This window comes from Nicotiana sylvestris, chromosome 2 (assembly GCF_000393655.2).
Source record: "Nicotiana sylvestris chromosome 2, ASM39365v2, whole genome shotgun sequence".
Lineage (NCBI taxonomy): Eukaryota > Viridiplantae > Streptophyta > Magnoliopsida > Solanales > Solanaceae > Nicotiana > Nicotiana sylvestris.
The window spans coordinates 199,086,472-199,230,650 of NC_091058.1; the positions used below are offsets into that span (position 1 = coordinate 199,086,472).

The 144,179-nt window shown below is 37.8% G+C and overlaps 1 pseudogene; it reads left to right on the forward strand.

The window, feature by feature from the left end:
- Positions 1–50,778: 50,778 nt before the first annotated feature.
- LOC104229292 (protein fluG-like) lies at positions 50,779–106,276 on the forward strand (annotated as a pseudogene).
- The last annotated feature ends 37,903 nt before the right edge of the window (positions 106,277–144,179 follow it).

Genomic DNA, 144,179 nt, shown 5'->3' on the forward strand with positions numbered 1-144,179 from the left:
TGAACTTGGACATATAAGGGCTAGCCCTTCCACACTGCACTCATCCCTATTTGGTTATGCAAACCTGGGTGTAAACACTACCCGGGGTCCCTTGAGACCCTTAGGGAACTTTGACACACCCAGGTCGGAGAAAGGTTTTGAAACAAGTGGCTTTTGATGTGGTTTATTCCATAACTCAGAGAGGAAGTCAGAATCAGGCTTCGTATAGTTGTAACTTCTTATTTTGCACTTTTCTGATATAATTCAGTATTTGGTCTGTAATAATTTAACAAATATAGGGGTTGGCTAGTGAAAGGGTGGGGTAACTATGCATGTTTAGCTGTTAAAAGGGTAGACGCCATGCCTATAAGATCTGTTCTGTTCTAATTCAAGTTCTGCATGCTCCAATTTCATGCAGATAGAGAATGCCTATAGGACTTGTTTAATGAACTCTGTTTGTTATATTACCACACTTAGACACCATGCCTATAGGATCTAAATGGCTATAATCATACGTCATGTCTATAAGATTAAAATCAATATTTTTCATAGAAATCATGCTTATAGGAATTTTAAGTAAGCCCTGCTTGCTTCACTTCACGTTCAACTAGATATCATGTCAATAGGAATTAAAAATCAGCAATAATAGAGATCATGCCTATAGGATCTGAAATCAGTCTAGTTTAAAAATCAGTTTGACTCGTACTGTTCTGAATCAGTTTAAACAACCTACTCTTTTATTAATACGGTTTAGATAGCATGCCTATAGGATCCAAAACGCTCATTTAAAACTGTCACTGCTTTGCTCCATTCGGAATCAGTAATAGATATCATGCTTATAGGACATCACCAATATACACTTAGGGCAATCCTTAGGTAATAACAACAAAACTGAATCCACCTTTGTGTAATTTAGCAACTGCTAAAACTAGCAGGCAGGCTTGATTCAGACTTCTTATCTAAGTTATGTAATAAATTGGTCTGCTTCAACAACTAAAACTCCCCTGCCTTAGTACTTTAAATTCTGACGCTAAATGTATTTAAGTCATGCTATTTATATGCTTTACTTGAGGAGGTATATATAATCATCTTAGTTGTTTATATGTTTCCCCTAATGTGCAGTCCTATGTGTTTTGAATGTCGCCTTAGTTTTTTACCTTTAAAAACTCAAGAGTCAGCCTAAAATCCTCCCTCTTATAGGAATAGTAGTCCTAAGTTCCTCCGGGACTGATAGGAATGGAACGGGTAATAGCATGCAATAGAGGTCGAGACCAATCCGTGCTTTAATACCTTAACGGTGTGGGAAGGGTAGATATGGATATGATGACCGGTGCGCTAACACCACGTGTATCCCCTCTTCTGAGGAGTGTCATACCGGGTATCGCATTGATGTGATCCATATTATAAATAAACCTAGGACCCCCCCCCCTCCTTTTATATTCTCAAGTATTTGTAGAACTATAACTCTTTTTTTCAAAATTCACCTTTTAATTGTTTTCAAACTCTTATGTGTTCAAACTCAAATCCCCCACTACCTGAGCCTATATTTGTCTATCTTCTAATTGTACAAATTCACAAAAATCAGTCTAGCCGGTAACCACACTAGTGGATCTTGAGGGGTGCCTAACACCTTCCCCTTGGAATAATTTCAAGCTCTTACCCTATCTGTGGTTATCAAACAAACTTAGAAATGAACCCTATAGGTGTCCTAATGCACCTTAAATCATTTGGTGGTGACTCTTCAAATGCAAAACCCAGTTCCCAAGAGGAATGAGTTATCCTATACCCAAAATGGCATAAACCCGATTTTTCGATGCGAAGAGGAAAAAAGGGGGCGCGACAGCTTGGCGACTCCGCTGGGGATATCAGGCTTTTACCACTTCAGATTGTTCTTGTGAATTTGTACCCTCCCTTATGTGCAATTACTTGTTTAAATTTCTTTAAGCATTTAAAATCTTTTCAGGGTGCAAAACTGACTTATCTTCTTTGTTTCCTTCCTTTATTGTTGCTTTAAATTATGAAACTGTTGTATTTATCGCTTTCTTAACATGCAAATATGTGCCAACATGTTTAATTACTGCATAATCATGCTCAACATCATACTCCACTTGTGCCAAACAAATACCATAGCAGCGCTTATAATGAGTGGTTGTGCTCTTCCTATATCATTACCCCTAAATTCGGAAAGGCATATTTGCGGTAAAACCAGCCGATCAGCGGTGCAGTCGACGTTTCCGTGCCTTCCCCCTTGAGTTGTCCGCTCAAGGGTACCAGTCTAAAACCCCATAGAAACCTGACTTTGTTCAAATTGTCCATGCATCATGGTCAAACCTAGTCGGGTCAGTTATGTTGTCCACATAATGATCCTTTAAGATAGCCTTATCCAAAGTCTACTGGGTTTCCCTAAACCCAAACGGACATCACCACGTTCTCTGCACTTATTTGGAGAACTAAATGCTTCATGCTAATTGTTGGTATTAAACAGTCGAGTCTGGTGGGGGTAAGGGCCTAACCTTATTTATTTTGCAGAAATATAAGGCATGGAGTCCCTAGATTTGGCATGGTCACCAACATCCACCCAAGACTGCTAATCTGGTGGAAGGATCTTCACTCTAGTGATCAAACTCTCGTCAGAAGGTATCTGGGAAATCTACCTTCCCTCCTGGAGTTCCAACCTAACAACAAGATCATAGAAGCTACCACACTATTTTGGGATTGTGAAAGGGTTGTATTCCGCTTTGGGGACATTGAAATGACACACGTGCTAGAGGAGATAGGAGGATTGGCCAGTCTGGTGTAGGAAACTCCGGATATGCTGATGCCTGAGAACCGCAAAGGCAAGGGTTTCCTCAAAATGATGGGTTTGAAGAAGAATCCAGAATTAACATGTCTGAAGGAATCCTACATTCCTTTTCACTATTTGTATGAAAGGTACAATTACAGCAAATCCTATAGTACCTACCCTGACGAGTTCGCCATCACATCTTTGGGTCACATCCATCGAAGGGTCTTCGTCTTCATGTTTTGTTTTCTGGGGCTGATCGTTTTTCTAACGAAGAAAGCAAGAATCCACACCAGGCAATCTATGGTAACTAAGACCCTAATGGAAGGGATTGGTGGACATCCATTCAGCATCGTGCCCATGATCATTGCAGACATATACTGAGCCTTGGAGAAGTGTCAACGAGGAGCAAAGCACTTTGAAGGCTACAATTTATTACTTCAACTCTGGCTCATGGAACACCTCCAAAAGGGCAAATACCGACAAGAGATTCAGCAAAGGAACTGGGATGATCATATCGCTTTCCATCATCCAAAGCGAATGAATTACATCAGTAATATGTTCGCTCAGCCTGAGGATGTCAAAGGATGGTTTGAGCTATTTGATAATCTGACTGAAGAACAGGTTAAATGGATGTTCGAGTGGTTTCCAACCAAGGAGTTCATCGCCCAATCCAGAGATGTACCTTTCCTGATATTGATTGGTCTGAGAGGAACCTATCCTTACATCCCTCTCCGAGTTATGAGACAACCTGGTAGGAAGCAGGTTATACCTAGGGTCGACAAGATGAGTCATTTCCGGACTGACTTCCAGAATGATGATAGTCCTTACAAGTGCCAAGCCCAGCATATGTGGCACTGCAAGATCATAATGGGGAGAGAAACCATTGAGCCAGACAAGTATCATGCTAGTTGCGATCCTTTCTACCCCGGTTGGTTAGAAGACAATCATGATGGTCTGGGCCAGCCAGGGTTTGCTCGAGGTCACAGGATTATAGTTGAAAGGGCCGAGGCACAGGTCAAATACAATCAACTACGCAAAAGGATACGAGAATGCCACCGCGAGATACAAGAGTCCAACCAGAAGCTGATTGAGGAATTGAAGGACATGGCTGTCAGTGTCAACAAGAGACTAGGATACTTGGAGCGAGGTATAGTGGAATTGGAGAGAAAGTTCCTCAAAAGTGTCGAAGATTGTCAAAATGCTGAAGGAAGCAAAGGAGGACATCTAGCCAGAGCCTACCTGTTTCTAGGACTTCGCGAGTTGGAAAAGCTGTTCGATGGAGCCAAGGATGCTGAATCTGGGGAAGGTCCTTCTGGGACCAAATAGATAGGAGTTTATCTTTTGCTTTATAAAATGTAGTAAGGCCAAGGGCCATTAGTGACTTTTTTATTTCCTGTTTATTTTAATGTTAATTTGGGATTCGTCTACTTTTTATCAATAAAATGAGGCATTTAGCATCCTATGTTCTCCAAATCAATTTGTCACTAGGCCCACCTCGGGCATAAAGAGGTCCCCAAATTAGGACACGATCTAAATTCCCGCACTATGTTTTTAAGTACTGCAATACTTTTTACGATCCTCACTAACTCGGTTACCCTTTTGTTTTATTATTTGTTTTGTCTTTATTATTCCCCTCCCCAAAAGTTAGTTCGTGCACTCTGGCAACATCATCCTATTCCACGAGATCCAGGGGCCCTCCACCCACTCCTCCTCTTAGTCCTGTCAAAAACAAGAACAAAGGCAAAATAGAAGATTTGAACAACGTCAGAAAGGAGAATTCAACTGAACGGGTAGAGGCCACCAATGGTCATGGTACTCAGGTTCCTAAAGATAATGTATCCCAACTTGAATAGAAATTACTAAAATTCCAAGAAGAGCTCGATCAGGTCCGGAATCTGGCAAGCCTGTCATTTTCTCTTAGCACCCCAGATATCACCTTTCCCAATACTCAAAACCCTACACCGCCTCTAAACATCCCAAACCAACATAATCATCCCTTTCCTCACCATCACACTATTCCACCAAAGACCCAATGCAACACCTACCATACCCCAAACAATACTCCGCTACTTATTTCGGAACCCCAAACTTCACAAACGACCACTTTCACACCCACCACAACACCCTTATCTACGTGGAGACCATGCCACATTCCACTCAACCTATCTCAAGCACACCTGAGTTTGATGAAAAGGATCTGCTTATCAGAAACCTGGCTGAGGAACTTAAGAAATTAACTAGCCGGATACAGGGAATTGAGGAAAGCAAAGGAATCGAGGGGCTGAACTATGAGGATCTTTGCATGCAGCCCAATGTCGAATTGCTCGAGGGGTACAAACCTAAAAGTTCGAAATGTTTGATGGTACAGGGGATCCAAGGGTCCATTTGAGAATGTACTGTGACAAGCTGGTTGGAGTAGGGAAGGACGAGAAAATCCACATGAAGCTGTTCATGAGAAGTCTGAAATGAGATACGTTGTCCTGGTACATCAGCCAAGATCCAAAGAAGTGGTCAAGCTGGGTAAGCATGGCGTCCGACTTTATGGACAGGTTCAGGTTTAACATAGAGAACGCGCCAGATGTGTTCTATATTCAGAATCTAAAGAAGAAGCCTACAGAAATGTTTCACGAGTATGCTACTCGTTGGAGGTCCAAAGCTGCTAAGGTTAGACCTGCCTTAGAGGAAGAACAGATGAACAAATTCTTTGTCCGAGCTTAGGACTCACAGTATTATGAACGACTAATGATGATCGAGAGCCACAAATTTTCCGACATTATCAAATTGGGTGAAAGGATTGAAGAGGGTATCAAAAGCGGAATGGTTACAAACTTTGAGACCTTACAAGATACAAATAAGGCCTTGCAGTCTGGTGGTGTGTCCGATAAAAGGGATGTAGGGGTCATAATGGTTGCACAGAGGACAAAATCTCCCCTCAAATACCAAACTTACCCAACACCTCCACTCATATATCAGCCAACCCTAAATTACCAAGCATATTTACCCTCATACCAAGCCCCACCACCCACTTATCAATCACTTCCACCTCCCACATATCAACCTACTTCACCTAGATATTACCAACTCGCCCATGTCTACCAAACCTATAATGCTCAACCATCCCATTATCAGTCACCCTCTGCACGCCAAAACTTCCCTAGACCCCGACCTAATTTTGATCGCAGACCTCCAAAGCAATATACAGCCATTGCTAAACCCATTGACCAATTGTACGAGAGACTCAAAGATGTTGGTTATACCACCCCTATCCCTGCTGCAACCTCTGAGAACCTTTCTCAATGGGTTAACCCAAACAAATCCTATGCATACCACTCCGGCATGAAAGGGAACATCATCGACGAATGTCGTTCCATGAAAGACAAGATCCAGACTTTAATTGATAACAAGATTATTGTGGCAAAGGAACCCGCTCCAAATGTCCGCAACAACCCTCTGCCAGACCATAAGGGTGGAGGTATCCACATGATTGAAATAGAGGATGATTGGGATCTAGAGGGATCAATCGGGTTGATCGCAGAAGGTGATGACCCAAATGAGCCAATAGTTACTCTTAATCTAATCATAGTCCAGATTCAACCATTTGAAGGCGCTGAGGTAAATATGTCTGTGCCACTTGAATTTAAAGCGACATCGTTTGCAAAGACACCAGCACCAATTGAGGTCAAATTCGTGTCCCCAACAAATGCACCCACACCGTTTGAAGTTGTAGTTTTACCACCCAAGGCACATGCTCCGTTCGGAGTAAGGATAGCCGCACCGATCCCAGTGGCAATGTCAGCCATGATACCATTCCATACAAAGGTTGTACCCTAGGACTGTACAGTCGAGGCAAGGAGGAAAGGCAAGGCTAGGTTCGAAGAGACTGTTACAGCACATGGTATGACAAGATTGGTAGAGTTTATACCCCGGAACATCTAGCTGAGTCAAGCAAGCAGGCCTCCAATCAGCAACCCATCATTGAGATAGGTCCAAACGATCTTTAGAGAAAGATACAGGCCAAGGAGTACTCGGTCATCGACCAGTTGAATAAAACACCAATGCAAATCTCCATTTTTGCTTCGCTACAAATTTCTGAGGCATACAAGAATGATCTGCTAAAGGTATAAGTGAAGCATACGTGCCAAGTAACATCACTGGCGGGGAAATGGCTAACATGATAGGACAAGTGTTGGAGAGCCATAAGATCACCTTTCATGAGGACGAGCTGCCACCTGAAGGTTTAGGGCACAACAAGGCACTACACATCATCGTGCAATGCGAGGACTATTTTATCACCACGATGCTGATCGATGGAGGTTCCAGTCTCATTATTTGTCCACTGGTAACACTCAAGAAATTGGGTAAAGGATTGCATGAGATAAAAGATGGAGCAATCAATGTGAAAATTTTTTATGGTTCTCAAAGGTCCACAATTGGTGAGATTAGCATGTGCCTGCAGATGGGACCAACATGGTTTGATGTCGATTTCTAGGTGATAGACATGCCAGCATCTTACAACCTGCTATTGGGACGGCCATGATTTATGCTGCTGGGGTCGTAGCATCAACATTGCATCAGGCAGTAAAATTTGAATGGAATCAACAAGAGGTGATCATTCACGGTGATGGTAACAACCTTATATACAGTTGTCAGACCATTTCGGCAATCGAAGGAAGATGGGTGGAGAGACTTACCATCACATTGAATGGGTAAATGTTGTTGACCAGGACAAATGGTGGGATAACAAAATCGAGAGTATACTGAATTGGAGTGGGTACAAACCTGGCAAGGGGCTCGGCAAGAACCTCCAAGGAATCGCTAAGCCCGTAAAACTCAAGAAGCATGGCACTACTTTCGGTCTAGGATATGACTACACCTGGGAAGAATTCAACAACTGGTCGCCAACATGGCATGGTCCTTACTATCAACTGGAGCAACCAATACGGTGTTTGGAGTAGACCTTCTAACAGGCTGACATTGTTTATGGGTCAGATGAAGAAGAAGCACTGGCAACGGTGAAGAACTTGTCCCTAGAAGACAATGACATGGACTGTTGTGTTGTTCTCGAGGAGGAGGGGGAGGAAGGACCTTCCATACAGACTATAAGCAGAGGGGCACGCCTCAATAATGGACCATCAGGACAACCAGAGCCTGACGAGCCTCGGGGTAGCAAGGCTAAAAGAAGTATCATTCATTGTTTTATTTACTAAATGATTTTCTTTCCGTATTTTCAATTTCTGCAATAAGATCTTCGATGTTCAAAACAGTTATGCAATTTATCAAAGCATTTTGACTTTCCTTATGAATCAACACTCATTATTATTTTTTTCTTTTTCTCTCATTACTTTACTTATACAGCATTACTATGACTTATCTTGATGAACCAATGACTGTGACATGCAATGAGACAATGCAACAAAAGGACATTGATTCAGAGGAAGATGACATACCAATTGAGATTGTCAAAGAAGTTGAGAACTTTGATAACAGACCTAAGTCCAACCTGGACGAGACAGAAATTGTTAACTTGGGAGATGCAGAAAATATCAAGGAAACACGAATCAGTGTTCACTTATCACCATCAGAAAAGAAAGAATATACAGAATTTCTGAAGGAATATGAGGACGTATTCGCCTAGTCGTATAATGACATGACTGGTCAGAGTAAGTCTATTGTGGCGCATAAACTGCCAACCAATCCGATATGTCCACCGATAAAGCAAAAGCTCAGAAAATTCAAACCTGATATGAGTTTGAAAATCAAGGAAGAAGTCACTAAGCAAGTCAAAGCTAAGGTTCTCAGGGTAGTAGAATACCCGACATGGTTAGCCAACATCGTGCCAGTACCAAAGAAGGATGGGAAGGTCAGAGTCTGCGTCGACTACCGGGATCTCAATCGGGCCAGTCCAAAAGATGACTTCCCTTTGCCAAACATACACATCCTGATTGACAATTGCGCCAAGCATGAGCTGCAGCCATTTGTAGATTGCTTTGCTGGTTATCATCAGATCTAGCTGGATGAAGAAGATGTTGAGAAAATAGCTTTCATTACGTCATGGGGAATGTACTGTTACAAGATGATATCGTTCGGTCTGAAGAATGTAGGGGCCACCTACATGAGGGCCATGACTACCATTTTCCATGATATGATACACAAAAAGATTGAAGTATATGTGGATGATGTCATCATCAAGTCGGCCACTGATCACATGGAAGATTTGAGGAAGTTCTTTAATAGATTGCGAAGGTACAACCTGAAATTGAATCCTGCGAAGTGCGCATTTGGGGTCCCTGCTGGAAAATTGCTTGGGTTTATTGTGAGTCGCGAGGAATAGAATTGGATCCATCAAAAGTCAAAGCTATTCAAGAATTGCCACCACCAAAGAACAAGAAGGATGTGATGAGTTTCTTGGGAAGACGTAACTACATCAATCAGTTCATAGCACTGTCTACAATTATATGTGAACCAATCTTTAAGATGTTGAAGAAGGACGCCGCTACCAAATGGACTGATGACTGCCAAAGGGCCTTCGACAGAATCAAGGAGTACCTGTCAACACTACCAGTCTTGGTCCTGCCTAAGCCAGGTAGACCCTTATTACTCTACCTTGCAGTACTGGATGGAGCTTTCAGTTGCATTCTGGGGTAGCATGATGAAACGGGGAGGAAGGAGCAGGCCATCTATTATCTTAGAAAGAAGGTCACCCCGTGTGAGGCTCGGTATTCTCTATTAGAGCGCACCTGTTGTGCTTTAACTTGGGTAGCTCAGAAGCTGAGGCATTATTTCTATGCCTATACTAGATATCTCATATGAAGGATGGATCCTTTGAAGTACATCGTTCAGAAGCCCATGCCCATTGGCAAGCTAGCCAAGTGGCAAATCCTGTTGAGTGAGTTCGACTTTGTTTACATAACTTAGAAAGCGGTCAAGGGACAAGCACTGGCAGACAACCTTGCTGAGAATCCCGTGGATGGAGAATACGAACCTCTAAAAACGTATTTTCCTGACGAAGAGGTATCATTCATAGGAGGAGATATTGTAGAATCCTATAACGGTTGGAGAATATTTTTCGATGGAGCAACAAATTTTAAAGGAGTTGGCATTGGAGCAATCCTAGTATCGAAAAGCGGTCAGCATTATCCGGTGTCCGCCAAATTCAGGTTCCCATGCACCAACAATATGGCTGAATACGAAGCCTGCATCTTAGGCCTCAAAATGGCCATTGACATGAACGTTCAGGAGCTGCTAGTAATTGGAAATTCAGACTTGCTTATACATCAGGTACGAGAAGAATGGGCAACCAAGAACTCCAAGATACTCCCGTATCTGCATCATGTATAGGAACTGAGGAAAAGGTTCACGAAGACAGAGTTCCAACATGTTCCCAAAGTCCATAATGAGTTTGCCGACGCATTGGCTACCCTGTCGTCTATGATACAACATCCAGATAAAAATTTCATCGATCCCATTCCAGTAAAGATCCATGATCAGTCAGCTTATTGTGCTCATGTCGAAGAAGAAACAGATGGAAAGCCTTGGTTTCATGATATCAAGGAATATTTGGCAAAAGGAGAATACCCAGAACTTGCAAATCCTACTCAGAAATGCACACTTCGGAGATTGGCCAACAATTTCTTTCACAACAGAGGAATCCTATATAGGAGGACTCCTGATTTGGGACTATTAAGGTGTGTCGACACAAAGGAAGCGTCCAGGCTACTAGAGGAAATTCATGCTGGGACCTGCGGTCCATATATGAATAGTTTTGTCTTAGCAAAGAAAATACTCTGGGCTGGTTATTTTTAGATGACTATAGAAACAGACTGCATCCAGTATGTCTGGAAATGTCATCGTTGTCAGATACATGCGGACATGATAAAGGTACCTTCAAATGAGCTTAATGTAACAAGCTCACCATGGTCGTTCGCCCCATTTGCCGCCTGGGGAATGGACGTTATTGGACCAATCGAGCCTGCCGGTTCCAACGGATGTAGGTTTATCCTAGTAGTAATCGATTATTTCACCAAATGGGTTGAAGCAGCATCTTACAGAGTAGTAACTAAGGAAGTCGTGGTAGACTTTATCCGCTACTGCATTGTTTGTCGATTCGGGATTACAGTGTCAATCATTACTGATAATGGCTCCAACCACAATAGCGCCTTGATGAAAGCTATGTGTGAAACTTTCAAGATCAAACACAAGAATTCCAAGGTCTACAGGCCTCAAATGAATGGAGTTGTAGAAGTCGCCAATAAGAATATCAAGAAGATATTAAGGAAAACGATAGAGAAGCATAAACAGTGGCACGAGAAGTTATCATTTGCTCTATTGGGGTATCACACCACAGTCCGCATATCAACCGGGGCGACCCCCTATATGCTGGTTTATGGTACAGAGACTGTCATTCCCGCTGAGGTAGAAATTCCTTCCCTAAGGATCATACAAGAAGTTAAGCTCGACGACGTAGAATGGGTGAAAAGTCGTTATGAGAAACTAGCCCTTATTAATGGAAAGAGAATGAATGCAGTCTGCCATGGTCAACTCTATCTAAACAGAATGTCCAGAGCCTTCAACAAAAAAGTCAAGCCGAGACGGTTCACACCAGGGCAGCTGGTGTTAAAGAAACTTTTTCCGCATCAAGATGAAGCCAAAGGGAATTTCTCTCCCAACTAGCAGGGTCTATACACGGTTCACCGGGTTCTGACAGGAGGAGCCCTCATACTTGTAGAAATGGACGGAGAAGTCTGGCCAAAGCAGATCAATTCAGATGCAGTCAAGGGCTACTATGTGTAATCTTTATGCTTACGTTATATGATGTAATTGAACTATGCCTGGCCTGATTCCCATTTAAGAGGCGATACTTAGGCAGCCCTATGGGTTCGGTCACAATTCAAGAAAATTTCATTTCCCCCCGCAATTGGAAACCCTCAAAATTCTGAAGTAATTTCAGCCAATCACTGCATGAACAGCAGTCAGAAGCGTCAACCCATCAAACTGGGGCAGAATTTTGAGGGGGACCCAATCACTGAAAGATCGCCACATACTTTATCTTATGGGCTGAAAGATCGCCAAATTGTCCTAAGGCGTCATCGTTCAGAGGTATAATTCTCATAGCCCGAGAACACCATGTCATGGCTTGAGGATCCCTTTTAATCTTGTGTATATCATTATTCAAAGGCATCATGGTTCGGAGGCATCATCCTCATAGACCGAGAGCATCATTTCATGGCCTGCGAATCCTTTACTGTACGCTTCATGGCCTAGGACGTCATGTTCTAAAGGACGTCATCCTAACCGTCCAAAGACAACATTCAAGGTCTGATGGGAATTTGCATCATGTTTGAATTTATGCACAGTATACGCTTGTATTGTTTCTAATTGTAGGTACACCGGCAAGTAATGGCCATCCCGGCAGAAGCAAGCCCACTCCAGTTCCTGCAGCCATATCAAACCTTAATCATTCTCACAAGCCTCCCACTCACCCCGTCCTGGATCCTAAACTACATATGGCCTGATTCCTGTAAAAGCAGGGATATGTAGGCAGCTCAGAAGCCAGGGTGCGGCTTATCTTCTTCGAACCATTTCGTTCTGTCAAAATTGGTCATCATATCTTTACCTGACAACTCTTTCATCCTTCCCGGGTAAAGAGGGGCAGTTGTTGATACCTAATTTTTCCCTATATATTTTTCAATATGAAAAATAACTTGAAAATGGCATATATATACATATGTAAGAATATCCAAGTGTTTTATTATTTTTCCATAATTTTTAAAAGGTTTTTAAACCAATTTATTTCCCTTTTTATCAATAAAAATAATTCATTTGTTGGAATTTTATATTTATTCTAAAATATATCTAAGGAAATTTTTTGCATATTTTTACAAATTTATTTAGTATTTTTAAGATAAATTGCACGTAATTACAATATTAGCCTATTTTAATATTTAATTGTATTTATATTCATAAAATCAAGTCCTATATTTTTAAATTGTTAATTATATGTTATAAATCATTTTAGTGTTTTAAATTTTCTTCCAGAAATTAATTTACTATTTTTTATAAAATAAATAGGAAACAATGGCTATTTAAAATCTAGCCAGATTGGCTTTCAATTTCAGCCTAAAATTGATCCCAAATCAGACCCAATTTCCCAGCCCAATTGCAATTCAAACTCGACCCCTAACCTATTTAAACGACCCAACCCAGATTCCCCACATAACCCTTTAATCCTAGCCGTTGATCATTTAGATCAACGGCCACCATCCTCCCTTTCCTTTTTTAACCCTGAACGACCCTTAAACCTAAATCATTTCTCTATACCTTCCTCCTTTGAATCTCCTTTCTCTCTCAACTCTCTATGAAACCTCTCAATAACCCTAGTCGCCGCCATCTAACCTAACCCTAATCTACCTCAACCCCTGCCTAATCTATGGCCTCTCATTGCCATTTGAGATATGTATCAGTCTCTTACGGCTCCTGGGTGCTTGTTTCTATGATTTCATGGCCAGACCTCGAGGGAATCTGTTCCAGTCCTTGCTCGACTTTTGTTTATGGCTTTTCTCCGGCCAACCATGACCTTTCTCCGGCCATTCATGGCCTTTCAAGGCAGATCCTTGATTTTCCTGGTTATATCGGAAACTTTCAAGGTCTTTCTCACCTTTTTAGGTTTTTTCGAAACCCTAATCTTTAAGATCTTTTGATTTTTCTTTCAGATCTACTTTAGACTTGTACTTTCTATGAATGTTTTTAGTGTTTTCTAGAAAGTTCTTCAACTTTTCTTTCAAAACGACCCTTTATTTTCTCCGATTAGGGTTTCTCTTAACTTCTCTAAAAAAATCTCTTCTATGATTCTTGATGTTGTTTTATGACTTTACTATGTTCAAACTGCTTTTTATGATTTCCTTCTACTTGAGTCAGCATGTTAAAACCCTAGTTCCTTTTTGTCGCATTCGAGTTCTGAAACTGCAAGTTTGAATATGTACTTGCTCGATTAAGTTCTTCATTCTCATTTGACTTATTTGATTCTTAGTTTTACCATCTTTTAAACTCGATTATTGTGGGAAACCATAGGTCTTTTGGTCTGAGACTGCTTGTTTGAAAGTATACTTGACTCGATTAAAGATTCCTTGTTTCAGACTCTCTTTTCTTTTATGTGACCTATCTGATTCTGAGTTTCACTATCTTTTTAACTCGATTATTGTTGAAATCCTAATTTCTTAAAAGGTTTTCCTCACTTGTTACTGTGAGACCTTTACTTGTTTTGGCTCTCTTCTTCACTTTGGCTATACGTGTGAGCCATGGCTATCTAACTTTGTTCACTACTGAATCATATACTTATTTCTGCTACTATTTTATGTGGTTTCTTTTGCCAATGTGCTTGGACTCGCATGTCTGATGCTTCTGTTCACTCTATTTATATACTGAAGTGCAGAATCATGTTTCTTCCTTGATTGATCTTGGTCTTGTGACTGATTGCAAAAGCTTTTCTTTTACAAGCCCTAATTCCTACTCGTCTGTTTAAAGTTAATTGATCCATTTCCTTTATTATGATATTTTACCTTACTGAATCTTTTCCAAAATAAGCATGTCTTTGTACTTAGACTTAATTGTTTACTTCATGCTTTTACGACCCCTTTATGGCAATAATCAGTCTGTTTTCAAGCTGATTTTCCTTCCTTAATTAGACCTGATGCTACCCGTTAAACAAGGATTCCTTAATTAAAGGAAATCACTAGGGTTAATTGATCCTGACTTGTGATTGTTTCCATGTTTGTGTTAAGTTTACTTATTACCTTATTCTTCATCTGTTTTCAAAACTATAAATACCCACCCTCTTCTCTTTCAAAGATGAACCATCTAAGTTTAGAACACAAACTTCACTCAAAACTCTCTCTTTTCTCTACTATTACTTGTGCTACTACTTTGTCTGCTGAAAGCCAAGGCTAGGCTGTGGAAATTTGCTTACTTTTTTCCTTTCTACACTTTGCTTCCTGCTGGTATGTCCTAGTTAATCTTCAAGCATCAACAATAACATGTTTCTTTAGTTGTTTCAGTTTCCTTCACTCTTGCCTGTTTCTACTTATGTTTATGCAATCAAATTACATTACTAAGCATGCTTAATCTGCTCCCTCCCCTTCTAAATTAATGTTTTCCCTTATGTATGTACTCTGTCAATCACTTGTTATGTGATTTGCTGACTCATGAATCCCAAACCCACATATCCCCCTATTTGTTTGAGTTCTCTGGTTGGTTTGTGGGCATGTCAGCATCATCTATTGTTGTGCATGTCCAAACCTGACCCCTCCTGGGGTCATATGCTTCATGCTATGTATTCCTAAAACCCCTGACCCCTTTGTGCAATTACTGATTCTGTATAGTTAAAGTTTTATTACTATAGTTTTCAAATCACCCTTATCCCTTACTATTCTTACCCAGTTTTAAATAAATTTCTTTTTCTGCACTTCCCCTATACTCTTAGAACCAAGGTTCTGCCCCTCTTGTGTGAGCCTTGCCTTGGGACCCTTGAGCTCCCTCTGAACTTGGACACATAAGGGTTGGCCCTTCCGCACTGCACTTATCCCTATTTGGTTATGCAAACCTGGGTGTAAGCAATACCCAGGGTCCCTTGAGACCCTTAGGGAACTTTGACTCACTCAGGTCAGAGAAAGGCTTTGAAACAAGAGGCTTTTGAGGTAGTTTATTCCATAACTCAGAGAGGAAGACAGAATCAGGCTTCCTATGGTTGTAACTTCTTATTTTGCATTTTCTGATGTAATTTAGTATTTGGTCTGTAATAATTTAACAAATATTGGGGTTGGCTAGTGAAAGGGATGGGGTAACTATGCATGTTTAGCTGTTAGAAGGGTAGACACCATGCATATAGGATATGTTCTATTCTAATTCAAGTTCTACATGCTCCACTTTCATGCAGATAGAGAACATGCCTATAGGACTTGTTTAATGAACTCTGCATATTATATTACCACACTTAGACACCATGCCTATAGGATCTAAATGGCTATAATCAGATGCCATGTCTATAAGATTAAAATCAGTATTTTTCATAGAAATCATGCCTATAAGAATTTCAAGTAAGCCCTGCTTGCTTCACTTCACGTTCAACTAGATATCATGTCTATAGGAATTAAAAATCAGCAATAATAGAGATCATGCCTATAGGATCTGAAACTAGTCTAGTTTAAAAATCAGTTTGACTCGTACTGTTCTGAATCAGTTTAAACAACCTACTCTTTTATTAATACGGTTTAGATAGCATGCCTATAGGATCCAAATCACTCGTTTCAAACCGTCACTGTTTTGCTCCATTTGGAATCAGTAATAGATACCATGCTTATAGGACATCACCAATACACACTTAGGCAAGCCTTAGGTAATAACAACAAAACTGAATCCGCCTTTGTGTAATTAGAAAATGCTACAACCAGTAAGCAGGCCTGATTCAGACTTCTTATCTGAGTTATGTAATAAATTGGTCTACTTCAACAATTAGAACTCCCCTGCCTTAGTACTTTAAATTCTGACCTTAAATGTGTTTAAGTCATGCTATTTATATGCTTTACTTGAGGAGGTATATATGATCCTCTTAGTTGTTTATATGTTTCCCCTAATGTGCAGTCCTATCTGTTTTGAATGTCGCCTTAGTTTTTTACCTTTAAAAACATAAGAGTCAGCCTAAAATCCCCCCTCTTATAGGAATAGTAGTCCTAAGTTCCTCCGGAACTGATAGGAATGGGACGGGTAATAGCATGCAATAAAGGTCGATACCAATCCGCGCTTTAATACTTTAACGGGGTGGGAAGGGTAGATATGAATATGATGACCAGTGCGCTAATACCATATGTATCCCCTCTTCTGAGGAGTGTTATACCGGGTATCACATTGATGTGATCTATATTATAAATAAACCTAGGACCCTCCCCCCTCCTTTTAATTGTTTTCAAACTCTTATGTGTTCAAACTCAAATCCCCCACTACCTGAGCCTATATTTGTCTATCTGCTAATTGTACAAATTCACAAAAAACTGTCTAGCCCAGAACCACACTAGTGGATCCTGAGGGGTGACTGTGAGCACATGATTTTTGCCCTATATGAATTATTCCCACAAATTCAAAATAAAATAATTTTTCCATTGTTTGCATTTTTGTGGATTTTTGTGGCATTTTTCGTCAATTGTTCGCATTTGTCTATGCATGTTTATTTTATTTAATTAATCGAAAAATATAAAAATACGTTACATTTGCATTTAGGATTTAATTTTATATTTTTTAATTAAGTAGTAAATTAGTTATTTTATAAGAATTGGAAAAATCACAAAAATAGTTATTTTTGCACTTTTAATTTAAATTTTTGAACTTCGGTAGTTTTTATTTTAATTGGTTTCTTAATTATTTGTGGTTATTATTATTTGGATTTAATTAATTCACTTTGATAGGTCAATTTGATTTTTTTATTTTAATTTAGATTTTTATTTTTAATTGTGAAAAAAAGAAGGATTTAAAAAAGAGAAATGAATTAAAAAAAGAAAATTGAAATAAGAGAAGGAAGTCTGTTGGGCTAAATCCAATAAAGACCCCCAATCCCAATTTCTGAACACCCAAAAACCGTCCAAAGCCAGCCCAAACCCGCCTTCACCCGGTCTGGTTCCCCCATACAAACCAAACGACGTCGTTTTGTTAGCTTTGAATCTGATCCGTCGATCTCCCCTCGATCGAACTGTTCGGAACTGACTCTTCCCCCATATAAATATGTCCGAACTGTTGCCCCCCCCCTCTCACTCGCCTCGTCTCTTCAGAGACTCCTGTCAGAACCCTAACCCGCCGCCCCTTTTCTCCACCACCTTAGACCCGGCGGCACCACCTCCTCTCACCCCCCAAATCAACACCACGCCATCTCCAAGCCCCCCCCCCTTCCGAATCCCCACTTAGTTTCTTTCAAATACCCCCAAAACCTCTCGAATCTTAAATCTAGGGTTCGAGTTCTGTGGGTCAAAGTCAAGTTCATCCATGCAAGGTCATCCCTCTAGTTCCTCCGAGTGTTCAAAGCCTGGTTCATCTCATAATGGTGTTATTCGTGTGTTCTTAACAAAGAACAGGCGATTTACCATTTTGGGATTAAATCAGAATTACCCGGTGATTTCAAGTTTAAATCGGTAAGTTTCTTATCTTTCTTCGCCTTTTTGTTCATCTTTCTGCCCCGCCTCTTCTTCTCCTTTTCTTCTCTGGCATGCCCCGACTAAAATCAGCTTCGAGTTTAGTTCTCCTATTGAGGCAGTTTGCTTTCGTGTGTGGCTGTGTATTTATTTCCGTTTCATTTCCTCAGTTTTTCTTTTAAAAATCTTAACCAATATCCTCTGTTTCTCTTGATTTTATAATAACTATTTCTGGTAAAATAGCTTAGGTTAGATTGTTAATAAACTGAGAATTTAGTGTTAATTTCAATTTAGTATTTTTAGCTTAAGAAAAATCATCACTCGTAGCTTAGGTTCCATGTTCTGAAATCACTCAAATATTTCCTCGTTCTGCTTATCATTAATTTGGTTGGGTTTCTAACTCCTTTAGGTTTGGGCCTAAGGTTCATTTGATTCGTTCATTTGGACCTGAACATATGGGTCATTGACCCATGACCCATACCCATACCCATAGGTTTCAGCAGTAAAAACAGGGTCAGTAAGGGGTAATTTGGGTAGTCCAGTCTAGGGAATCTTTGTATAACTGAAATGGAAGCTTCTTGGAAGCTGACTTTGGGATTGTTTTGAAAATCTGAAAACTAAATAGGGATATCTAGGCAAAAATGAAAACATAAAAAGGGCTTAAAGGGAAATTTGAGTCTCTATTAGCTGCCATATTTCCTTGCCTATAAAGGTACATTGTCTTGCCTTTCAAGGAAGAGATCAAGGAGATAAAAATACCGAAAAGAGAAACGGCTAAAAATTTTTAGTGAAAAAGACTGTTATATTGAACTTCATCAGTGATTTTTTTCAATTTCTGAAAACAATAGTTACAGGTTTTATGATTTGAAATGGATTGACATTGGGTTTTAAGAAGTTGTTGTGGTTCAAGTTTGTTGAGAGTCACTATTCCATTGAGTTTTCGAGTTGATTTTATGGTCCTAATTGTTGAATCTGGGTTTGATTGTGGGCTAGAAATAGTTTGAAAATTATTTTGTTGTTTGGGTCTTGGGTTGAAATCATTGCAGTATAGTTCATTTTCACTGGCTTAGAGTTGTTTTCCTTCCTGGGATTTTCTACTGTTTCATTGGTTCTGTGAGTTGATTTCACTGCTCAACTAGTTCAATCTGGCACTGTCATCTGCTACTGTTTATTTGCTGATTGTTCACCTCTATTCTTCTTTGTGCAAATTCCAGGTACATGCTCTGAAACCTGCATAATGTGATCTTCAAGTTGAACGTGAAATGAAAAATGGAAATTGGAAGTTTGATATTAAGTCGTATGTATTGTTTATCTGTTAAGCTTGATATTCAAATCTTCTTCTCTATGTAAATCTTAGCTTGTCATTCTAAATACTAATGTTGTTTAAGTTCCTATGCATTTAATGTGTACAATGTACGGATACTGTTAGTTAGTTTTAGTAGTAGCCTATTCAGCTTGAATGGATTCTTCGATTACTGAAGTCACACAGATGCTACTACTGTTGTAGATGCAGAATTTGTATTGCCCTTTTAGTAGTTTGTTAGAAATACATTTTGGTTATAATAGTTGAATTCTTATCACTCCTGAAGCATGGGAACTAATAAGGATTAATTGTAGGCTATATGGCAGCATAGTATTGATTTTCAAGTGTTAAAGAGGCTTATTATCATGATCGATCACATAAGGCAAGGCAGGTTTTAGTGATTGTCTCGGCGGAAAATGTTATTTTAAATTTGAGTCTGATGTTAGAAGGTTAATTGGGATCTAAGGTTAGAATTATAACCATGCCAAGCTATTGTCTGATTTCACACTCAGTAAAGAATGAAGTTCGTGCTCTTGAAAATTTGTATAATCACTAATTGATTATTTGATGTATGTATGCAAAATTGATAAAGGTTTAGATAATTCAGTATAATTTCTGTCGGTTGAAGCTATTTGCGGTTGTTTTGAATGACGAATCTCCATGCATAATTAGTGATTTATCCTATGCAGAATATGGCCATTGTCAGCATCTTTTTCTCTTTAAAAAAATCCCTAAATGCCATTTTCGTACTTGTTTGGGTTCGAACTGCCCACCCTTAGTTTCCATTTGGTATGCGTCTCACCAATGCTCGCCTTTTGGGCCTGGGCGGATTTTAACATAAAGCTTTGTGATGCTGTTGTCTTGCAACCATACCGGGCTCATTGGGCCCAGGCTCAAAATAACCGGAACATGGATTTTGGATTAAATGCCTCTTTAGTTCGATGTTTACAAATTAGTTAGTGGGATTGAGATTTTATTTAAATGGGGTAGAAGCTCCACAAATTTTCTTTAGTTGATGTATTGGGTTTGTCAAAAATAAATTGGAGGTGTGCTATATTAGGTGGCATAAATAGTTTATGGCCCTCCGAACTTCAGTTTGAATACCTTTTTAAAACAAAATTGAGGTGCGCCGCGCCAAATAAAATCTCAAATGTGTGGCCCTCATTTAATTATTTCCTTTAAAATTCTTAGAATTCGAGGCGTGCCATTTAGCAAACCTTACATGGCCCTCCTGGTTCGCGGACTGTAATATATAATCAGTCTTTTCCTCGATTCGGGATTTGAAATGGTGACTTGGGACACCATGAATTATCCTAAGTGGCAACTCTGAATTTTTAATAAATAAATAATCCCGTTTCGATTGTCACTTAAATTGGAAAAACTCGCTCACGCCCTTCCGGGGTAGTAAAAAAGGAGGTGTGATAGCTCTGGCGACTCTGCTGGGGATCGAACCCAGAATCCTGGTTCAGGGTTCAAAATTTGAGCTTAGATGAATTGTTATAGTTGGCTTTATTTATTATCTGATTTTGTTACATGTTTGGGCCTAATGTGCTAAGTGTTGCTTTTACCGCTTTGATATCCTGTGGACTGTATATAAATTGCCACGAAACCTTTCTTCTCTCTGAGTCTTCTAAATCATGCAGGACTGTGCACTTCGTATGACTTCTCTTCTGTTAGAGTCATATCCCAAATTTTAGAACGAGGTTCGGACAAGTTGCAAAGCCGGTGAAGCTTCTGCATTCCCAGTACGCTGACCCCCTCGGCTCGAGCTGTCCGCTCGAGGAAGCCAGGTCTAGAACAATAAACCTAGGTTTTAAACCTAGTATAACAAGACCTCATGTCAGATCCCTAGTTGGAACGTTTGCTTGCATCACGTGCATTTGACTTTGGAGACTCAACACAGGGGGTGGGTCTGTCTAGGACAGGTGTACCAAAAATGAAAAGACCATCCTGATGCATCTTGCTTGCTACTTGTGCATTTATTTGATTTGGATTTGCATACCGACCGACTTTTGAGTAATGGGAGAAAGTTGGGAAAAAGAGAATAGCAATGTGAGGGTTAAGTGAGTTAAATCACCTATTTTGGAAAACCGATGTCCAAGTGGTACTGAAACTTTGCCGAATTTTTGAGAAAAATAAAAAAAAAATGGTTTTGTTTTGAAAAATAGTTGGTTTTATTTTATTTGCCCGAACTACGCCAGTTTGATTCTCACCGGATGTGAGATACATAGCCAACCCCCATCGGGTCCAACTTCCTTTTTGCAAAAATAGCCCAAAAGAACAAAAATTTTAATTTTATTGCAAATAAGTAAGGTGATGTCATTCTTGTCTAAAATATCCGAATGTCCCCCAAAAGGGCGCCAGAAGGCCGTTTTTGCAAGAATAGCCACCTTTGATCATTTTTCAAGGTTTTGGCCGGTTAGCGAACATAGCCTTAAAATCTTCGTTTTCGGAGTGCTGAAAGGCCGTATTGGTAAAGCCGGATATTTTTGTGAATTTTGAAAAATGGTCATGTTTCTTGAGTCAAAATGAGTCATAATTTTCTTTTAATGAAAATTACCCTAATAAATGTGCAGGATGAGCACAACTCAAAATGAACCTTTCTCAGTCCGTAAGGAGATCCCTTTGGAGCTACATATGTGGTGGCATGATTTGGGGGAAGACAACAGAAAAATTGTGACAAAAGCATTAGGCGGTCTTGTCGGGCTCTTGAAAGTTAAGCCGAGAAAGGACATAACTGAGGCCTTGATACCATTTTGGGACCCAGCACATAATGTATTCTACTTTGCTGAATTCGAGCTAACTCCTACACTGGAAGAGATAGCAGGCTACGCCGGTTTCGATGGGAATCTTAGAAATCAATACCTAGTGGTACCTAGGGCAGTAACCCCTCACAAATTTTTGGACCTGTTAAGCATCAATCGGGACATCCGAGACGGAAATTTAGCTAAAGGATTCTGTACCTTCTACTTTTTGTACCGACTTTATGGGAATCCCCGTGGCTTCGAGACGCCAGATACTGGTCTTACTCACACGGGAAACCAAGACAAGTGGGAAGCTCGGAGAGGATTAGCTTTTATAATGGCGTTCCTGGGTACTTTGATTTTCCCCAGAAAAGACGGGAACATAGAGTTAGGACTAGTAGGGATAGCCGATTTTATGATGAAAAAGGCAAATGGGACCATAGTGCCGATGATTTTGGCAGAAATTTACCGAGCTCTGACCCTTTGTCGAGAAGGGGGAAAGTTCTTTGAAGGGTGCAATATGTTGTTACAATTATGAATGGAGGAACACCTTTGCCACTTTCCTGCATACTTGAATTGTGGTATGACTAGCCTCGAGTGCATTGAAAAACATGAAAAGCGGGTAGTGGGTTATGAGTTCCCGAATGGTACGGAAGCATGGCATGCTCATTTGAGATATTTGACTGCAAATAAGATTGAATGGACATTTGGGTGGCTCTCAGTCAGTGAGGTAATTTATATGTCGGCTGAGGTATGATTTCTTCTATTAATGGGTCTTCGAAGTATCCAGCCTTATGCCCTGCACCGAGTTCTACGTCAGTTAGGTCGATACCAGACAATCCCATACGATGAGGATTCGAGTCGGCAGGTTATTGAGTTGGAACCAAAAGACGTTTTTCCAGAAGAAAGAGTGCATCGGATTTGTCATCAGTGCAGATTCTTAGAGCCTAGAACTCAAGTACAAGATCTATCCAAAGGCGAGATGGAGCCTAGTTACACTACGTGGTATGGTAAAATATCTTGAGTTCATCATGAACCCGAAAGGCCAACAAAGAAACCCCATGTCCAACAATTTACCGATGGAGCACAGGTGCAATGGGACTAGTTGACCAAAGAAAATGAGTGTCGAGCCACCATAGGCAGGCAGAAAAGCAAGTCATGGACCTTCAGTTTGAGAATGGGTTGCAAGTCGCCGTAGATAAAGACGAGAAGAAGAAGCTAACCTAGGAAAATGAAGCCCTCAAAGCTCAAATCTGAAAGATGAAAATAGCTGCTAGAAACCCGGAAAGAAGACAAGCGGATGAGAGGCTTATAGGCAGTCTGAGAAAGAAAGGACTTGAGTGTCAAGAAGACCTAGAAAAGTCTGAAGCCAGCCTAGCGAAAGTTCGGGCTAAATTGACGGAAAATGTAAAAGGTCAGACACAGTTTGTGCAACAATTGAAGAGAAAGTATGAAGGGACAGTCACCAGCCTGAAAAGAAAGGTAACTACTCTTGAGAATGAGGCAGCCAAGCAGGCTAAAGATTTCAAAGCTGATAGGGAACACTATTATGATTTGATGGCTCAAATGGAGAAAGAAATGCAACAGTTGCAAAATCAACATCTCCATGATACTCAGGTGTTAGAAGCCCGGAATCAACAGGTCAGGCGTCTGCTTCAGGAAAAGGGTAGAATTCGAGAGCGGGTCAGAGCCATTGTCGACTACATTGTTGTGGAATGCCAAGCATGCGAGGATATGACTCGCACCACTTTCTTCGCGGCAGTGATGACGTTTGTCCGACATATAATGAGTGATTTGGAGAGGCTTCAAAGGGATCTTGCACATAGGCCCGTGGCGAGACCGAATGATGTCCCGCAGGCCCCATGAGCATTTAAGGCATTAATTTATTCATGATTTTCATTAGAGTCTGTTAGTCTATTTGCGAGCCTGTATTTTCTTTTAATGGAGTCTGTTAGTTGGTTTTTGAGTCTGTTGTTTTCACCTTCTGTCAGAGTCTGTTAATTTCCCTTTTTGAGTTTGTTAATTTTATAATTTGGTAGAATATGTGGTTGTAATCAAAATTGTTTTATTTTATGGAAAAAATTTGAAAAATCACAAAATGTTTTGTTATTTATTTTATGCACTTATCTCCAAGAACTACGCTCGGTCTGATTCATGCGGGGTCATGATACGTAGGCAATCTCCATAGGATTCGACCATAACCAAAAGAAAGAAAAAAAAGAGTGATAAAAAAGATGAGGAAAATAAAAGGAGAGGAAAAATAAGGGCGAAAAGAAAAGGAAAAGAGAGAAAATAAGAAACCGTGAGAAGGAAACAATGGAAAAACAAGAGAGGGAAATGAGAGAATAAAACAAAGGAAAATCAAGCAAAGGAAGGCAAGAATGAAAAAGAAAAAGAAAAGAAAAAGGAGAGAGAAAAGAGAAGTTGCAAATGGAAATAAGGAAAAGCCGGGATGACGCAAGAAACCGATCAAATGCATAATAGAAACGGTTAACTGCCTAGGTGCATTCATTCCTCAAATGTGTGGTTGCTTATCTGTTAAAGTCCTAATCGCTAACAAGTTTGTTATTGATGAAATTATAGTTCAGGCAGGTGGTTAGTGTGATTGGCATTCTGGCAACTCACTCCTACAACACTCGGTTCCAAAACAAGCTGAATATGGCCAACCAGGAACTTGAGGCAAGTATTGTCGATCCGTCAAAAGAGGTGGAAGAATCATAGGTTAATCTGAAAGATGAGTTGTATAAGCTGAAGCAGCAGATGGCTGAATTGTACCAAGCATGGGCTAAAGGGCACCCACCGCCAGCTTACCCCGCCAACCCTGCTTTTATCCCGCCATTGGCTCAGACCCAGGAACCACCCACTGTGAACTCATCTCCAGCCTTTCCCCTCTACCAACATTGCTACGGCACTACTTCCCATACATCACAAGCTCCACCACCCAAACAAGTCTCGTACCCTCCTCCACCAGCCCCTCTTGTTTTTGTGGCACCCCCACCTACTACATTACACCGATTCTCCAGTGAGCCTCTATTCCAAACTGACGAAAACCAGTGTTACCCCCTGGATCCCACTTTCAAGGTTCCCGAACCCTATTCCTACACTCCTCATTTTGACCTCCCTGCAGAAACTGAAAAACCATCTAAAAATGCCGAATAGGATGAGATGTTCAGGAAAGTTAAAAGCCTGGAACAGTCATTCAGAGACATGCGAGGGTTGGGAGGTCAAGTAGGTGTGGTCTAAAAAGGCCTATGTCTGTTTCCAGATGTGCAATTACCGACAAAGTTTAAGACGCCCAAGTTTGATTTGTATGATGGGAACGGTGATCCAGTGGCACATTTGAGAGGATTTTGTAGCAAAATGAGGGGAGCTGGCGGGAAAGACGAGCTACTAATGGCGTATTTCAGTCAGAGTCTGAGTGGATCAACGCTAGAATGGTATACTCGGCAGGATCACGGAAGATGGTACACATGGGATGATCTAGCCCAGGCATTTGCTTGTCACTTCCAGTACAATCTTGAGATTATTCCGGATCGTCTATCTTTGACGAAACTTGAGAAAAAAGCACAATGAGAATTTCAAGGAGTATGGTTTTAGGTGGAGAGAACAGGCAGCAAGGGTTTTCCAATGAAAGAAAGTGAAATGTTGAATTATTTTCTTCAAGCCTTAGAACCTACGTATTACGGTCATCTGGTATCAGATATAGGTAAGTCCTTCAATGAAGTGGTAAATATGGGTGGTATGGTAGAAGAAGGGCTCAAGACAAACAAAATCATGAGTTATTTGGCTATTAAGGCAACCACCCAGGCTATTCAAAGTGGAACTATAGGAGTAATTGGAAAGAAGAAGAAAGAGGGTGTAGCAGCGATTGATTCAGGAGCTTGGTTCGGACCTAGGGGCCAATCACATTACTATAACCAGCTTTGACCCCACCAGCAAACCTACCCTCATACCCCATATAGCCCACCACAATACTACTACCCATCACTAGACCCCCATTTTTCTGTCCACCATGCCCAAACATATAGCCAACCTCCGACCCACGCACAATGGCATGCACCAATCCCACAAAATACGTACCTAGCTCCACAAAATGCCTATCCACCCCCAAGAGACTACCAAAACCCTCCTGGATCAGGTTTCCGGCCCAACCAAGCATTTAAGAATAAGAGGTTGCAAAAGAAGAAAACCTTCATTCCATTGGGAGAATCCTATACCAGTTTGTTCCACAGGTTGCGACAATTGGGTATGCTAAGTCCGATCGAGCCAAAACTGCCAAATCCTCCCCCAAGGAACCTTGATCACTATTTGAATTGCGAATATTGATCTGGTACTCCGGGGCACGATACAGAGAAGTGCTGGCAATTGAAAACGGCTATTCAAGAGCTCATTGATACTAATCGGATTGAGGTCCAAGCTCCGGAGGCACCCAATATCAACCAGAATCCATTGTCGGCCCATCCTGAGACAAATATGATCGAGATAGGGCATAGGAGAGGGTAGCCCAAAAAGCGTTCACAGACCGTCATGATGATTTGGTCCAGTGAAGTCAGGCCGATTGAAAAGCCAACAAGCGAGAAATCAGTGATTCGATTGAATGGGGCAAATAGTGAACCATTTGTAGTAGCCAAAAAGGGGACCCTAGGTGATGTGGCAATAAAACAAGAAGTAGCTAAAGTGGTTGTGCCAGGAGTGGCGAACAAGCCTGTTGTAATTGTGGAGGGTGCCTGCATAGACCCTAATATTATCAAGTCGGTAACTCAATTATCGATAGTCAACAGCAAGGCGGTCCATTGCAATTATGAACGGGTGACAGTGGCTTACAAGGAGAAAGAGGTCAAAGAAGAAGTTTGTGAGACCTATGGTCTGACTCGATCCGGGAGATGCTTTGCCCCCAAAGATTGAGAAAAGCTAAGAGCTCCAAAAACAACCCAGTGCTAGTGAAGAAAATTGTGACCGAGGAAGAAGTAGAGGAATTCTTGAGAAAGATGAAAGTGCATGACTATTCCATTGTGGAGCAGTTGAGGAAGACACCGACTCAGATTTCACTATTGTCATTATTGATCCATTCAGACAAGCACAGTCAGGCTTTGATGAAGATCTTGAATTAGGGCCACGCCCTTGACAAAATCTCAGTAAACCACTTGGAAAAGATAGCTAACAAGATATTTGAGGTAAATAGAGTCATTTTTTCTGATGAGGAGTTGGCCATGGAGGGTACTGAGCACAATAGAGCCCTCTATCTCACGGTGAAATACGAATATTCCATGGTTACCTGGGTACTGGTCGACAATGGTTCCAGTGCGAACATTTGCCCTCTCTCCACTCTGAACAAATTGAAGGTGAATGATGAAATAATTCACAAGAACAGTATCTCCGTTTGGGGATTCCATGGTGGAGGGAAAGGTTCAGTCGGGGACATAGTGCTTGAGCTTACAATAGGGCCAGTTGAATGTACCATGGAGTTCTAGGTGCTCGATGTGGCTGTTTCTTACAATCTGCTGTTAGGTCGACCCTGGATTCATGCTGCAAAAGCGGTCACGTCTACTCTTCATCAAATGGTCAAGTTTGAATGAGATAGACAGGAAATTGTTGTGCATGGCGAGGATAATTTGTGTGCCCACAGTGATGCCATTGTTCTGTTCATAGAGTTTGAAGACGACAAGGGGCCATGGGTTTATCATGTTTTTGACACGGTATCGATAGAGAAAATTCCAGAAAGGAAGTGTGTTCCAATGCCGAGGGTAGCTGCTGCAGCAGTCATGGTAGTTGTTGAAATGTTAAAAAATGGTTTTGTATCAGGCAAGGGTTTGGGTGCATCTCTGCAAGGTATCATACAACCGGTATCTCTCCCCAAAAACTTGGATACATTTGGTTTGGGGTTCAAGCCCACAGTTGCGGACATAAAAAGAGCCAGAAAGTTGAAACAGAGGGCATGGGTCCTCCCAAAGCCCATCACACGTCTATCCAGATCATTTGTCAGGCCCGGCACCAAGAAACTCCCAGCAACAATAGTTCCCAGTTCTGTGGTTGGTCCTGATAAGGAGTTGCTTGAAAGGTTTGAGAAATTATTCGACGAGGTGAACATGGTGGAAGCTGGAGAGGGTTCTAGCAAGGCGGATGTGCAATTTGTTGGGCCTAGTGCAAAGATTAACAATTGGGAAGCTACTCCTCTCCTCACCAGGAAGGAGTTTTGGTACTTTTCTTTGATTTTCTTTTAGTTTATCTGGATTATTCCAGGGTTGTAATTCAGATTCTATGTTCCGTCCGTTTGGATGTATAAACCTTGTTATCTTTCAATTTCAATGAAATGCAATTTCCCTTTTTCCTCATTCCTGAAAGTTTTATTTTTGTTTTCTTTTCTTCCTTGTACAGCTCTTTTTATGCTGGTTTCAATAACATGACATGCATGAAGAATCTTTGGCCCAGTCTTAAAAGTCAGTCTAATTCTGAAATAGTAATTCAAGAAATAGAGTGTGATGACGAATCGAAATATGATGAGGATGAGGGCTTTGAAGAGATTAGTAAAGAACTAAGTCATTTTGAAGAAAAATCCAAGCCTAACCAGAGTGATACAGAAGCAATCAATTTAGGGAATCCAGATAATATCATAGAAACTAAGATAAGTATCCATCTTGGACCTCAACTCAGAGAGGAGATAATTAAAGCGCTACTTGAGTACAAAGACGTCTTTGCATATTCATATGACGACATGCCGGGTTTAAGCACTGACTTGATGGTTCATAAATTGCCCACTGACTGGACATTCTCTCCCGTCAAGCAGAAGCTAAGGAAATTTAAGACTGATATGAGTGTGAAGATCAAAGAAGAGGTCACCAAGCAGTTTGATGCAAAGGTCATTCGGGTCACTCGATATCCCACTTGGTTAGCCAATGTAGTACCTGTGCCAAAGAAGGATGGCAAGACCAGGGTGTGTGTGGATTACCGTGATCTCAACAAGGCGAGCCCTACGGACAACTTTCCACTGCCAAATATCCACATTCTGATTAACAATTGCGCCAAACATGAAATTGGGTCCTTTATGGATTGTTATGCGGGCTATAATCAGATCCTAATGGATGAGGAAGATGTTGAGAAGACAACATTTATTACACCATGGGGAACATACTGCTACAGGGTCATGGCTTTTGATTTGAAAAATGTTGGGGAACTTACATGAGGGCAATGACAATCATATTCCACTACATGATACACAAGGAGATCGAGGTTTATGTGGATGATGTGATCATAAAGTCTAGAAAGTAGTCTGACCATGTCAAGGATTTAAGAAAGTTCTTCCAAAGGCTTCGCAGGTACAATCTTAAGCTCAATCTTGCAAAATGCGCATTTGGTATGCCATCTGGAAAATTGTTAGGATTCATAGTCAGTCGTCGAGGTATTGAATTGGACCCATCAAAGATCAAAGCTATTCGAAAATTGCCACCCCCAAGGAACAAAACTGAGGTGATGAGTTTGTTAGGGAGGTTGAATTACATCAGCAGGTTTATTGCTCAGCTTACGACAACTTGTGAGCCTATCTTCAAACTGTTGAAGAAAGATGTTGTGGTCAAGTGGACATATGAGTGTCAAGAAGCATTTGATAAGATAAAGGGGTATTTGTCAAACCCACCTATGTTGGTGCCACCAGAACCGGGGAGACCGTTGATTCTGTATTTGACGATTTTGGATAATTGGTTTGGTTGTGTGTTGGGTCAACATAACATCACCGGCAGGAAAGAGTAGACCATCTATTATCTCAGCAAGAAGTTTAGATCTTACGAGGTTAAGTACACTCACCTGGAACGGACATGTTGCGCCCTAACTTGGGTGGCACAGAAGCTGAATCATTATTTGTCATCTTACACTACTTACCTCATCTCTCGTTTGGATCCGTTAAAGTATATATTTCAGAAGCCTATGCCTACAGGGAGGCTCTCAAAGTGGCAGATCTTGCTCACAGAATTTGACATCGTCTATGTGACTAGGACCGCGATAAAAGCCCAGGCATTGGCCAATCATTTGGCTGAGAACACAGTGGGTGAAGAATATGAGCCTTTGAAGACTTACTTCCCTGATGAAGAGGTAATGCATATTGATGAGTTGGAACAAGTTGGAGAGCCAAATTGGAAACTCTTCTTTGATGGAGCTGCTAACATGAAAGGCGTTTGGGATAGGAGCAGTGTTAATTTCTGAAACAGGACATCACTACCCTGTTACGGCTCAGCTTCGCTTCTACTGTACTAACAACATGGCTGAGTACGAGGCATGCATTTTGGGCTTGAGGTTAGCTACAAACGTGGGTGTCTAGGAGGTTTTGGTCTTGGGGGACTCGGACTTTCTGGTACATCAGATTCAAGGGGAATGGTAAACACGAGATTTGAAACTCATACCGTACCGGCAATATTTGCATGATCTTTGTCAACGTTTTCAATCAGTAGAGTTCAGGCATATTCCAAGGATCCATAACGAAATTTTTGTGCTTTGGCTACCTTGGCGTCAATGCTACATCATCCGGATAAGGCTTATGCTGACCCGTTGCATATTCAGGTCCATGATCAGCATGCTTACTGTAATGTGGTAGAAGAAGAACTTGATGGTGAGCCCTGGTTTCATGATATCAAGGAATATATCAGGATGGGGGTGCATCCGATACAAGCCATAGGTGATCAAAAGAGAGCAATTCGGCGGTTAGCGAGCAGATTTTTCTTTAGCAGAGGGGTTTTTTACAAAAGTACTCCGGATCTTAGATTGTTGAGATGCGTAGATGCTAGACAAGCCACAACTATCATGACCGAAGTACATTCTGGAGCCTGTGGACCACACATGAGTGGGTACGTGCTGGAAAAGAAGATTCTACGAGCAGGTTATTATTGGCTCACTATGGAGCGAGATTGTATCAGTTTTGTGCACAAGTGTCATCAATGTCAGGTGCACAGAGATTTGATTCATTCTCCACCATCTAAATTACACACAATGTCTGCACCATGGCCTTTTGTTGCATGGGGCATGGATGTTATTGGACCAATCGAGTCAGCAGCGTCCAATGGGCACAGGTTCATTCTGGTGGCCATTGATTATTTCACCAAGTGGGTCGAACCTAAAACTTTCAAGTTTGTGACCAAGAAAGCGGTGGTCGATTTTGTGCACTCAAATATCATTTGTCGGTTCAGGATCCCGAAGGTAATCATCACATATAATGGTGCTAATCTCAATAGTCATCTGATGAAAGAGGTATGTCAGAAGTTTAAGATTACACATCGCAATTCCACCCCATACCACCCCAAGGCGAATAGAGCAATCGAGGAAGCTAACAAGAACATAAAGAATATACTTTGGAAAATGGTGGAGGGTTCTAGACAGTGGCATGAAAAGCTGACTTTTGCATTGCTGGGTTATCGTGCTACTATTTGTACTTTAGTAGGGGCAACTCCTTATTTGTTGGTATATGGCACTGAGGCGGTGATACCTGCGGAAGTTGAAATCTCATCCCTTCGGATTGTCACTGAGGCCGAAATGGATGACAATGAATGGGTCAAAACTCGCTTGGAACAGTTGAGTTTAATTGATGAGAAGATATTGGCAGCAGTTTTTCATGGTCAGTTGTACCAACAGAGAATGGCAGGAGCATATAACAAGAAGGTGCATCCACGGAAGTTTGAAGTGGGTCAGTTAGTATTGAAGTGTATCCTTCCTAATCAGGCTGAAGCAAAAGGCAAGTTCGCCCCAAATTGGCAGGGGCCGTTCATCGTAACGAGAGTGTTGTCCAATGGTGCTTTGTATTTAACAGACATAGAAGGCAAATGTGTAGAAATGGCCATCAATTTCGATGCAGTCAAGAGATATTATGTATGATTTCTTGATTTAAATTGTATTTGTTTGTACTTGGCATATTTTGAATATTGGAATGACGAAGGCATTTTGTTCTGCTATCTAGACACTTTATCATTTGTTCTCCCTTTGAGCCTTGTTTATTTCCTTTCATACCCCTCTTTTGGAATCAGTAGCAAAGATCAGAAACACAGACGTGAAAGACAAATAAAGGAAAAGAGAGAAAGGAAAAGAATGAAAAGAGAAAGAAAAAGAAGAAACGAAAAAGAGAAAAAAAAAAAAGAGAAAAACAAGAAGAAAAGAAGATAACAAAACAACAAGAAGAGAAAAAGAAAGCAAAAAGAGACAGAAAAGAAAGAGAAAATCACAACAGCAAAGCAGTTTCTGTGATATGAACTACGTTCGACCTGATTCCTTTTAAGGATACGTAGGCAGCCTCACGGTTCGGTCCCATCAAAACAAAAATCCAAAAGTCCCCAAGCAAAGAAACTGGGGCAGAAGTTGTAGTTGTTACAAGAAATTTGATTCTGAAAGTTGTAATTTTGAACCCATTCGAATTGTTTTGAGACTTTTGACACCCTTTCTTTCTAACCCTATCCAAAAGCCCATGTTATGGTCCAAAGAAAGACCTTCTGATCAGTCTTCGAGAGATGCCAAGTCGAGCAAGTAGAGGTGATTCATATCAGGGGCAACACTCTGGTCCAAGCAAGAAAATGAAAAATGAGAGAGTCTTATTGGTGAAAACCATCACGGGCACCGTAAGGCGACGGGAGTTGAGAGAAATAATAATGAGAGAGTCTTATTGGTGAAAACCTTCATGGGAACCTTGAGGCGAAAGTAAGTTGAGAGATGAACAAATGAGAGAGGTCTATCAGTGAAAACCCTTCAGGGCACCGCAGGTCAAACAAGGTCAGGGTTTTGGCAAAGAAATTGGGTTTTAAAGATCTCAGAACAAAGTATGGAAACTGAAAGTTGATTGGTGGGACAGATTGGGCCGATTAATCCGAAATGCATGTCATGATCATTGGTGCCAGCTGCTCCACTCAGATAAGTCTCTTTTCTTTTTCCCCTTCAGATAGTCTTCCAATTTTGGATTTTTCTTATCTTTAACTCCGCGATTCATTGCATTTCATTTCTTTTGGGTTTATTTCTCTAAGATGTTCCCAATGTCAGTTCTGTTTAGCAAATAAGAAGGAATTTCAAAGCTTACTCCCAACTTCCAAAGTTACACAAGGCACAGGGCGGCCAAGGCATTGCTAGAGATAGTATGATGTGAAATAGGGTATAAAGGTCAGAGGAAGTTTCATCGGTGAAATAGTGTGGTAATTTCGTGGGAAATGCAGAGGTTCAAATAGATGGGGCAGAGATGTAACACAACAGTTTAGGTATAGAACACTCGGGTCATCCAATGTCATGGGGTTTGAAAGTCAGTCGGAAAGTCAAGCAGTTCTTGGCTAGTTCAGGAGAAGTCAGTCAAAACAAAGCACGACAACGGGGAGGTCATTTTCAGCAAGAATGGCACAAACTAACCACCATATTTTAAACTAACAAGATTTTTCTTTGATTAAAACAGGGGCGGGAAATTTCTATTATTTCAGAGAAACCTACCGTAAGGAAAGGCAAGCACCAGACAGGTTTGACTGTAAATTTTTAGGACCCTCCTAGAAAATGGGACCTAGTTTAAAATTCAAAACAATCATGAGTAGCAAAATCTAGCATGAATGTACCCCAAGGAATATAAGATGGTTTTAAAGTTCGCATGTTGGAGATAGGATTTAATTAGGAGTTGTCAGGACCCTCCTGAGTAATGGGACCTAGCTTTAAAATTTCTATTGGATAACAAAATTTAGCGTAAGTTCTGGTGTAGGCTAATATAATGTAGCCATAAAATTGTCACTCTTAAGATAAAACTTGACTTTTGATTTTCAGGACCCTCCTGGATAATGGGATGTAATTGTAAGACCTTCTTAGATAACAAGATTTAGCGGAAGTCATACCTTTGGAAAACATAATTTAGCTTTTAAAAACTGTCATTTAACTAGGAGTTTTCAGGACCCTCCTGGATAATGGGATCTAACTTTCAAATTTTTAGTAATATTTGGTAACATGATTCAGTTTAACACTCACAGATATGCCCAGCTACCAAACTAGGGTAGAAAACTTTCTTTGTTTTGTCTATTTTTGTTGAAATCAGGCACCCACTTGGAGAACCGGGAATACATTTCAAGTTCAGCAATCAGGCGCCCACCTGGAGAGCACGGGAATACATTTCAAGTTCAGCAATCCCACCTGGAGAGCACGGGAATACAATTCAAGTTCAACAGTCAGGCACCCACCTGGAGAGCACGGGAATACAATTCAAGTTCAGCAGTCAGGCGCTCACCTGGAGAGCACGGGAATACAGTTCAAGTTCGGCAGTCAGGCGCCCACTTGGATAAAAGGGAAAGCATCTCAGATTACAATTCAAGTCAGCAACAAAGGAATTTCACGCGGAGAGTACGTGTCGACAAAGCGACAGGAACTACAAGATCAAGTTCGAAGATATAGATAGGACTCTTATAATTCATAGATCATAGTTTAGTCCAGCTTGTTTTATTTTGTCATGGTGTAATAAGGGGTTCAGTAAGTAGTAGCAGCAGTAGCAGTAACAGTAAAATCACAGCTTCATGGTAGTCCCAACTACCAAAGCTTCCCGAACTACACTGACCTGATTCCTTTATAGCCAAGGATATGTAGGCAACCTCGGAAGCAGGGTGCGGTCAAAGTTTTCAAAAATGCTTCCCACGGAGTATTCAAACGGGAAAAAATCGCTCGTATCCGCTCACTTTATCTTTGCACGAAAACTCTTCGTGTTTCCGAGCAAAGAGGGGCAACTGTGAGCACGTGATTTTTTCCCTATATGAATTATTCCCACAAATTCAAGATAAAATAATTTTTCCATTGTTTGCATTTTGTGGCATTTTCCATCAATTGTTCGCATTTGTCTGTGCATGTTTATTTTATTTAATTAATGAAAAAATACAAAAATATGTTGTATTTGCATTTAGGATTTAATTTTACATTTCTTAATTAAGTATTAAATCAGTTATTTTATAAGAATTGGAAAAATCACAAAAATAGTTATTTTTGCACTTTTAATTTTAATTTTTGAACTTCGGTAGTTTTTCTTTTAATTAGTTTCTTAATTATTTATGGTAATTATTATTTGGATTTAATTAAAGCACTTTGATAGGTCAATTTGATTTTTTATTTTAATTTAGGTTTTTATTTTTAATTGTGAAAAAAAAAAGAGAAAAGAAGAAGGATTTAAAAAGGAGAAATGAATTAAAAAAAGAAAATTGAAATAAGAGAAGGAAGTCGTTTGGGCTAAATCCAATCAAGACCCCCAAGCCCAATTTCTGAACACCCAAAAACCGTCCAAAGACAGCCCAAACCCGCCTTCACCCGGTCTGGTTCCCCTATACAAACCAAACGACGCTGTTTTGTTAGCTTTGAATCTGAGCCGTCGATCTCCCCTCGATCGAACGGTTCGGAACTGACTCTTCCCCCATATAAATATGTCTGAACTGTTGCCCCCCTCTCACTCACCTCGTCTCTTCAGAGACTCCTGCCAGAACCCTAACCCACCACCCCTTTTCTCTACCACCTTAGACCTAGCGGTGCCACCTCCTCTCACCCTCAAATCAACACCACACCATCTCCAAGCCCCCCCCCCCCCATTCTGAATCCCTGCTTAGTTTCTTTCAAATACCCCCAAAACCTCTCGAATCTTAAATCTAGGGTTCGAGTTCTAGAGGTATAAGTCAAGTTCATCCATGCAAGGTCATCCCTCTAGTTCCTCCGAGTGTTCAAAGCCTGGTTCAACTCAGAATGGTGTTATTCGTGTGTTCTTAACAAAGAACAAGCGATTTATACCATTTTGGGATTAAATCAGAACTACCCGGTGATTTCAAGTTTAAATCGGTAAGTTTCTTGTCTTTCTTCGCCTTTTTGTTCATCTTTCTGCCCCACCTCTTCTTCTCCTTTTCTTCTCTAGCATGCCCCGACTAAAATCAGCTTCGAGTTTAGTTCTCCTGTTGAGGCAGTTTGCTTTCGTGTGTGGCTGTGTATTTATTTCCGTTTCATTTCCTCAGTTTTTCTTTTAAAAATCTTAACCAATATCCTCTGTTTCTCTTGATTTTATGATAACCATTTCTGGTAAAATAGCTTAGGTTAGATTGTTAATAAACTGGGAATTTAGTGTTAATTTCAATCTAGTATTTTTAGCTTAAGAAAAATCATCACTCGTAGCTTAGGTTCCATGTTCTGAAATCACTCAAATATTTCCTCGTTCTACTTATCATTAATTTGGTTGGGTTTCTAACTCCTTTAGGTTTGGGCCTAAGGTTCATTTGATTCGTTCATTTGGACCTGAACATATGGGTCATTGACCCATGACCCATACCCATAGGTTTCAGCAGTAAAAAATTTAGTGAAAAAGACTGTTCTATTAAACTTCATCAGTGATGTTTTTCAATTTCTGAAAACAATAGTTACAGGTTTTATGATTTGAAATGGATTGACATTGGGTTTTGAGAAGTTATTGTGGTTCAAGTTTGTTGAGGGTCACTATTCCATTGGTTTTCGAGTTGATTTTATGGTCCTAATTGCTGAATCTGGGTTTGAATGTGGGCTAGAAATAGTTTGAAAATTGTTTTGCTGTTTGGGTCTTGGGTTGAAATCATTGCAGTATAGTTCATTTTCACTGGCTTAGAGTTGTTTTCCTTCCTGGGATTTTCTACTGTTTCATTGGTTCTATGAGTTGATTTCACTGCTCAACTAGTTGAATCTGGGACTTTCATCTGCTGCTGTTTATTTGTTGATTGTTCACCTCTATTCTTCTTTGTGCAAATTCCAGGTACATGCTCTGAAACCTGCATAATGTGATCTTCAAGTTGAACGTGAAATGAATAATGGAAGTTGGAAGTTTGATATTCAGTCGTGTGTGTTGTTTATGTGTTAAGCTTGATATTCAAATCTTCTTCTCTATGTAAATCTTAGCTTGTCATTCTAAATACTAATGTTGTTTAAGTTCCTATGCATCTAATGTGTACAATATACGGATATTGTTAGTTAGATTTAGTAGTAGCCTATTCAGCTTGAATGGATTCTTCGATTACTGAAGTCACACAGATGCGACTACTACTGTAGATGCAGAATTGGTATTGCCCTTTTAGTAGTTTGTTAGAAATACATTTTGGTTATAATAGTTGAATTCTTAAAACTCCTGAAGCATGGGAACTATTAAGGATTAATTGTAGGCTATATGGTAGCATAATATTGATTTTCAAGTGTTAAAGAGGCTTATTATCATGATCGATCACATAAGGCAAGGCAGGTTCTAGTGATTGTCTCGGCGGAAAATGTTATTTTAAATTTGAGTCTGATGTTAGAAGGTTAATTGGGATCTAAGGTTAGAATTAAGAATAGTAACCATGCCAAGCTATTGTCTGATTTCACATTCAGTAAAGAATGAAGTTCGTGCTCTTGAAAATCTGTATAATCACTAATTGATTATTTGATGTATGTATGCAAAATTGATAAAGGTTTAGATAATTCAGTACAATTCTTGTCGGTTGAAGCTATTTGCGGTTGTTTTAAATGACGAATCTCCATGCATAATTAGTGATTTATCCTATGCAAAATATGGCCATTGTTGGCATATTCTTCTCTTTAAAAAAAACCCCAAATGCCATTTTCGTACTTGTTTGGGTTCGAACTGCCCACCCTTAGCTTCCATTTGGTGCGCGTCTCACCAATGCTCACCTTTTGGGCCTGAGCGGATTTTAATATAAAGCTTTGTAATGTTGTTGTCTTGCAACCATACCGGGCTCATTGGGCCCAGGCTCAAAATAACCGGAACTTGGATTTTGGGTTAAATGCCTCTTTAGTTCGATGTTTACCAATTTGTTAGTAGGATTGATATTTTATTTAATTGGGGTAGAAGCTCGACAAATTTTCTTTAGTTGATGTATTGGGTTTGTCAAAAATAAATTGGAAGTGTGCTATATTAGGTGGCATAAATAGTTTATGGCCCTCCGAACTTCAGTTTGAATACTTTCTTAAAACAGAATTGAGGTATGTCGCGCCAAATAAAATCTCAAATGTGTGGCCCTCATTTAATTATTTCCTTTAAAATTCTTAGAATTCGAGGCATTCCATTTAGCAAACCTTATATGGCCCTCACAAAGTTAAAAATGCGTAGTTGCTTTAGGCGCGTTATTTTAATAATATTACCTTCCTAAACTCGAATGCGCATTTCATGTGACCCAAATCCAAATCTCAATAACGTTGAATAAAATGTGTTTCGGATTGCGGGTGCATTTCATGTTGCGCGGTCCAAAGACATGTTTTAGACGACGTTAAAATCTTCCTTAAAATAAATAAAAATGGTTTTAAAGTTAAAATACGCATAGGTTCAAAATGTTTTAAAATCAGATAATTATGCCAATTATAGCAGTTGAGCGAGCGTGCTAGAACCACGGAACTCGGGAATGCCTAATACCTTCTCCCGGGTTAATAGAATTTCTTACCCAGATTTCTAGTTCGCGGACTGTAATATAGAGTCAATATTTTCCTCGATTCAGGATTTGAACCGGTGACTTGGGACACTATAAATTATCCTAAGTGGCGACTCTGAATTTTTAATAAATAAATAATCTCATTTCGATTGTCACTTAAATTGGAAAAATTCCCTCACTCCCTTCCAGGGTAGTAAAAAAGGAGGTGTGATAGTGTCTAACACCTTCCCCTTGGGATAATTTCAGCCCTTACCCTATCTCTGGTTATCAAACAAACTTAGAAATGAACCCTATAGGTGTCCTAATGCACCTTAAATCATTAGATGGCGACTCTTCAAATGCAAAACCCAATTTCCAAAAGGAATGAGTTGTCATATACCCCAAATGTCATAAGCCTGATTTTCCGATGCGAAGAGGAAAAAAGGGGGCACGACAGGGTGGTATGACGGTGGTAAAAAATGATAACAATGAGCTGATCTCTACGAGAACCGCCACAGGCTGGAGAATTTGTATGGACCATAGGAAATTGAATCTGGACACCCGGAAAGACCACTTCCCACTTCCCTACATTGATCAGATGCTTGACAGACTGGCAGGGAGGTCCCACTTCTGGTTTCTGGATGGGTACTCAGGGTACAACCAAATCTCCATTGCACCAGAAGATAGAGATAAGTCCTCATTCACATGTCCATATGGGATTTATGCCTTCCGGAGGATGCCTTTTGGCCTATGCAATGCACCCACCACATTCCAAAGGTGCATGATGGCCATATTCACCGACATGGTCGAAGACACAATGAAGGTGTTCATGGACGATTTCTCAGTGGTAGGAAACTCATTCGATGAGTGCCTTACAAACCTGACCCGAGTATTGAAAAGATGTATCAAGACTAACCTTGTACTTAACTAGGAAAAGTGTCATTTCATGGTACAACAGGGTATAGTCTTAGGACACTGGGTATCAAGCAAGGGAATTGAGGTGGATCGTGCTAAAGTTGATGTGATAGCAAAGCTGCCACCCCCACACTAGTCAAGGCAATCAGGAGCTTCCTCGGGCATGCCAGTTTTTACCGGAGATTCATCAAGGACTTCTCAAAAATTGTCAACCCTCTCTGTAAGTTGTTAGAAAAAGATCACTCTTTCATATTTTCTGAAGATTGCAGGATAGCATTCGAGGAGTTAAAAAAGAGGCTAGTCACAGCACCCATTATTGCCCCCAACTGGGAGCAACCATTCGAACTCATGTGTGACGCCAGTGACTATGCAGTGGGGGCAGTGCTAGGACAACGAAAGGACAAGATAATGCACCCAATTTACTATGCCATTAGAACGTTGAGTGGAGCCCAGCTGAACTACACTGTGACTGAAAAGGAGATGCTTGTTGTGCTTTTCACATTCGACAAGTTCAAATCATACCTGATTGGCTCTAAGGTAATTGTATATACTGATCATGTTGCTCTCGGGTAATTGATTGAAAAGAAGGAGTCCAAACCGCACCTGATTTGTTGGGTGCTGTTACTGCAAGAGTTCGACCTAGAGATTCATGACCGTAAGGGCACGGAAAACTAGGTCGTTGATCATTTATCGCGACTTAAAGGAGATAAAAATCAGTTGAAGTAAAGGATATTTTGGAACATTTCTAGACGAGCAGCTACTCGCTATAAGCCTTGAGGAAGTGCCATGGTATGCAGACTATGCAAATTACCCGACAAGCGGTATAGTTCCTGTTACGCCCCGCAGTATTACGTTGATGTTATGCCTTGCAGTATTACATTACGGTGATGTCACGCTCCGCAATATTAAGTTACGACAATGTTGCACCCTGTAGTATTGTGCGTTAAAATTTGTTGAAAGGTAATCGACATCAGTCCAAGGAAAAGATTATTTGGAGATTATAAGGATGTAAGTGATGAATAAGTTCATGAAGGTGAGAAGGGAAGCAAGTCGAAGAAAATGACTTTTTGTCCAAGTTTGGCATTTTGGGGTAAAATACGGCCCGAGCTAAAATACGTAGTATTTATGGACTAGTACCATGAAAGGTACCATATGACTACGGTAGTATAACATATGAAGTATTTTAATAATAAATAGAATTTTAAGCAATTTGGGGTAATTTTTAAATTGTGCGGGTAATAGATTAATTATCGGGTAACGAAACATTACCCGATTAACTAATAAGTGGATAAAAATTTATAATTATCTCCAAGCCCCTAACATGGCAACAAGCCACCCCAAGCTTGATGAGTCTTAAAACTTATGAATTATGTGGCAAAGATTTAAGGATTCAAGGCTATAAGTACTTTAGGTCTCATATTTGCTAAGAGGTCTCATATTTTATAAGGGATAAAATACCAACTCAAAGGGGAACCTTTGGAGAAGTTATTAACGACGGAATCATGAAGGGATATTTTGACCCATTACGTTGATTAAGAAGCGATTTGGGGAAGGAGTATATGTCTGCAACTTTAATTCAACATATTTTATATTAGAGATTATAGTGCTTCTTTAAGTTGAGTATAAAGTTTATAAGATTCATCAGTTTCTCAAGCTATTTTAAGTTAAGACCACTGCTATTGATGGAGACAAAATGATATAGGGAGCTGAAATTTTATGCAAATAACGTAAGCTTCAGAGAAGCTTTGAATTGTGGCAATGAATGAGAAAAGGGGGAAAAAGAAAACTTTTACTACGAGTTAGAAGGGATGACTTGGAATATCCATTTTTGGATTGAGATTTCATAAGCAACATAAGATTTTGCAATTGTAAGGGAGTATGGTGCAATCTTTCTCAAGGGAATCGGTTCAGGTATGTTAAGGTTATCCATTCTTTCTTTTGGCATGGTCCATATGATATTGAAGAAACGAGCAAACACATAGTTTCCATAAATTACTCTATTCATAGAAATAGTAGGGGTGTCTATATTCTTGATTCCCCATGAAAAATATTATTATCTTCTGCTCATGGGTCTCAGAATAATACGCAGTTGGAAAAATTTATCTGGAAGGAATATTGAAATTATTCCATATTTTTCATGCATTTCATACATGTGCATTGACCCATGACTAGATGACGTTATATACGCGTATATATGTATGTATATATATGTATATGGGATATGAGAAAGGTTATAGCGTTATATACGCACCACCACCTGATCAGCTGGTATACGATGATGATTTTGCCCACAGTGTCCGATATGATATGATGGGATGCCCTCAAAGGCTGATGATGTTATGAAACATGTACCTATGCACGACATGACATTCATATGCATATGCATGATGCTAAAAGTAATTTATGCTTTACAAAGTTATTCAGACTTACAGGTTGAGTCATGTACTCTATATTTCTTCCATGTCTTTTATGTACTTATTTATGTGCCTTACATACTCGGTACATTATTCATATTGACGTCCCTTTTGCTTGGGGAAGCTGCATTTCATGCCCGCAGGTCCCGATAGACCGGTCGAGAGCCCTCCAAGTAGGCTATCAGCTCAGCGGAAGATGTTGGTGTGCTCCATTTGCTTCGGAGTTGCTTGTTTGGTTAGTATGATTTAGCCGTGTATTGTTTGGTATGGCGGGACTCTATCCCGACCTTTATGGCATTTATGTACTCTTAGAGGCTTGTAGACATATGTCTTATACGTGAAAGATTGTACGGCCTTGCCGGCCTATGTTTCGAGTTTATAAATAACCATGTTGGCCTATTAGGCCCGTATGTCATGTGTATATGATAATATAATAATATAGATACGTTACGTTGGTACTCGGTTGAGTAAGTTACCGGGTGCCCATCGCAGCCCATCGGTTTAGGTCGTGACAAAAGTGGTATCAGAGCAGTTATGTCCTAGGAAGTGTACAAGACGTGTCTAGTAGAGTCTTGTTTATGGGTGTGTCGTGCACCACACTTATAAGCAAGAGGTTACAGGGCATTTAGGATTGTCACTCATTCTTCTTACTCTAGATCGTGTGGTAGAGCTCACTTATAAGAATTCAAATTCCGAAAATCTATCTTATTCATAATAATACGATGCATGCATTTGGAAAGAAGGTTGGAGAGAAAGATAGTTGTGGAAGAGCTGAGTCAGGGAATTGAATTTTTGTATGATGCCTACGATAAGTAAATATGAGGTCTTTAGCAGATCATGGGTGTACTGAAAGGTGTAAGCTTCCTGATAAGAAGCCTTAAGGCAGGAATGCCTATCCATTTTTATGGTAAAGGACAATGAGAGATTAATAATATAAGTACAAGTTTCAGCAAGTAAAAGGAGCAAGGTGAAAAAGGGTACGAGGTACCCAGTTAATGAAGGTTAATGTTTATAATTGAGGTAGAGGAATATAAGCTTTTTGAGTTATATTCAATAGTAACGGAGGTATATACAATTGGTCGCACCCCTTCCAGATATGCCCTATGAGGGTTAACAAAAGTAGTATAAGAAGATATGATGGATGAATTAATTGCGTCAGTTGACATTTCCGAAGGATATTGCAAATGTGCTAATAGATCTCTCTATGAGACACCTAGATGGTGCACTATAAAATAGTGCAACCAGATATGAGTACTACAAAGATATGCACTATAAGCCTTGAAGGGCTAAATATTACCTTAGTGTGGCTAGCGTCCCTAGTAAAGCGAGAATGTTAAGCAACTTGAAGAGCCATTGGATGGAGCAAAGGGAAGCTAAAAGCAAAAAAATGTCGTATTGAAGTTTTCACAAGAAAAAGGATATACAAAAATAATAGCAGAGTAATGAGAAGAGAGATAAGGAAGCATTATGAATAAGGTGTGATACATGGATGATAACGGTAGAGTGTTACAGAACCTATAGTCAAATGAAGAAAGAGATGAAAGGTGATGGGCCTTAAGTCAACAAAAGAATATAGGCCATAAAGTCATATCTTCATTTCGAGAAATAAGTTCGCAACTCTAGTGTGATTACCAAGAGGAAAAGTTAGACCCTCAGAGTAATAGAAATTAATATGGACTGGTGAACAAGATAAGCTAAATATGAATTAGGGACTGAATGATTTGATAATAGTCAGCATCATGAGAATTTCAGATCGTGGTCTGGAAATAATAGGACGGACAACAGAAGAAAATTCATGAGAAATTTAAAGAATGGTCATTCAGAAAGACGCCTCCCTAAATCAAGCAATGTTAGCAAAAGCTTAAGGGATTGTATGTACCAGTTACCTTAGTGTTACCCTCGCGAGTAAGGAAATTTGTCATCCTTGGTACATAAGGATTACCGCAAGGTGAGTAACGGCCATCGATAATGTGAAAGGATGCCAAAGATGAAGAGTTAAAATATTTATAGGTAGGTCATTGTATCTCCACCTCTTAGTACTCCCCTAAAGGGGGGAATATGGAATGATAAAAGGAAGAATGCGATAAAAAATGAGAAAGGGATGAGATTGCACTTATCCAAATTCTACAGATATGCTACGATTCCAGAACGTTATGCAAACGCATGTCAAGGAGAAGAACTAAGGGTTCCCGCCAAGATGTTATTGATAATTGAGGATCCAGTGCGCGACGTAAGTTAAGACCAAGGAAATAACCCAAGAAAGATTACGAGGAATATTGATATAAGAATGGGCCAATGAGTAGTTAGTGGTTAGGAAGATCCCAGTTATGGCTAAATAGGAGGTTATAGACTAGTCATCAGATCATGTAAGATAAACATACTAGAACCCAACATGAAGAATTCAGCCTCAAAGAATATCATTATAATACTTGAGATATATTCAAACAAGAGTCGGGGTAGTTAAAGGTACCGTATGAGTGTTACGGGGATAAAAGAAAGTGTCACTAGGAAGGCAGTCAAAATATCAATTCAGAAGCAACCATACAATCACAAGGACATGGAAGTAAGTAACTACAGATGACTATATTCAAGTAAGGACATCAAAAAGGTCCGTAATAAGCTCATAGCTTTACGAGAGTCAAGGGTTCTCCCTACGTACTATAACAAAAAACTTTCTTAGGAGATAAGAAAGAAGGTTTCAACCTAAGCACAACGACCTAAAGAGGAAATGGTCATGTAACAACTATCTAGCAACAACATTGTAAGCACTCTAAAGGAAAGTGGACCCTACTATGGATAATGAACGGGAAGAAAAATAAAAAGTAATATTCGAATGTCATATGAGTTGCATGAAAACTCTAGCATGCGTGGGAACTAAGATAAGCTAAGTATGCATGCAACAAAGGGGCAAAAAGACCAGGAAAGGTACAAGCTTACTTTGAAGAAAGCTAAGAAGGAACGAAAGAAACTATTCGATCAATGATCCCGAGTTGGTGACATTATGAATGCACTTAAGAGTTTGGAGTTTTATACCTGCATCATATATAGCCGTAGAAGATTCTGGTATACGTTAAAAGAATTGAGCCCATGTCATAGATGAAGGATTGGATTGTTAAAGGATTTTATCATAAATATCCCTCAGTGCCTATGAAAGGCTAAAGTAATAACTAATACTAGGAGCCGCAAGTCGGAAGATATGTTAAGCCTACATAGAGGCCGATCAGAAAGAAGAGGAGACTAAAGAGTTACATCGACTAAGCAAAACAGGAAAGACCAAGAGAATTATAGATCTCAAGATCACTCTTAAGTAGCAGAGGTATAAGAAAGATAGTACAGTAGCCATATTTTATAATAGCTCTATGATGAAGCCAACTGAAGAGTACCAGCCTCATAAGAAGTCAGTACGAAGCTCCCACCGGATTGTGTATGCACCAGAGGTGTAAGAATTATAATAGAGTTTCAAGTTATGGACGTGAATTATACCTATGTGGAAGGGAGGTCAGGAAAGAGATAGAAGATACGATGCGAGATTTTAAGGTAAGTAAGGTAAAGGTGAACAACATACGAGATATTCAAAGGCAGAAGATCGTGAATAGTCCATACTTCAGATAGAAGGCTATAAGCACAGGGATCCAATAACCGGGAATGATAGCGGTATCGTCGGCGGCATGTCTTCCAGCCTATGGTTTCTAAGTACTAAGAGATCTAGTTAAGAGAATAGAGAAAAGTTGGAGACGATGTGATGTTTCGCTTGACATTCCAGAATAACATAAGGAAATCTATGGTGCAAGCAATTTGAAGGAAAGTTTATAAATGGATATGGATAGGTCGCAAGCTAAAGTATGGTAGAGCAGACAGTTTCTCTATGTTATACAAAGCTCACTATAGCCTTAATGAACTCAAAGGAGTCTAAGATTAATAGCACTTAGAAGGAATGAAATGCTGACCTGGTAATAAAATAAGGGTATAATTGTGATAGATAAAGAATGACGTTTGGGCCTTCGTTTGAATAATGATTTGGAAAAAAAAAGAAGGAGAAAAGATTTTGCTGGCGGCACGAAATTAGGATACCCCCATAAGGTGAATCACATTGAGATACTATGAAATACGATTATGGGAATCACTTCGAATATTCCTTGAGGTAACGTAAGTCCTAGGGGAAAAGTATTATGTAAGAAGTTTCAAGTTATCAGTGGTATATTGTAGATCAATATTAAGGTGAATCAACACTGGATGGACAAAGTCACAAAGTATGAGATGAGATTAGGCCGTCATTTTAAAGATGAGAAGTAATGAGGAAGCATTAAAGGACTTAAATTTATACATATGGAATAAGCAACGAGAGTAAGCCGGGATTTAGTAGCAGACCTCAGCAACGATAAATTAAAGTAAGAGTTATGGTAGAAAATTCATATGGATGGCTAAACGGACCTATGCGATGAAACATAGCAATATTCGTAAATTCAACAAATTACCAAGAAAAACTTCAATATACTCATATATGCCCAAAGGGACACCTTATCAAGCTCTACATATGAAGCCTAGAGATTGGGCACACTTACAAGGTCAAAATTATACAGGCTGCATGATGAAAGGTAGCAACAATTACAAGATTGGAAGGATTCCGATTACAAGTTGTGGTGTGAGAAGGAGGCCTAAGAGGGAATGCCCTGAACTTTGGACTCATTCACAGAACAATCGCCTAGATGGCAAGGGAAGTTCTAAAGTATTCAGAAGATATAAGTTATGAAAATGATAAATGCATCAGTTAACATTCGAGGACGAATGTTCCAAAGGGGGGAATAATGTTACGCCTCGCAGTATTACGTCGATGTTAAGCCTTGCAGTATTACATTACGGTGATATCACGCTCCGCAGTATTAAGTTACGATAATATTGCACCCTGAAGTATTGTGCGTTGAAATTTGTTGAAAGGTAATCGACATCAGTCCAAGGAAAAGATTATTTGGAGAATATAAGAATTGTAATTAATGAATAAATTTGTGAAGGTGAGAAGGGAAGCAAGTCGGAGAAAATGAATTTTCGTCCAAGTTTGGTATTTTGGGGTAAAATATGGCCCGAAGCTAAAATATGCAGTATTTATGGACTAGTACCATGCAAGGTACCATATAACCACGGTAGTATAATATATAAAGTATATATGAAGTATTTTTAGTAATAAATAGAATTTTAAGTAATTTGGGATAATTTTTAAATTATGCGGGTAATAGATTAATTACCGGGTAACGAAATATTACCTGGTTAACTAATAAGTGGATAAAAATTTATAATTATCTCCAAGCCCCTAACATGGCAACAAGCCACCCCAAGCTTGATGACTCTTAAAACTTATGAATTATGTGGCAAAGATTTAAGGATTCAAGGCTATAAGTACATTAGGTCTCATATTTGCTAAGAGGTCTCATATTTTATAAGGGATAAAATACCAACTCAAAGGGGAACTTTTGGAGAAGTTATTAACAGCGGAAGCATGAAGGAATATTTGGACCCATTATATTGATTAAGAGGTGATTTGGGGAAGGAGTATATGTCTGCAACTTTAATTCAACATATTTTGTATTAGAGATTATAGTGCTTCTTTAAGTTGAGTATAAAGTTTATAAGATTTATCAGTTTTTCAAGCTATTTTAAGTTAAGACCACTGCTATTGATAGAGACAAAATGATATGGGGAGCTGATATTTTATGCAAATAACGTAAGCTTCAGAGAAGCTTTGAATTGTGGCAATGAATGGGAAAAAAGGGGGGAAAGAGAAAATTTTTACTATGAGTTAGAAGGGATTTGACTTGGAATATCCATTTTTGGATTGAGATTTCATAATCAACATAAGATTTTGCAATTGTAAGAGAGTATGGTGCAATATTTCTAAAGGGAATCGGTTCAGGTATGTTAAGGCTATCCCTTCTTTCTTTTGGCATGGTCCATATGATATTGAAACGAGAAAACACACAGTTTTCATAAATTACCTATTCATAGAAATAGTAGGGATGTCTATATTCTTGATTCCCAGTGAAAAATATTATTATCTTCTGCTCGTGGGTCTCAGAATAATACGTAGTTGGAAAAATTTATCCGAAAGGAATATTGAGATTATTCCATATTTTTCATACATTTCATACATATGCATTGACCCATGACCAGATGGCATTATATACGCGTATATATGTATGTATATATATGTATATGGGATATGGGAAAGGTTATGGCATTATATACGCACCACCACTTGATCAGCTGGTATACAATGATGATTTTGCCCACAGTGGCCGATATGATATGATAAGATGCCCTCAGAGGCTGATGATGTTATGAAACATGTACCTATGCACGACATGACATTCATATGCATGACGCTAAAAGTAATTTATGATTTACAAAGTTATTCAGACTTATAGGTTGAGTCATGTCTCTATATTTCTTCCATGTCTCTTATGTACTTATTTATGTTGCTTACATACTCAGTACATTATTCGTACTGATGTCCCTTTTGCTTGGGGACGCTGTGTTTCATACCTGTAGGTCCCAATAGACAGGTCAAGAGCCCTCCAAGTAGGTTATCATCTTAGTGGAAGATGTTGGTGCGCTCCATTTGCTTCGGAGTTGCTTGTTTGGTTAGTATGATTTAGCCGTGTATTGTTTGGTATGGCGGGACTCTATCCCGACCTTTATGATATTTATGTACTCTTAGAGGCTTGTAGACATATATCGTATACGTGAGAGATTATACAGCCTTGTCAGCCTATGTTTCTAGTTTATAAATAACCATGTTGGCCTATTAGGCCTGTATGTCACGTGTATATGATAATGTAATAAGAAAGATAAGTTATGTTGGTACTCAGTTGAGTAAGGTACCGAGTGCTCATCGTGGCCCGTCGGTTTGGGTTGTGACAGTTCCCAATGACCTTTCCTCTATGCAAAAGAAAAAGTTTTACCGTGATTGCCGCATGTATTACTGGGATGAACCTTATCTGTTTAGAATTTGTCTTGACAATATGATCCGGAAGTGTGTCCCCGAGATAGAACAATCTTCTATTTTACAGGCATGTCACGCATCGGCATATGGCGGACATTTTGGAGGAGTCAAGACGGCAACAAAAGTTCTAGAAGCCGGGTTCTACTGGCCATGTTTAAGGATGCACATTAATGGGTGAAGGGCTGTGATGAATGTCAGCGAACTGAGAACATCTCCCGTCGCCATGAGATGCCCATGAACCCAATGCAAGAGGTTGAAGCGTTCGATATATGGGAGATAGACTTCATGGGCCCCTTTGTCAGCTCTTTTGGCAATAAGTACATACTTGTTGTTGTGGATTACGTGTCCAAATGGGTGGAAGCTGCAGCATTCCCCACCAATGATGCAAGGGTGGTGGTGGGGTTTCTGAAGAAGAATATATTCACCCGTTTTGGGACCCCGAGAGCTATTATTAGTGACAGAGGCACTCACTTCTGCAATCGGGCCTTCGAGAAATTGCTAGCAAGGTACGATGTGTGCCACAAGGTGGCAACCCCATATCACCCTCAACCAGTGGACAAGTCGAGTATGCTGACCAAGACTGTGAACACTACAAGAACTTATTGGGCGAAAAAGCATAGATGATGCACTCTGGCCTAAAAATCGCTTTCAAAACACCAATTGGTATGTCACCATACAAGTTAGTGTTCGGGAAGGCCTGTCACTTGCCAGTGGAACTAGAACATAGAGCTTGGTGGGCAAATGAAATAGCTAAATCTGGACATTGAGGCTGGGGGAACTAATAGAGTCACAGAATTGCATGAGCTAGACAAGTTCCGATTTCTTGCTTTCGAGAGCACGAGGTTATACAAGGAGAGAATGAAGAGGTTGCACACAAGAACATTGTTGAGCGAAATTTCAATCCCGGAGACATGGTGCTACTTTATAACTCAAGATAAGTCACGATGGTCTGGACCATTTTGGGTGGTCGAAGTGCTCCCTTCAGGTGCCATAGAGATTGCCTCAGAAAAATATTCCCACACATTTAGAGTCAATGGGCAAAGATTGAAACCATATGTGGCATGGATGAAACCAAGGAAGTGTCAATGATCCATCTGACTGAACCTCAGAGGTCGAGCGAGCCTTAAATGCGTTCATCTATGTCGTGTCGTGACGTTAAATCAGGCACTGCGTGGGAGGCAACCCATGTTTTCTTTTGTTTCTTTTTCTTTTGTTTGATGTTGTACCAGATGTGTAGGAAGCGAACACTCTTATAAAAAAAAGGATCGTGACCACGACCGCAGTAAATGAAGAGTATTCTACTTGGGATTGCTCGATCCACCGCGAATGCGGTGGGACCGTGGCACGAACGCGGTGGGACCGCGGCACGACCGCGGTGATTTGCGTCAAGTCTGTTTTGCCCCCTTATTCACCGCGGCCACAGTGGGACCGCAGTGATTCGCGACAAGTCTGTCGCCCAGGTAAGTTGTGTTTAAAAAAAAATTATTTTTTTTTTCTTTTTCCTCTTAAACACTAAAAAACATCCACCACCACCACCCCCCCTAATTCCCTCACTTCTCTCTTACTCTTACTCTTCAAACCCTAACCCCCTTTCTTCTTCATCTTCTCTCCATCTATCCTCAACCCACTTCTCGCCCCCCCCCCCCCCCCACACACACACACTTCTACAAGACCCCATCTCCCATCAATCTCAACTTCTACAAGACCCAGGTATGTCAAACCTTCCATCTCCCTTCTTGTAATTCTCTATTTTGCAATTTTCATGTTTGAATTGGTGTAATATTTATAATTAGATTTTTTTGATTTTCTTTTCTTCTTTTTAGTGGGTTATGTGCATAATATTGTAGAGAAGAGCGTGGTATTGTTGTGTAAAGTTAATTGTGGTAGGGTGGAGTGCTGAAGTGAGAATGGTTGATTTGGGAGGAGAGTTTATGCTTCCATAGGGCTAGGTGTGTTAGATTAGAGACCATGCTCACAAGGTGTTTGTGAAATTGCCCCAATGGAGCTGTAATGGCTAATGTGACCATGGTGGTGGTGAAGTCTGAGTAACCACCCAGGGTTCACACAACTCAAACCCTCACTAATAGGAGCCTTTATTTTGTCAGGTACAATGCATCAGTCCAAGAAGATACGTACCACACGGTCCTCCGCTAATGGACTTGGAGGTTCATCTAGAGCTCGGGGTCAGGCTAGTGCGGAACAGTTTGACCGCACTAGGTTTGTTTCGAAAGTAGCTCAGGATAGTTTTAACGCCAAGGCATTCAAGAAGTTGTTACCTAAAGTACACATTGACAGGAATGCCTTGCAAGCGGAATGCCCATGTATCTTTGAAGAGTTGAGGAGGTGTCAGTTGGACATCTTCTTTGATGAACCAGAAGAGGCAAATGTACTGATGGTAAGGGAGTTTTACGCGAACTGCCCGGAGCATGTTGATAGGGTGGTCAAAGTATGAAACACCCAGTGAATGCATTGCTTGAGGCCATCTGCCGAGTGTACAGGCTGTCGGTATTCACTGGAGGGATGGATTATTACCATGCTTATCACCGCTCGACTATCTGGTGGGCACCAATTCTTGAAGCAATTTGTGTGGCTGACCAAGAGCCAATATGGATAAAGCACCGAATTACCCTAAACTCCCAATCTCTCACTTGGGAAGGTAAGTGTTGGCTCACAATCATCAACAGTCGTTTGTTGCCCTCCAGCAACACTACAGATGTAAACGGGCCAAGAGTAGCAATTATTTGCTATTTTATGACCCACCATGATTTTGATGGGGCCAAGCTCCTTCATGATGAAATGTTCATTTGCTCCGCGGAAGTACTCAAAGGGTTTTACTTCCTATCTCTGGTCACCAAGTTGTGTCGTGCTGCACGAATTCCTGAAAATCCCATAGTATATGGGAAGTTGCAATTGAAAGCCCCATTTAGGGCTAGCAAAATCACACTTGGGAGAGAGCCAGTAGTGTGGTTGATGATGATGAGGATGCTGAGGAAGTTGTTGCCCCACCGCAGCCGAGTGCTGAAGAGGCGAGCCCATTATAAGCTTGCTGAAGTACCCGCATGACAGCCCTAGAGCAAGAAATGGCTGGCCTACGCACTTCAACCACTGACCTGGGTACTAGAGTTGACAATTTGACTACTCAACATGATAGGTCGGAGAAAAAGATCATGGGTTGGCTTCGAGCACTAGGACGAGCATGTCACCTCAATCCTAGCACCGTCTCTGATCAGGACTGAGCACCAGGGAAGTCCCCTTACCTTACTCTGCTTTAAATTCTTTGACATGGGGACATGCGAAATCTTTAAGTGTGCGGTGGGGGATGGTTGTTGTTGTATAATTGTATAAATATTTTTGGTGGTGTTGTTGTTGGGTGTTTTTGGTTGATGTTAATTAAATGCAACTTGGCCCGAAGACGGACACCTCTCGATGGGTCTATTGAGGGACTTAAGTCGAACAAAAAAATGATTTTCATTTGTTAGGTAGTGTATCAACTCCCCCTTGGTTTTTCTTTAAACCGCGGTTCTTTTCCAAGGGTTTCCATTTGAACCGGGTGTAGTTAGTTTTTTTTCTTTTAGTTTAGGAAGTCTTGGGCGAGAAACAAAAATGAAATAGGGACCCTTAACTATATAGTACCTTGAATAAAGACTGCTTTAGTGTGACACTTAGACTTTTTAGTTGACTCAAATAAGGCCTTAAATTGTGTGTTCCTGAATGGTTCAAGTACTTAGAGCAGAGTGTCTGATGATCCTAGCTGAATTGAGTCATGTGTCATGTGTGAGTGAGGCTTTGTGTATTCTGTGTTAATATTCAATGCCTAGAACTTGCCCTGTGTGTGTACAAAGCGAAATGGTAGTTTCGTTTGGTCTGGAAAGTGATATAGGCATTTCTTTGCTTAACCTTTCTATGTATGCTTGCTCCCACCTATTTGTATATACCTTAGTCAACCCCGTTGAGACTGTAAGCCTATTTTCCTTGGCGACCACATTACAAGCCTAATCCAAGTTTAAATAGCCTATCTTGTTGATCCCTACCACCTCTTAAAATCACTCTAAGTGTAATGGATATGGAAAAATATAAGTGAGGGGTGGTTGGTTGGGTTGTTAAGTGGAACTAAGAGAACATGAAAAGAAAAAAGTGCATTGGGTGATAAACAATATTAGAGGCCACCAAAAAAAAAGTCTCAAATTGGTGGTAGCTATTAAAAGAAAAAGTGTGCTAAAAAAATAAGGGGGTAACACAATAATGTAATGGTGGAACAAAGGTGTGACAAAGTTAAGAGCTTAAAAGTACACAATGTAGTGGAGTGCTTAGGGACCTGTAGTCACTATACCCATATGTATCCTACCCATCCTGCAGCCAACATTACAACCAAATAAAGTCCTATTTGATTCTAGACCGAATGAGCTCGATTATAGTCGAGTATTACACTACGGGCAAGCCCATGTTGCGTTGTTTGTGGCATAAGAATTTGTTTCTGAGGGTGAGTGAAATGTTGTATTCGAGTTCCTTAGTATGTGGTTTGTAAATGATATAAGCCTCTTTTGTAGTGAGTAGGCACATGATTCATGAAGGGAATGTAAGCCTGGACCTCTAACTGAGAATAGGAGAGTTGTTTAGGGGTATTGCGTGGCTAGAAAGGAGTCCACTCTTGAGGCGAGGAGGTTGCACTGAAGTAGTCTACTCGTGTGAAGTATTCTTGGTGTAAAGAGTAGGGGAGGTATCCTGTGATGATTAGGCCTATAGAGTGTGGCTTGTTGCTCGAGGACTAGCAACGGTTTAAGTGTGGGATGTTGATAGTAGGCTATATAGACTCTATTTACACTCTAAATGAACCATACTTTATTGTTATTTTAAATGCAAAATGATAACAAAATACTCTAATTAGTGTTCTTTTGCTTTGCAGGAACTAATCCATGTTAGGAAGAGACTATGGTGTGTTTTGGAATCAATAATATGGATATAAGGCCAATCAAGAAGAACCCAAATGAAAATAAGCAAGAAAAATGCAAAGGATGACTGGACAAGAGGCTACCGTGACCGCAGCTGGAAAGCGGTAAGCCAAACGAGTGAGGCAGAACTGATGCATTTCACCGTGGTCGCGTCGCGTTCTGCCGTGGCTGCGATCGACTTTGTAATTGCCTAGAAATTTAGGGACTTAAATGTAAATCGTGGGAAACTTATCCTTGGAGTCAAGAATAAGTGTGAGAAGATCAAGACACCATTAGAGTTTTTCAATCTTCTTCTTGTTATCATTATTTGAAAATTATGAATAATTTTAGGATTTTATCTTGCTTTACTATGAGTAGCTAATTATTTAGTCTAGGGTTTTGATGGAACCTGTTGAGGGATAAACTTCTTGTTGTGTTAATATAGTTTGCCCAGTTTAATCTCTATTTGTTCAACTATGTTCTTGTTGTAGTTAATTGATAGGATTCGCAATTAGCTGTGCCTATTTAATATGTATTACTTGGGAGAGACTGCATATCTAGGTAGTTGTTGAACAACACCACTCCCAAAGTATATAAGGAATCAATAACCGAGGGTTTAAACGTGGGATTAAGGATAACAAAATCTTGGTGTGATCTAAGTGAGTTGTACGAAAAGCCAGCCAGCGTAACTCGGGAGAGTGCATCTAGTAAATTGTCATAATTACTCGGGAAAAATTTACGGTAGTAAGAGTGCTCATGGTTGATAGAGACGATTAGGAAAATCTATGAGAAACATAACAGGAAGGGATTCCATCAATAGGGGAAATCACAACCTTAGATCCTTCTCTTATTTGTTTACAACTCAGTCATAGTTAGCTTTTAGTTTACTTAACTTTATTTAGTTATAGTTAGTAAAAACATCATCAATTGTTATTCAAATATCTGGGAGTTGATTACGAAGAATTCAGTGAGTCTGACAAAAGTAATTGGTCGGTCAATTCCCTGTGGGATTCGACTCTGGGCTAAATACTCGGATTATATTTGCAACGACCGCTTGTCCTTTTTATAAGGCATAGTTGGGCATGATCAAAAAGCACCTAAAATCAGGCAGTCGAGTTGTACGCGCATGTATTCACATGTATTCGCGCCATGTATTCATGAATACAACAGCAAAAAGCACCTAAAATCAGGGCAGTCCAGTTGTACATGCATGTATTCACATGTATTCGTGTTGTTGTATTCATGAATACAGCAGTAAAAAGAGCCTAAAATCAGGGCAATCCAGGTGTATGCGCATGTATTCATGAATACAGTAACAACAATCACCTTAAAAATAGGTATGTCCAGCTATCTAAGAGAGAGGGAAAACATAAATGGCATATTTCATGCCTCAATGGTAGTATATACCATAAATACTTATTTTGCTATAAAATATAAAAGGTAGCTATAGAAAATAATATTTTAAAATGATTTTGGTTTATAATAAATAGGGTGTATACCTTTACTACAGGAGGTAAAATTTCCTAATTTATTTATACCGTCCAGAACTGTAAATAGTAAATCCAATGATTATCCATTTAATTTTTAGTATTAGGCTTGGGCCCGATCTCAGCATTGGCTTAACAATACATATATAAATATATTTTATATTTTATATAGACACACACTAATCCACCAAGATAGAAATAAAAGCTTGGGATTTACTATAAAATCCTAAGATCTGCCTCTACTAACTTGACACCTCGTCTAGCTAACTTTGCGCAATGTAAGGCAGAGCTCCCTAAGTTGAAGTAGTCATCACCACAAAAACTTTTAAGGATATATTGAGAAAATTTGACCTAACAACCATTTTATTTCCATATACACTCATATGTAATAATAATAGTACGATTTTTAAGCCTATCCAAACAAACAGAAACAATGTAATCAATTGCAGGCACGCGGAGAATCAGTCAAACAGTGGTGAATATAAGTGAAAATCCATAAAAATTTATCTGCATTTGTTTTAGTAGAGAACTAACTGATAGTGTGAATTGACAGTTTGAACATGAAGATGATAAAAATAAGCTTATAGAGCTGAAAAGAGCAGTGGATAGTGTGGAAATAGTTGATGCCCATTCACATAATATTGTAGCCCTCGATTCCAATTACCCTTTTCTTAAATGCTTCTCTGATGCTACTGGGGATGCTCTATATACTTATCCTAATTCTCAAGGTCTATTTCTTATCCTAATTTTCAATACATAACAATTTTGAACTTGTTCGAAAGTAGGGCCTATTTAGTATGTGTTATGTTGGTTTAATTGAATCAATTATTTTCAGCTCCAAATATGGGTACACATGCAAATATACTGCCCGGCCAAAATTTTCATTCTTCACATTTCCAGGCATCATCACGGAATATCTAAGTAGGCGTTTGGACATAAAAATTGTAATTTTGGAAAAAAGTAGTATTTGAAGTTAAGTTGAAAATGGTATTTGGAATTTAAAATTATGTTTGGACATGTATTTCACTTGAAAAAATGTTACAGTTTTGTGAGTGGGGAAAAAAAAATTTCTAAAATAAACCAGAGCAGTTTTAAGGGTCATAGCAGCAGAAGGGGCAAAATTATTATTAGGATAAAAGGGTAGAAAAAGTATTAGGATAAAGGGGGGGGGGGGGGTTATGGTTTATCCTAATTATTTAATTAGACGTGAGTAAGCTCTGATACCAATTGATGGAATATATACCACAGCGGAAGCAATAACAGAATCTTATTCACGTGTAATCTAAACAACTAACATGTATGGAGATTTTAGGATTACCTCTTGAAGCGTAAACACAACAAATCTAGGTCGTTCTCCAGTTCCTCAGTTGAAAACACACTAGCAGATTTCTACAGTCTTCTACTGTGTTACCCAAACAATAACCAAAAAAAAAAATTTTGGGTGGGCAAAATTCTAGTAGAAACCGCAGTCAGAATCATGTCAAAAACGTCCAGCCCTTATATCCATATATATAGCTGCGTTTTTTAGGTCAAAACCGTTTTCAAAACCTGTTAGGTTTCCTTCTCCCACTAAGGGACGGTTTCCACGTTTTCTTTCCCACTAAGTAACAGTTTCCACTATTTTCTATTATTTAGGCACAGTAGGGACCACAGAATTTAATTAACAAGGCTTCCTATTATGATATTAATTTCGAAATTCTGAAACTAATTTCCATCATAATAAATTACGAATTATTCCACTAAAAATTCGTAATTGCACTCCTTAGTTCAATTTCGAAATTCTTCCATAAAACCTTATTTAACTCCCCATGTTAAGATTCAGATACTAATCAATCAAATTAAATTACTGACTATTTAATTTATTGATTACTTCCTTTAGACTTACACTTAACTTATTTCATGTGTCGGATACAAAATCCACCGGCCGGGTTTACACATGAAAACTTATAAGCTTTCATAAAGGAGTATCATCAATCTCAAAATTGAGACATGGATTCCATCAACTAATTATTACTTCGCCAATGTATATCATTGTCATCCAATTTACCAGGCTTATTGACTCGCGAAAGAATCTCGCCTTTTAATAAATCAAAACAACAAGTGACATACACAGCTAATAATAATTATATCAGGATTAAGAGTATAAGTACATTAAATGGACTAGAGAAATTATTTTATAAAGTCAGTATAAAATACTCATCTCTACTTGATCCGTTCAATACATACAAAATGTACTAGCACAAGAAGTTGGAATTAAACCATTCCCATAATCAAGATAAATTATACTTAATCTTGTGCTACAATCATTCCGATGATTTGTCCAATTCCATCATTAGATTGTGAACATTAACTTTTATGTCTTACAAGAACCGATGATTTAATCTTCCGTGTATAAGCTAAACTCTATACACTAAATCATCTACTATGTAAGCAATGGACGCACAAACCAACACATGATCTATTTAAAATGAAACTTTATTGAATTTAAACAAGTAAATAAATAATTGTTCATAAAGAATACTATAACAATACGCATGGCTTATAGTATATTCTAACAATCTCCCACTTAGACTAATAACCATGCGTCTACAATTTTGACACCCATTCCTTCTACATGCTTATCAAAAGTCTTCTGTGGTAAGCTCTTAGTAAACGGATCTGCCAAGTTGTTCTCTGACGCAATCTTGGTGACCACTACATCCCCTCTCTGCACTATATCACGAATTAAATGATATTTACGCTCAATGTGCTTTGCCCTCTTATGGCTTCGTGGCTCCTTTGAATTTGCAACCGCACCACTATTATCACAGTAAAGCGTAATTGGTGCTTGAATCGAAGGAACCACACCCAACTCTCTCAGGAAGTTACCGAGCCAAACTGCCTCTTTGGCTGCCTCAGAGGCTGCCACATATTCGGCTTCCATGGTGGAATCAGCAACACAAGTTTGCTTGATACTCCTCCAACTTATGGCTCCACCTCCAAGAGTAAACACATTACCTGAGGTAGACTTTCTAGAATCTCTGTCTGATTGGAAATCCGAATCAGTATACCCAATAGGTACCAGGTCATCCGATTGGTAGATCAACATGTAATCCCTAGTCCTTTTCAGGTACTTGATTATATGTTTAACCGCCGTCCAATGCTCTTTCCCAGGATTAGACTGAAATCTGCTAACAACGCCAACGGCAAAGCAGATATCAGGCCTAGTGCATAACATAGCATACATGAGGCTCCCCACAGCTGATGCATAAGGGACCGCCTTCATCTTTTCTATCTCTTCATCAGTCTTAGGAGACTGATCTTTAGATAGAGAAATTCCATGTCTGAAAGGAAGGAATCCTTTCTTGGAATCATGCATGCTAAACCTGGAGAGTATTGTATCAATATAAAGACCTTGGGACAAGCCTAATATCCTTTTCTTGCGATCTCGCAAGAGTTTGATCCCAAGGATATGAGCCGCTTCTCCCAAATCTTTCATATCAAAATGTGTGGACAACCACTGCTTAACTGAATTCAACATGCCCACATTATTTCCTATGAGCAGTATGTCATCTACATATAAGATCAAAAATGCCACTTTGTCCCCATCCCACTTTTTGTATACACAAGATTCGTTAAGACACTGATCAAAACCAAAAGTTTTAATCGCCTTATCAAAACAAGTGTTCCATGCCCTAGATGCCTGTTTTAGTCCATAAATGGACCTTTTAAGCTTACACAACATGTGCTCTTTGCCACTTTCCATAAAACCGTCTGGTTGCATCATATAGATGCACTCATCAAGACTTCCATTAAGGAAAGCTGTCTTGACATCCATTTGCCAAATCTCATAATCATAATGAGCAGCAATGGATAAGAGAATCCTTATAGACTTAAGCATGGCTACCGGCGAGAAGGTTTCCTCATAGTCAATCCCTTCTTTCTGAGTAAACCCTTTCGCTACAAGCCTTGCTTTAAAAGTTTGTACTTTTCCGTCTACACCTCTCTTTTTCTTATAGATCCATTTGCATCCAATGGGTTTAACCCCATCAGTTGGTTCTACAAGATCCCAAACCTGATTAGAGTACATAGACTCCATCTCTGATTTCATAGCAGCAACCCACTTATCGGCATCCTTATCATGTAGTGTTTGGTCGTAATTGACAGGTTCGGAGGTAGGCTCCTCAGGGATCCTATCATATGATTCTCCCAAGAGCGTGTAACGAACTGGCTGTCTTATTTCTCTCCCACTACGACTACGCACTACATCAGTTGCAACTACATCACGTTGATTTTGTGGTTGAACCACAACATCATCAGGAACCTGAGTCTCCATGCTATCCACAGGGATATCAACGACTTCTTCCTGTTGTGCAGTCTGCTCAACATGACTCCCACTACTTTGTGGTAGTATGACTGCGGGCACTTGTTCTTGTGGTACATTAAGTCTATTGACATTTCTCCCACTACTAAAGTGCAATGGTATGTCAAAATCGACTTCCGGGGTTTGGATATGGTCGTTTTGATTTTCAGATGACTGAGTTTCCATTCCTTTGTTGAGTTCCTGTAAAACGAGTTTACTTCTAGGAACATGGTTCATCAAATAGTCCTCTTCTAGAAACTTGGCATTTGTGCTAACAATTACCTTTTTCTCTTTAGGACAATAGAATAAACCACCTTTCGTCCCTTTTGGATAACCTATAAACACGCATACATCCGTTCTTGCCTCCAATTTATCCGTTTTCCCCTTTAGCACATGTGCCGGACAACCCCAAACTCGAATATGCCGCAGACTAGGCTTGCGCCCAGTCCACAATTCTGTAGGGGTCAAGGGTACTGACTTTGAAGGAACTAAGTTCAGAACATAATTCGCCGTTTCTAAGGCATGTCCCCAAAAAGACGAAGGCAAATCGGAATAACTCATCATTGATCTAACCATTTCCATAAGAGTCCTATTTCTTCTTTCAGCTACACCATTTTGTTGTGGAGTTCCAGGTGCAGATAATTGAGATGTAATTCCACATTCTGATAAATAACCAATAAAGTCTGTAGAGAGGTACTCCCCACCACGATCAGATCGTAGTGTCTTGATATGTTTATTATGTCGCTTTTCAGTCTCAGTCTTGAATTCTTTGAACTTTTCAAAACATTCAGACTTTCGACGCAACAAATAAATATATCCATATTTTGAGTAATCATCTGTGAAAGTCACAAAATACTCAAAACCACCTCTTGCTTGGACATTCATTGGACCACACAAATCAGAATGAATTAATTCTAATTTATCACTTGCCCGATTTCCTTTTGAGGGGAAATTTCGTTTTGTCATTTTCCCTTCTAAACAAGATTCACAAGTTGGTAGTGCCTCCACTTTCAATGAACTTAAAGGTCCATCCTTGACCAACCTGGAAATTCTGTTCAGATTTATATGACCCAAACGCAAGTGCCATAAATATGTTTCACTCAATTCAGAAGAACGTTTTCTCTTGCTTGGTAAATCAACATTATTCAGTTCTTTAGGTGGTAACGGTTTAGGAATAGAGTCAACAACAAAAAGACCATTAATCAATGTAGCCGAAGAGAGATAACGCTTATTATGAGTAATAACACATTTATCAACGTCATGACAATTAAAATCATAACCATCTCTCATAGCGCTAGAAACCGAAATTAAATTCCTTCTAACGGAAGGTACATATAATGTGTCTTTTAAAGCTAAAACTCTACCACTACCAAACGAAATACTAATATTTCCTAATGCTAAAGCTGGGGCTGCTGAACCGTCTGCTTGATAAACATTGATTTCTCCTTTACTTAGCCGCCGCGTTACCTGAAACCCCTGCAAATAAGTGCAGATATGATTAGTGGCTCCCGAATCTACACACCATGACATGGTAGAAACAGCCGCTAAAAATGTTTCAACGACAAGTAGATGTAAATCACCTGGTTTATTTTTCAGCTTGGCCAGATAAGTTGGACACTGCTTCTTATGATGCCCGGGCTGCTTGCAGTGATAACACTTGCCCTTAGCCTTTTTCACACCAGCAGTCGCGCCACCAACAGAGGGTTTTTGAGCCTTTTTCTTTTTCTGCCCGCCTCTCGGCTTAGAAGAAGAACCTGCCTCAAAATTCAATGCCACGGGAGGAGCTTGGGACTTGATAATAGTCTCTGCCGACTGCAGCTCATTCAACAATTTCGCAAGGGACAAATCCATTTTGTTCATGTTATAATTCAGGCGAAATTGCTGAAAACTGTCAGGCAAAGTCTGCAGGATCATTTCAACCTGCGTGTCCTTATCAATGTTAGCTCCAAGGACCTCCAGTTCATTCAGAAGACTCATCATCTTCAGAACATGGTCCCTGACCGATGAACCTTCAACCATTTTGGTATTCAGAAGGGCTTTCATGGCAGTCTGCTTAGCCGCACGATTCTGATCTCCGAACATTTCTTTGAGATTTTCCAGAATGTCATAAGCAGACTCCATCGACTGATGCTGATGTTGCAGAACATTCGACATGGATGCCAAAATGTAACACCGCGCCATCTCATCAGCCTTAATCCATTTCTGGTAAGCCTTTTGTTCATCATCTGTGGCATCATCTCCAGGTTTTTCTGGACACACCTCATCGAGCACAAATTTGTACTCTTCAGCAATTAGAACAATATCCAAATTTCGTTTCCAATCAACATAATTTGGACCCTCAAGTTTGTTTTGGGTAAGAATGGCAGTAAGGGGATTAAAAGCAGTCATTGTTAATCTGGGAGACATTAAATATTTAAATAGATCAAATCAGTTTGTATTATGAACATTAAAATTCAAAACACATTATATATATACAATCTATGCACCTTGAACAACAAATTTCGATGGGAAAGAAGCTATTCTTGCAATATACATATATAATGACAGATTTTCACTCCATAAACTTAAACATGTCATACTCAGATGGAGAGTAAACTGTTAATTTAAGCCAAGTGAATATCAACATTCAACATATATTAGTCCCATTGAACCAACATGCATACTCAGATGGAGAGTAAATACAAATAATCAATGACTAGTATAACATAGTGATTATTCATAATATTTTTATCCGATATGGAAGAAGACCTACGTCAACGTGTAAAAACATTATATCACTGATTTTTTAAGCCCGGGGACCAAGGGAATTGATCCCCACAATTTCTGGAATTAAAAACAACTAAAAAAATTTTTAGAATTTTAGAAAAACAGCAAAAACACCATCTAAACGACCCCGAACGCCCAAAAAACGACTTCAGTCATGCATAAAATCCATGAGTATTGCTCACTAGGCCGTTTCGCATGGACCTGCCAAGTTTCAGGTCAATCGGAGTCCGTCAACTTTTGACCTCCGATTTTCTGCCCTAATTCAGCAGAACGTGTTTTTCCGTTTTACATGATAAAATTCAATTTTCAGATTATTCTAACTCAACATCACCAATATTAAAAAAATACATCAAGTTTCCAGAATAATCAACACAACCCATAACAGATGATCACACCAAAAAAAAAACAGTGCAGGTTTTCAGAAAAACAAACTTTGCATGTAATTCAAAACTTGCATATAGAACATGATATTAATCCTTATGGTTTATCCTAATTATTTAATTAGACGTGAGTAAGCTCTGATACCAATTGATGGAATATATACCACAGCGGAAGCAATAACAGAATCTTATTCACGTGTAATCTAAACAACTAACATGTATGGAGATTTTAGGATTACCTCTTGAAGCGTAAACACAACAAATCTAGGTCGTTCTCCAGTTCCTCAGTTGAAAACACACTAGCAGATTTCTACAGTCTTCTACTGTGTTACCCAAACAATAACCAAAAAAAAGAATTTTGGGTGGGCAAAATTCTAGTAGAAACCGCAGTCAGAATCATGTCAAAAACGTCCAGCCCTTATATCCATATATATAGCTGCGTTTTTTAGGTCAAAACCGTTTTCAAAACCTGTTAGGTTTCCTTCTCCCACTAAGGGACGGTTTCCACGTTTTCTTTCCCACTAAGTAACAGTTTCCACTATTTTCTATTATTTAGGCACAGTAGGGACCACAGAATTTAATTAACAAGGCTTCCTATTATGATATTAATTTCGAAATTCTGAAACTAATTTCCATCATAATAAATTACGAATTATTCCACTAAAAATTCGTAATTGCACTCCTTAGTTCAATTTCGAAATTCTTCCATAAAACCTTATTTAACTCCCCATGTTAAGATTCAGATACTAATCAATCAAATTAAATTACTGACTATTTAATTTATTGATTACTTCCTTTAGACTTACACTTAACTTATTTCATGTGTCGGATACAAAATCCACCGGCCGGGTTTACACATGAAAACTTATAAGCTTTCATAAAGGAGTATCATCAATCTCAAAATTGAGACATGGATTCCATCAACTAATTATTACTTCGCCAATGTATATCATTGTCATCCAATTTACCAGGCTTATTGACTCGCGAAAGAATCTCGCCTTTTAATAAATCAAAACAACAAGTGACATACACAGCTAATAATAATTATATCAGGATTAAGAGTATAAGTACATTAAATGGACTAGAGAAATTATTTTATAAAGTCAGTATAAAATACTCATCTCTACTTGATCCGTTCAATACATACAAAATGTACTAGCACAAGAAGTTGGAATTAAACCATTCCCATAATCAAGATAAATTATACTTAATCTTGTGCTACAATCATTCCGATGATTTGTCCAATTCCATCATTAGATTGTGAACATTAACTTTTATGTCTTACAAGAACCGATGATTTAATCTTCCGTGTATAAGCTAAACTCTATACACTAAATCATCTACTATGTAAGCAATGGACGCACAAACCAACACATGATCTATTTAAAATGAAACTTTATTGAATTTAAACAAGTAAATAAATAATTGTTCATAAAGAATACTATAACAATACGCATGGCTTATAGTATATTCTAACAGTAATAAAGTACAACTCAACTATACGTTTCTGTTGCACAGATTTTTTTTTCAAAAAAATTTACAACATAACTTGTTCCAAAAATGGGAATTAGTTGTTCAGATATTGCAATGATTACTGGCTAAGGACATGGGCAAAAATGTGGTCATTTCCTTTTTACTTATATTGCTTTATGTTGGCTTATCATTCATTGCTTTATGTTTTTTTTTTTGTAGAGAGGCCTGAGGGAACTGACAGAACTATATGGCCCAAGCTTAAGCTTAAGCTTAGGTTTGCATACTGTTCTAGAAACTCGCCGGAGCTTAGGCTTGGAGCAGAGCGCTATTACTTGCTTCAGGGCTGCAAGAGTATCTACCATACTTATTGATGATGGAATTGAATTGGATAAAATGGTTGACATTGAATGGCACAAAAAAGTTGTGCCAATGGTTGGTAGAATACTCCGAATTGAACATCTAGCTGAAAAGATTCTTGATAAGGTAATGTACAAATCATTTCGTAGTATATACTATTGCATTGAGTTTAACTTTTGTACGTCGACAGCTATCAGGTCACTTTAATACCAAAAATCAACTGCAGATAAATTTTTATAACAAAGTATAGACTAGCAACCTGCTAGTTTCCTACACTTCTTTTTTTAACTGACAGTCTACACTGACAATGTAAAACTTTTACAAGGGTATATACGTTAAATCATATTGCAGCAGTTGAAAAGATGGAAAGTTAATGTGTTATTCTTTGGAATTAGGACTATTTTAGTGTTGTTTAGCCTGTTCTTTCACCATTTAGTGCCTCAATTAATAGAAAATGAGCCAAGATAGAAAATAGGGCCGTTTCGCATGGACCTGCCAAGTTTCAGGTCAATCGGAGTCCGTCAACTTTTGACCTCCGATTTTCTGCCCTAATTCAGCAGAACGTGTTTTTCCGTTTTACATGATAAAATTCAATTTTCAGATTATTCTAACTCAACATCACCAATATTAAAAAAATACATCAAGTTTCCAGAATAATCAACACAACCCATAACAGATGATCACACCAAAAAAAAAACAGTGCAGGTTTTCAGAAAAACAAACTTTGCATGTAATTCAAAACTTGCATATAGAACATGATAATAATCCTTATGGTTTATCCTAATTATTTAATTAGACGTGAGTAAGCTCTGATACCAATTGATGGAATATATACCACAGCGGAAGCAATAACAGAATCTTATTCACGTGTAATCTAAACAACTAACATGTATGGAGATTTTAGGATTACCTCTTGAAGCGTAAACACAACAAATCTAGGTCGTTCTCTAGTTCCTCAGTTGAAAACACACTAGCAGATTTCTACAGTCTTCTACTGTGTTACCCAAACAATAACCAAAAAAAAAGAATTTTGGGTGGGCAAAATTCTAGTAGAAACCGCAGTCAGAATCATGTCAAAAACGTCCAGCCCTTATATCCATATATATAGCTGCGTTTTTTAGGTCAAAACCGTTTTCAAAACCTGTTAGGTTTCCTTCTCCCACTAAGGGACGGTTTCCACGTTTTCTTTCCCACTAAGTAACAGTTTCCACTATTTTCTATTATTTAGGCACAGTAGGGACCACAGAATTTAATTAACAAGGCTTCCTATTATGATATTAATTTCGAAATTCTGAAACTAATTTCCATCATAATAAATTACGAATTATTCCACTAAAAATTCGTAATTGCACTCCTTAGTTCAATTTCGAAATTCTTCCATAAAACCTTATTTAACTCCCCATGTTAAGATTCAGATACTAATCAATCAAATTAAATTACTGACTATTTAATTTATTGATTACTTCCTTTAGACTTACACTTAACTTATTTCATGTGTCGGATACAAAATCCACCGGCCGGGTTTACACATGAAAACTTATAAGCTTTCATAAAGGAGTATCATCAATCTCAAAATTGAGACATGGATTCCATCAACTAATTATTACTTCGCCAATGTATATCATTGTCATCCAATTTACCAGGCTTATTGACTCGCGAAAGAATCTCGCCTTTTAATAAATCAAAACAACAAGTGACATACACAGCTAATAATAATTATATCAGGATTAAGAGTATAAGTACATTAAATGGACTAGAGAAATTATTTTATAAAGTCAGTATAAAATACTCATCTCTACTTGATCCGTTCAATACATACAAAATGTACTAGCACAAGAAGTTGGAATTAAACCATTCCCATAATCAAGATAAATTATACTTAATCTTGTGCTACAATCATTCCGATGATTTGTCCAATTCCATCATTAGATTGTGAACATTAACTTTTATGTCTTACAAGAACCGATGATTTAATCTTCCGTGTATAAGCTAAACTCTATACACTAAATCATCTACTATGTAAGCAATGGACGCACAAACCAACACATGATCTATTTAAAATGAAACTTTATTGAATTTAAACAAGTAAATAAATAATTGTTCATAAAGAATACTATAACAATACGCATGGCTTATAGTATATTCTAACAGTAATAAAGTACAACTCAACTATACGTTTCTGTTGCACAGATTTTTTTTTCAAAAAAATTTACAACATAACTTGTTCCAAAAATGGGAATTAGTTGTTCTGATATTGCAATGATTACTGGCTAAGGACATGGGCAAAAATGTGGTCATTTCCTTTTTACTTATATTGCTTTATGTTGGCTTATCATTCATTGCTTTATGTTTTTTTTTTTGTAGAGAGGCCTGAGGGAACTGACAGAACTATATGGCCCAAGCTTAAGCTTAAGCTTAGGTTTGCATACTGTTCTAGAAACTCGCCGGAGCTTAGGCTTGGAGCAGAGCGCTATTACTTGCTTCAGGGCTGCAAGAGTATCTACCATACTTATTGATGATGGAATTGAATTGGATAAAATGGTTGACATTGAATGGCACAAAAAAGTTGTGCCAATGGTTGGTAGAATACTCCGAATTGAACATCTAGCTGAAAAGATTCTTGATAAGGTAATGTACAAATCATTTCGTAGTATATACTATTGCATTGAGTTTAACTTTTGTACGTCGACAGCTATCAGGTCACTTTAATACCAAAAATCAACTGCAGATAAATTTTTATAACAAAGTATAGACTAGCAACCTGCTAGTTTCCTACACTTCTTTTTTTAACTGACAGTCTACACTGACAATGTAAAACTTTTACAAGGGTATATACGTTAAATCATATTGCAGCAGTTGAAAAGATGGAAAGTTAATGTGTTATTCTTTGGAATTAGGACTATTTTAGTGTTGTTTAGCCTGTTCTTTCACCATTTAGTGCCTCAATTAATAGAAAATGAGCCAAGATAGAAAATAGGGCCGTTTCGCATGGACCTTCCAAGTTTCAGGTCAATCGGAGTCCGTCAACTTTTGACCTCCGATTTTCTGCCCTAATTCAGCAGAACGTGTTTTTCCGTTTTACATGATAAAATTCAATTTTCAGATTATTCTAACTCAACATCACCAATATTAAAAAAATACATCAAGTTTCCAGAATAATCAACACAACCCATAACAGATGATCACACCAAAAAAAAAACAGTGCAGGTTTTCAGAAAAACAAACTTTGCATGTAATTCAAAACTTGCATATAGAACATGATATTAATCCTTATGGTTTATCCTAATTATTTAATTAGACGTGAGTAAGCTCTGATACCAATTGATGGAATATATACCACAGCGGAAGCAATAACAGAATCTTATTCACGTGTAATCTAAACAACTAACATGTATGGAGATTTTAGGATTACCTCTTGAAGCGTAAACACAACAAATCTAGGTCGTTCTCCAGTTCCTCAGTTGAAAACACACTAGCAGATTTCTACAGTCTTCTACTGTGTTACCCAAACAATAACCAAAAAAAAGAATTTTGGGTGGGCAAAATTCTAGTAGAAACCGCAGTCAGAATCATGTCAAAAACGTCCAGCCCTTATATCCATATATATAGCTGCGTTTTTTAGGTCAAAACCGTTTTCAAAACCTGTTAGGTTTCCTTCTCCCACTAAGGGACGGTTTCCACGTTTTCTTTCCCACTAAGTAACAGTTTCCACTATTTTCTATTATTTAGGCACAGTAGGGACCACAGAATTTAATTAACAAGGCTTCCTATTATGATATTAATTTCGAAATTCTGAAACTAATTTCCATCATAATAAATTACGAATTATTCCACTAAAAATTCGTAATTGCACTCCTTAGTTCAATTTCGAAATTCTTCCATAAAACCTTATTTAACTCCCCATGTTAAGATTCAGATACTAATCAATCAAATTAAATTACTGACTATTTAATTTATTGATTACTTCCTTTAGACTTACACTTAACTTATTTCATGTGTCGGATACAAAATCCACCGGCCGGGTTTACACATGAAAACTTATAAGCTTTCATAAAGGAGTATCATCAATCTCAAAATTGAGACATGGATTCCATCAACTAATTATTACTTCGCCAATGTATATCATTGTCATCCAATTTACCAGGCTTATTGACTCGCGAAAGAATCTCGCCTTTTAATAAATCAAAACAACAAGTGACATACACAGCTAATAATAATTATATCAGGATTAAGAGTATAAGTACATTAAATGGACTAGAGAAATTATTTTATAAAGTCAGTATAAAATACTCATCTCTACTTGATCCGTTCAATACATACAAAATGTACTAGCACAAGAAGTTGGAATTAAACCATTCCCATAATCAAGATAAATTATATTTAATCTTGTGCTACAATCATTCCGATGATTTGTCCAATTCCATCATTAGATTGTGAACATTAACTTTTATGTCTTACAAGAACCGATGATTTAATCTTCCGTGTATAAGCTAAACTCTATACACTAAATCATCTACTATGTAAGCAATGGACGCACAAACCAACACATGATCTATTTAAAATGAAACTTTATTGAATTTAAACAAGTAAATAAATAATTGTTCATAAAGAATACTATAACAATACGCATGGCTTATAGTATATTCTAACAGTAATAAAGTACAACTCAACTATACGTTTCTGTTGCACAGATTTTTTTTTCAAAAAAATTTACAACATAACTTGTTCCAAAAATGGGAATTAGTTATTCTAATATTGCAATGATTACTGGCTAAAGACATGGGCAAAAATGTGGTCATTTCATTTTTACTTATATTGCTTTATGTTGGCTTATCATTCATTGCTTTATGTTTTTTTTTTTGTAGAGAGGCCTGAGGGAACTGACAGAACTATATGGCCCAAGCTTAAGCTTAAGCTTAGGTTTGCATACTGTTCTAGAAACTCGCCGGAGCTTAGGCTTGGAGCAGAGCGCTATTACTTGCTTCAGGGCTGCAAGAGTATCTACCATACTTATTGATGATGGAATTGAATTGGATAAAATGGTTGACATTGAATGGCACAAAAAAGTTGTGCCAATGGTTGGTAGAATACTCCGAATTGAACATCTAGCTGAAAAGATTCTTGATAAGGTAATGTACAAATCATTTCGTAGTATATACTATTGCATTGAGTTTAACTTTTGTACGTCGACAGCTATCAGGTCACTTTAATACCAAAAATCAACTGCAGATAAATTTTTATAACAAAGTATAGACTAGCAACCTGCTAGTTTCCTACACTTCTTTTTTTAACTGACAGTCTACACTGACAATGTAAAACTTTTACAAGGGTATATACGTTAAATCATATTGCAGCAGTTGAAAAGATGGAAAGTTAATGTGTTATTCTTTGGAATTAGGACTATTTTAGTGTTGTTTAGCCTGTTCTTTCACCATTTAGTGCCTCAATTAATAGAAAATGAGCCAAGATAGAAAATAGGGCCGTTTCGCATGGACCTGCCAAGTTTCAGGTCAATCGGAGTCCGTCAACTTTTGACCTCCGATTTTCTTCCCTAATTCAGCAGAACGTGTTTTTCCGTTTTACATGATAAAATTCAATTTTCAGATTATTCTAACTCAACATCACCAATATTAAAAAAATACATCAAGTTTCCAGAATAATCAACACAACCCATAACAGATGATCACACCAAAAAAAACAGTGCAGGTTTTCAGAAAAACAAACTTTGCATGTAATTCAAAACTTGCATATAGAACATGATATTAATCCTTATGGTTTATCCTAATTATTTAATTAGACGTGAGTAAGCTCTGATACCAATTGATGGAATATATACCACAGCGGAAGCAATAACAGAATCTTATTCACGTGTAATCTAAACAACTAACATGTATGGAGATTTTAGGATTACCTCTTGAAGCGTAAACACAACAAATCTAGGTCGTTCTCCAGTTCCTCAGTTGAAAACACACTAGCAGATTTCTACAGTCTTCTACTGTGTTACCCAAACAATAACCAAAAAAAAAGAATTTTGGGTGGGCAAAATTCTAGTAGAAACCGCAGTCAGAATCATGTCAAAAACGTCCAGCCCTTATATCCATATATATAGCTGCGTTTTTTAGGTCAAAACCGTTTTCAAAACCTGTTAGGTTTCCTTCTCCCACTAAGGGACGGTTTCCACGTTTTCTTTCCCACTAAGTAACAGTTTCCACTATTTTCTATTATTTAGGCACAGTAGGGACCACAGAATTTAATTAACAAGGCTTCCTATTATGATATTAATTTCGAAATTCTGAAACTAATTTCCATCATAATAAATTACGAATTATTCCACTAAAAATTCGTAATTGCACTCCTTAGTTCAATTTCGAAATTCTTCCATAAAACCTTATTTAACTCCCCATGTTAAGATTCAGATACTAATCAATCAAATTAAATTACTGACTATTTAATTTATTGATTACTTCCTTTAGACTTACACTTAACTTATTTCATGTGTCGGATACAAAATCCACCGGCCGGGTTTACACATGAAAACTTATAAGCTTTCATAAAGGAGTATCATCAATCTCAAAATTGAGACATGGATTCCATCAACTAATTATTACTTCGCCAATGTATATCATTGTCATCCAATTTACCAGGCTTATTGACTCGCGAAAGAATCTCGCCTTTTAATAAATCAAAACAACAAGTGACATACACAGCTAATAATAATTATATCAGGATTAAGAGTATAAGTACATTAAATGGACTAGAGAAATTATTTTATAAAGTCAGTATAAAATACTCATCTCTACTTGATCCGTTCAATACATACAAAATGTACTAGCACAAGAAGTTGGAATTAAACCATTCCCATAATCAAGATAAATTATACTTAATCTTGTGCTACAATCATTCCGATGATTTGTCCAATTCCATCATTAGATTGTGAACATTAACTTTTATGTCTTACAAGAACCGATGATTTAATCTTCCGTGTATAAGCTAAACTCTATACACTAAATCATCTACTATGTAAGCAATGGACGCACAAACCAACACATGATCTATTTAAAATGAAACTTTATTGAATTTAAACAAGTAAATAAATAATTGTTCATAAAGAATACTATAACAATACGCATGGCTTATAGTATATTCTAACAGTAATAAAGTACAACTCAACTATACGTTTCTGTTGCACAGATTTTTTTTTCAAAAAAATTTACAACATAACTTGTTCCAAAAATGGGAATTAGTTGTTCTGATATTGCAATGATTACTGGCTAAGGACATGGGCAAAAATGTGGTCATTTCCTTTTTACTTATATTGCTTTATGTTGACTTATCATTCATTGCTTTATGTTTTTTTTTTTTTTGTAGAAAGGCCTGAGGGAACTGACAGAACTATATGGCCCAAGCTTAAGCTTAAGCTTAGGTTTGCATACTGTTCTAGAAACTCGCCGGAGCTTAGGCTTGGAGCAGAGCGCTATTACTTGCTTCAGGGCTGCAAGAGTATCTACCATACTTATTGATGATGGAATTGAATTGGATAAAATGGTTGACATTGAATGGCACAAAAAAGTTGTGCCAATGGTTGGTAGAATACTCCGAATTGAACATCTAGCTGAAAAGATTCTTGATAAGGTAATGTACAAATCATTTCGTAGTATATACTATTGCATTGAGTTTAACTTTTGTACGTCGACAGCTATCAGGTCACTTTAATACCAAAAATCAACTGCAGATAAATTTTTATAACAAAGTATAGACTAGCAACCTGCTAGTTTCCTACACTTCTTTTTTTAACTGACAGTCTACACTGACAATGTAAAACTTTTACAAGGGTATATACGTTAAATCATATTGCAGCAGTTGAAAAGATGGAAAGTTAATGTGTTATTCTTTGGAATTAGGACTATTTTAGTGTTGTTTAGCCTGTTCTTTCACCATTTAGTGCCTCAATTAATAGAAAATGAGCCAAGATAGAAAATAGGGCCGTTTCGCATGGACCTGCCAAGTTTCAGGTCAATCGGAGTCCGTCAACTTTTGACCTCCGATTTTCTTCCCTAATTCAGCAGAACGTGTTTTTCCGTTTTACATGATAAAATTCAATTTTCAGATTATTCTAACTCAACATCACCAATATTAAAAAAATACATCAAGTTTCCAGAATAATCAACACAACCCATAACAGATGATCACACCAAAAAAAACAGTGCAGGTTTTCAGAAAAACAAACTTTGCATGTAATTCAAAACTTGCATATAGAACATGATATTAATCCTTATGGTTTATCCTAATTATTTAATTAGACGTGAGTAAGCTCTGATACCAATTGATGGAATATATACCACAGCGGAAGCAATAACAGAATCTTATTCACGTGTAATCTAAACAACTAACATGTATGGAGATTTTAGGATTACCTCTTGAAGCGTAAACACAACAAATCTAGGTCGTTCTCCAGTTCCTCAGTTGAAAACACACTAGCAGATTTCTACAGTCTTCTACTGTGTTACCCAAACAATAACCAAAAAAAAGAATTTTGGGTGGGCAAAATTCTAGTAGAAACCGCAGTCAGAATCATGTCAAAAACGTTCAGCCCTTATATCCATATATATATAGCTGCGTTTTTTAGGTCAAAACCGTTTTCAAAACCTGTTAGGTTTCCTTCTCCCACTAAGGGACGGTTTCCACGTTTTTCTTCCCACTAAGTAACAGTTTCCACTATTTTCTATTATTTAGGCACAGTAGGGACCACAGAATTTAATTAACAAGGCTTCCTATTATGATATTAATTTCGAAATTCTGAAACTAATTTCCATCATAATAAATTACGAATTATTCCACTAAAAATTCGTAATTGCACTCCTTAGTTCAATTTCGAAATTCTTCCATAAAACCTTATTTAACTCCCCATGTTAAGATTCAGATACTAATCAATCAAATTAAATTACTGACTATTTAATTTATTGATTACTTCCTTTAGACTTACACTTAACTTATTTCATGTGTCGGATACAAAATCCACCGGCCGGGTTTACACATGAAAACTTATAAGCTTTCATAAAGGAGTATCATCAATCTCAAAATTGAGACATGGATTCCATCAACTAATTATTACTTCGCCAATGTATATCATTGTCATCCAATTTACCAGGCTTATTGACTCGCGAAAGAATCTCGCCTTTTAATAAATCAAAACAACAAGTGACATACACAGCTAATAATAATTATATCAGGATTAAGAGTATAAGTACATTAAATGGACTAGAGAAATTATTTTATAAAGTCAGTATAAAATACTCATCTCTACTTGATCCGTTCAATACATACAAAATGTACTAGCACAAGAAGTTGGAATTAAACCATTCCCATAATCAAGATAAATTATACTTAATCTTGTGCTACAATCATTCCGATGATTTGTCCAATTCCATCATTAGATTGTGAACATTAACTTTTATGTCTTACAAGAACCGATGATTTAATCTTCCGTGTATAAGCTAAACTCTATACACTAAATTATCTACTATGTAAGCAATGGACGCACAAACCAACACATGATCTATTTAAAATGAAACTTTATTGAATTAAAACAAGTAAATAAATAATTGTTCATAAAGAATACTATAACAATACGCATGGCTTATAGTATATTCTAACAGTAATAAAGTACAACTCAACTATACGTTTCTGTTGCACAGATTTTTTTTTCAAAAAAATTTACAACATAACTTGTTCCAAAAATGGGAATTAGTTGTTCTGATATTGCAATGATTACTGGCTAAGGACATGGGCAAAAATGTGGTCATTTCCTTTTTACTTATATTGCTTTATGTTGGCTTATCATTCATTGCTTTATGTTTTTTTATTTTATTTTTTTGTAGAGAGGCCTGAGGGAACTGATAGAACTATATGGCCCAAGCTTAAGCTTAAGCTTAGGTTTGCATACTGTTCTAGAAACTCGCCGGAGCTTAGGCTTGGAGCAGAGCGCTATTACTTGCTTCAGGGCTGCAAGAGTATCTACCATACTTATTGATGATGGAATTGAATTGGATAAAATGGTTGACATTGAATGGCACAAAAAAGTTGTGCCAATGGTTGGTAGAATACTCCGAATTGAACATCTAGCTGAAAAGATTCTTGATAAGGTAATGTACAAATCATTTCGTAGTATATACTATTGCATTGAGTTTAACTTTTGTACGTCGACAGCTATCAGGTCACTTTAATACCAAAAATCAACTGCAGATAAATTTTTATAACAAAGTATAGACTAGCAACCTGCTAGTTTCCTACACTTCTTTTTTTAACTGACAGTCTACACTGACAATGTAAAACTTTTACAAGGGTATATACGTTAAATCATATTGCAGCAGTTGAAAAGATGGAAAGTTAATGTGTTATTCTTTGGAATTAGGACTATTTTAGTGTTGTTTAGCCTGTTCTTTCACCATTTAGTGCCTCAATTAATAGAAAATGAGCCAAGATAGAAAATAGGGCCGTTTCGCATGGACCTGCCAAGTTTCAGGTCAATCGGAGTCCGTCAACTTTTGACCTCCGATTTTCTTCCCTAATTCAGCAGAACGTATTTTTCCGTTTTACATGATAAAATTCAATTTTCAGATTATTCTAACTCAACATCACCAATATTAAAAAAATACATCAAGTTTCCAGAATAATCAACACAACCCATAACAGATGATCACACCAAAAAAAACAGTGCAGGTTTTCAGAAAAACAAACTTTGCATGTAATTCAAAACTTGCATATAGAACATGATATTAATCCTTATGGTTTATCCTAATTATTTAATTAGACGTGAGTAAGCTCTGATACCAATTGATGGAATATATACCACAGCGGAAGCAATAACAGAATCTTATTCACGTGTAATCTAAACAACTAACATGTATGGAGATTTTAGGATTACCTCTTGAAGCGTAAACACAACAAATCTAGGTCGTTCTCCAGTTCCTCAGTTGAAAACACACTAGCAGATTTCTACAGTCTTCTACTGTGTTACCCAAACAATAACCAAAAAAAAGAATTTTGGGTGGGCAAAATTCTAGTAGAAACCGCAGTCAGAATCATGTCAAAAACGTCCAGCCCTTATATCCATATATATAGCTGCGTTTTTTAGGTCAAAACCGTTTTCAAAACCTGTTAGGTTTCCTTCTCCCACTAAGGGACGGTTTCCACGTTTTCTTTCCCACTAAGTAACAGTTTCCACTATTTTCTATTATTTAGGCACAGTAGGGACCACAGAATTTAATTAACAAGGCTTCCTATTATGATATTAATTTCGAAATTCTGAAACTAATTTCCATCATAATAAATTACGAATTATTCCACTAAAAATTCGTAATTGCACTCCTTAGTTCAATTTCGAAATTCTTCCATAAAACCTTATTTAACTCCCCATGTTAAGATTCAGATACTAATCAATCAAATTAAATTACTGACTATTTAATTTATTGATTACTTCCTTTAGACTTACACTTAACTTATTTCATGTGTCGGATACAAAATCCACCGGCCGGGTTTACACATGAAAACTTATAAGCTTTCATAAAGGAGTATCATCAATCTCAAAATTGAGACATGGATTCCATCAACTAATTATTACTTCGCCAATGTATATCATTGTCATCCAATTTACCAGGCTTATTGACTCGCGAAAGAATCTCGCCTTTTAATAAATCAAAACAACAAGTGACATACACAGCTAATAATAATTATATCAGGATTAAGAGTATAAGTACATTAAATGGACTAGAGAAATTATTTTATAAAGTCAGTATAAAATACTCATCTCTACTTGATCCGTTCAATACATACAAAATGTACTAGCACAAGAAGTTGGAATTAAACCATTCCCATAATCAAGATAAATTATACTTAATCTTGTGCTACAATCATTCCGATGATTTGTCCAATTCCATCATTAGATTGTGAACATTAACTTTTATGTCTTACAAGAACCGATGATTTAATCTTCCGTGTATAAGCTAAACTCTATACACTAAATCATCTACTATGTAAGCAATGGACGCACAAACCAACACATGATCTATTTAAAATGAAACTTTATTGAATTTAAACAAGTAAATAAATAATTGTTCATAAAGAATACTATAACAATACGCATGGCTTATAGTATATTCTAACAGTAATAAAGTACAACTCAACTATACGTTTCTGTTGCACAGATTTTTTTTTCAAAAAAATTTACAACATAACTTGTTCCAAAAATGGGAATTAGTTGTTCTGATATTGCAATGATTACTGGCTAAGGACATGGGCAAAAATGTGGTCATTTCCTTTTTACTTATATTGCTTTATGTTGGCTTATCATTCATTGCTTTATGTTTTTTTTTTTTTGTAGAGAGGCCTGAGGGAACTGACAGAACTATATGGCCCAAGCTTAAGCTTAAGCTTAGGTTTGCATACTGTTCTAGAAACTCGCCGGAGCTTAGGCTTGGAGCAGAGCGCTATTACTTGCTTCAGGGCTGCAAGAGTATCTACCATACTTATTGATGATGGAATTGAATTGGATAAAATGGTTGACATTGAATTGCTCAAAAAAGTTGTGCCAATGGTTGGTAGAATACTCCGAAGTGAACATCTAGCTGAAAAGATTCTTGATAAGGTAATGTACAAATCATTTCGTAGTATATACTATTGCATTGAGTTTAACTTTTGTACGTCGACAGCTATCAGGTCACTTTAATACCAAAAATCAACTGCAGATAAATTTTTATAACAAAGTATAGACTAGCAACCTGCTAGTTTCCTACACTTCTTTTTTTAACTGACAGTCTACACTGACAATGTAAAACTTTTACAAGGGTATATACGTTAAATCATATTGCAGCAGTTGAAAAGATGGAAAGTTAATGTGTTATTCTTTGGAATTAGGACTATTTTAGTGTTGTTTAGCCTGTTCTTTCACCATTTAGTGCCTCAATTAATAGAAAATGAGCCAAGATAGAAAATAGGGCCGTTTCGCATGGACCTGCCAAGTTTCAGGTCAATCGGAGTCCGTCAACTTTTGACCTCCGATTTTCTTCCCTAATTCAGGAGAACGTGTTTTTCCGTTTTACATGATAAAATTCAATTTTCAGATTATTCTAACTCAACATCACCAATATTAAAAAAATACATCAAGTTTCCAGAATAATCAACACAACCCATAACAGATGATCACACCAAAAAAAAAACAGTGCAGGTTTTCAGAAAAACAAACTTTGCATGTAATTCAAAACTTGCATATAGAACATGATATTAATCCTTATGGTTTATCCTAATTATTTAATTAGACGTGAGTAAGCTCTGATACCAATTGATGGAATATATACCACAGCGGAAGCAATAACAGAATCTTATTCACGTGTAATCTAAACAACTAACATGTATGGAGATTTTAGGATTACCTCTTGAAGCGTAAACACAACAAATCTAGGTCGTTCTCCAGTTCCTCAGTTGAAAACACACTAGCAGATTTCTACAGTCTTCTACTGTGTTACCCAAACAATAACCAAAAAAAAGAATTTTGGGTGGGCAAAATTCTAGTAGAAACCGCAGTCAGAATCATGTCAAAAACGTCCAGCCCTTATATCCATATATATAGCTGCGTTTTTTAGGTCAAAACCGTTTTCAAAACCTGTTAGGTTTCCTTCTCCCACTAAGGGACGGTTTCCACGTTTTCTTTCCCACTAAGTAACAGTTTCCACTATTTTCTATTATTTAGGCACAGTAGGGACCACAGAATTTAATTAACAAGGCTTCCTATTATGATATTAATTTCGAAATTCTGAAACTAATTTCCATCATAATAAATTACGAATTATTCCACTAAAAATTCGTAATTGCACTCCTTAGTTCAATTTCGAAATTCTTCCATAAAACCTTATTTAACTCCCCATGTTAAGATTCAGATACTAATCAATCAAATTAAATTACTGACTATTTAATTTATTGATTACTTCCTTTAGACTTACACTTAACTTATTTCATGTGTCGGATACAAAATCCACCGGCCGGGTTTACACATGAAAACTTATAAGCTTTCATAAAGGAGTATCATCAATCTCAAAATTGAGACATGGATTCCATCAACTAATTATTACTTCGCCAATGTATATCATTGTCATCCAATTTACCAGGCTTATTGACTCGCGAAAGAATCTCGCCTTTTAATAAATCAAAACAACAAGTGACATACACAGCTAATAATAATTATATCAGGATTAAGAGTATAAGTACATTAAATGGACTAGAGAAATTATTTTATAAAGTCAGTATAAAATACTCATCTCTACTTGATCCGTTCAATACATACAAAATGTACTAGCACAAGAAGTTGGAATTAAACCATTCCCATAATCAAGATAAATTATACTTAATCTTGTGCTACAATCATTCCGATGATTTGTCCAATTCCATCATTAGATTGTGAACATTAACTTTTATGTCTTACAAGAACCGATGATTTAATCTTCCGTGTATAAGCTAAACTCTATACACTAAATCATCTACTATGTAAGCAATGGACGCACAAACCAACACATGATCTATTTAAAATGAAACTTTATTGAATTTAAACAAGTAAATAAATAATTGTTCATAAAGAATACTATAACAATACGCATGACTTATAGTATATTCTAACAGTAATAAAGTACAACTCAACTATACGTTTCTGTTGCACAGATTTTTTTTTCAAAAAAATTTACAACATAACTTGTTCCAAAAATGGGAATTAGTTGTTCTGATATTGCAATGATTACTGGCTAAGGACATGGGCAAAAATGTGGTCATTTCCTTTTTACTTATATTGCTTTATGTTGGCTTATCATTCATTGCTTTATGTTTTTTTTTTTTTGTAGAGAGGCCTGAGGGAACTGACAGAACTATATGGCCCAAGCTTAAGCTTAAGCTTAGGTTTGCATACTGTTCTAGAAACTCGCCGGAGCTTAGGCTTGGAGCAGAGCGCTATTACTTGCTTCAGGGCTGCAAGAGTATCTACCATACTTATTGATGATGGAATTGAATTGGATAAAATGGTTGACATTGAATGGCACAAAAAAGTTGTGCCAATGGTTGGTAGAATACTCCGAATTGAACATCTAGCTGAAAAGATTCTTGATAAGGTAATGTACAAATCATTTCGTAGTATATACTATTGCATTGAGTTTAACTTTTGTACGTCGACAGCTATCAGGTCACTTTAATACCAAAAATCAACTGCAGATAAATTTTTATAACAAAGTATAGACTAGCAACCTGCTAGTTTCCTACACTTCTTTTTTTAACTGACAGTCTACACTGACAATGTAAAACTTTTACAAGGGTATATACGTTAAATCATATTGCAGCAGTTGAAAAGATGGAAAGTTAATGTGTTATTCTTTGGAATTAGGACTATTTTAGTGTTGTTTAGCCTGTTCTTTCACCATTTAGTGCCTCAATTAATAGAAAATGAGCCAAGATAGAAAATAGGGCCGTTTCGCATGGACCTGCCAAGTTTCAGGTCAATCGGAGTCCGTCAACTTTTGACCTCCGATTTTCTTCCCTAATTCAGCAGAACGTGTTTTTCCGTTTTACATGATAAAATTCAATTTTCAGATTATTCTAACTCAACATCACCAATATTAAAAAAATACATCAAGTTTCCAGAATAATCAACACAACCCATAACAGATGATCACACCAAAAAAAAACAGTGCAGGTTTTCAGAAAAACAAACTTTGCATGTAATTCAAAACTTGCATATAGAACATGATATTAATCCTTATGGTTTATCCTAATTATTTAATTAGACGTGAGTAAGCTCTGATACCAATTGATGGAATATATACCACAGCGGAAGCAATAACAGAATCTTATTCACGTGTAATCTAAACAACTAACATGTATGGAGATTTTAGGATTACCTCTTGAAGCGTAAACACAACAAATCTAGGTCGTTCTCCAGTTCCTCAGTTGAAAACACACTAGCAGATTTCTACAGTCTTCTACTGTGTTACCCAAACAATAACCAAAAAAAAGAATTTTGGGTGGGCAAAATTCTAGTAGAAACCGCAGTCAGAATCATGTCAAAAACGTCCAGCCCTTATATCCATATATATAGCTGCGTTTTTTAGGTCAAAACCGTTTTCAAAACCTGTTAGGTTTCCTTCTCCCACTAAGGGACGGTTTCCACGTTTTCTTTCCCACTAAGTAACAGTTTCCACTATTTTCTATTATTTAGGCACAGTAGGGACCACAGAATTTAATTAACAAGGCTTCCTATTATGATATTAATTTCGAAATTCTGAAACTAATTTCCATCATAATAAATTACGAATTATTCCACTAAAAATTCGTAATTGCACTCCTTAGTTCAATTTCGAAATTCTTCCATAAAACCTTATTTAACTCCCCATGTTAAGATTCAGATACTAATCAATCAAATTAAATTACTGACTATTTAATTTATTGATTACTTCCTTTAGACTTACACTTAACTTATTTCATGTGTCGGATACAAAATCCACCGGCCGGGTTTACACATGAAAACTTATAAGCTTTCATAAAGGAGTATCATCAATCTCAAAATTGAGACATGGATTCCATCAACTAATTATTACTTCGCCAATGTATATCATTGTCATCCAATTTACCAGGCTTATTGACTCGCGAAAGAATCTCGCCTTTTAATAAATCAAAACAACAAGTGACATACACAGCTAATAATAATTATATCAGGATTAAGAGTATAAGTACATTAAATGGACTAGAGAAATTATTTTATAAAGTCAGTATAAAATACTCATCTCTACTTGATCCGTTCAATACATACAAAATGTACTAGCACAAGAAGTTGGAATTAAACCATTCCCATAATCAAGATAAATTATACTTAATCTTGTGCTACAATCATTCCGATGATTTGTCCAATTCCATCATTAGATTGTGAACATTAACTTTTATGTCTTACAAGAACCGATGATTTAATCTTCCGTGTATAAGCTAAACTCTATACACTAAATCATCTACTATGTAAGCAATGGACGCACAAACCAACACATGATCTATTTAAAATGAAACTTTATTGAATTTAAACAAGTAAATAAATAATTGTTCATAAAGAATACTATAACAATATGCATGGCTTATAGTATATTATAACAGTAATAAAGTACAACTTAACTATACGTTTCTGTTGCACAGATTTTTTTTTCAAAAAAATTTACAACATAACTTGTTCCAAAAATGGGAATTAGTTGTTCTGATATTGCAATGATTACTGGCTAAGGACATGGGCAAAAATGTGGTCATTTCCTTTTTACTTATATTGCTTTATGTTGGCTTATCATTCATTGCTTTATGTTTTTTTTTTTGTAGAGAGGCCTGAGGGAACTGACAGAACTATATGGCCCAAGCTTAAGCTTAAGCTTAGGTTTGCATACTGTTCTAGAAACTCGCCGGAGCTTAGGCTTGGAGCAGAGCGCTATTACTTGCTTCAGGGCTGCAAGAGTATCTACCATACTTATTGATGATGGAATTGAATTGGATAAAATGGTTGACATTGAATGGCACAAAAAAGTTGTGCCAATGGTTGGTAGAATACTCCGAATTGAACATCTAGCTGAAAAGATTCTTGATAAGGTAATGTACAAATCATTTCGTAGTATATACTATTGCATTGAGTTTAACTTTTGTACGTCGACAGCTATCAGGTCACTTTAATACCAAAAATCAACTGCAGATAAATTTTTATAACAAAGTATAGACTAGCAACCTGCTAGTTTCCTACACTTCTTTTTTTAACTGACAGTCTACACTGACAATGTAAAACTTTTACAAGGGTATATACGTTAAATCATATTGCAGCAGTTGAAAAGATGGAAAGTTAATGTGTTATTCTTTGGAATTAGGACTATTTTAGTGTTGTTTAGCCTGTTCTTTCACCATTTAGTGCCTCAATTAATAGAAAATGAGCCAAGATAGAAAATAGGGCCGTTTCGCATGGACCTGCCAAGTTTCAGGTCAATCGGAGTCCGTCAACTTTTGACCTCCGATTTTCTGCCCTAATTCAGCAGAACGTGTTTTTCCGTTTTACATGATAAAATTTCAATTTTCAGATTATTCTAACTCAACATCACCAATATTAAAAAAATACATCAAGTTTCCAGAATAATCAACACAACCCATAACAGATGATCACACCAAAAAAAACAGTGCAGGTTTTCAGAAAAACAAACTTTGCATGTAATTCAAAACTTGCATATAGAACATGATATTAATCCTTATGGTTTATCCTAATTATTTAATTAGACGTGAGTAAGCTCTGATACCAATTGATGGAATATATACCACAGCGGAAGCAATAACAGAATCTTATTCACGTGTAATCTAAACAACTAACATGTATGGAGATTTTAGGATTACCTCTTGAAGCGTAAACACAACAAATCTAGGTCGTTCTCCAAGTTCCTCAGTTGAAAACACACTAGCAGATTTCTACAGTCTTCTACTGTGTTACCCAAACAATAACCAAAAAAAAAGAATTTTGGGTGGGCAAAATTCTAGTAGAAACCGCAGTCAGAATCATGTCAAAAACGTCCAGCCCTTATATCCATATATATAGCTGCGTTTTTTAGGTCAAAACCGTTTTCAAAACCTGTTAGGTTTCCTTCTCCCACTAAGGGACGGTTTCCACGTTTTCTTTCCCACTAAGTAACAGTTTCCACTATTTTCTATTATTTAGGCACAGTAGGGACCACAGAATTTAATTAACAAGGCTTCCTATTATGATATTAATTTCGAAATTCTGAAACTAATTTCCATCATAATAAATTACGAATTATTCCACTAAAAATTCGTAATTGCACTCCTTAGTTCAATTTCGAAATTCTTCCATAAAACCTTATTTAACTCCCCATGTTAAGATTCAGATACTAATCAATCAAATTAAATTACTGACTATTTAATTTATTGATTACTTCCTTTAGACTTACACTTAACTTATTTCATGTGTCGGATACAAAATCCACCGGCCGGGTTTACACATGAAAACTTATAAGCTTTCATAAAGGAGTATCATCAATCTCAAAATTGAGACATGGATTCCATCAACTAATTATTACTTCGCCAATGTATATCATTGTCATCCAATTTACCAGGCTTATTGACTCGCGAAAGAATCTCGCCTTTTAATAAATCAAAACAACAAGTGACATACACAGCTAATAATAATTATATCAGGATTAAGAGTATAAGTACATTAAATGGACTAGAGAAATTATTTTATAAAGTCAGTATAAAATACTCATCTCTACTTGATCCGTTCAATACATACAAAATGTACTAGCACAAGAAGTTGGAATTAAACCATTCCCATAATCAAGATAAATTATACTTAATCTTGTGCTACAATCATTCCGATGATTTGTCCAATTCCATCATTAGATTGTGAACATTAACTTTTATGTCTTACAAGAACCGATGATTTAATCTTCCGTGTATAAGCTAAACTCTATACACTAAATCATCTACTATGTAAGCAATGGACGCACAAACCAACACATGATCTATTTAAAATGAAACTTTATTGAATTTAAACAAGTAAATAAATAATTGTTCATAAAGAATACTATAACAATACGCATGGCTTATAGTATATTCTAACAGTAATAAAGTACAACTCAACTATACGTTTCTGTTGCACAGATTTTTTTTTCAAAAAAATTTACAACATAACTTGTTCCAAAAATGGGAATTAGTTGTTCTGATATTGCAATGATTACTGGCTAAGGACATGGGCAAAAATGTGGTCATTTCCTTTTTACTTATATTGCTTTATGTTGGCTTATCATTCATTGCTTTATGTTTTTTTTTTTTTTGTAGAGAGGCCTGAGGGAACTGACAGAACTATATGGCCCAAGCTTAAGCTTAAGCTTAGGTTTGCATACTGTTCTAGAAACTCGTCGGAGCTTAGGCTTGGAGCAGAGCGCTATTACTTGCTTCAGGGCTGCAAGAGTATCTACCATACTTATTGATGATGGAATTGAATTGGATAAAATGGTTGACATTGAATGGCACAAAAAAGTTGTGCCAATGGTTGGTAGAATACTCCGAATTGAACATCTAGCTGAAAAGATTCTTGATAAGGTAATGTACAAATCATTTCGTAGTATATACTATTGCATTGAGTTTAACTTTTGTACGTCGACAGCTATCAGGTCACTTTAATACCAAAAATCAACTGCAGATAAATTTTTATAACAAAGTATAGACTAGCAACCTGCTAGTTTCCTACACTTCTTTTTTTAACTGACAGTCTACACTGACAATGTAAAACTTTTACAAGGGTATATACGTTAAATCATATTGCAGCAGTTGAAAAGATGGAAAGTTAATGTGTTATTCTTTGGAATTAGGACTATTTTAGTGTTGTTTAGCCTGTTCTTTCACCATTTAGTGCCTCAATTAATAGAAAATGAGCCAAGATAGATGTATCTTATTTAAAACATTATATGGTCTTTGCTCTTTTTCAATAGGATTGCTTCCCTCCTTGCTTTTATTTGTTTTGTCCGTGCTTTGCCTTAGAATTTGATTAATGTAAAAGGTTCTCTTGTAGACTGATAGTTCTAAGATCAGATGACCATTCATGAGGATGATATATTTGTTGGGGAAGCCAAATGTATATAGTGTGAATAAGTCACAATTATTATATCAAAAATTATGACAGCCACCAAATAATAAATAAGATAATAAAGCAACAATAAAAGGAACACCAGAATTTACGAGGTTCGACTAATTTTGCCTACTCCTCGGATACAGCCAATATTTTATTTCACTCCAAAAATACAGGTGAAATAATAATAAAGAGAGAAGATACAAATGCCTTAAGAAGATAAGAAGGCAAATGAGAGGTGTATTTAAATCCTAAACATTAGGCCTCCTTTTATAGGGTGAAGTACCAACCAAAATTGGTATTTCACCGATGTGGGATTTCTGCCATTCAACAAATCTCCACCTTGGCAAAATTTCACATCTTCAATTTTCTCTCAATAACAAAATTTTAGTTGTGTCTTCATCTTCAATCTTTAGTGTTCAACAATGTTGATCAAATCCAAACAATGTTGAAACTTGACCGCAGTTACCACTTTTGTCAGCATATCAGCAGGATTCTCTGTAGTATGAATTTTCTTCACCGTGACTCCACCTTCTTCTATGATTTCTCGTACGAAATGATACTGAACATCAATGTGCTTCGTCCTTGCATGATAAACTTGGTTCTTCGTTAATTGAATAGCACTTTGACTATCACAAAAAAATGTGATATTTTTTTGTTCAACACCAAGCTCCTTTAGCAACCCTTGAAGCCAAATTGCCTCCTTCATAGCCTCTGTAATAGCCATGTACTCTGCCTCTGTTGTAGACAAAGCAATTGTTGACTGCAAAGTAGACTTCCAACTAACTGGTATTTTTGCAAAAGTAAACACATAACCAGTAGTTGATCTTCGTTTGTCCAGATCACCCGCAAAATCTGAGTCACAGTATCCAACTACAGACTGATTCTTCCTGCTCAAAAACTAACCCAACATCTACAGTATTATGAATATACCGTAGAATCCACTTCACAGCTTGCCAATGCTCCTTTCCTGGATTATGCATATATCTGCTAATAACTCCAACAGCTTGTGAAATGTTAGGTCTCGTACAGACCATTGCATACATCAAGCTACCAACAACATTTGTGTATGGTACCTTTGACATATACTCTCGTTCAGCTTCATCCTTTGGCGACATAGTAGTACTTAGCTTAAAATGGGGAGCAAGTGGAGTACTAACTGGCTTAGTCTTTTCATCTATGCCAAAACGTTGTAGTACTCTTTTCAAATATTCTTTCTGAGATAAACAGAGTTTCTTTGAACGTCTATCTCTTATTATCTCCATGCCAAGAATTTTCTTTGCCTCACCCAGATCCTTCATCTCGAACTCCTTCTTCAGTTGAATCTTCAACTTATCAATTTCTTCTGAATTCTTGGAAGCTATCAACATATCATCAACATATAGGAGAAGATATATAAAGGAACCATCTTTAAGCTTGTGCAAATACACACAATGATCGTATTTGCTTCTCTTGTACCCTTGCCGCAACATAAACTCGTCAAATCGATTGTACTATTGTCTAGAAGATTGTTTCAATCCGTACAATGATTTTTCAAGTTTGCACACCATATTTTCTTTTCCAACAACTTTGAATCCTTCTGGCTGAGTCATGTAGATTTCCTCCTCCAAGTTTCCATGTAAAAACGCAGTTTTTACATCCATCTGAACTAGTTCCAAATCCAATTGTGCTACCAAAGCCAACATAATTCTAATGGAGGAATGTTTTACAACTGGAGAAAACACTTCATTGTAATCAATTCCCTCCTTTTGAGCATATCCTTTGGCCACCAATCTTGCTTTGTAGCGAACATCTACTTGGTTAGGAAATCCTTCTTTCTTTGCAAATACCCATTTGCACCCAATTGCTTTCTTTCCCTTCGGGAGATTGGCCAATCTCCATGTATGATTCTGATGAAGGGACTGTATTTCATCATTCATGGCAATCCTCCACTTATCTTCTTCTGAACTTTGGACTGCGTCTTTATAAGTGGTAGGAACATCATCAGCTACAATTGAGGTTGCACAAGCAACTGTCTCTATGAGACGAACAGGTTTCGTTATTGTTCTTTTTGGCCTGCTGGTTGCTATTGATTCAAGTTGTTGTTGAGGTTCCTGAGTTGGAATCTCCTCTACTGGCTCTCCTTCTAGAGGATAATCTTCATTTGTTTCCTCCTCTGCTTCTTGTGTAGGAAAAATAAATTTTCCCTCAAACTCCACCTGCTTAGAAGCATCTTCATTTTGTTTGGTATCTTCTGTTACCTTATTTACCATAGCAGATTCATCAAAGGTAACATCCCTGCTGAATATTACTTTCTTTGTCATAGGACACCATAAGCGATATCCTTTGACTCCAGAAGTAATTCCCATAAAAATAGCCTTCTTTGCCCTTGGATCCAATTTTGACTCTGTCACATGATAATATGCAGTTGAGCCAAACACGTGCAAAGAGTCATAATCTACAGCAGGCTTTCCATACCATTTTTCAAATGGTGTCTTGCCATCAATAGCAGCAGATGGTAGACGATTAATGAGGTGGCATGCATATGTAATTGCCTCAGCCCAAAATTCTTTGCCCAAGCCAGCATTGGACAACATACACCGTACCTTCTCCAGCAAGGTCCGGTTCATACGTTCTGCCACTCCATTCTGTTGTGGTGTATGTCTAACAGTGAAGTGTCGGACGATGCCATCATTTTCACAGACCTTATTGAAATGATCATTTTTGTATTCACCTCCATTGTCTGTGCGAATACACTTGATCCTCCTGCCTGTTTGATTCTCCACCATCGTCTTCCATTTGAGAAAAATTCCCAGCACTTCATCTTTGTTTTTCATTGTATACACCCACACTCTTCGGGAAAAATCATCAACAAAGGTTACAAAATAGTGCTTCCCACCCAATGAAGGTGTTTTGGAAGGACCCCAAACATCAGAGTGTACATAATCCAAAATGCCTTTAGTATTATGGATCGTTGTACCAAATTTAACCCTTGTCTGTTTCCCTTTGACACAATGCTCACAAAACTCCAAGTTGCAAGCCTTTACTCCTTTTAACAATCCTTGATCTGATAGAGTTTTCAAGGATTTTCCTCCAGCATGTCCCAAGCGCATGTGCCATAGCTTGGTTGCTTCTGCCTCTTTGTCGTCACTGGATGTTACTGTCGCTGTCCCAATAACTGTACTGCCACGATAGCGGTACATATTATTATTCTTCCGATTAGCCTTCATTACCACTAGTGCACCGGAGCATACTCTCATCACTCCATTTTCTGCAATGATTTTGAACCCTTTTGATTCTAGGGCTCCCACAGAGATGAGATTCTTCTTCAAATCCGGTACATATCGAACATCTGTTAATGTTCTGATCATTCCATCATGGTTCCTTAATCGTATTGAACCAATGCCATATGAGGTAAGAGGGCTGTTATCCGCTGTGTGGACGACTCCATATTCTCCTTCTTGAAATTCCACGAACCAGTCCCTGTTGGGACACATATGATAGCTACAAGCCGAGTCCATCAACCATATGTCTGATGATGTTGATGACTCTGTTGTAACTAATGAGAAGTCTGAATCATCACAATCAGCTACATTTGAATCCATAATGGCCTTTCCATTGTTATGTTTGGCCTTATTCTTCAACTTCGGACAGTCTTTCTTCCAGTGCCCTTTTTCTCGACAAAAGGCACATTCATCTTTGCTGGGTCTGGATCTTGACTTGGATCTTCCCTTCTTTGTCCTCGTTTGATTTTGAGGACGACCCCTCACAAACAGTGCTTCTCCTTCTCCGCCCTTCTGTTTTTCTCGCTTTCTTTGTTCATAGCTGTACAAAGCTGAACAAACTTCTCTGAGAGAAATTTCGTCATTTCCATGGAGTAGAGTAGTTTCAAGGTGCTCGTACTCATCAGGAAGTGACGCCAACAACATTAAGGCCAAGTCACCATCATCATAAGTTGTATCCATATTTTGCAAATCTGTGACCAACTTATTGAAACTGGTGATATGTTCATTCATCGTGGTACCAGGAACATAGGTGAAGTGAAACAGTCTCTTCTTCATGTACAATTTATTTTGACTATTTTTCTTCAAAAATTTATCCTCCAGTGCTTTCCATAATTTACTTGCAGAAGTTTCCTTTGTGTATGGATATTTCTGCTCTCTAGCAAGGTAGGATCGAATGGTACCGCAAGCAACACGGTTGATAATTCTCCAATCTTCTTCTCCAATAACATCTGGTTTCTTTTCTTCAATGGCCAGATCTAGCCCTTGTTGAAAAAGGACATCTAGAACCTCGCCTTGCCACATCCCAAAATGTCCGGACCCGTCAAAAATTTCTACCGCAAATTTCGCATTTGACACAATTCTTGTCATAAGCGAAGATGCCAATGATGACGTATTGTTGACACTTGATGTAGATTCTTCTTGTTTATTGTCTCCCATCTTTGACACAAATATTATTTAATAGCTGACGACACAAATCAAGATTATTTCCTTTCTGGTGTGGAAGATCAGACTAAGCTGCAACCACAGAGCATACTCAGACAGAACCTTGACTCAGTTACCAAGATAAATCTTTTCTGATGTGGAAGATCAGACTATGCTGCAACCACAGAGCATACTTAGACAGTACCTTGGCTCTGATACCAATTGTTGCGGAAGTCAAATGTATATAGTGTGAATAAGTCACAACTACTATACCAAAAATTATGACAGCCACCAAATAATAAATAAGACAATAAAGCAACAATAAAAAGGAACACCAGAATTTACGAGGTTCGGCTAATTTTGCCTACTCCTCGGACACAACCAATATTTTATTCCACTCCAAAAATACAAGTGAAATAATACTAAAGAGAGAAGATACAAATGTCTTAAGAAGATAAGAAGGCAAATGAAAGGTGTATTTAAATCATAAACATTAGGCCTCCTTTTATAGGGTGAAGTACCAACCAAAATTGGTACTTCAGCGATGTGGGATTTCTGTCGTTCAACAATATTATCAAACATTTTGTGCGATCATAAGATAGTCTTGGCATTGCTACTAGTGGAGGTTACAGTTTTCATATTGTGGATTACAGGTTTTTAAGATAATAAAGAAAAGATAGACATGAAATAGTACCAAAGTTTTGGCTCCCCTATGAATTAAAAACGATATTGGTAGGACATTGGGAAGAGAGGAAATGCGAGCTAAAAGAATAATGAATGAACATGTCCATGAACTAATGTGAAAATTATGAGCAAATTTTTTTAATCTCTTTTAAAGTAATGTCATAAGCGACTTGAATCTTCGATCCATCTGGAAAAGACCTGAATTTGTAGGCTCGCATATATAAAGAGGTAGTATAGGACAATATCATGCTTCATGTAGAACTATTTCTACTGCATGATTCATTGTCCAATTCTTTTACGGTATTAAATTACTGGTTGCTCTTTTGCTTTTAACGACTATGATGAAGTGGAGGGGCTTGAAGTTCTTGCATTGTTTGGGGTTGGTTGTTGTAACTATTGATATCACTTCCACAAGAATATTCTGTCTTTGTTATCTCTTTGTATCCCTATAGTAGATCTGATTATCTCTTTCTCCTGTTCTGTTCTATTCTAGGCTGCAGATGGAACAACATGGACACTGGATTCATTCATGGAGATTTTCACTAAGGAGTTGAAGTCATATCCTTTGAATTATGAGTCAATATATTCCAGAGTAGTTCAAAACATGTTTCTTTTTGATGTGTAAAAAGTTATGACTTCAGTAAGTTTTTCCTATTCGTTTCGCACAGTAGCTGATAATGTTGTTGCATTTAAAAGCATGGTTGCATGTCGTAGCGGCCTTGCAATTAATACAGAAGTCACTCAAAAAGAGGCTGAGGAGGGCCTGAGTGATGTTTTACGCGGTGAGTGTTGCAAGACGTTGGTTTGTAATGCATCATGATTGAGCAGCTGATTCTAATGGTTCCTGTCTTTCCAGCTGGGAATCCCGTCAGAATGTCGAACAAGAGCTTCATTGATTATATATTTATCCATGCTTTGCAGCTTTGGAGGTCGCTCAAAGTTATGACTTGCCAATGCAGATACACATGGGGTAACCAAAATAATGTTTTATATAGATAGCTTGATCTCATTTTCTTTCTAGCTTGTCACGGTATTTGATTGAGTCGACAGTCTTTAAGCCCTTTGTTATTATCGTATATTCCCAGTCCTTATAAGAAACATTGTTATGTTTCTTCATTTCAGTTTTGGGGACAAGGATTTTGATATGATGCTTGCTAATCCCCTTTATCTTCACAATCTTCTTGAGGATAAGAGATTCACTAATAGCCGATTAGTGCTTTTGCACGCGTCCTACCCATTCTCAAAGGAAGCTTCACATCTGGCTTCTGCATATCCTCAAGTAAGATCTTTAATCCTCTATTTGAAAATATTAACATGTAGAATTACCTACCAAATTAGAGACTTTTTTCACATCAATTGTTAATGATGAATTATTTCGCCTCGTGTCTCTGTAACATGGCCACTGTCTTCTATTATAGGTCTATCTTGATTTTGGGTTTGCAATTCCTAAACTTAGTTTTCATGGGATGATATCCTCAGTGAAAGAACTCCTGAAACTTGCTCCGATGAATAAGGTTGTTCATGTACTTAAAGATACATTGTTTTCCAGTTCAGGCTACAGATTTCCATATTCTCTTTCAGACATCATTAAAGAGCAAATATTTTCACTTTCTAATGTTTGGATATCAACAGGTTATGTTCAGCACTGATGTCATCGCGTTTGCTGAAGCCTTTTATTTAGGTTTGGCCAGAATTATTCTTATCTTGTATCCTTAAAGTATGACATGACAAGCATTTGCGACTGTCGGCTTTCACAAGATAAAAAAAATTAAAGTTTTGCTTCAGCTAATCTGAAATACCTGCTAAATCTGGCTAGCTAAGAAGTAGAAACACTTATGACAGGATGTCGTGTCCTTCTCCCACACTTCGTCTAACACAATTTTGTTAGAAGTTGGACAATATAAGATAAATGTTTGACTGTGTCCATATTTTTTCTGGTGTTTGATTGTCGACATGTGTGCTGAGGGTGTACCAAAAACAGTCTCTCTATCTTCTTAAGGTAGGGGTAAGGTTTGCGTGCACATTACCCTCCCAAGACCCCACTTGTGGGATTGTACGGGGTTTGTTGTTGTTGTTGTTGTTGATTGTCGACATGTGTCTTTGCTTATCCTGAATGTGCTATGCACATTAGGATGATATCAATTTAGGTTGCATAGTCAAATTACACAATAAAGATTCTTAAAATCAATTGAGAAACAATAGAATAGGAAGTAGAAGGAAGAAAGAGGATACCGAACACTGTCTATGGGAAGATAATGAATATAGACAATTGGTGATAGACTAACAAGGTTGCGGTGGAGTGGTTTATACTCCTTCATCCTTAACCAGAGGTCTCAGGTTCGAGCCTTGGGTGTAGAGTCGCCCTGTTAGGGAACGGTTTACCTCCAATGTGAGACTTCCTGCCATGAATCCGGATTTAGTTGGGCCTCCAGTGCGTGTACCGGACACCAGGTGGGAACCAAAGAAAAAAAAGAAAGAAACAATTGGTGATAGACAGTGTTAGAAAAACTTTTAAGTATGTCCGCAACACATCTATACTTCAGAATTAGACTATACCTCAGTTATTAGACACAGATATGCTCCTTAAATTGTGTTGTTCATGTGTATAGAGATCTGAATGACATACAAATATCTACTCTAGGTACATCCATATTCTGCTCATGTCTTTTCCATGAACCATTTTATGAGCAGTGTTCTGTCCACTCCATCCCATGCTACCTAACTCGATGGTTTTACCTATTGGAAAATTGAATTTGTGTTTTTAGTTTGTTAAACTAATTATGGAGTAACTAAAAATAATAGTTAATTCTACTTGCTGAGGTGAAAATGTGCGGCAAAGGCACATTTTCACTATGATCAAGTAAGTTATCATTCAGAAACTTGAAGGAAAAGTAAATTATTGCCGAACAATAATATCCAGCTTGAGTTGCATGCTAGCTGAATGAGTTCATCTTCTTCCCATCAGTATAACCTAAACTTGATTTCTAATGCAGGTGCAAAGAGAGCACGTGAAGCAGTATTCTCTGTTCTACGCGATGCGATGGTTGAGGGTGATCTTTCAATTACAAAAGCTGTGGCAGCCGTTAAAGATATATTTGCAGAAAATGCAAAGAAGTTTTACAAATTGCACAAACTTGATGTTTCTTCAAAAGATTCTGATATAGAACCTCATATACCGTCTCCCTTCATTAAGGAAGAGTTACATGGTTCATTAAAGGATTCTTCAACAGATTCTGATGTAGAACCTTGTATATCGTCTTACTTCCAGAATGAAGAGTTATATGGCTCATCAAAGGATGTTACCCTTGTTCGCATTATTTGGATAGATGCTTCTGGCCAACATAGATGCCGTGTAAGTTTTACCTTTGTCTTTAAGTTACTGCTTTTGCCTTATGATAATGAATTATTTAATGATATGCTTTATAATACTAAATCTTTGGTCCTCTTTGAGAAAATACAAAGAGTTTCAATAGCATACAAGCGGGTTAAAGAATTTTCAATGATAGCATCAACAAACAGGTGAAAGGTTGCGTAACCATAACAATCTGAAGAAAAATATCTACTCAACTTTGCTGTTTCATCTTACCTCAAATAGGGGGTTGTCATCAGCTAAAACAAAAGATGGTTCTTTATTTTGTGAAATTTGAGAATTTGATTTTGTGAAGCATTGAACACTTTGTAATCATATGTTGTGATTTCAACAAGCTTGCTAGTATTATTCCGCTTTCACTAAGAAAAGGGTGTACGCCGAAGCAATTAATGAGTCCAGCTATGACAATGCTTAGTATCTACTTCTCATTGTTAAGTTTTGAATTATGGTTTAAGAAGTTCTTGCACAGAGTATTTAAATGGATTTCCTTTTAATATTTTGTGGGTGCATTCTGTCTCTTGTGATGCTTTGGCTATGTTGAGTATTTGGTTGGATTATGATTCTTTGAATGTCGAAAATCCTGGTGGACATTATTTTATACCAAGTATCTTTAATTGTATCAGATGTATTATTCAGGTTAAATACAACAAGCTCATTAGTCAGTATAGTTTTCAGCCATTTTGATTACCTTCACTACATGATGTGGCATGTTGTTTGGAGCTTCCCTGTTCTGCCAAAGAAAACGTAATGATTTTTTTATTTTGTTCTGCATCATTTTCAGGGTGTTCCACGGCAGCGCTTCTATAGTTTCGTGAAAAAGCATGGTATAGGCTTACCTCGTGCATGTATGGGGATAAGTTCAATATCTGATTATCCCGTGGAGGACACTACTCTCACCTGTTCGGGTCTGTTCACAATTGTTCCTGATTTATCAACCAAATGCAGAATTCCATGGTACTGTTTCGACACCTGGCTAACATGTGTACTAAATCTGGTGAACCATGGGAATATTGTCCAAGAGAAGCTATACGCAGAATCTCTAAAATTTTAAAAGATGAATTCGGTTTGGTACGTTTACAATCTTGCCCAGCAAAGAGTTGAAAATGTTATTGGTCTGACACGTATCTACATTTTTCAGGTCATGACTGCAGGCTTTGAAGTTGAATTTTACCTTCTAGAGAGTGTAATAAAGTATGTGAGCCATAATATTTTTGTATCTAGTCTTCCATCATATATGTTTCTAGAGCTGTCCTCTATAGAACGTTACACTAAATATGTACAACTGAATCACACAGGAACGACAAAGAAGAATTTGAATCATCGGATCAGTACAGGAAGTGCCATACAGCAGCATTTGATGCTGCATCCCCTATGCTTCAGGAGATGCTCGGTTATCTTCAATCCTTGAAATTTTCTGTAGATTATGTAAGTTTCTATTTCCTTGAATGTTTGCTTACAAATTTGATGTTTCTCATGTTATCTGCAAACAGTACTGTAGCTAATTAGGAGATTTTAGAATGCATTTCCATTTATTCTGCTTGAGTTGAGCTTAGGAAGAGGTATTTTGTGCTTGCGCTATCGAGAGTATCTTCCGTGAGCTTCACCAGATAAATAAAACTAGTTTCTTTGCTTCGATTCTGCCCCTAAGTTAGCTCCTACTCCTCCTCTCACTGAAAAGGCATATAGTGAAAATACATGCTAACTATAGGTAGAAAGCGGGAACCAAATGTAATAGTACATGAAAATATTCGACTTCATATTTTAGAGTAGAGCTCAACTCAAGGACTTCAGGAAACATGTTGTACTACTATGATCTGTGTTTTCAATGACAATTCCTTCTCAAAGTAATATTTGATTTGCATGACACTTGTGATGATGCAATGCTAAAAATAATAAGGATAAAGATTTGTCTTCTGTTCCTAATCCCGCAGCTAATCCAATTGTGCTTATATCCTTTTATTAGGGTGTCCTACATTTGGTTGAGGGAACGAGTGTTGTCTCGTTATATAACAACAACATACCCACCCAATATAATATTACAAGTGGGGTCCAGAGAGAGTAGTTGTTATGCAGACCTTACCGTTACCTTGTGCAGGTAGTGTTGTCTCGTTATATGGTCTTTCCCAGTCCCATCGGAATAGAAAAGTCAGTCACCGTGCGTCTTTCCGGTCGACGACTCAAGATTGATTTGCGTTATCTCCTCATCGTAAGTTTTGTGCGACACTACCATCTTGTTTGCAAAATTCAGGCGACAAAACACCAGTCAATCGCTCCGGCAGAGTCACTCGCGTGTAGAGCTGTCAATATAGGCCGGGCCGGATTAGCCCAGCCAAGCCCACGTGGGCTTTAGCAATTGACGGACTAGGCTAGCCCATGATGGGCCTTATAATGGTTACCCCACCCCAGCCCTATGTGGGTCGCAGGCACTCACGGGCTGGCCCATTATTTTTTTAATATATAATTTTATATTTTTTCTGTAAGTACTAACATAAAAAAAATTAAAGTTAAAAAATATCTTATTGGAAAAATTTCACAAAACTTAATAACTTTTTATACTGTTCAATATATCACAATAAACGCTAAAAAAGTAAAAGACAAGACTATATTTCATTCACTAAAAGTCAAAATTCAAAAGAAAATATTCAAGAGAATGTTCATGATGCTTATGGGATATCCAACACATCATCTTCATCAAACACATTGGAATCCGCTTGTGACAAGGTTGTCTTAACATCTTTACTTCCATCTGCATCTACAATTCATATGCAATATTAATTAGTTAAATACTAGGAATAATTAAATTTTAAAAACTAATAATATTCAGATTCACATAAAAAAATATTACTAGTTCGAGTTTGGTAAAAACCGTGCAACCAATTTCGAGTAGTAACAAATGTTTGGACATTTTCACGAGGAATGCAACTTTTGTACGAGCACGCCTACCAATACTAAATATTGATTTCGATGCTACAATGACATATATTTTTTATATTTTATATATTTCAAATAAATATTTTTGTTAGGCCCACGAGGACGGCCCAGCCCAGCCTCAGTCAAGCCTCATGGGCTACGGGCTTACTCGGGCCGGGCTTAAAAGCCTCGTTTTTAAATGAGCTCCAAAAATTCTAGCTCAACCCTACTAAATCACGGGCTGGGCTGGTCCAATGAGCCAAGCCCATATTGACGGCTCTCGCGCGCCTCTATGCACCGCACAACTAGGGTTCTGATGAGCTGCAGTAACTTTTCCAACGCGTGTGAGCCATTCAGGCCACTTTTTGACAAAATTTCTTTAGGACAACTTACTCCTCCAGTGATTCCGAGCGTACCCATATAAATTACATCAAATTCTGACAACTTTTATTTTTTCCGGCGTGAATAGTGATTTCCAGAAAAGTTTCTTAGAACCTATTTTTTAGTGTGGAATTCGGCTTAGTCTCACTATATTCAAATTTTTCCGGGGACTTTTCGGCCAACTTCTGTTTATTAGCAACCACCTGATTTTGTTGCTCAGGGGGAGTCTAGTGGCCTTGTATGATCAACTTGTATATATTTTCACCAAGTCTCTTATTGGTCCTCAGATTGGTTGCATATGTAACATGCCTGGTACATATGATTTGTATGCACCTGCTTGAGGGGGAGTGTTAGATAGTTATGTATAAATAATCTTAGTCTCATATGTAGTAAGAGTAGAATGTCCTAGTCCTATATGTAGTAGGAATAGAATATGTCCTAGTCCCATATGTAGTAGGAGTATAATATGTATTATATATAGGGCTCATTGTATCATTGTTAATAAATAGATTTTTCTCCCGTGCAATATCACAATATCGCCTTTCTTGAATGTGTATATATATATATATATATATATATATATATATATATGTGTGTGTGTGTGTGTTATATAATTACTATTGTTAATTTATGGAGATATGTTTATGTTTCTTTTGTTAGTGCATTGCTATAGTGTCATGAGAGTTGTTTTGCTCGATTACCTTTAAAATTGTTTTTAACTTTCAAAAGTCAATCTCTTTGTCATTATCCTTCATATGCTGAAGAACTATTTCTAGTCAGATTGAAAGTGAAGTATTGGGGATCTCTCTGTTTCTCTTTTACAAAGGTAGTCTATATTAAAGACAATAACTTTGATGACATGATTTACATGGATAATTGTTTCATGAGCATCATCAAGTAAAAATAGCACGGTATAGCCAGTTTTCGGACTGGTCATTCAAAAATAGCCAGCATTTACGAAGTCAATAAAAAATAGCCACTATTTTGCTGAAACAGAGATCGGTCCAGCATAATATACTGGAGTTTGGTGCAATTGTGTATGAACTCCAGCATATTATGCTGGACCGGTATACTTTGTTGACTCCAGTAAAATATACTGGAGACTGGAGCACCGGTGCTCCAAACTCCAGTATATTATACTGGACAATTATACTTGCTGGAACTCCAGTATATTATGATGGAGTTCTAGTGTACTTATGCTGGAACTCCATCATATTATGCTGGAGTTCCAGCATACTTATCCTGGAACTCCAGTATAATATGCTGGAGTTCAAGCATACTTATGCTGGAACTCCAGTATAATATACTGGCGTATTTTCTGGGTTTTGAACAGTATTTTCGCTCAGATTCATCTTTACATGAAAAGTGGCAAAATTTCGATTACTTTTGAAACTGGGCTATTTTTGAACGACTAGTTGTAAATCTGACTATTTTTGAATTTCTCCCCATCATCAAGCACCTCTGGCCTAAATCCAAAATCTCAGGGGAAAATAAAAACAAAAGAGAAGTATAACATGAAAAAGAATTATAAGCTTCATGTGACATGCTTTTTCGTAGTTTCACACATATAGTGGTAGCATGGCATTTCTCTGTTCTGCAATAATATCTTTCTTTTACCTGGAATAAGATATATCCAACACACTTTATCGTAGACTTCCTCGGTTTCATTTATATGGCGTTGTTTAGTTGGGTACGTAGTTTTTCATAGAAATACTAACTTTTGGCTCATATATGAAGTACTTATAGAACTTTTGGTCTTAAACATGCTATTTTTGTAGCTATAAGAGCATGTGATCAAGGGCAAAAATGAAATCTTTAAGAGTTCTAAATATAGAAAGGTGTTATTCTTTTCGGACAGACTAAAAAGGGAAGAGCACCATATAAAATGGAACAAAGGAAGTCATACTATTCAATTTAACGATGATTACTCCCCTTGATGTTGTCTCTTTCGATATATGCAGCTACATAAAGAAGCTGGGAAAGGTCAATTTGAAATTGGACTGGCATATACAGATTGTTGTAGAGCAGCTGATACATTGATTTATACACGTGAAGTCATCAGAAAAGTTGGAAGGAAATATGGATTTCATCCAACGTTTTTGCCAAAGTAAGTAGCAGATGTTTCCACAATATTTTTAGGTGAAATTCTCTTCTCTACTAGTTTAACCAGATATGCTTTTGCTTCTTTTGAAGTGCTACCACAACCATATTTTCAGTTCTGCTTTCTTTTTTGGTTTTATCGCGAAAAGCATTATGTATGAACTTTCTACTGCATGAGCATAGTTCCTTTCAGTTTTTGACCATCTGTCCATTTCTGTATAGGTATTCGTTAGACGAATGGGGCTGTGGATCAAATGTGCATATAAGTTTGTCCAAGAACGGAATTAACGTTTTTAAGGCATCTGACGGATCAAGTCAATATGGGATTTCCAAGATTGGGGAAGCATTCATGAGTGGGGTGTTAGATCATCTTCCAGTCATATTAGCATTTACTGCACCACATCCTACAAGGTTAGAGGTTTTTTAGTACTTATTATGATTTAACTTATATGAACTGATGGTGTGAATAATACCTTTTCATACTACCAATATAATTTAGTCGCTAAACCTTAATTATTAATATCGTGCTTTCTTTAAATACTTTGGTGATTGGTTTAAAAATTCTCATTGAACCAAAGCTGCAGCACCATTGCCTCTAATCTGAAAGAGGGGAATTATAACAAATAGCAGCTATATCACTTCCTTTTTTCTTTTCTTTGATTGTTAGCATAATGGAAGACTTGTAATCTCATCACCTCAAATAATTATGCATTTGGAGCTATTGCATAGAGAATGAAAATCGTTCCCTTTTGGTTCGGTCTCCTTTTCTAAAAATATATACCTCATTTGAGTATCAAAATTGAACTTTTATCAACTCATGTACTATGCCTGACTTGATCCTTGTTTTTAAGTATGCCTTATTTTGGTCACATTTTTTGGCAGTTATGAGCGCCTGTATTCTAAGGATTGGAATGGACGAGTTGTCAGCTGGCAGAAAGAAAACAATTATGCAAAAATTAGTACTTGTAGACTTCCAGGAGCTGATGTTGTAGGCCATTTTGTATGTCCTGCATTTGATGCATGTGCCAACCCATACTTGGGACTTGCTTCTATACTTACTGCTGGGATCGATGGCTTGCGGAAAGATTTGAGCCTTCCTGCACCAGTAGGTAAGTTACACAATTATTTAGCAATTTTTCTCTTTACCGCATGATAATTTGCCTTTTAAGTCTTTCTTTGCCCTGAATTTTATGGTTTAGCCTGGAATGCATAGAATTCCTGTTTGGATCAGCTACTTTCATCAATAGTATTGGACATGGTATCTTTTGATATCATCAAAATATGTCCTTGAAGGTTCGAGCTGCTTCATCACAATATACATATTTTTTGATAACCGAGAAACCTTAGTGGAGCAAGGGTCAAAACTCGATGAATGATGGGCTTGCCCCTCTACTCATCTCAATTGAGATGCCATGCTTTTGGCTACAGCAGGATTCAAATCCACCTAACCCACGCATCACGTTGATGTCATCAATATATTGGATAGTTGCCCCTGTATCACTTAGCTTTAAGGCAGAACAAATGAAAAATGGAAAGAGAAACAAGAAACTAAGTATGTGCAATTTCATGAAAAAGGAAATATAATAAACTTTTATCAGACATTTAGTTTTCTTAGTTTGTTTAGAAACGAATAGGACTAGGATTATTCTATCTTATCTTTAAGTGTTCTTGCACTCTCAGAATAACATGGCTTATAACTTCCTTGAATGACTATAATATGATCAAAGATTTAACATATATAAACTAACATTGTAAATGATTTTTACACTATCTGTCACGACCCAGAATCCCTATCCTCGGGACCGTGATGGCGCCTAACATTTCACTTGCTAGGCAAGTTAACGTTAGAATAATTTTTAGCCATTTTTAACAAGACAAATTAACTGATACCAATTAAACTGAAATAGAATTGAAATAAAGTGCGAAAAGTCATAACCACCGCAATTTCTAGATACAACCCCAGATCTGGTGTCACAAGTGCACGAATGGTTAGAATAATACAGATAATGGTCTGAATGAAAGTAAAACTATCTGAAAAGAAATAAATAACTAGGATTAATTCTTGTAACAAGTGTTGACTTAATAGAGAACACTAAATCTAAGGGAGATGTCCATTATTTGCACTCTTTAGTAGTATTAAGTTGATTTCAGCTAATTGGACTGGCTAGTAGCAATATCAAAATGAACAAAGTTTCCTTTTTGAAAATTCTGTCCAAGTTTGTTTCTCATATTTTCTCCTTTTTATTCTTGTTTGGCCTTGAAGTCCCTTGTTATGCTCAAACCCTCTATCAGCTTTCAATGAATTAAACAACAGATTCTATCTCAAATTTCTGCATTTGGAGCTATTCCCTTAAATAAGGTAGAAGGGGACTTCAGGGCTGCGAACGCCGAGCAGTTGTACCTCAAGTCTTCGTCCGATGGTCAATCCGAGCAATCTACTGACCGCTATTGGGAACGACCCCAAAATCTGCACAAAAAGTGCGGAGTGTAGTATGAGTACAACCGACTCCATGTACTCTGTAAATGTCGAGCCTAACCTCGACGAAGTAGTGACGAGGCTAAGGCGGGTCACCTACAATAACCTGTATGATGTATATTAATGATAACGGGAAAGAAACGCAGAAAGAGTAAGGCAACTAACTTATGAAAATCAACTCAATCCTCGAAATCAGTAACACCAGAAATACCAATCCTCAAAAACTCGTCGAAAGCACCGAAGCCAACACAATACAACAAGAAATACAAAACACACAATCCGTTGCGGCGTGCAACCCATCCCACCGTACAAACACGATCCTCCCTTATTTTACCATATGAATACCAATAATAACAAGTAAAATTCGTTGCGGCGCGCAACCCTATCCCACCATATAATCAGAATCAATATCATAATCCTCATTTATTTTACCATATCAATCCTCCCTTATTCCACATGTTGCGTCATGCAACCCGATCCTACCATATCAATATCAATCCTCATCCTTTATTCCACCTGTTGCGACGTGTAACCCGATCCATGAGTAAAAATCAATAAATGCAATAAATTCCGCAACTCAATTCACAAGAATCTCTACGAATAAAGAATATGAAAGCAAGCCATAAAGGAACCTCGTACCAAATCAAGAAATGCTACAATGAATACAATGCAACAAGACAAATCAAATGTATGACAATTAAAGTGTACATGTAAGGTAGTTAAGGCTAGTAGCAATTAATCATGGGAGCATGGAAGGAATGAACATGTTAATATAAGAGAATTAAGTGACAAGTAGCAAGTTAAGGCATAGGAAGCAATTAAAGCATGTAACAGTTAAGACATGGAATAAAATAATTAACGAAATACGGAAAAGAATGGAAACAAGTATTTTGACGGCGTATATACACTCGTCACCTCGCATATACGCTACTACACATGCAATTCACATAGCACATACCTCAAGGGTTCATATTCCCTCAAATCAAGGTTAGACCCAACACTTACCTCGCTCTGCAAGCAAATCAAAACTCTACCGGGGTTTTTTCTCTAAAATCCGCCTCCAAGCCAATCGAATCTAACCAAAATCGACTCAATGACATCAAGTAAGGCTAGGAAAATCAATTACAATACATAAAGTTAAGATCTTTACACTTTTTCCGAAAATTCAACAAAAGTCTACCCCGGGCATGCTTGGTCAAAACCTAAGATCCGACCAAAACCCATTTAACCATTCACCACCCCGATTATATAATTAATTTCGAAATTGGATCTCAATTTGAGGTCTAAATCTCAAATTTACAAAAAAAAAAATCAATTCTTCCCAAATCCCTAATTTTCTACTATGAAAGAACATAGATTAAGGTTAGAAATTAATGGGTGATGATGGAAATGGAAGAAAATAAGTTAAAGTACACTAACCTATGAAAGGGTGATAAAATTTCTCCTCCAAATCGCTTCTAGGCCGAGCTCTAATGAAAAGATGGTGAAAATGGGTGAAATCCCTTCTTTGAAATATTTTAAGGTCCGAGTGTCGGGCCTTCTTTGCGTTTGCGAAGGGTCTGCCGCGTTCGCGATGCGCGGCGGCCCAATTGGCCTTCGCTCGCGAGATGTACTTCGTGTTCATGGCTCTTCTCCCCGGCCATCGCGTTTGCGACCCATTGATCGTGTTCGCGTAGAATACTAGCCCAGTACCCCATCCCAGGTCCATAACCCTACACGTTCACGAGAGGCTGGTCGCGTTCACGAAGGATAAATCCCCCAATGCTCTGCGTTCGCGATGAAGACACACCACCCCAGGCCCAGTTTCCCCTCTGCGATCACGAAGCACAAAGCATTAGGTGACAACAAACTTCCAAAAATCAGAAATTCTAAGTTCAAAATGGTCTGTAGCCTATACGAAACTCACCTGAGCCCCTCGGGCTCCAAACTAAATATACACACAAGTGTAAAAACGTCATACAAACTCGCTCGCGCGGTCAAAACACCAAAATAACATCTAAAATTACGAATTGGACACCAAACGAATGAAATTTTCAATGAAACTTAAGAACATGCAATTTTTCGACCGGACGTCCGAATCACGTCAAATCAACTCCATTTTGCACCAAATTTTGCAGACAAGTCATATATATTGTAATGAACTTATACCAAGTGCCGGAACTGGAATCCAAACCCGATAGCAACAAAGTCAACCTATGGTCATACTTATGAATCCTTTAAACCTTTAAATTGCTAGTTTTCAACAAATTGCGTTAGTTCAAGTTAGGGACTTCCGAATTTGGATCCAGGCATACGCTCAAGTCCCAAATCAGGATACAGACCCACCGGGGCCGTGAAAACACTGATCCGGGTTCGTTTACATAAAACGTTGACCGTAGTCAACTCAAATGAATTTTAAGGCACGATTTCACATTTTCGTCAATTTTCTCATAAAAATCTTCCGAAAAAAAAAAGGATAAGGACTGCGCACGTAAATCGAGGAAGCTAAACGGATCTATTCGAGGTCTCGTAACATGAAAATGAAGGGTAAAATTATAAATGACCTATCTGGTCATCACACTATCAGCGCAGTTTAAACCTAGACAACCTGCATTTTGCTTCTCATGTTACAAACCCACCTTTAATAGACGGTTATTTGTAGTTATGTTTTTGGTGGTCTGACAACGTAAAAATTCTAGTACCTAGGCAAATGTGCGTGCTGTTCGTAAAATCTAATTTTGGTTCTCAGTGATTTTCTTGCCAATGCTTTATCACTTGTCGAAGAAAGAATTATATTCTGTTATCTTTCATTCTACCTGTGTTTTTCTATGAAACAGATAGAGAGAGTCGTGTCAATCAAGAGGATTATCGAAGACTACCAGATTGTCTTACCGATTCCTTAAATGCTTTAGAGGAAGATACATTGTTTAAGGATATGATGGGTGAAAACCTCATGGTTTGCATAAAAGCTATTCGCAAGGTACGTTTCAAATTATGATTTCTTCAGTATACAAGGTTTATATTCTGTTTGATGGATTATTATATGCAGCGGAAGCAATCCCAGTATCAAAATCACATGTAATTTAGACAACTAGCATAAACGGGATTTCACGGGTTACCTCTTGAAGCGTGAACATATCTCTTCTACCACGTGAGCCTTCAGTTCCATAACTTCTCAATGGAATCTCCATCACCCGCACAATCGTGATCCTCGAACGTTCCACGGTCTTCTACTGTGTTACCCAAATAATACCCGAAAATAGCAATTTCGTGTGGGCGAAATTTCTAGGAAAACTTGGCTGAAAATTTCAGCCACCATGTACTCATCCCTCTAGGTGGAAAACCTTATGTATTTATAGCACAAGTTTTAAGGGTTAAGACCCTTTTCCAAAACCTGTTAGGTTTTCTTTTCCACCAGAAAAAGGATTCCTTTATTTCCTATTATTTAGGCACAGTAGGGACCACAGAATTTAATTAACAAGGCTTCCAATTATGGAATTAATTTGTAATTTTCGAAATTAATATCCACCATAATTAATTACGAATTATTCCACTAAAAATTCGTAATTACACTCCTTATTCAATTTCGAAATTCATCCATTAAATCTTATTTAACTCCCCATGTTAAGATTCAGATACGAATCAATTAAATTAAATTACTGACGATTTAATTTATTGATTATTTCCTTTAGACTTTCGCTTAACTTATTTCATGTGTCGGATACAAAATCCACCGGCCGGGTTTACACATGAAAACTTATAAGCTTTCATAAAGGTATATCATCAATCTCTAAACCGAGACATGGATTCCATCAACTAACTATTACTTCGCCAATGTATATTATTATTATCCAATTTACCAGGCATATTGACCCACGAAAGAATCTCGCCTTTTAATAAATCAAAACAATAATAATATACACAGCTAATAATAATTATATCAAGATTAAGAGTATAAGTACATTTAATGGCTAGAGAGTTTATTTTATTAAGTCAGTATAAAATACTTATCTCTACCTGGTCCGTTCAATACATACAAAATGTACTAGCACAAGAAGTTGGAATTAAACCATTCCCATAATCAAGATTAATTATATTTAATCTTGTGCTACAATCATTCCTGATGGTTTGTCCAATTCCATCATTAGATTGTGAACTCAAACTTTATACTTATAAGAACCGATGATTTAATCTTCCGTGTATAAGCTAAACTCTATACACTAAATCATCTACTATATAAGCAAAGGACACAGACTATTATATGATCTATTTAAAACTTTATTAAAACTGAATAAACAATTATTTCATAATAAATACTATATCTAAACCAAACTCATGGTTAATAGTATATATCCCAACAATCTCCCACTTAGACTTTTAACCATGATAATTATTAGAATATACTATATCCAAATGCATGGTTAATAGTATATGCCCCAACAATCTATTGGCTCATCAGCTCATTGTATAATTCCTCTATGCAGTGATAGTGTAAAAGCAATTATAAACGCTCAGTGCATTGTAAGAATGAATTGGCTCATCAGTTCATTGTATAATTCCTCAATCCCAAGTTAGCGGTATACTTGGGTTGGCATGAATGCTCACTATCCAGTTTCATTCCAATGTTCAATAAAATTTGGCTTCTCTAGCACTAATTAACAACAGCAGCAACACGCTTTAACTTTTCTTTTTCTGTGTAAATTAACAATTGGCATAATACTGATATAAAAATAATTTTGACCGAAGGGTCGGTGTACTGAGCTTTAATCGTAGTTTAAAGTGTTTCTGATTCTTTGTGGACATGCTGAGCGTGGTTTCATGTTTTGCAGGCTGAGATCAATCACTACTCTGAAGATGAGGAACCATACAAGGACCTTATATACAAATTTTAGGTTGGTCTGTGAGATTAGCATAGGTTATTATATTGTTAATTATCATAAATAAATATGAGCTTATTTTGCTATTCCCTTCTTCTTTTGATTAATGAAACATCTTAGTGAATTTAGTTCCCCTCATCTGTATTCTTTTGCTTAATTTATGCATGCACGATTCCTCTTTTTGACCATTCGACGCTACAAAATTGCTGTCAACATTCATCCATCACATGCCCAGTAAGGAGGCTCTGGATCTTAATTCTTATCTTCTATCTTTTTCTTCAACTGAGATACATGAAATACGGGATGGATCTTCGAGCCCACTGACAATTCTGAACCAAATTTACGCACCACCGAAAAACCTCATCGACAACTTCAGATTCCTTCGCACTACTACAGAGCTTTGTTAGTAATGTTGTAATACCTAGTCCGGAGTCCGGAACCAAAGTGTGGTTCATTAGGACTCAAGCGACCACAATAGGTTAATAAAAAAGACCAGGCACCATAATATATATAGGGCGGCGATTCATCGCGCTATACCTTAGCAGCACGTTTGTCCATTAAGGTATAGCACCGTGAATAACCGCGCTATACATAAAAGTTGGCCCCACCAATAATTCATCTGCAAGTAACTAACACACCAATAATTTATAGGGGTATAGCACGCTATACATCAAATAGTTGTACCCCCAGACTAATTTTTTCCTTATTTAAGGAGTTTCAGGATTTTGTAAAAATCCATTGAGGATCCTTCAAGTCTTCCGAAATATTTGTTCGTTAAGTTATTTTGCAACTTGTCATAATATCCGAAGAGCGAAAAAATTAGGGTTTTATTATATTGGGGGTGAGGTTATGGTGGAGAATAACTCAGTACGCTATAGTTGTTCTCCACAACACCACGGTAAGTTGCCACTTAAAAAAATGAGTATAAACAAACGTTCAGTGAATATTAAAGTAACCGAAAAATATCCGTATGTTGTAACTTCACAAGGGGTTGCTTGTATGCGGAGTTTAACATCAAAGACGATGAAATACTGACAGATTTTTTGAATAATCTGGATGAACACCGAGAACTTCTTGTGATTAAAATGTTGGAAATGTACGTCAAGGTTGAAGACGTTCGCAATAATGAGATTCCACAAAGTAGGGATATCCCTCAATCATCGGGTAGTTATTTTGGAGCAGTTTTAACCGAACAGGTTCCGAGTAAAAGAGTTTGGCCTGATCTAAACTTATCTCCATGGGTGAATGAGGAGCGAGGAAATAATTTCTCCCCAAGTTTACATAATCCACAAGCTGAGTGGTAAACTTCAATTTTCCTCTGTATTACGATGTTTATTTTTATGTATTGAATTTGTATTAAAACTCATATATTCCCCAGGGGGTACCGGCCAGATATGAATTTTACAAGTTATGAACTAATGACCAGTTGGAATATGCCTAGTTTTGTGTATTGGATCATGGTAGTCCATCCGGTAGTCATCATCAATAGGATAATGTGCATCATGGGATATCAACACATTATGATTTGTAAGTGAAGTGATAAAGCTATATGTAAAGTTTAGATGAATTTGATAAACTCATTATTTTATTGGTTGTGCAGTGAAAACGAGCAACTTGAAGGTCCTGTCCTTACTCAATTGGCCGAAGACAATATATTTAATCGGGATCAGGCAGATGCGCTGAGTCAGGAAGATAACAGTGATTATGACAACAACACTGATAAGTCTAGAGATTACACACCCTTCCATGATAAGGGTGATGAGGAGGAGGACGAGAATGCTGAACCTGATTTGACGAGGGAGCACGCCCCACCTCCCGTTAGACCAAGAGTGTAAGAGCCCTATGTGCCATTTCATTCGAGGGAGATTCCCTACCTTGATCATTTGTCAAGTATGCCGGATGTGGATGCCCTCACAAGGGATCTTGACAAAATTCGGATAGTAAAGTGGGATGAATCTAGAGCAATGGTGTTGTCAAAGGGCATGCTTTTTGCTGATAAAGCGCACCTAAGCAGGGCGGTACGTGTGTACAACATAAAAGAGTATTGTGAGATCGTGGTGCATGAGTCATCTCCGGATGCATACAAGGTTATTTGTCGTAGATGGTTTATAGGTTGTAATTGGATGCTGCGTGCGAGGAAGCTGAAAACAAATATGTGGGTTGTGGGTAAATACATTGCACCCACAATTATGAAATGGACACATTCAGTATGAATCATTTTAACTTGAATGTTGACTTGATTTCTCTTGTCTTGATTCCACACATTGAAGCGTCCATAAGGTACAAGATCAAAGAGTGTATAACATCTGTCCACCAGGTATATGGATGTACCATTACCAAAAGAAAGGAATTTCTCGGGCAAAAACGTGCGTTTGAAATTGTTTATGGTAACTGGGATAAGTCATTTGCCTCTCTACCCAGGTACATGTCTGCATTGCAATACTTTAACCCCGGGACTATTGTTGAATGGAAGCTTAAGTGGAGTCCGGGAATACCAGAACACATAAATATGTGTTCTGGGCATTTAAATTAGCCATTGATGGATTTGTGCATTGTCGACCGGTAATATCCATATACGACACTCATGTCTATGGAAAGTATGATATTAAGTTGTTGATCGCTATTGCAGTATATGCTAATGGAAGTATATTTCCCCTAGCATTTGCTATTTGTGCCAATGAAAGCCAAGAGACGTGGACATTATTTTTGAACCACTTGAAGGAGCATGTTGTCAAACAACATTCAGGTATTTGTGTAATATCTGATTAGTATGGTGGTATTTTAAATTCTGTACATAATTTCGTGCATGGAAGGAACCGTATGCCTACCACTGCTATTGTGTTAAGCACTTGAAGGCCAACTTCCAGAGGGCTTATCCGAACAAGGACTTGCATGATTTAATGTGGATGGCTGCAACAGATCGCCAAGAGTATAAATTCAGGAGGCGAATGGAATTGATAAAGCAGGAAGACCAAGGAGCCTATAGTTGGTTGATGCAACATGAGCTTAACAAGTGGACTTTGCATGAGGATGGTGGCAGAAGATAGAGAATTCTGACTACAAATGTGTTAGAGTCTTTCAATGGGTTATTGAAGTCTGCACGTGGATTTCCTGTCACTGCCATGGTGTGGATATCATTCAAGTAGATGGCGGAGAGGCTTGTTGAAAGATCGAGAGGTGCATCGTCCTTGATGGAAAGGGGTGTTGAATTTATGCCAATACCAATGAAAAGATTTGAGAAATATAGGAAGTGAGCACAATGGCATTCATTTTTTCAGTATTGCAACGAGCAAAAATATTTTTAAAGCTCGCATTGCTATTCATCACAACCACTAGAATAATACACACACCGTCAATGAAGCCAGAAGGTTATGCTCCTATAAAAAATGGTCCATCTATCACATGTTGTGCTCACATGCCATGAAGTGCTTTCAACATACAGGTTTCACGGCAACGAGTTACGTTGATAAAGAATATAGTGTTGATGCACACTTAAACACCTATAGTGGACAGTGGCAGCCAATAGGTGCTGAGCATTATTGATCGCCATAACCATTTAAAATGGTGTGTAACGAGTATTATGTGCATCAACAACAAATGTAGAAAAGAATGCGTATACAGAACAAAATGGATGTTGGTGATACCGTTTATGCCCGTAAATATGGCATATGTTCCCAAATGATACGACCGTCATAAATGTCCTTCAGCTGGTTTGGGTAGCGGTGGTAATTCAGCTCCCGATAGAAATTCATCCAATGTGTCCATTTATCAAGGATACACGTAGTGTTTTGTTGCAGTAATTTGTTGTAATAATTGTATGTAAATGTTCAGCTTGCAAAATGTATGAAATAAAATTATTTTTCCAATGTGATTAAATCTAAGTGATATTTAACATTAATACTTCAGTACAACAATTTAACATACACCCCAAGAAAAAAAAATTATCATTCGCCATTATCGTCGATGTCTGGCACAATTTCAATGTCACTGTCTTCATCTTTTTGTCAATCTAGGCCCTAGTTGACACACATTTCTCGTATTTCATCAATATCTTCAATAAGAGCACTTACTTAATTTCTACAATAATATGGAACTCTTACGTCCAACGTCTGTGGTAGAAACTTAGGTAGTCCCACTCGACAACTGTTGGGAAAATTGGATAATAATTGTTTTTATGCAATTTTTTATTTTCTAATAAATTCTAGTACTGATCCTTCGTTCCTTCCAAGTAATTAAGATCATCCATTGCATGATGAACAGCTAGTGCCTTTTCGATCTCTAGAATATCCTTCATCAAAATGCCGAATTACTTCTGGTTCATCTTTGTGTGTGTTTGTTAAGAAGGTTACAGATAGTGCTTGTGGCACAACAAGCCCATGCCAGCGACATAGTACTTTATAATCACATCATTTTGAATAAAGGGGAACCCAATTTAGTTTTTCGCCCCAAATTCGCATACCTTCAGGCTTTGTAGAATGTGTTTCGCCCTCAATAATGTGTCTTGCAACTTTGAGATCAGTATGTATATTAATAGGCTTATTTTCCAAAGGACGTAGAACACCATACCACTTGTCATCAACCAAATCAATATAGCAACCTAGCATATTTTTTTCAAGGTAGAGATCCATAGGGATATGTTGAGCTACCTTCACCCTTTTGCCTCTTCTTAAACCACTTATTAAATGTTAGTGGCATTTTTGAAATTGATGTTGTTATGTTTCTTCAAATGGTCTTTGAATACAGATCTTTTGGTTCAGTTTAAGAAGTTGTCTTATACCCGAAAGAATCATTATCACGCGAAACATAGCGCAACACCAATATGCGTTATGTGTATTGTCTTGTCGACCTACAAAAACTGTCATTCTGAAAAAGTTGTCTTGTACCCTAAAGAATCATTATCACACGAAACATAGCACGCCACCAATATGTGTTATGTGTATTGTATTGTCGACCTGAAAAAGTTATCGTTCTGAAAAAGTTGTCTTGTACCCTAAAGAATCATTATCACGCGAAATATAGCGCGCCACCAATATGCGTTATGTGTATTATCTTTCCTATAAAAGCATAGGCATTTTAGTTATTATTTGCGCTTAACTAAACAAATAGAAAAAAAGATCATGAATTTTTCATTTTTCTCGCATTAAGAAATGTCTGGACGCAATGACGTGCCAATGTGTTATTATGGCAAACGTGCGATTTTGAGCCATGTCAGTAAAATTGCAATATGGGGCACAGATGCTGAATCTGTCAACAACTTGTAAGTTATTATTTTGGAAAAATATTTGTTAATATTTTTTATATAACATGTTAATTAATAGTGTTGTATTATAATCTCCATTGGTAGGACGGAAATCAATGTAGATTTGAGGAATGGTATGATGAACCCATTAACCAAGAATACTACAAATCATATTTGCACTATGTTTGAAATATGACCGGTGAATACGAACTCCAGATCTTTAAACTACAACAACAACTTGCGGCAGTGAATAAGAAACTAAAAGAGGAAGAAGAAAAAGAAAAAAATAGGTTGGAAGAGAAATTTCAGTGGTTGAAGCACAGAATAATGGGCGATGGTGACTAAACAAACACATGGATGCGTTGAGTGTAGTATTTTATCTTTATGTTTTACGTGTTATGTATTATCATTAATTGTACCGAATTTAAATTATGCAAAGTTGTCGTCTTTGTTTTTGTGTTGTAGTATTAAACTAATAAATAACTCGAGAAATAAAAACACATGCGCAAATAATGTAAAAAAATAAATAATATTGCTATTATATACTTAATGTTATATATACAAATAATCATAAATATCAATGTGTCCCACAACCTGTATGCTTCAAAGCATTAGCTGGCCTAATGCGCATCTCATCCCGCCCGGCTACACTATCAAGATCGTCCTCATCATCTCGCCTCTTTATCGGAGGATGTGCTGCAACATGATCATCAGTAAGGCTGTCAAACCCGGTAGAAGCGGTCATCGGTCTAGTAGTAACCTAAAGAATAATAAGATATTTTAGTATATGAAATATATAATACTAACTTACATGTTAGCTAAAAAACTTTTAATGGTCTTACCTTGGTCTCGGCGGGCTCCTGAATATAATCATCCGTCTCAGGCATGTCAGTATCGCACAAAGTGGCCTCCGTGACAGGCGAGGATGATGTCTTTAAAAAAATGCTTTAGATATTGATGACTAATCAATGAGATAAAAATAAATATAAATAATAGTAATACAAATAAACATGTGCCTGTGAAAGATCCTCAACTTCCCTCGATGATGAGCCATAACTCAGTTGGTGCCCACGATGCACATCTTGTGTCAGACGATCATCAGCAACCGTTGATAGCTCTGGGGGACCAGAAAAGTACTGATCCCACTCCTGTCGTGTAATGGTTTTGCCCGCAATCAACAATGGAGCTAACGGGGTCATGAGGAGCATCATTTGGCTCAAGGTGGTCACCTAGCTGATCATCTCCAAAATCCTCAACAGGTGCCTCAACGCTCCCTTGATGGGGACCACGTCCTTGCCGACCACCACGACATTGCGGGACACCCCTTCCTCTCTGGGCACGCTTGCCACATCTACCACGTTCAGGCTCCACTGGTGGCCCACAATGGTACTGCTCTGGAAGCACATAATCAGCCTCGTATCCTAAGTGCCCATCATCTCGGGCACACCTCAATGTCCGGGAAGCTAGATTTGTAACCTGCTGGCAATACTCGTGAAAAGTTGTCACTCCCTCGCCGGTATGTTGCTGCATCTGCAATCCCAATTGGTAGAATAGTTGTAATCCAATAGCCTGCACAACATGTAAAATATTAATTGCAGAACAATAGGTTAACGTTATAAGTAAGTATAACAAATAACGTATCAATGCTTCATGCCTCCCAACGTATGGAATGTACCGACCACCATCGAGATGAATGGGATTCCCGACGAAAAATCGGGTAACACTGCAATACTAGCCCATATACTCATGCTCACCATCCGTACGCTCCGGTGGAGGGAGTGGCGGAATCAGGTCATATCTATGGTCCCAAATCTCAATTTGGTCCTCTAGCCAGGCCATGTATGTCTGGTCAACCCTGGAACGATCCTCCCACTGGTAATGTGTCCTAAACCAAGAGGGCGGAGTAGGTAGCTATGGTCGACAAAACTGGCGAAGGACTCGCTCGGTGGCATGATGCTCGACAATATCGAGACACATCAATGGGATGCAAAAGCTCCACATAACTCGGCCGCGGGAGCAATAATCGGGCAAACCAGCTATTAGTTTGTCGATGTATGGCCTTCATATGAAATATTAAATAAACACAGGAATCGTGAGTAAACGCAACACATACAAAGCTAGACCAAATAAACTTAAGTATACATGTACCTGCATGCCTACAAGCAAATCCAACAAATGCTTGTACTAGGGGAGATGATGTCGAGCCTTGACCTCCTGTCCGTAGCCTAGCCTATCAACCCACCTCCTAACTAAAGGGAGAAATGGTGGAGGTGGTGTATCTGGAACAATGGGTGGTAGGGGTGGCTGGAACTGCAGGCACCGCTCTCGCACCCAAACCTAATACACATTGTGGACATAAAATTTAAGGTATATTTTTACTATCTATGTTATAATCATGAAACGGATTGACTATGTTTTCACCTGCAGCGCCGGCAGAAATCTGGCAATATTTCTCTGGGTACACATGTATGCTCGACACATCTGCCTATACAGGTACCCTAGAACAGCTGCACCACAGCTGTAACCAGGTAAATCATCTAGCCGCTCAAGATGATGAAGAAATCTCAAGCTGACTAGGTTTCCTGAAGTGTTCGGGAACAATACTCCACCAAACATAAGCAGCATCAACAATCTCATGTACCGGTCGATAAGAAGATCCGGTGAATCATCTGTAATGTCCGCTTCCATAACCTCCAGATGCTGTCGAACAACGTCAACTACAAATGGCTGACCCCACTCAATGTAGTCTCCTCCGCTGGCTGAAAACCGGTGAGCCGCTGCAACATCTCCAGGTAATGCAATTTTGCGGGTAAGCTACAGTTAGTCCATTAACCGGAAGCCCAAAAAGAACCTCCACGTTTTGAAGCGTGATGGTAGCCTCACCGATGGGTAGATAAAACGTGTGTGTCTCCGGTCGCCACCACTCTATCATAGCCATGATCAGCGCCCAATCGAACTGCAACCGGCCGATCTCTATGATCCTTTAGAAACTTGTATCTTCAAGGTGTCTAACTATACGGGGATGGAGTGAGTGGGCCCTAATAAACTCTCACATGTCGTCTATACGTCTAGCAGGGAATCTATGGGACAAACACTACCCATCCCATATGTATGAAGACTTATGCTCAACCTGTAGCAACAGTAGCTCTAGCAATACAGGTCCGGGATGCACAGGCAGAACCTCCATGACGACTACTGTAAATTGAACAATATTAATTAAAGTATTTTTCTTTTTAATTGCTTAACATCTTTAAATATATTGCAATATCCTTAATATTAAAATTTATTCGATATTTTTACTATATTGTTAATTAGGTTGATACATTTTTATTTATATATTGGTTTATCATTTTATATGTTAGTTTATTATTTTATACAACAACAACAAACCCAATTTGATCCCAACTTGTGGGGTCTGGGGAGGGTAGTCTATACGCAGACCTTACCCCTACCTAATGCAGGTAGAGAGGGTGTTTCTAATAGACCCTCGGCTCAAGAAGGGCAAGAAGAGGAAGAGGGAAGCAAGGAAGGAAGAAAAATGGAAGAGAAAAAGGGGAGATAAAGGTTAAGTGGTATCAAATAATAGCAAGGGAATACAATACCTGAGGGGAACAAAATCACATATCATAATAAAAATCTAAGAATATGAAGGGACATGAACGCTACTAAGCCTATCGGTAAACACTATAAACTACCTACTAACCTTCTACCTTAATCCTCGACCTCCACACCTTCCTATCAAGGGTCATGTCCTCAGTGAGCTGAAGCAGCGCCATGTCCTGCCTAATCATTTCTCCCCAGTACTTCTTAGGCCTACCTTGACCCCTACTCAAACTCTTCATGGCCAACCTCTCACACCTCCTGACAGGGGCATCAATGCTTCTTCTCCTAACATGTCCAAACCATCTCAGCCGCAACTCCCGCATCTTGTCCTCCACAGAGGCTACTCTCACTCTGTCCCGAATAGATACATTCTTAATCCTAACTCGCTTGGTACACCCATACATCCATCTCAACATCCCCATCTCTGCTACTCTCATCTTCTGCACGTGGGAGTTCTTGACTGGCCAACACTCAGCCCCATACAGCATAGTGGGTCGAACCACCACTTGATAAAACTTACCCTTAAGTCTTAACGACACATTTCTATCACATAGGACACCAGAAGCGAGCCTCCACTTCGTCCATCCCGCTCCGATGCGATGTGTGACATCTTCGTCAATCTCCCCGTCACCCTGGATAATAGACCTGAGATACTTAAAACTCGCTCTCTTGGGGATAACTTGACCATCAAGCTTTACATCTACGTCTGCATCATAGGTCTCACTAAATTTGCACTCCAAGTATTCTATCTTGGTTCTACTTATTTTATTATTTTATATGTTACTTTGTTATTTTATATGCTGGTTTCTTATTTTATATGTTTTTTTCCTATTTTATATGTTAGTTTATTATTTTATATATTTGTTTGTTACTTACCTATTTTTATACATGATTTAATTATTAAATATTCATATAACAATATTTAGTTTGATAAATATTGTTATATTTTAACAGTATTTTCTTAAGTTTATTGACTAAAATTCGAGAGAATTTGTGTTTAAACTATCATCTTCTTCTTTTTTTCCAGATATTTTTGGGTTTAGCATATAATTAAATGATTAATTTCAATAACTACAAATATATTACGCTAAAGGGTACTACATTTTACTACGCTAAAAGGGCACTACATTACAAATACGGGCACTACATTAAAATTATGGGTACAACATAACACTACAGAGAACTAAATACATTAAAGTCACATATTAATATATGAACAACAATAACATCTAAATAATATTAATTATTCCTAAAATAACAATTTAACGATTTTACTAATCTTTTAGCACATAAATAATCTAATCCGAATAAAAAATAACATACTGATTTAATCAAACAATAATCACAAAAATACATATACCATAGTAAAAAATAACTAATTAATATTTTTATAACAACTAATAACATTAATTATTCATAAAACAACAATTTCTCTATTTTGCTAATTTTTTAGCTCACTAATAATACAATCCGCATAAAAAATAACAAATTAATTAAATAGAAAAATAATCACGAAATAACATAGAACACAATTAAAACAACTAATAGGCATTTTTATACATGAGTTTTAACAAAAAAATAGTCGGAATACCCTGATTTTAATTTTTTGGAAAGTTGAAGATTTGATGATTTGGAGCTGAAATGAGCAACCCACTATGCGATAACGCCTTATATACGATGTTAGCTTGATATAATACCGAGAATCTACACTTTTTGTGGCACCGGTGGGTTCCAACCGAGCTTTTTTTCTTTAAAAATAGGAGGGGGCTGCTGTGTTGAGGAATAAAAAATTGACGGGGGGGGGGGGGGGAGGGGGAGGGGTTACTGGTTCGCGTTTGTGGGAAAGGAGAAGGGACAGCAACAACAACAACAACAACAACAACAACAACAACAACAACCCTGTAATAATCCCACTAGTGGGGTCTGGGGAGGGTAGAGTGTACGCAGACCTTATCCCTACCCATGAGGGTAGAGAGGCTGTTTCCGAGAGACCCTTGGCTCAAAAATAAAAAATTTGTAGCAACAGCAAATCTTACCCCTACCCATGAGTGTAGAGAAGGGAAGGCTTTTTTATATAGGTATAGTGCCCATATATATTGCGCTATAGTATAGCGCGGTATATATGGGCGATATACCTTCCCGCCCATTTTAAGTTCAAATAAAGTGTGGTTATTCACTGTGCTATACCTTAACGGACAAATGTGTCGTTAAGGTATAGCGCGATAATTACGGTGCCCAGTCTTCTTTTTTTTTTTTTAACTTATTATGGTCTCTTAAGTCCAAATGAAACACACTTTGGTTTCGGTACTTCAAATTGAGCTGAATGCTTCGGGTGATTTTGTGCTTCGATCAATAGCATGTTTCGAAAAATAAGCTTATTTTGAGAGGTATTTTTTTAAAAAGGTACTTTTGGAGAAAAATAATTTGTGTTTGGCTAATCAAATTAAAATGCATTTTTGAGCAACAATTTATGTTTGGCCAGATTTTTCAAAAAGTACCTTTAAGTATCAAATTACGAATAAGGAAATGAAGAGATATGGTTATTAGCTAATGCTATATAAGTAGATAAATAATTACAAATATTTATTATATATTAGAGACAATAATTAAGTTTTTATTTTATTTAGGCAAAAATATAAAAATAAAATTGAAAAGTATTTTATTCTTTCAAGATGATTTAAATATATTAAAAAAATTTCAACAAATATGAAAATTCATTATATATTACTTAATACTTTAAGTCTCCTATGCACTTTCTTCTCTCGTCAACTCCTAGAGTTTTACGGCTATTTTTGTCGGCAAACCCACCCAACGCCGGCATCAGCAAGACAAACAGACCAGGTAAGCACTCTCTCTCTCTCTCTCTCTCTCTCTCTCTCTCTCTCTCTTCCTTTCTCTTTATTCCACTTTTTTTCTCATCCCCCTTCTTAACCCTAGCAATATATAGTCCGAGGACGTCGGACCGCCTGGGCCGTCGCCGCCTCCTTCTTTCTTCTTCTTTTTTTCTACTGCAGCCCTAACCCCCTCTGTTTTGTATACTTTTCCCTGTACTTCTCTTCTTCTGTATACTTTTCCCTTCCATCTGTTCCTCGGCCTCGTCGCTGTTGTATAGTGATGTCAAATTGGTCCGGTAACTTCCAAGCAGGCCACCACTAAATCGTGTGTCACCAGTGGTGACGGTGACAGTTCTGCCCTCTTCTATTTTTCTTGGTCCTGTGGTGTGTTGTGTGTTTTTCAGGTAGCATTTTTGTGGTTGTTTGGTGACGGGTGGGATGCACACGCACAAATACAACAGAGTACGCCAGTTGGCAGACACAAGGGTTGAACGTCGGGTCCACAACATCGGGAGTATAACAAGTCCAAAGTCCAGGTTCTATTTGTGGAAATTGTCACCCCCGCCTCCTATTTCTCTTTCCATTGTGTTAGTTAATTTGTTGTCGTAGTAGTTCGCATTAGTCTAGTCCTTCTAGTAGTGGGCTTGTAGTTACTAGTTGTTCCTTTCAAGTTTGGACCTTTTCATGTCTGTGTTTGCATTTTTTTTCTAGACTATCATAGGTATAGTGGTTGTGCTTTGTAATGGTAGAGTAGGATCATGTCCTCGGGGAGGGCGAGTGGAGGGGGTAGGGAAAGGGCCAGGGGATGGGACGGGGTTCAAAGAGGGTAAGGAGAGTAAGGGAGCCTGTAGGTTGATAATTATATCGTGGAATATAGGGACATTGACGGGTAAGACTATAGATCTGGCAAAGATTCTCTAGAAGAGAAAAGTCAATATAGCTTGTGTTCAGGAGACTAGGTAGGCAGGATGAAAGGCGAGGAATGCGAACGGGTATAAATTGTGGTACTCTAAAAGCGTGAAGGGCAAGGATAGAGAGGGTATTTTAGTGGATATGGAGCTCAGAGAGTTAGTGGTAGAAGTTAAGTGGGTGAATGGCAGATTGATGGTGATTAAGTTAGTAGTTTGAGGACCACTCTGAATGTCATTAGCACTTACGCACCGCAAGCAGGCTTGGATGAGGAGGTTAAAAGGCACTTCTTGGAGGGATTAAAAGAGTTGGTGCGGGGTACTCTGCCTACGGAGAAGTTATTTAGAGGAGTGGACTTCAACGATCATATTGAGTCATCTGTTGGGAGCTATGGCGAGGTGCACTGTGGCTTCGGCTTTGAGGATAGGAAAGGATGAAATACTTCACTTTTGGATTTCTCTAGACCTTTTGAGTTGGTAATCGCGAACTCTAGTTTCCCAAAAAGGGAGGAACATTTGATTACTTTCCGGAGTATGGTAGCTAAGACTCAGATTGATTATCTCCTCCTCATGAGGTGTGATAGGGGGTTGTGTAAAGATTGTAAGGTGATCCCGAGTGAGAACCTCGCGACTCAATATAGGATTCTAGTGATGGATGTCGATATCTTGATAAAGAGGAAGAAGAGGTATGTACGAGGTCAACCGAGGATCAAGTGGGGAATTTTGACTAAGGATAATAAGCCTGAGTTGGAGGGACAGTTGGCAACTATAGGAGCTTGGGAGAGTGGTGGGGATGCTAGCGCTATGTGGACGGCGACGACGGACTGTATTAAGGAGACAGCGAGAGAGGTGTTAGGTCTTTCAAAGGGTTACTATGGTAGTTACCAAAGCGACTGATGGTGGAATGACGTGGTCAAAGGTAAAGTGGAAGCAAAGAAAGCGAGAGTACCTTAAGTTAGTGGAGAACATAGACAAGGAGCAGAGGAGAGCGAACACAGGAAGATATAAAGAAGCTAGGAAGGAGGCAAAATTAGCGGTCACGGAGGCTAAGACTACTACATTTGTCGATTGTACGAGAAACTATGGGGAAAAAGTGGGGACAAGAAGTTATTTTGGTTGGTCAAAGTGAGAGAGAGGAAGGCTCGTGACCTAGATCAAGTGAGGTGCAACAAAGACGAGGAAGGTACAATATTAATGGAGGCTCGACTCACAAGTCATCTCCAAGATAGAAAGTTTCAAGTACCTAGGGTCAATTATCCAGGGAGATGGGGAGATTGACAAGGATGTAAAACACTATATTAGGGTGGGCGGATGAAATGGAGGTTAGCGTCTGGAGTCCAGTGTGACAAGAATGTGCCAACAAAACTTAAGGGTACGTTCTATAGAGCGGTGATTAGACCGGCCATATTGTATGGGGCTAATTGTTATCCAGTAAGAATGCACATATCTAGAAGAGGAAAGTATTGAGGAGGTTGTGCGGGCACACGAGACTGGATAAGATTAGGAATGAGGATTTTTGGTAGAGTGTGGGCATTGCTCCAATGGACGACAAGATGCGGGAACTGAGGCTCAAATAGTTTAGGCACGTGAGGAAGAGAAGCCTAAATGCCCGGTTATGAGGTGTGAGCAGTTGGCTTTGGCAGATACGAGAAGAGGTATATGGCGGATTAAGAAGTATTGGGGCGAGATGAGAAGGACATGGTGCGACTTCAAATTTTCGAGGACATAATTCTTCATAGGAAGGTGTAGAGGTCGAGCATTAGAGTTGTAGGTTAGGGGGGTAGTCGAGCGTTTTTCCTCTTTATACCGGCTAGTCTGATATAGTTTTGTCTAGGATTGTTGATGGTTTATGTTTTGTTCACACAATTTTTCTCGTTTTGCATAGTATTGGGTTATTGCCCTTCCACTTATTTGTTGTCTCTTTTGATGCTGATTATTAGTTTTTTTGGTTTCTATTGTTGTTACATATTTATTCTTTTGTTCTTTTCTAATATTATTGTCTTATTTGTTGAGCCAAGGGTCTCCCAGAAACAGCCTTCCTATCCCCCGGGGTAGGGGTAAGGTTTGCATCACTCTATCCTCCCCAGACTCTACTAGTGAGATTCTACTGAGTTGTTGTTGTTGTTGTTGTACTTTAAACTAAGTAAGATTAATTTGGTATATACAAAATTTGCTAAGGTGTATTTTGGTAAGAAGAAAATTCAAAACTGCTTCTACTTCTGCTTCTGGGAAGAATTTTCTGATTCTCAAAAAATATTTTTGCTTCTTTTCAAAAGTATATTTCCCCCAAAAAAGCTTGGCCAAACACCTCAAATTAAGAAAAAGAAGTATTTTTTTAGGAAAAATCATTGTTGGCCTTGAAAGAGCTTGGCCAAACAGGCTATAGGTTATCTTTCAAAACCTTATTCATCAATTGACAATCCCTTAAAACTTGATCCGTGGAATTCAATTTTATCTGGGCAGTTAACTCAAAGGTGGGTTGAGGTGGCTCAGAACCATAGAGATCCGCAGGAGTTTGAGCTCCTTCCCCAGCCTGAGATGTGGCTGGTGCAAGTTAATCAAACCCCCCCCCCGGAGCTAGAGTACCGAACATGCTCAGGAACTGTGCGAGGGTCTCCTGAAGTGCAGGGGTGGCAACAGGCGCTTCAGGTGCCTGCCCCCCAATTGAAGCTACTAGTGTCTCCTCTATCAGAGTTTAATCATGTGCTCTAGCTGCACCACATGCCCCTATTTGGCCTCTACCCCATCCCCGGCCTCTCGATACTCTAGCAGGGAGCACGGGTGTCTGATAGTCGGATCCAGCGGTGCGTGTCCTCACCATTTGTGGGAGAATAAAAAGACAAAGGTTCAGAATTTTGAAGTAAGTAAATTCTCACGATAAGAAATCAAATAAGTGAATTTTCCTCCATAGCCTCTCGAAGATAAGTACAAATGTCTCCATACTGATCCGCAAGACTCTACTAAATATGTTTATGACTCGTAACACCTATGAACCTAGGGATTTAATACCAACTTGTCACGACTCCAATCTCCCATATTAGGATGTCATGATGACACCTTGTCTCTAAGACTAGGTAATCCTAACATGCATGGAGAAATAATGAAAATGATAATAGGACTTTAAATTTAAACAAATTGGCTATCATAAAATAACTCAACAATACCGCTGACAATAACTCCCAAAATTTGGTAAGACTAGGTCATAAGCTCTACACGAATATTCTAAAACATCCCTAATATATCATTGTCTAGTAAAGAGTAAACATAGAAAAAAAGGATAGAGGGTGACCCCGAGGCCTGTAAACGGCTGGCAAATATACCTTGAAGTCTCTGAACTGAATGCTCCACTCACTCCAGTCAACTCTTTCAACTTAATCTTTCAACTTTGGGACTAAGTATCCCGATTCACTCCGAAACTCACCCGAAACCAAATCAATCACCCCGAAGAGTCACATAACTACAATATAATGTAGAGTAGGCGACCAATAGGGGAACGAGGCTAAAATACTCAAAACGACCGCTCAGGTCGTTACATCCTCCCTTTTAAGACAATAAATTTTCAAAATCTTTTATTGAAGTTTAAATATTTATTAGTTCAAGCTCCATGAATTGTTTCTCAAGTTTAAAATGTATATTTCAAGGCTCAAGCTCCAGATTTTTTTCCAAAGTTAAAGAAATCGTTTTACGCATATCTTCATCTATCTTGAAATAATGACTATATGTATATTAGGGTTAGGATCGGGAACCCGGGTAGTATAGAATATAGCCAAACAATGTTATAAAGACAATAAAAAAGACAATGCAAGTTGATAATAATGACAATTAAAGCATATAAAGAAGAAACAAATTTAACGTGGTTCGGTCAGTGTGACCTACATTCACAAGCGGAGAGGAGCAAATTCACTATAGCATCAAGAGTACAAAAGAGCGTAAGAAATTAATGTAATTACTCTAATTAATCCAAAATACCCCCGACATAATAACCTCACTAGATCACTCCAAAGGAAAGGGAATACAGAAGTGTTTCCCAATACTCAACTCTCTTACAAAATACTCTCAATTTCTAAAGGAGGAAAAGAAACAAGAAATGAAGACTCAAGACTTGTTGGTGTGTCTAAAATGAACTAATGGCTTGTCCTTTTATAGGCAAAAAAGTCTTAGCCTCCAAGGTGTAAAAGAAGAGATACAACTTGTGCAAATGATATCCACCACACAATGCAATATTTTTGGGTCCCAGAGAATTAAGGGTGGCAAACGGGCCCAGCCCGGGCCTAAACGGACCTCGTGGGCCGGTCCTAAGTGGGTCGGTCCTATGTCGGGCTCGTGGGCCGTACTTAAATGGTCTCGGGCTTTGTGGGCTTTTGGAGGTAATCGAACCAGGATCGGGACCACGAACTAATGGTCCTGGACTAAGTGGATCGGTCCAGGGCCTATGTGGGCATGTCCTATTTTTTAAAAAAAAATTTATCTAAGGCAATTTCTTGTAAATTATATAGTTTATATATATATATAGTAGTATAGTATTATAGATATATATATATATATATATATATATATATATATATATATATATATATATTAAGATGAACTCGGTATCAAAGTTGCAAATTAAAGTTTATGTTTAGTACTTCAAATTAAAGTTTAATGTCTTCAACATAATACTTCAAATTAATCTAACAAACTAAAACATTAAACATAATATGTCTAATAATTTTAAAATAATACAAATTATCTCAAATCAACTTAAAATCTTAAATACGAATGTCTGGAGAACGCGTAAGACAACTCTTTATATGCCTCCTTAAACAACATGTGCCCTCCAACTTTGGACGATGAGTGTAAACTCGACCACAGTTCTTGCACTTTATTATGTAAACTTCTTTATTTTCTTCTACCACATTAAAGTGTTCCAAAACAAATGGGCGCAATCTAGAATCACTGGGCATGATTTAACTTGAATTAAGAATTTGAGTTTGAGAAATAAGAGATAAGTGAAGACTTGAATACTTCAATTTGAGTTTGAGAAATGAGAGAGATTGATGATTTTGTGAGAAAAATGAAAGAATGAGGGGGTATTTATAGTTAAAAATATGGAAAAAGTGTAATTATAAAAAGGTTGGGGTTAAACAAAGTTGATGGGGTTAAATGGCTATTTTAGAAAGCCCAAACGGATATTTTTGCAGGAGAATGGCCATTTTTTAAATGTTGCAATAGCTAAAAAAAATTGGAATTTTTTTTATAAAAAAAGTAGTTGTTGGGACCGTTTGAGCCTGGTTAGGACCGATTGAACCGGCCCACTTAGCACCTGGTCCCAGGGCCCAAACGGTCCCGGTCCTAACATGCTTTTTCAAGGAACCGACCCACTTAGCAGGCCCACCTCCTTCGGCCCCGGGATTAAACGGTTAGGCCTATATAGGCCCACTACCCATATGGGCTCGCAGGCCTGGGCCGGGCCTAACCGGCCCACATGCTAGCCTTACAGAGAATTACCAACAAGGTCTACTTTGCAAATAGGCTTATATTTTGCTTATGGACTCCACTAGCTAAAATATTGGCCATATAACAAATCTCCCCTTTGACCTAATTTTGGCTGAAATAGTAAATTTGCTCCATCCTCTGCGCAAAAGTCCCAATGGGCATATGTCAAAATTTAATGCCATTAAAATCAGACAAGTTATCTGATACCGAAATTGTAGTAGGTCTCATAATAGTGGATCCCAATAAAGACTACAACGAACCAGATCTGTGTGCTTTTCATGATCACAAGAGCACCTTGAAAAAACTTCAAAACTCCACCTTCACCAGTGAATTTACACCCAAGGGGTGCCCAAAGAGATGAGATTTTTCTTCAACTCAGGAACATATCTAACATCTGTGAGAGTTCTCATCAACCATCATGCATTCTGACCTGAATTGTACCTTTGCCAAAAACGTTACAAGTAACATTGGTACCCAGTTGGACAACTCCACATTCAACTGAATCATACGTAGAAAACGAGCTCCTGCTAAGACACATGTGATATGAACAACCAAAATCTAAAATTCACTCATTGTCTGATCTGAAACTAATTTCAGTTGCTAAAAATATAGTTCCCTCAATCTCATCAGTTGCTACTATAGCTTCGGCGATGTCAGTATTTCTGTGCTCATTTTTCCTTTTCTTATGCTAATTTTCTTTATTTTTCAGTTTATAGCATTCTAGTATAATATGTCCTTTTTTATAACAATAGCGACACTCTAAATTATTATATCTAGATATTGAGTCGAATGTACCCCTAACAAATAAGACAACTTCCGCTTGAGTTCCACTAGCTTCCCCAGTAATATCACTATCTATATGTTCTTTTGATTTTAAGATAGATTTAATGTCCTAATAAGAGATATTATCCTTTGCATAAAGCATAGTATCTCTTATATGCTTAAAAGATGGGGGGTAAAGAACAAAGCAGTAGCACGGCATCCTCATCTTTAATTTTAGCATCTATATTACTCAAACCATAAGAATGGAATCAAATGTGTCAAAATGAGAGAGAATAGAGGTACCTTCACCCATACGAATTGAATAAAGCTTCTACTTAAGGTAAAGTCTATTTTCCACTGTCGTCATCATATATAAGGTTTTCAATTTTTTTCGCATGCCTTTGGGTGTGGTTTCTACAGAAACTTCACGTAAAACCTTATTTGAGAGACTTAAGATAATACATGATTTTGCCTTTTTATCTATGATGACAAACTCCCCATCCGTCATTTTATCTGTCTTCTTCTCATTTCCTTGCAATGCCAAGTCTAAGCCATTTAGAATTAGGATAGCTTCCATCTTTAATTGCCACATTCTAAAGTTTGCACTTCGGTAAAATTTCTCAACGTAGGTCGTTATTAGAGTCATTTTGGCTATTGAAACTAACCTGTTAGATCCGGCTCTGATACCAATTTGTTAGGATTGGAAACCTAGATAGTGTGGAATTTAGCCAAACAATGTCATAATGACAATGACAAAGATAATGCAAGTTGATAACGACAATTAAAACATATAAAGAAGATACCAATTTGACGTGGTTCAGCCAGTGTGACCTACGTCCACAAGCGGAGAGTAGCAAATTCACTATAGCAACAAGAGCACAAAAGAGCGTACAAAATTAGAGTAAATACTCTAATTAATCCCAAATACTCCCGAGAGAATAACCTCACAAGATCACTCCAAAGACAGGAGATCACACAAGTGTTTCCCAACACTCAACTCTCTTACAAAATACTCTCAATTACTAAAGGAGGAGAAGAAACAAGAAATGAAGACTCAAGTCTTGTTGGTGTATCTCAAATGAACTAATGCCTTTCCTTTTATAGGCAAAACAACCGTGGCATCCAAGGTGTAAAAGAAGAGATATAACTTGTGCAAATGATATCTACCACACAATGTAATATTTTTAGGTCCCAAAGAATATTGCCAACAACGTTTATTTTACAAATAAATTTATACTTACGTGAGATGGACTTCACTACCCAAAATATTAGCCATATTACGATTAGCATAGCCAACATCCTTGATTGTAGTAGCTTTAGCATATCGCTATCGTTATCCTTAGTAATTAGGCAAGGATTGTCATCAATTGAATCTTTCTTAATTAGAAAATTACACTGATCCTAAGTAAAATTTACACACTGCAGTCTGCACACAGTGGAATCCCAGTAACACGTACGGGCTACACGAGGAAAGTTTCCTTCATAGCGATAAAATTGGTTCAAAATATATTTAAGGTCATGACTTCGACTTAAAAACTACTCTATTCCGTTTCAAATTAGATAAGGTATTTTTCCTTTTAATCTGTTTCAAAATAAGTTATATATTTTTAAATTTAGAAATAATTTAAATTTAAACTCTTCATTTTACCTATTTTATCTTTAGCATGACACTTTTATAATCACATAAATATTATAGCCCTACAAAACTTTTATCCTTTAAGCTTTTAAAACCATAAATTTTTTTAAAAAAAATAAAAATTTAAACTTTGTGTCGAGTCAAATTATCACATCCAAATTAAAACGAAGGGAGTATAACATTTTATCATTCGAAATCGTTTCATCCAAAAGCTTTTCTTTTCTTTGAGGGAATAAGTTGAAGTCACGTGGAGCTAAGCGGAAAATTATCGTTGATCTTTGGGAGATGGGGTGAAAAGTAAAAAAGAAAGCTTCAAACTTCAATGAGTCATCGAGACCCTAATATCATTTATGTTTAGCACATGGTTCAATTTCAACATAGCTAACAATAAATCTTACGTATTATTCCATCCATTTATTTTTACTTGTTTATGATTAATTTTAAATATTTTTAAAAAAATAATAAATAAAATACATAATTTATTATAAATTATTTATTATTAATAATAATAAATAAACCATATTAATTGATTTATAATCTCAATAGATTTGAAAAATGATTTCGAATAAATAATAAATACAAAAGGTAAAATAGGAAAAATAAATTATTTTTCTCTTGATATGCGAAAGTAGACAAGTAAAAATAAAAATCTATTTTTACAATAGTGGATAAGTAAAAATAAATGGTGGGAACACTTCATTCAGTCCACTTTAATTGACCTTTTTAGTTATTTTCACATATATTTAGAAATTTACCTTTTACTATAAACTAACAATAAATTTGACCATATTGACTTTAATTTGTTCATTGAAAAAATATAACAAATACTCCTATGACAACTTTAGAAAAGAAGAAAATCAATTAAAATGGACCGGCAGAAATAGGGGTGTGCATTCGATTTATCGATTCGATTTTGACCCTTATCGATAATTACTTATCGATTATAATTTGTACATATGCTTATCGTTATCGTTTCAATAAGGTTTCGATTTATCGATTTTTGGGGCTTATCGATTACACCAATAAGAAAATTTGCGGAATTCCACGGAAAGTATATCGCTATAAATATGCCTAACTAATATGGACAAAAAGAAGCTAAAATAAGACGAACACCGTTTATAACATAAAAATTGTGTCAACAAGCACATGCAACGAAACTAAAGTAAGGGATCAAATGTATGCCACCAACACTCCAACAGTATAAAATATAAAAATACATCATCATGGCTAATTCTATTTTCCACTAATTTGAATTTCATTCCCTTGAGCTTTAAATATGATCATTCCTTAAATGTGGTAGATGAAATAATAGGGTTAAGGACTTAGGGTAAAGGAAATGATATTATAGAATAAGGGTAAATTAAAACAAAAATTAGTATATCTATCGGTTTATCGATAAACCGATAACCGAAGAGGACAAAATCGAAATCGATAACTCGATAAGGAAAATTTCAAAATCGAAATCGATAAATCGATAAATCGATAACAAATAATCAATTCGATTTATCGATAAACCGATTCAAATGCACACCCCTAGATAGAAATACTATTTTTTTCTTTGGGTCTAATATTCGTATTGGAGTCCAATTAATTTAAACTTAAGCCGTATTTAACTTATTAAAAAGGAAAGGCGCATTCGCTCCCAAAACTTTTTTATTTAAAAAAAACTTTAATTAAGAATGAAAAAGTCTCATCCCTTCCATAAAAAACTTTAATGGTAAATCTTTTTTCACTCTGTTCCTTACTCAAGTCAGCATTGTCTGCCAGAAGAAGAAACAAGAAAACTTTGACACACGTACTAGTATTTGCTTGTGAAACCCTAAGAAGATCCTTCAAATCTTTGTTGCTGTCCTTCTATATATCCCATGAATGACACTTGGTAGTCTTTTCATCCTTGAGAATTTTTATGACCATAGTATGTTACGTTATAGTAATAACCATGCATTGATACCAACGAGGAATGTGGTGGAATGATAAGTACTCCTTCATTTTTAATCAGAGGTTTCGGGTTCGAGTCCCTATACATAGAGTCGCATTTGTTAGGGAGCACTTTACCCCTAATGTGGGACTTTCCGGTACGAATCTGAATTTAGTCGGGACCCAATATGGATACCGAACACCGGGTGGAAAACCAAAAAAAACATGCATTGATATTGTAAAGAATTTTATATTATCAAATTAGATTAACTTATAGTATATAATGATAAGTGACTTTTCATATTAAGTCTGATCTGACAAAGTTAAAAAAAATTAAATTATAACCTAATATAATCAGTTAAATTGTATAGTATAATTTTTTTTTTAAATTTTTATCGCTACATATAACTCGTTACATTACGGTCTCAATGATGCAAATATATAGCCGAAATTCATTATTAAACTCATTATAATAAAGTAAGAAGTTGTTATTATTAAATTAGGTGCGGAAGTTGAATGATGCAATTGATACGTGCTTGGACAGTAACGCATAGAAGGTATAAATGAGTCATGACAAGTGTACATTTAAACAATGGCTAGTCGGTTATAGAGTATAACAATAGTGGCTTTTGCTTAGCTATGTACACGGTGCATTATTTTTTGAACCTAGTTATTTAGTCGCCATTTAGAAAAAAAATATGTTTAATAAAATTATTATGTACTCCTTTCGGTGCATTTTAATTGATTTTTAACTGTTGTCACACATATTAATAATCAACCTTTTAAAATTAATTAACAATAATATTTATTGTATTAACCTTAATTTGTTTCTTAGAAATATAATAAATATTCCTACGCTCTTTACTCAAATGGCTAACTTTGGAAAAAGGAATTTAATTTCTTCTTATATCTGAAAAATCAAATATTGTGGATAACCAAAAAAGGACAAAAAATTAATTAAAATAAACCGTAGGGAGTAATAAGCTTGTACGTTTCTATTTTTTCCCATTTTATATACTTCATTTTCCACAAACCTATATCTAAACCGACTTTAGGTATGTGGCTTATTTTTTGGGAAATTATATATTTGGCCGATCAATTAAAAAAAGAAATATATATATTTGTAGGGTGTAATACTATGTAATTTTCCCTTATTATTACAATTCAACTAATATGTGGATACAAGTGTGAGGTAATAGATTGGTTAAAGCTTTACTTTATGTTCAAGTTAATATTTATTTTGCATTAATAATAATAATTCAGTAAAATCTCACCAAGTGGAGTCTGGACGGGTAAAGTGTACGCAAATCTTACCCCTACCTTAAAGGAGCAGAGAGGTGGTTTCCAGAAGACCCTCGGCTCAATATTTATTTTGCATTATTTTGGAGAAATGCTTACCTCTCTTTCTCTATATACATATGGTCAAAGCCTCAAAGAACACAGAGGAGCAGACTCAAAAACATTGCTGGAACAAATCGTATTTTAGATTCTTTGTGAACCTAAATAAGAAGAATTAAAAAGAATAAAATCAAATCACAAAATGTCATAATGGCAAGTAGAGCCACATGTTACATACTTTGTTTATGGCTATGGCCATTTGTTAGGTGTGTTTTCCAGATCAATTTATCTGGCAAACTTAGGGCTTAATCAGCCAGCCAAAATATGACAACATTGTGCCCCCAAACAATTTTAAAAAATAAAGATTTTATGATATTCTTTAACAAAGTGATATCACTTTTTGTCCCTCCATTTGATTTTATATAATGATTAGTGTTGAAAATGTTTAGTGATAAGATTAATAATTGTTAAACAACACTATTATCATTTGCCTTACCTAAAAGGATTCGCATATTAAAGGAATAAAAAAGCCCTAAGAGAAGGACAACCAGAAATTAACCTTAAATTAATCCACAGACCATTTAGCATAACTTTTTTTCAGACAAAAACAAGAATATAAGAACTATCTGTACTCCAAGATAAGTATAAATAAAGTAATGATGAGAAGTCTAATTGAATAATTTGCTATAATGATATGTGATTCAAAGAGACAACTCAAAATGGTTTGTATATTTTAATTCTTGCATTTCTTTGGTTTACTTTTATTTATGATTCGTTGAGTTTGAGATGTTTAAGTTTAGGATTTATGATATAACTCTTTTTGTTATATGCTCTAACAATCCAAAGTCACTATTTAAAATAACTGCATTATTAATATGATTGAATCTCTTATACTTAGCAAGTTATTTACCATCTATACTAAGTTAGAAATAAATGTTCAATATATAAAGTTACCTATAATTGCTTTTTAAGTAATTTGATTACGTGATTGCCTTTAAATATAATGTTAGTTTATCGAACTTTAGTTCTTAAATTTATGGCCCAGAAAGTTGTGACGGCTGATTACAATTTGTTTTAATCACGCCATTTAATATGTTTCGACTAGAAAACTCCAATGACATGACATGTCAATTAATATGGTTCACTAATTCTGGTTCATTTGTGCTTTTCAGTTCTCTTACCGTAATTGTCTTTAGTCAAAATGTTCAAGTTTGGACAATATTTAGAGCTTTTAATATGGCCGGATGCCAGTACTCCCTCCGTTCATTATTATTTTGGCATGTATACTAAAAATAGATTTTTATTTTTACTTATGATTTTATGCATATTAACAGAAGATAATTTTTTTTTCCTGTTATACGCATAATATTTATTACTCATTTCAAATCATTTTTTCAAATCTAATAAATATGTATCAATTAATATGAATATTATGGTAAATTATGTATTTTATTTATTATTTTTTAAGTACTTAAAAAGTCAAAACGAGCGGAGGGAGTACATTTTACATTTTGTAAACTAGGTAGCATTGACTGTTCTGCTTTTTGTGTTATGTTAATAAATGTTCTGGAAAGATACCGCTAACCATTTCAATTGTTTAATGTTGATATGGAAAAGTTACTACTCCCTCCGTTCATTTTTACTTCTTCAATTTGAATTTTTTAGGCCCCTTAAAAAATAATAAATAAATTACATAATTTATCATGATATCCATATTAATTGGTGTATAATTTTAATGAAATTTGAAAAATGATTTGAAATGACTAATTAATGCTAAGAGCAAAACAAGAAAAAATAAATAATTTTTCTCTTGATATGCGAAAAATGATAAGTAAAAATAAATTTATTTTTAGAATACTTGACAACTAAAAGTTAACGGAGGGAATAATAATCAATAATATTGTACTTTCTTATTTTCTTTTTTACCTGTCTAGTATATTTGTATAGGCTAACATATTTTTATATTAAATGATCAAATAAGAAAGTGACGCGTGGAGCTGAAGACAGAAGACAGTTGAATCCAAAGGCGATGATCCCATCTGTTACCGGAGAGAGTAATAATCGCAGAGATGAAATGCATGTCTGTCACCTGGTAGCATTAAATGAGGAATATTCTATAGCATTAAGTATACGATCCGTTAGAAGGAATATAACAATCATTGTCTGCCGTTATACGTTCTTCAATGGCCCTGATAATTGATATTGGGACTTGATCCTAGGACCTTGTTCCCTAGGTGTAACTATAAATAGTGAACTCTATTATCATTGGAGAAGATAGGAATTTTCTGGTAAACATACTCTACATTCTATTCAAAGCTTAATACAATTTTATCTTTTTGTTCGTTGATATCATTGTTGTTGTGCCCGGAAACCTTGCTCCCGGGATTATTATTTCTGCTATTTTATCTCAATTTCAAGACTAAATATTACATTTTTATCCAATTCATCTATTATTTCAGGATCAAATTAATTCACTTGTTTATAAATCACGTATAAATAAACTGTACCATTTTACGGGTAAACAGTTTGGCGGCCACAGTGGGACTTAGAAAGTTGTGTAATTAAGTTGGTCATTGCCTTTTTTACTAACATGTTTGATTATGTGTTCTTAGTAAAAAATCATAGAAAATGACAGATAATGGTGTTAACAACACATAAAACCTTGAGGCTCAAGGAAATCACCCTCAGCATGAGGATTCAATAAGTGATACCCGCAGCGAGGGGAATGAGGCCACACCGGTCCATGGAAAGCGATACCCGCGATATGTTCGAGAAGCGACTCCTGATCATGCTAAAGAGGAGCACGTCGTCAAAGCGGTAAGGGCCCTGCAGTAGCAACAAGAGGTCATTCTAGGCCATCTCACACGACAGGATAAAATGATGACAGAACTGAAGTAGGCGTTATCGGGTGCTTCCAATAACGCGAATGGACGAGGTCCAGTTCCTCTCGGTGCTCCCGCAAATCAAGCAACACAGAGGGTCAATAACAACACCTTGAGGGGCGAGGTCGGTTTTGATGGGGTCGGGGGGAGCGGTTTCGGTCATAACATCGAGAGGGATCCCTTCAAAAACGAACTCATACGATTTATGAGGGAAGTGAACGCTCGCATGGACCAAATCCCGGGTGCACCACCGGTGCTGAAAGGGCCAGACTCAAAGAAGTATACTCAATTTTCGTACAAATCAAGTGCGGCACCAGAATTTATCCTGAAGCAACATAAAATGCCGGACGTGCCGAAATATGATAAGACTTCAGATCCTCAGGAGAATATCACCACCTATACAACGGCGGTAAAGGAGAACGATTTAGCTCCCCATGAGATTGAATCACTGCTGCTGAAGAAATTCGGAGAGACTCTCACGAAGGGATCCTTGACGTGGTATTTGCTTTTTCCCGAGCATTTCATAGATTCTTTTGATATGCTCGTGGACTTTTTCATTAAGGCCCATACCGGGGCCAGAAAGGTACAGGCCCTAAAGGCTAATATATTCATAACTGCACAAGGAGAGTCCCAGCTGCTGGGGGAATTTGTAATCCGGTTCCAAAAGGAAAGGATGTTGCTACCGGCCATTCCAAATAAATGCGCGGCTTAAGCATTAACCAAGGGTTTAAATCTGAGAAGTTCTGATGCTTCCCGGAAGTTGAAGGAAAGCTTGCTCGAGTTCCAAGTGACGACTAGGGTAGATGTTCACAATCGGTACGAGTAAATTATAAGGGTTGAGGATGATCGGCTCGGCTTCCCGGCGGAGGCTAAAGGTCGGGAGAAGAATAAGGAGAAATTAAAACACCGATTTTTGCCCGATGAATGGGCCGAAGGACGTGGCAGAGGTTTTTGGTAGGCAAACAGGTTCGTTACCGATAGAAGAACTGATCGCGATCGAAATAATAGATCATTACAGGACACGGAAACATGAGGTTCTCGAGATCTTTCCTACCCTAGACTTTCAAAATACAACTTTAACGTCAGTGTAGTAGAGTTTGTGTCGGCTATGAGGAAAATTAAAGAAGCACGGTTCCCGAAGCCGATGAGGTCCTATCCCAGCTAAAGGGATCCTAATTTATGGTGCAAATACCACGGGATAAATGGTCACTGAACTGGGGACTGCCGACATTTGTGTGAAGAGGTTGGGACACTGCTGAAAAATGACCATCTCAGGGACTTCATAAGTGGTTGGGCTAAAAACAATGACGGTCGCAATTGTGACAATGCGGAGCCCTCAAAGGTAGGTAAAGATTCCCCTCGTCTGACGATCAACATGATTTTTTGGGGGAACGAGATTAACGGGATTACCTTCTTGGCGTCAAAGAAGACAAAGTTATCAGTAACCCATAGAAAGAGACTCCGGGAAGTCGCTGAAGATGACATCACTTTCACGGAGGAAGGCGCAGACGGATTGTTCTTCCGCTCAACGGCGCGCTGATAATTTTTTAAATGTATTAAATTTTTAAAATCAAACGTGTTCTTGTCGATCTAGGGTGTTCGGCCAATATTATATAATAGAGGATATTAGAACAAGCCAAACTTACCGAAAGCATCATTCCGCCTGCAAAACGCCTCGCTGAGTTCAACCTCACAAAAATGACAACCCGAGGAGAGATCCCACTGCCCACAAATGCCGAGGGAGTGATAAAGACGACCCTTTTGAGGTGGTAGATGGTGATATGGGCTACAACATTATCCTGAGAAGACCATGGTTGCATGAGATGAAGGTTGTACCACTGATGTATCATCAGTTGCTGAAATTCCCAACTCCCAAGGGGATTAAACAGATAAAAGGCGATCAACCAGCAGCAAGGGAGATGAATACGATATCAGTATCTAGTAGCAAAGGAAATGAGCATGCGGAATAGCAATTATAGGAACTGGCACCTGCTTCCGAATCAAGTGAAGTCAACAAGGGGAAGAGGCATCAGAATCTTATCAGGTGCCAAGATATTTCCAGGTACCAGAAGATAGGGACACAACGAAGTCCATATTGGAAGATCTTGAGCAAGTCGCATTGTTCGAAAAGTTCTTGGAGAGGAAATTCCACTAGGGAACAAGACTGCACCCCGAGTTTAGTTCCGGGTTTATTGAATTTCTTAAATTTTAATGCCAATTTTTTCGCATGGTCGCATGTAGATATGACATGTATACCAATGGAAGTGGTCATACACAAGCTAAGTCTCGATCCGAACAATCCTCCAGTAAGACAGAAAAAATGTCTTATTGTCGAGGCCAAAAATAAATTCGTCAAAGAAGAAGTAACTCGCTTAGTTGATATTGGTTCAATCATAGAGGTAAGGTATCCAGACTGGCTAGCTAACGTAGTATTAGTTCCTAAGAAGAATGATAAATTTTACATGTGCATAGACTATAAGGATTTGAATAAGGTATGCCCAAAGGACGCGTTCCCAGTGCCAAACATTAATCAAATGATTGATGTGATGGCCGGTCATGAGTTAATGAGTTTCCTCGATATTTATTCCAGGTACAACCGAATTAAGATGAACCCGGAGGATTAGGAAAAAACTTCATTCATAACAAACTTCGGCACATATTGCTACAATGTGATGCCCTTCGGGCTATAAAATGCCAAAGACACTTATCAGCAGCTTGTAAATTAACTGTTTGAAAACAAATAGCGAAAACCATGGAAGCTTATATAGACGATATGCTCGTTAAGTCTTTGAATGTAGGTGATCATCTTAAACACTTGAGAGAAACTTTTGACATCCTAAAAAAGCATAACATGAAGCTTAACCCCAAGAAGTGAGCGTCCGGGGTCAACTCTAGTAAGTTCCTAGGGTTCCTGGTATCTTAGAGGGGAATTGAGGTTAACCCCGATAAAATTAAAGCCATCGAAGACATTTCGGACCAGCTGTCAAGCGTAAAAGAGGTTCAAAGGCTCACAGGGATATTGGCCACTTTAAGTAGGTTTATTTCCCGGTCTTCAGAGAAATGTCATCATTTCTTTTCGTTACTCAAGAAGAAGAACAACTTCAAATGGACCCCGAAATTTCAACAAGCTTTGAGGGATTTAAAAAGATACTTGTCAAGTCCTAAACTGTTATCGAAGCCAGAGGAAGGCGGAAAGTTGTTAATCTATCTAGCGGTCTAGGAGGTAGCCGTAAGCGCCATTTTAGTCCGTGAGGATGAAGGTACGTAATCTCCCATTTATTACGTTAATAGAATTTTAACATGAGCATAAACTCATTACACACATTTGGAAAAGTTGGTTTTAGACCTTGTAGTCGCCGCTCGGAAGCTAAGGCATTATTTCCAGTGTCACCTGATAGTTGTGGTGACCACCTTTCCCCTGTGGAATATACTTCATAAACTCGAACTTTCGGGGTAGGTTGGACAAATGGGCCGTCGAAATGATTGAATTTGACATAGAATATAAACTTAGGACTACAATTTCAAGTTTTGGCAGACTTTGTGGCCGATTTCAGTCTGAGATTACTACCTTTGGCTACTAAAGTAACAGTGATGACGTAAGAATAAAAATCGGGAGTTTGAACCCTATTTATGCACGGGTCCTCCAACGTAAAAGGGTCCGGGCTCGGCATAGTGTTAACCACGCCTTCGGGAGAAACCTTAAGGCATGCCATAAGAACGGTTCCACTAACTAACAATGAAGCGGAGTATTAAGCATTGATTGTAGGACTCGAGTTAACCCGGGGACTAGATTCCGAGGTCATAAAAATCAAATGCGACTTCGAACTGGTGGTAAATCAGGTCTACGGGATTTTCGAAGCCAAAGAAGAGCGCATGCAACAATACGTAGCAAAGGTCCAACCTCTGTCCGCTCGGTTCCTATAGTAGTAATAGCATATCCTGAGGGAATAAAATGTAGATACGGATGCGCTAACTAACCTTGGCTCATCCACAAAAATGAAGGGATCAGACTTCGGTATGATCGTATAACTTATGCGCTCGGTTCTGGATGCAGATAACTATTACGAGACAAACACAACTAACTTGGTATGGGACTGGAGGAATGAGATAATTGATTATCTTGAGCATGGAAAATTGCCTAAAGACCCTAAGGCATCTAGGCATTACGCGCTAAAGTAGCACGATATAGCTTCAAAGAAGACTAATTGTACAGGAATTCCTTCTAAGTTCTGCTGGCCCGATGCTTGGGAGCCTACGAAGCGAACTATGTTATGCGAGAGGTCCACGAATGGATCTGTGGAAATCATTCGGGCACAAATTCCTTGGTACTAAAGTTGGTAAGGGCAAGATACTATTGGCCCCGAATGGAACAAGATGCCAAAGCTTTTGTTCAAAAATGTGATAAGTGAATGCTACGCACCATTGGTACATCAACTAGCAGAAGTGTTACACTCGATTTTCTATCTAAGACCGTTCATGAAGTGGGGAATGGATATCGTCAGACCACTACCTCTGACTCTTGGTAAGGTAAGGTTCCTTTTGATTTTAATTGACTATTTATCTAAGTGGGTTGAAGCAAGTCCTTATTAGAAGATTGTCAAACGCGAAGTGTGATGGTAGGCTAGAAACCCGTGTTTTAGTCGTACTATTGCACTCTAATTACTGCATTTTTCATGTGTTCGAGCTTAAATGATGGTGAATTATACTTATTACATATTTTATGCCTTGTAGGAACTGATTTTGAGTTATTTAGGTAAATTGGAGTGAAATCGAACAAGTTGGAGCTTTGAAGTCTGAGTAGAAGCCCAAGAAAGTAAGCTGGTATCACGTTTGGGAGTCGAGGATCAAGACCGAATATCAAAAAGTGAACGAATGAATTCACTCTGAGAAAAAGCCACTACCGCGGAACATAGGGCACCGTGAGGTGCGGTGCGGTAGTGCAAAAGTGGTCAGACAAGTGAATTACATATCGTCTGAATGAACTATCTAAAGACGCAGAATAATGATCCACTAACCAAAGGGGCTAAAGAAGATCAGCGGGGGTGCACCAAGTAGAATTATTGGTATCAATGCAGGCCCAAATTGCAGCTATGGTTAAGGACATCAGGATACTAACACTAGCTCAGGTGCAAAATCAACCATAGGTGGGATGTGACATATGTGGATTGGGACACCCGACATATGAGTGTCAAGCTACAGCTGAGGAAGTCAACATTTTGGGAACTTCAACAGAGGCAACTACCAAGGAGGTGTTAATTTCAATTCTATGGTACAGAGATATCCAGGGTTCTCATGGAGTTCTTCAACTTATAGTTTGAACTCATGGCAGCAGCAAAATCCCAGAGCACCAGTGCAAGGACCTTCTAGTTTCCAAACTCAATAGAGGCAACCATACCAACCTCCACATCCCAACAATTCAAGTCTAGAAGATCTAATGAAGGCATTTATAAATAAATCTGATAAGATACTTGAGACTCAAGGGACCGCTATCAGGGAGCAAGGCACAACCATCCAGAATTTAGAAAGACAAATGGGACAGAATGCAAATTTCTTGTCTAAGAGGGCTCCTGGGACTCTTCCCTCTGACACTGAAAAGAACCCAAAGGAAACAATCAAAGATGTATTTGTGAGAAGTGGCAAAGCATTGACTGACCCAGTGGTGAAGGCTAGACCTGAGGTGGTTAACAAGCAGACTGAGACAGCAGTAGAGAAAAAGAGTGAAGAGCAAAAGAGCTAGAATAACGGGTACAAAAGGAAACTGAAGAAAGTAGACATATGTCAGCTCTACCATTCCCTCAAAAGATGAAGCGGGAGAAAGTTGACAAATGTTTTGGGTGATTCATGGAGATGACCGAACAACTTTATGTGAACATTCCCTTCATAGAGGTACTCACTCAGATGCGTATGCAAAGTTCTTGAAGGAAATTCTATCTAGCACGAGAAGATTGGAGGAGACAATGGTAGTCAAGCTGAATGCCCACTGCAGTGCCATATTACAAAATAAACTTCACCAAAAGTGTGGGGACCCAGGAAACTTCACCATACCATTGTCGTTGGGGAGTGAAAAATTCGACAAGGTCCTTTGTGATTCCGGTGCATTTATAAATCTAATGCCTCTGTCTGTATTCGGGAAACTGAAATATGAACTTAGTATGATCAAATCAATACCAATGTCCCCACAACTAGCTGACCAGACCACCATCCTACCGGAGGGAATCATTGAAGATATTCTACTGTGGGTGGACAAGTTTATGTTCCCCGTAGACTTTATTGTGGTGGATATGGAGGTGAATAAGGAGGTGCCTCTAATTCTGGGGAGGCCATTTTTATGTACAAGTAGAGCCATCCTTGATATTTATGAGGGGTAGCTTATGCTCAGAGTGGGAAATGAGAAAGTGGTGTTCTAGATGAAGAGAATGATGAAATACCCCAGTAATGAGGCATCCGCTTACTCCTGTTTTAAGCTAGATGTTATTGGAGAGTTGGCTGAAAAATACAAGTTTGACAAGCTTGTAGGGGATACTCTAGAGAGGTGTATTACTCAGTCAGGCATAGTGGAGGATGAAGATTTTGAAATAAAGAAAGATGTGGAAGCTCTTGAAACTAAAGATCAAGTGGTTGATGAGGAGGAACTAAAACAGGAGGCTTCTAAGCCTAATGTGAAATCGAAAGTCCTCCCCACTCACTTGAAATATGTTTTTCTCAAAACTAACAATTTTCTTGTGATTATTTCTGCTGACTTTCCAGGTACACAGGAGCAAAAACTGGTGGAGCTACAGACAAAGCACAAGAAGGCCATTGGGTGGAGCATAGCTGTTATTCAAGGAATCATTCCAGCCATTTGTAGGTACAAAACTCTGTTGGAAGAAACTAGCAAGCTAGTGGTGCAAGCCCAATGCAAGTTGAACAAAAATTTGAAGGAGGTAGTGCATAAGGAGATTATCAAATTGCTAGATGCGAGAGTGATTTTTCCCATCTCTCATAGTCAACAGATTAGTCTGGTGCAAGTTGTACCTAAGAATATTGGAATGACAGTGGTAAAAAATGAAGATAATGAATTGATTCCCACAAGAACTGTCACTGGATGGAGAATATGCATTGATTATAGAAGGCTGAATGATGCAACAAGGAAGGACCACTTCCCACTCCCCTTTATTGATTAAATGCTCAAGAAAGTGGCGGGACATGGATGCTACTATTTTTGGATGGGTACTCAGGCTACAATCAGATACCCATTTCCCCAGAAGATATAGAGAAGACCATATTCACTTGCCCATCAGGCATATTTGCTTACAGGAGGATGTCGTTTGGGTTGTGTAATGCACCTGCCATTTTTCAGAGGTACATGATGTCTATATTTTCCAATTTAAACGGGAAGTGTCTAGAAGTATTCATGGACAATTTTACCCTCTTTGGTGGTGACTTAGATGATTGCTTGAAAAATTTGGAGCTTATGCTTGAACGTTATGAAGCCACTCACTTGGTTCTTAACTGGGAGAAGTGTCACTTCATGGTTAAAGAGGGAATTGTCTTGGGCCACAAAGTAACTGCACATGGAATTGAAGTTAATAGAGCTAAGGTTGATGTAATTTCTAGGCTCCCTCCACCAACTTCTGTGAAGAGTATAAGGAGTTTCTTGGGATATGTTGGGTTCTATAGGAGGTTCATTAAAAACCTTTCCAGCATTACCAAGCCGTTGACTGCATTGCTAGCAAAAGATGTCAAGTTTGTTTTCAATGTGGAGTGCTTAAGAGCATTCGAATTGATAAAGGAAAAGCTTGTGAGTGCTCCTATTATGGTGACACCTGATTGGAGCCCGCCATTTGAGATAATATGTGATGCTAGTGATATAGCTGTGGGAACAGCTCTGGGCAAAGAAAAGATAAAATGTTTAGGCCGATCTACTATGCAAATAGGACATTGAATGATGCTCAAGTCAACTATGCCACTATTGAAAAAGAGATCTTTGTTGTGGTCTTTGCTTTTGACAAATTTAGATCATACCTGGTGGGGATTAAAATGATTGTGCACATTGATCACTCCACTTTGAAATATTTGTTGAGTAAGAATGAGTCCAAGGCGCGTTTGATACGGTGAGTGTTGTTTCTCCAAGAGTTTGACTTGGAGATCAAAGATAGGAAGGGAACAGAAAATCAAGTCGCAAATCATCTATCTCGACTTGAGAAATCTCCAGTTGAAATAATTGAAATATGGAAAGAATTCCTTGATGAGCAGATTTTCTCTATTGTTGCGGTCTCCGAAAGGCCGCCTTGGTATACTGATGTAGCCAACTTTTTGGCTAGTGGATGGTTGCCTGGTGACCTCACTCGTGATCGAAGACGGAAGCTTCAAAGTGAGGTAAAAAGTTATTTTTGGAATGACCCCGTCTTATTTAAACTGTATGCAGATGGTGTGATTCAAAGATATGTGTCTAAAGTAGAGATGACAAGCATTATGTCTCAATTCCATGATAGATCAGCTGGAGGACACTATGGTGGAAATTGCATGACAGCAAAGGTCATGAAAGCCAATTTCTATTGTCCTACTTTGTACAAAGGCGCACGAGTGTATGTAGCAGCATGTGACAAGTGTTAAGGGGCAGGTAATATTATCAAGAGGGACGAAATGCCTCTCAACTCCATTCTGGTATATGAAATTTTTGACATTTGGGGCATTGACTTCATGGTTCCATTCCCAATGTCGCATTTTTATGAGTATTGCCTAGTAGCCGTTGACTACATCGCTAAAGGGGTCAAAGCAATCCTTACTAGGACCAATGATGCTCGGGTGGTATGTGAGTTCTTACGGAAGAACATCTTTACCCGTTTGAGACACCTCGAGTGATTATCAGTGACAATGGGTTGTACTTTGTGAACAAGCAGTTCGCTGCATTATTGTCTAAGTATGGGGTCACACACAAAACAGGAATCTCGCACCATGGCCAAACTAGTGGTCAATTTGAAGTGGATAACCGTGAACTTAAATGAATTCTTGAAAAGACGGTTAGTGCTTCTCATAAATATTGGTATATAAAGTTGGATGAAGCTATATGGGCATATACTGTATTCAAAACAACCATAGGGACTTCACTGTTCAAGTTAGTGTATGGAAAATCATGTCATCTACCTGTTGAGATAGAACATAAAGCTTATTGGGCAATTAAGATGCTTAATATTGATCTTAGTCTTGCAGGTGAACACAGGTTGGCGCAAATGAATGAATTGGAGGAGTTTAGAATGGATGCGTATGAAAATGCGAGAATATTCAAGGAAAATACAAAAAGGTGGCATGATCGTCTTATTAAGCCAAAGGAGTTTCAGAAAGGGGACAAAGTCTTACTATACAATAGTAGACTTAGGTTATTCCCCGAAAAATTCAAGTCAAGATAGACATGTCCGTATGTGGTAAAACATATCTCACTGTATGGCGCCATTGAAATATAGGACGAGGAAGGGAAGGAAAGCCTTAAAGCGAATGAGCACAGGTTGAAACCGTACCTTGTTGGAGGATTTGACAAGTAATCATCTAGCATCGTGATCAAATGAGCCTAAGTGATGGAGGTAAGATGATGATTATAACTCAGGACTATTTCTAATCTTTTTTTATTGCTTTTGTAGACTAGTTAAATAATGGTAGTTTAGGATTATTTAGAGTTTAGGAGTTTTGATAATTATTTGAACAGGTATGAGCATGAATTGAATACAAAATAAGTACAGAATTGAGCCGGGGTGTGTCCCGTAGGCTAAAAAGTTAAAAAAATCGGGACTTTGAGAAAGGTGGCTTATCGCACCGCATGGGGCATCGCGCTAGGACAAAGGGACAAAACCCTATAAGAGATAGCTCTCTAGAGAACCCCATCACCACGCGCGCATGGGGCTCCAAACCCAGCGACGCGACAATGCAATTTACATAAAAAAAATATTTAAAGTTTTTTTGGAGACCCTGACAAACACCCTGAAAATGGTGTAGCTGTGCTATTTTTTTTAGTTCTTTACTTACTATGGCCGAAAATGGTGCTTAACTTGTGGGGTTTTCATTGTTCTTCGAATTATGGGTTATTTTTGGTGTGTTTTGATAGTGTAGAATGAATTTATGTTGAATCTTGGTGGGGGTACCAAGTGGCCGAAAATTAGTGAAGTTTTGTGTAAAATTTGTGTACTTGGTGCTATTGTGAAGATGTGGTGATGTTGTGGTTGTGGTGAGTGGTGTATTTGATGTGGCTGTGTGGTGATTCCAACCCACTTTCAATTGAAATAAGAAGGTTGAAGATATGCCCACAATGCGTTTGTTGAAATGTCTTAATGACATAAAATTGTGTAGTATTGCAAATTTAGAAGGGAAATGCTTTATGGGATGTGATGCTTGATGATGTGGGGTGGGATGCCATGTTCTTATGTTGTGAAACTTTAACTTATTATCACCGAGTTCTAATTGATTGACCACCCCTTGCTCATGTGTTGCTAGGTGCCAAATGAGGTGTCCGATTCGTGCTATTGTGCTTGTGTAGTGTTGTATTGTATCCTAATTTTATTAGTAATGAATTAGACTAACTTCTTATTCTTCTTTTTGTGATTACTAGTTTAGCTTCTTAATTTTGTCGTTGACACTAGTGTAGTCCGTGGTTATGTTGTTGGAATGTTGTGTTGGTGGTTGGGTGGGCTATTGATTGCTTGTGGCGTGTTTCCAATGGGGTAATCTAAGTCCCCATTACACATTGTACTTGTGAACTTGCCAATAACATAAATGTGGGGTGGTTACCCCATTTGGTCTTGTTTTTGTTTTAAGTGTTGTGGCTAATGATGTTTGTCTTATGCAGCTACATTGTCTCGCCGTCCTAGCAAACGTTCTAACATAGGTACCTCAGAGTTTGCCTCTAGTAGCCGTCGAGGAGGTAGGAAGGCACCTACTCCCTCCCCAGTGGAGGAGGAAGAGGAGTGCACTAATCTCGATGCAGATGTAGTACCAGGCTGCAAGTACGGCATTTGTGTTGTGCTAGCTCATGCTAGGATGTGGTACCAGACCTTTGTTCTGGCGGTGAGTCCCGACCAGGAAGTTGGAATTGATGATGGTAATCTATCTAGGAAATACTCGGGGATTTACAGCAACATCAGATTCCTGGGCATTGAGAGCTTGTTCCATCCCAGTGAATTATTGAACGTAAATATGGTCAAGGAATTCTACGCCAACTGGCAACCTAAGGCCAGTTTAGATGCTGTGTATGAAGCATAGGTAAGATGCAAGATGATTCCATTTTCTTCCCGGGACATAAATAAAATCATGGGATTCACGGATCATCCGCATAAGTTGTTCATAAGGTTGCT